We start from the raw sequence: 144,179 nt of genomic DNA, 5'->3' as shown, positions 1-144,179 counted from the left end.
ATGAAGAAGCTGATAGGTTGTCCAGGATGGGTGTGATGACTCCATTTACTGGACTGGATTCAGGTGATAGTTAAATCAAAACTTCAAAACTGGATCACAGAGTAACATATTGATTATTGGACTATGATCCAAAAACAAAAATATGGCAGAGCCATGTTTTAAAGGAATTTTTGTAATCCTGGTCTCGAACGGAAGAGAGACAAAACCCATGGCAGGACTAATGAAAGGCCATGGGAGCTATAATAAATACGTACACACAGTGGGTATAGAGAAAGAAGATCTGTAGGTGTAGTTCGCGTGGTGAGGGTGATAAAACTGCACCACATCTAATCTTCCAGTACAAAGCATTGGAGATCAGAAGACAGAATATTCAAGTCATCAAGTCGTGAAGAAATTACATCTAATAAAGAACTAGTGAATGGCCTCCTAATATTGCTAAGGGTACTGATTAGCTTTACCAGAATCATAGTCACTGAAACTGCACAATAAACTCTGTTTCATTGTGGTCAGTAGTGGGCTGGGGCAACTGTTGTTTTTATCTCCTTGTTCAAATGAAATTCATTGTGTCAAGTATATGGCTTTCTAGCTTGTTGATCAGTGTTAGTAGCAGAGTTTGGTATGTAACCTTGGAACTTGGGTTTAAGGTTTTCTTGTGCCGCTGAGCTTTGTAAGCCCTTATATCATAATGTCATTTATGATATTGTGCACCTCCAGGAATTTGCTCCCTACTAATTTATGAGTGAATGATGATGAAATTTAGTTTGTTCAATTCCAGTAGCAATGATGAATCAAACTGCCTCTGTCACAAAATTGCATCCCTCCAGTTCACAGTTCACACGCGGAAAAATTTGTCTGCTCTTCGCGAGAATTGCCGTGGCGATGTCTACCACGTGCAGCATTGTACCACTCTCGTCAATGTACAAAGTTGTCTGAGGTGGCACCATAGTCTCTCTAAATTAACCTGCTCCAAAAGGATTTTGTAGGTTAGGCCCACATCCATTGTCTTGCTAAAAGTTTTGTGTAGCCTCTTACTAGGCATGCACTTTTCCTTCGTAGTGCTCTTACGTACTTCCTTTTTGTGGACCTTCACATTAAACATATCAGTTGCTGTACTGTGGAAATCGTTTAGGTGTGCACAATGTCACAATATCAATAGCTTCTAGAATGACTAGAGACCATTTTAATGACCTAGTAAAAAACAGTTCCTGGAGATGACTGATATCATTGATGACTTGATGAAAAAGTGGCTTATGAAACCCAGTGTTGCAAGAGCCCTCAAATACAGATTGTATCACTGGGTGGCATTCCAAAACACAGTTGCCAGCATTGACCAAGTAGGTAAGAGGCCACATCTGCACCACAGTAGATGACATGAAGAAAGAAATTTTGTAAGGAAATCTCAAAAGTAGTTACACTAAGAAATTAATAGAAGTTTCTGTTTGACAAATAGGAGGCTTCTGATGCAATGATTGAGTTCTAGTACTGAATGGAAGTGCCCTTTGTTTTGGGGGCTATTTTTAAACTTCATATTCACCTGTTCTCTGAACTCTTCCTTGGTGACATTGTCACAAACTTATGTCTTGCAGAGCTCTCGGAATAATTCTTCATATTAGGTATATGGGACAGAGTTGAGAACTATTGATGGACACATTTTCCTTGGCAGTTTACACTAAATGTTATTTATGCTTGTGACCTTCCCATTTGCATACTTGCCGTCCACCTGCAGTTTAGTTGATGACTCCATTTGCAACTTTGTGCATTTATTCTATATTGATGTGTTTTTCTCTTAAGATTACTCAGTCTTGTGATATGGTTGTGAAACATCTTTGCACATCCCATTGGTATTTTTTAGAATGAGCATAATTTTATGTTTTAGAATACAAACAAGTCTTCAGTTTGAGGACCTTGATAACAACTACTATCTATTGGTGCAAAAGATATCATGAGTTTTTCTAGTTCATTCTTCAGTTTAATGATAATGGTAATTCCTGGATGGGAAAATATGTAAAATAAAGGAAAGGCAATCATTTACCTGTGGAAGATTGGCATGTGGCGTGCACACTGGCATGCGCGCGCGCGCGCGCACGCGCGCACACACACACACACCTGTGTGTGTGTGTGCGCGCGCGCGCGCGCGCGCACGCGCGCACACACACACACACCTGTGTGTGTGTGTTCCTCAATAGGTAAATGGTTGCTTTTCTCTTATTTTATGTAGCCTGCTTTAGTTTGGCATTCTGTGCCTGTAAATGTTCAGTATGCGAAGTTCCAAGCTGTTATTCAGAAGTTAACATTTCCAGCTAAAAAGCTTTTGCAGAGTAGTTTTATTACATTGGATGTGATCTTTCTCCTTTGAGTTCATTTTTTATTTATGACATAATACTGTCAACAAGATAACTTGTCCTTGTATGATATTTGTTCAAGAGTGCCACTAGACTGCCCACTGGGGGGAGTTGGGGTTTTGTTCCATCATATTGGTCACGTATTTATGAGCAGCTGTCCACAGCACTGCCTAAGATATTATCAGTAACACAGTTTGTCAATGTTGCCAGGCAATAGAACAGCTGGTAGTAGCAATTCTAACACCCTTCATTGTCGCTAGAGGGCTGAGAGCATTGTTTACTTGTCATTTACTGCTAAAGTTTTTTGGTTCAGTCATCAGGCTTGTCTGAAAAAGAAATGGGTCAATTGCATTTGGAGGCATGTTATTAGTTTTTCTTGTGGCTTGTTTACTCATGTTAAAGTTCTGTGAAGATGCTCAAGCAACTTAAAAGGGAATCCTTAGAAGAAAAGTGGAATTCTTGCCATGACTCATTAATAAATTTAGATATTATGTATCTCAGATGGATTTTAAAACAGTTGTACTGATCCTTCATATATTAAGGAGTTTGTTGACTGCATACAGAGACTTGTAGACGGTCACCATTGCCCCCCTTTTTCTACACTACTCCATGAACTACTGAGGTACACCACTGGGGACAACACATGCCGTACAAAGAATTTTTATTTAGGTGTAGAATGTTTCCAGAGATTTAAATTAAGAAATTTCGTTACGTATCCAAATGATAAAAGATGGATAACAATGAGACTGAAGTAATGTAAACTTTCGGATATTTCATGTAGAGTAACATTTGTCATGACCGTTGTTTGTGAGACAAGAAAATTCTCATTTTTTCTGTGATGCTGATATTATTTAAGTTCGTTCATTGTAGAGTGTGTCCCTGCAAGAATTGTCAATATTCATGTGTATGACATTAATGATTATTCATAGAAAAATGGCTTAGTAATAATGGACTCTAAAATGCATACCTCAAGAGCTATGAGCACTTTTTCAGTAGAAGAGATTTGTTTCACAATAGCAAAGATGTAGTGCTCATAGCTCTTAAGATATGCATTTTGGAGTCCATGATTACTCAATATTGTTGCGTCAAATGATCAGTCCTGTCATATCCCAGTTATTGATCATTCCTTCCAGGACAGCCTGTATGCAGCTGTAGTGTGTACTAAAATTATGTACTTTAAAAAATAAGACCAATTACTAACACGGACAATGGTGGCAGATCAGAGTAATGTATTTATTTAATGAATATTGTAGAGGACTGCTTTCTTCAGCCTCAGAGACAAATTGGTCTAGCTAATTCAGTTGTAGTGCATAAATGGTTTTTCTAATGGAAAAATCAGTTACCTACCCCTCCACCCAATAACTGATGTCTCAAGGAGACGTTTTGTGAATTCAGATTGCAAGAAAACTTACAAGAAAAATGTACAACTCAACTGACCTTCTTGCACTGCATGTGCAACTAAGTTATCCTTCAATTTTGATTGATGTAATATGTTGGCAAGAAACATAATAATGAAATGCATATCATCATTCAGTGACCATAGTGTAGAGGACGGAGGAAAAATTTTGGATAGCAAATTGCTATCCTGTGGGGTGAAATCAAAGTATGAGCTGTTTAATATAGTTATTTCATAAATAGAAGTTCCACAGCTACACTTAATTTTATTTATTATTCCAGGTCTCACCTCAACAGGTTGGCTGTATACAAGAACAAGCACTTGAGAATGCATTTACAAACCTGAAAAAAAAAAAAAAAAATCACCTCTGGCAATGTTTGTTAGTGTGAAAAATGCTGTCTTTCACTCTGTATCATAATCCATGTTAAACTGTAGGTCCCTCTATAACTTTCCAGGAAAATAAGTTCAAAAGTTAGAGGAAGGCAGCTGCATACGACCTGTAATAGGACTGTCTAGTAAAGCACTGTGGATTGAAAACCAACCCTTGGATTGAAGACACCTTTAAGGGGATACGGAATCACCTATCCCCGCAATGTTAATATATGCCTACTATAGGGAACATTTTCTCACAAACTACTGGAGACAGAGAGGTAAAAATTTTACTGTATGTGCATTCATATGTTACAACAATACTGAAACAACAGTTTATTGTCAAAGTATTTTCTTACAGAGATATTGTACATTTATTTTTAAGTAAATTTTTTCCATCGCTTTTTACTAGACTATCACCCCTAAGTCTTTTGTAAATCAAGTAATTAAAAAATCGTTGTTTCAGTATGTAATAGGGACCTATGTCACTACGTCATAAAAATTTCAGACTTCTAGGTTGACCAGTACCTGAGATAATGTTCCTAGATGAAGTAAAAAGTAAACTTACGGGAAACGGAGAAAGAAGATTAAAACATTCCTGATCCGTAGCTAATACCCCCTTCACAGTCTTCATAATCATCTTCAAGTCTTCTTTTGGCACCCCTCTGCACCTGTCTTGCTTTTTTCACTAATGTCTTGATTATATTATCAGCATGCCTTAGTCTGTGCTGATCTAAAAAGAACATAGCACGTACCGTACGGGAACCAACACACATACCCAACTTTTGAAGGACCTGGCATTTAGTTATATTTCCAAGATTGAAGGTTGCCACAGCATCATACACACCAAAATGTAGTGTATTAATTCCGACAAACACTGTTTTTGGGAGACGATGCCATATCACACTATTCAAGCACTCGTTGGGGTTCTGCGTTTTTCCGTGAAGACATTTCATCAGAAGACTTCTGTCAGCCAGATCTCTGAAAATGGGCTTTATTTCTGCCATGATGGCTGATGGTAGACTGTGGTGGTGAATGTATTTCTCTCCTGTTGTTAGTCCCCTATTGTATTTACACCAGCTGTTTTCACCTTTGGGGCACAAACCATGTTGTGGATGCTCATCCGTGGATGCGGTGTGGAAATATAAAGCCCATATAGCTCTCCTCATTTCTTCAAGATTGCCTGTATTTTGCCTGATTGCAAGGCCATAGCAGTTCTGAATGTGGTCTATTATGGAATCAGTCAATCTTCCTCTGCCATCCAAGGTTTTCCCATCATCTAGTTTTTTCCCTTTCATAACTGATTTTAACCTTCTCAGCCTGGCACCCATTCTCTTCTGCACATGTCCTATACATTCAAGTTTGCTTATATTTACACTGTTCCCATATGGTTTGCTTTCCAAAACTTCTTTGAATGCTTTAGAGTCACCATCTCCCAGATATTTGACATAGCGAACATTATACCACTGTGAAGAGCGATGAAAAATTTTCTTCACCCCAGCAACCTCCATGCCACCACTACTACCATAATAATTAGCAATACAGTCATCACTGTGTTCATTTTTCAGCCTGCCTGTGCACCTACAGTATTTAGACATTATTGCAACATCAATAACCTTGCCAGTATCAACACTAGTTGCTGTTACACCATTGTTGGAGGTGTGGCCCCTTTTCTGCCACGTGCCATCAAACGCCACTGTGAGGTCACGACTGCCGTCATTTTCTTCCACTGCTTCTTCCACAGCAACCTGCATTGACTTCTGTGCTACATCTTCAACTGCAGATCCTAGTACATAATTGTAAGCTTCAAACTTTGAAGGTGCACTTGGAAGATTTAGAACACCACATAGCATATCACCAGCTGCTTTGCCCTTACCAATTGCTCGCAATCCATAAACTAATCTAATATTTACACTATAAAGTTCAGTTTTCTTGTATCCATTATTTACAGTTACTGAAACCGAACTTGGAAACTTACAGCTGTATTTACAAACACTGCATATTAAATTAAACTGGGCAGCCAGGCCAACATGGGATTCTACTTTCAGAGAAACGTTTCCATGACATTTTTTGCAGCACAAACTGTTTTCAAGAGCTTCACACAATATATTCGTATCAATGAGTTCAAAAACTTCATTCCCTCTATCAAGTAAATTATATTTCTCTTCCAAATCTCTTAGTTTTTTATGAGAAGCACTGTTTTCATTTGGTGTAAGTTCGTTCGGCAAATCAGTAATAAGTGGATTCACATTTTCCAACAGTGATGATGATGAACTGCTTTGCTTTGCTAATGAATCATTATTTCTTTTCTTTTGCCAGTTCACACGCTTTTTAAATACTTTTGCTTTAGCTCTAGGCATTTTCACTGCGAAAAATGAAGCACTAAATACGAAATAACTCAACAACAACTACTTTCTTATATCACACTGTTTACAAAACAGTCCCGCCACAAAGTCAAAGAGTAACTTGAGGAAACCAGAGAGAAACATTTTCGGGCAACTAGTGTATAAATAGTCGCTGGAAACCGGGATATTTGAATTCATGTCACTTTAAAGGTACTGCCAAAAAGTTCATGGTCAGCCACGAGAGACGTGTATAACTAAAGCGCAATACCCGATCTCACAAATATATAAAAATAAAATAGTTATAATTGTAGTAGAGCTATGTATGATACGTCATTTTAAAGAGGAAACATGGCAGAATATAATACGCCAATAAAAAAAAATTCGATTTTTTAACCCAAAATCCGATTCCGTATCCCCTTAAACAAATAAAATTAAAAGTGTAGTTTTGCAACTTCTATACCCAAAACAAATAATTTATCAGTTATGGACTTGCAAATAGAATTCTCCTTTAAAGATAATATGGAAGATCATAGTTTACTATACCTTCCTCCAATTTGTGACCAATATACTGTAAGTACCTGTCATTTAGGTGATTTCAATGAGTGTATTGTGTAATGCTTTTTAATCTACTATGTGCCTAAGCTACAGATGCTAGTGCTAAATGCCAAGCACCCTCAAAAGCTCAGCTATAAATGATGCTTCATGTTGCAAGAAAAATTCAAAAAAGTAATTATGGTAAACTCTGGACACACTTCAGAAACCCTGTTCAGTATGATGGAGTGTTGCTTGTAACAGAGAAGGGGTTTTTTAGTTTCACAGTCTTGGTTGTGAGGATGGTTTGAGAACTGTGCTGAGGACTACCAAATCGCAACTGAATTGACCACTTAGTCTCTCATCTAATTCTTCATCTGTCACAGGATCTCAGTTCTGAGAGGAAGATTGGGAAGTCAGAAAAAACTCTCACCATTAGACTAAGACAACTGCAATAAAACAGCTAGTTGGGAGCGCTGTATTTCATAGATCCAAAATGAAAAATTTTCCGTGTAGTCCACTTTTTGCTCTTTTTTGTTTTTTTCCAGCGTCTTGATTCCTTCCTTTATGTGTAATCTGGAAGATCTGCAAAATACTCATCTACAGCTGTCATAACCTCCTCACTGACATCAATGCATTCAAACTAAAAAATATTTGACTGTCGAAATGTGGAAATCAGAGGGTGCCAAATCTGACAAAAAGGGATGATGTCATAATAATTTTCTTCTCAAACCCCTCAGTATTCCCATTGCAAAACATCTTTGTACAACTTCTTACCATGTAATTTTTCATCCAATTTGTTCATAGCTAATTCTTTAATTAAAATGTACACCCCCCCCCCCTACCTTTTTTAAATTTAACTTCTGATATGTGTGTGACATTTGGTATTAGACACACTTTAATTGTCAATCGCCTAATACTACATTGTGCACATTCTGAATGTTTTAATCTGTGATGGCGGCTTTGGGGTGTCTTTTGTGTGGGTAGTGTATGACAGAAGTACAGCCATATTAGAATTATGTTGCCTATGCAAAAACATTGGGATCAATGGTTAGGAAAGGGTGGAAATGACTGAGTGACAGATACATTACATAAAACAGATTTATTAATACATATCACAGCTCAGCAAATTACAATTGTGCATGCCATAGAACAATTGCCTTTAACATCAAACACCTCATAAGAACAAATTGTTATGCTGAAACATGATAATTATTCAAACCAGCATTAGCTCAAGATTATTAAACTACTCTTAACACAATTATTGATCCAACAGCAAAGAAGTTGTTCAATTGAAAGCACTTTACAGTTATTTACAAGAGCATCAAATAAGTTGTCTGAAGTGAAATTACACTACGGACACCAGAATATTCATAAGTCCCAATCTTTGGATAATGTAATTGTACAGCTGCTACTTCTACTTAAGTAATGGTACCACAAAATAAATTTTAACACAGCAAAATATTACACTGGTTGTACTCGGAACACCACCCAGCAATGAGCATAATGGTATAGTGAGCAAATTCTGCCTACTTCATTTGGCAGCCAGATCAACATTCAGAATTATTATTGTCAACCAAAATTATCAAAAACACTTCCTTCCCTTTTTCAGTGCTAGTTCAATTTCCAGGTGCTGTTTGTTACACGCAAATATTTGTAAAACCGGTTTCCAAGCCGTTTGTACAGCATAAAAAAATCTTGTAGTGTACCTGAAAATGCTGATTCTCCTACACCATTAAGGAAGACAATTTATAGAGACCTTACTCATTCACAAACAATGGTCAGTACATTCCACTATACATCATGACGACATCCAATAAGACAATACAGTGCCTTCTGTCTAGAGCCAAGTAAACAAGTTCTCTGCACTGGCAGTGCATACGTCGAGAGCTGCACTTGTTGCTTACTCGCCGTCACAGTCCTGAGTCACTATTCATCTTCTACCTCTATGCTGGCACAGTTAAAGTCTCACTTAGTGAGAGAAGTCACCTCAGCATCGATGGAGAGTATTGCCAACATAACTATAGTGCCGAACACGGCACAGGCCCTTAAAAAAAAAAACAACTTTGAATCTGAACTAAAAAATGAATTTTATGACACCATAGTACTCTAGTGTACTCATTTTCATAGCAAATGTACTGTTCAATAGTTAAAAAAAACTTTTGGACAAAACTACACTGCATGACAAAAAAGAGGAGCAGCCAGAAAGGAAGGAGAAAATGAAATAAAACCACACGGGTTGAGGAGGGGGTGTGTGTGATGTTTTTATAGTGATTACAAAACTGTGCCGAGTTTACAAAGAACTGTGCAGAATGAGCTCACTTATTAGTATGACATTGCACTTTCTCTGTTCTGGGTGCGTGCACCGATTGATTTGAAAAGAATGTCAAAGGGACGGTGTTGATGTCCGAGTTTGTCCCACACTTGTTCTATTGGGGACGGAGCTGGGGATCTCAACATCATGCAGACAGTCTTTATTATTCAGTCTTGAGTACTGTATACAGCCCTGGATTACTATCTGTCCCTTTCAGTTTGTATTTATGCAACCCGGACTTTGTCATACTGAATACTGTACACTAGCCCCTCTTCACAGACCTTGGTAACACAATGAGAGAAGTTGTAAGGCTAGGAGACTCTAGAAATCATTTATGCAACTCTTAATTCAGTATTGTAAACAGAACAAATTTTAAAAAATCACTGTGAACAGTGTCTACATTACAGTGGGAGGTGTACTGGAGAAAACATGCTATACATCAACATCTACACTCCGGGTGAGTACTTTGTGTACCACTGTTACTGCCCACACTGTTCCTCTTCCAGTAGCAAATGGGGTGTGAGAAGAATGATTATACCTTTATGATCATTGTGTGACATACATAGAAGGAAACGGTATGTTGGTTGACTCCTCAAGAAATATAAGGTCTCAGAATATTGTCAGTAAACAGTATCATGACACACAATGCTTCTCATAAGATGAAACTTCCTGGCAGATTAAAACTGTGTGCCGGGCCGAGACTCGACCTCGGGGACCTTTGCCTTTCGCGGGTAAGTGCTCTACCAACTGAGCTACCCAAGCACGACTGACGCCCCATCATCACAGCTTTACTTGTGCCAGTACCTCGTCTCCTACCTTCCAAACTTTACAGAAGGTCTCCTGCGAACCTTGCAGAACTAGCACTCCTGAAAGAAAGGATATTGTGGAGACATGGCTTAGCCAGAGCCTGGGGGATGTTTCCAGAATGAGATTTTCACTCTGCAGTGGAGTGTGCGCTGATATGAAACTTCCTGGCAGTAAAACTGTGTGCTGGGCCGAGACTCAAACTCGGGACCTTTGCCTTTCGCGGGCAAGTGCTCTACCAACTGAGCTACCCAAGCACGACTCACGCCCCATCCTCACAGCTCATATCAGCGCACACTCTGTTGCAGAGTGAAAATCTCATTCTGGAAACATCCCCCAGGCTGTGGCTAAGCCATGTCTCCGCAATATCCTATCTTTCAGGAGTGCTAGTTCTGCAAGGTTCACAGGAGAGCTTCTGTAAAGTTTGGAAGGTAGGAGATGAGGTACTGGCAGAAGTAAAGCTGTGAGGACACAGCGTGAGTCATGCTTGGGTAGCTCAGTTGGTAGAGCACTTGCCCACGAAAGGCAAAGGTCCCGAGTTCGAGTCTTGGCCCGGCACACAGTTTTAATCTGCCAGGAAGAGAGGGGAAGAAAACCAATGTGCACTCCGTGTGCATACCGGGGGGAGTCATTTCAGATGTGGAAAGGGTCCTTCTGGATGCCATGGAGGGTACAGGGTGCACCCATCTGCAGGTGGTTGCTCATGTCGGCACCAATGATGTGTGTCGCTATGGATCGGAGGAAATCCTCTCTGGCTTCCGGCAGCTATCTGATTTGGTGAAAACTGCCAGTCTCACTAGCGGGATGAAAGCAGAGCTCACCATCTGCAGCATCGTCAACAGGACTGACTGCGGACCTTTGGCACAGAGCCGATTGGAGGGTCTGAATCAGAGGCTGAGGCGGTTCTGCGACCGTGTGGGCTGCAGATTCCTCGACTTGCGCCATAGGGTGGTGGGGTTTCGGGTTCTGTTGGATAGGTCAGGAGTCCAATACACACAGCAAGCGGCTACACGGGTAGCAGGGGTTGTGTGGCGTGGACTGGGCGGTTTTTTAGGTTACATGGCCTCGGGCAAGTACAGAAAGGGCAGCAGCCTCAAGGGGTGCGGGGCAAAGTTAGGACATGCGGGGGACAAACAGCAATTGGTATTGTAATTGTAAACTGTCGAAGCTGCACTGGTAAAGTACCGGAACTTCAAGCACTGATAGAAAGCACCGAAGCTGAAATCGTTATAGGTACAGAAAGCTGGCTGAAGCCAGAGATAAATTCTGCCGAAATTTTTACAAAGGCACAGATGGTGTTTAGAAAGGATAGATTGCATGCAACCGGTGGTGGCGTGTTTGTCGCTGTTAGTAGTAGTTTATCCTGTAGTGAAGTAGAAGTGAATAGTTCCTGTGAACTGTTATGGGTGGAGGTTACACTCAACAACCGAGCTAGGTTAATAGTTGGCTCCTTTTACTGACCTCCCGACTCAGCAGCACTAGTGGCAGAACAACTGAGAGAAAATTTGGAATACATTTGACATAAATTTTCTCAGCATGTTATAGTCTTAGGTGGAGATTTCAATTTACCAGATATAGACTGGGACACTTAGATGTTTAGGACGGGTGGTAGGGACAGAGCATCGAGTGGCATTATACTGAGTGCACTATCCGAAAATTACCTCGAGCAATTAAACAGAGAACCGACTCGTGGAGATAACATCTTGGACCTACTGATAACAAACAGACCTGAACTTTTTGACTCTGTAAGCGCAGGACAGGGAATCAGTGATCATAAGGCCGTTGCAGCATCCCTGAATATGGAAGTTAATAGGAATATAAAAAAAGGGAGGAAGGTTTATCTGTTTAGCAAGAGTAATAGAAGGCAGATTTCAGACTACCTAACAGATCAAAAAGAAAATTTCTGTTCCGACACTGACAGTGTTTATGGAAAAAGTTCAAGGCAATCGTAAAATGCGTTTTAGACAGGTACGTGCCGAGTAAAACTGTGAGGGACGGGAAAAACCCACTGTGGTTCAACAACAAAGTTAGGAAACTACTGCGAAAGCAAAGAGAGCTTCACTCAAAGTGTAAACGCAGCCAAAACCTCTCAGACAAACAGAAGCTAAGCAATGTCAAAGTTAGCGTAAGGAGGGCTATGCGTGAAGCGTTCAGTGAATTCGAAAGTAAAATTCTATGTACCGACTTGACAGAAAATCCTAGGAAGTTCTGGTCTTACATTAAATCAGAAAGTGGCTCGAAACAGCATATCCAGACACTCCGGGATGATGATGGCATTGAAACAGAAGATGACACGTGTAAAGCTGAAATACTAAACACCTTTTTCCAAAGCTGTTTCACAGAGGAAGACCGCACTGCAGTTCCTTCTCTAAATCCTCGCACAAACGAAAAAATGGCTGACATTGAAATAAGTGTCCAAGGAATAGAAAAGCAACTGGAATCACTCAACAGAGGAAAGTCCACTGGACCTGACGGGATACCAATTTGATTCTACACAGAGTACGTGAAAGAACTTGCCCCCCTTCTAACAGCCGTGTACCGCAAGTCTCTAGAGGAACGGAAGGTTCCAAATGATTGGAAAAGAGCACAGGTAGTCCCAGTCTTCAAGAAGGGGCATTGAGCAGATGCGCAAAACTATAGACCTATATCTCTGACGTCAATCTGTTGTAGAATTTTAGAACATGTTTTTTGCTCGCGTATCATGTTGTTTTTGGAAACCCAGAATCTACTCTGTAGGAATCAACATGGATTCTGGAAACAGCGATCGTGTGAGACCCAACTCGCTTTATTTGTTCATGAGACCCAGAAAATATTAGATACAGGCTCCCAGGTAGATGCTATTTTCCTTGACTTCCGGAAGGCATTCGATACAGTTTCGCACTGTTGCCTGATAAACAAAGTAAGAGCCTACGGATTATCAGACCAGCTGTGTGGCTGGATTGAAGAGTTTTTAGCAAACAGAACACAGCATGTTGTTCTCAATGGAGAGACGTCTACAAACGTTAAAGTAACCTCTGGCGTGCCACAGGGGAGTGTTATGGGACCATTGCTTTTCACAATGTATATAAATGACCTAGTAGATAGTGTTGGAAGTTCCATGCGGCTTTTCGTGGATGATGCTGTAGTATATAGAGAAGTTGCAGCATTAGAAAATTGCAGCGAAATGCAGGAAGATCTGCAGCGGATAGGCACTTGGTGCAGGGAGTGGCAACTGACCCTTAACGTAGACAAATGTAATGTATTGCAAATACATAGAAAGAAGGATCCTTTATTGTATGATTATGTGATAGCGGAACAAAAACTGGTACAAGTTACTTCTGCAAAATATCTGGGAGTATGCGTGCGGAACGATTTGAAATGGAATGATCATATAAAATTAATTGTTGATAAGGCGAGTACCAGGTTGAGATTCGTTGGGAGAGTCCTTAGAAAATGTAGTCCATCAACAAAGGAGGTAGCTTACAAAACACTCGTTCGACCTATACTTGAGTATTGCTCATCAGTGTGGGATCCGTACCAGATCGGGTTGACGGAGGAGATAGAGAAGATCCGAAGAAGAGCGGCGCGTTTCGTCACAGGGTTATTTGGTAACCGTGATAGCGTTACGGAAATGTTTAGCAAACTCAAGTGGCAGACTCTGAAAGAGAGGCGCTCTGCATCACGGTATAGCTTGCTCGCCAGGTTTCGAGAGGGTGCGTTTCTGGATGAGGTATCGAATATATTGCTTCCCCCTACTTATACCTCCCGAGGAGATCACGAATGTAAAATTAGAGAGATTCGAGCGCGCACAGAGGCTTCCCGCGAACCATACGCGACTGGAACAGAAAAGGGAGGTAATGACAGCGGCACGTACAGTGCCCTCCGCCACACACCTTTGGGTGGCTTGCGGAGTATAGATGCAGAGTGAAAATCTCGTTCTTCTCATAAGATGTCTGTCACTGGAGTTATGTGAGCACCTCCATGAGGCTTTCAGGTTTGCTGAATGAACAGGTGATGAAATGTTCTGCTCTTCTGTGGATCTTCTCTATTTGCTCAATCAATAAATCTATCTATCTATCTAATCTGGTAAGGGCTACAGACTGTTCAGTAATACTTGACAACAGTTTGGTTGTGGGTTTTAAAGCTACCTCCATTGTGAGTGGATAACATTTCCTGCAGATTCTTCCAATGAATTTGCCTAGCATCTTTCTTTTCTACAGTCAGTTCTCTGTTATTATTACACCGTCTATTGCTCCATATGCAACCTTCCAAATATTTGATGTATTTGACTGCTTCCAGTTACTGTTCAGCAATCATTTAATCTCATCTATTTATGTGTAACACATTATATTTGTTTATGTTGAGTGTAAACTACCAGTCCCTTCACCAAGTGACACTCCTCTGCAGGTCTTCCTGCATTTTACTACAATTATGCAGTGTTGTGAGTTCTCTATATTCAACAGTATAATCTGTGAATAATAGCCTCTAGGAGTCCATTACATTATCCAAAAAGTCCTCAATGGTCCTACAACACTTCCTTGTAGACCTGAAAGTTACTCTATTAAGACTGACATGCTATTTATTTCCTAGGAACTCTTCAATTCAATCACAATACCGTCCCAATATTCCATACAGTCATATTTTGTTCATTAAGTGACAGTGTAGTATTGAACAGAATGCCTTCCAGAGCAAATCAAATTTTAATCACATAATACATTGCTGTGCAAAACTTAAGGACAAAAGTAACTTTAGCATGATATCACTCCCAAGTATCATAGCTTGATGAAGCTTGGAGAATACATAGAAAGAACTGTTACAATATGGTACAGAGGATAACTGAAAGATATCCACAGTTAGATGTACAGAAATGCCACTTTTATTCAAAGATAGTAATTACACTGAAGTCACCGCGATTCATGATGTTTCCCTAGACATTACAAAAGGCACTAATTGGTTCCTAACAGTGTACATGATCACCACAGATGGCAGTGCATATTGTCCGATGCTGACCACTAAGTCATTACGGAGTACTTGTGGTAAAGTGTTCCATTCCTCCACCAGCACAGTTGACAAATGTTGGATGGTCGTGGTTGTGCTGCAGTATGTCTCCCTAACATGTCTCACATCTGCTCAATGGGATGTAAGTCATGGGAGGGAGTGGAGGCGGGGGGGGGGGGGGGGGGGAGGGATGGGCAGGCCAATCCGCTTGCCAAATATCGTCTTGTTTCAAGAACTACCCCACATGTGCTGTTTGATGTATCATGCATTGTCATCCAGAAAAATGAAGTTGTGGCTGAATGAGGCTAAGAAGCGTCCATGAATCAGCATGGTTTTAGAAAACATCATTTGTGTGAAACTCAGCTTGCCCTTTTATCGGATGATATACTGATAACTATGGATGAAGGGCAATAGGCAGAGTCCATATTTCTGGATTTCCTTAAAGCATTTTACATGGTGCCCCAATGCAGACTGTTAACAAAGGTATGAGCATATGGAATAAGTTCACAGATATGTGAGCAACTCGAAGACTTCTTAAATAATAGAACCCTGTAAGTTGTTCTCGATGGCAAGTATTCATCAGAGACAAGCAGCAGCCCTGGAAAGTGTCATAGGACCGCTGTTGTTCTCTATATATACACAAACAATTTGGCATACAGGGAGGGCAGCAGTCTGCGGTTGTTTGCTGATGATGCTGTGGTGTATGGAAAGGTTTTGAAGTTGAGGTACTGTAGGAAGATAAAAGACGACTTAGACAAAATTTCCAGTTGGTGTGATGAATAGCAGCTAGTCCTAAATGTGGAAAAATGTAAATTATTGTGGATGAGTAGGAAGAACGAACCTGTAATGTTTGGATACAGTATTACCAGCATCCAGACTGACATAGTCATGCCGTTTAAATATCTGGGTGTAATGTTGCAAAGTGATATGAGGTGGAATGAGCATGTGAAAACTGTGGTGGGGAAGGCAAATGGTTGGCTTCGGTTTATTGGGAGAATTTTAGGAAAGAGTGGTTCATCTGTAAAGGAGACCACATATAGGATGCTGGTGTGACCTATTCTTGAGTACTGCTAGAGCTTTTGGGATCCATACCAGGTCGGATTGTAGGAAGACATTGAAGCAGTTCAGAGGAGAGCTGCTAGATTTGTTACCAGTAGGTTTGAAAAAAAATGTAAGCGTTACGAAGATGCTTCGGAAACTCAAATGGGAATCCCTGAAGGGAAGGCAGCATTCTTTTTGGGAAACACTATTGAGAAAATTAAGAGAACCGGCATTTGAAGCTAACTGCCAAACAATTCTGCTGCCTCCAACATACATCACATGTAAGGACCATGATGGTAAGATACAACAAATTAAGGCTTATATGGAGGCGTACCGACAGTCGTTTTTCCCTTGTTCTGTTTGCAAGTGGAACAGGAGGGAAAATGACAAGTAGTGGAACAGGGTACTCTCGCCATGCACCTTACGGTGGTTTGCGGAATATCTATGTAAATGTAGGTGTAGACTGCACCCCTGAGAAGGTGCACAGGGGCATGGGCACTGACATATAAAAAATATAAAAAATATAAAAAATATTGGAAGGGGGGGAGGCATACTGGGAGTCTTGCCCCGGGAAATTTTCTAAATTTTCGATGAAAAATAGTGAGTTTTAAAGTTTTTTTAAAACATTTTAGAGTCATATGATCAACATTAGAACCCCAAAAACTGGACTCTTGATAACTCGACACTCCGGAAAACTCGACAAGCCTGACACATTTTTTAGCTTTGAAAAAAGAAACAAAACATAAACACACATGGTATTTTTGTAAAAAGCTAATTTAATTTACAGTAATAATCATGCTTATAGACTATTACAGAGTAGTGAATATATAGCACTGAAAAGACCGAAATTATATTTAAATAAATCCTAAACTATCATTAAAAGAATAAAACATAAAATATTGCTGTCGCACTATGATTAATAAGTGAAATAGCTAATATTCCTAATACTTTCAGTCAAAAAGTATGTAAATAGTGGGTTTTAATTGGGTCTTGCAGCCTAAAAATATTAAAGTATTTGAAAATAACTAATACAGTACTATAGTAACATAGTAATACAGTACTAAACTAGTACTAATATTTCGAAACTGAAAATTTAACATTATGTATGTATTTAATTCTCTATTTTATAAAGATTTTTAATATTACTCTAAATGCTATTATTAGGGCTAGAGTGTCTTTAGAAAGGTACAAATGTCGACCGTCTGACTGGATTACTGAATATAAAGTTGTTGATGACTGGTTGGATATCCAATTCATCCAAAACATCTCGGTAGGCATGAAGAACAGCCAAGTTGTTCAATTGCGTCTGTCCCAGCAGTGAGCTGGCTTCATTGTTTTCATACTTCTTTGGTATACTTCGATTCCGAGGAAGCAAAGGATCATCAACTTGTGAAGGTTTTTATTTTAAACACATTTCCCAAAAGTGTTCAAAACTATCACGCCTTCCATTCAATATACAAATCAAGTCCTCATATATTTTTTCCAGATCAGCAACACTTAGATGTAGGCATTGAATTTTTTCATTCACGTCCTCTACTGGGTTCATTGCATGGCAATAAAGACATAAAAAGAAATAAGTCTTGAATTGTAACATTGACTCAAAGTAGTCTGTACATTTGTATCCAGCTTTACTGTATGGTTAAATGATGATGGTGTCCTCTTGGGTAAAATATTCCGGAGGTAAAATAGTCCCTCATTCGGATCTCCGGGCGGGGACTACTCAGGAGGACATTGTTATCAGGAGAAAGAAAACTGGTGTTCTACGGATCAGAGCGTGGAATGTCAGATCCCTTAATCGGGCAGGTAGGTTAGAAAATTTAAAAAGGGAAATGGATAGGTTAAAGTTAGATATAGTGGGACTTAGGGAAGTTCGGTGGCAGGAGGAACAAGACTTCTGGTCAGGTGAATACAGGGTTATAAATACAAAATCAGTTAGGGGTAATGTAGGAGTAGGTTTAATAATGAATAGGAAAATAGGAATGCGGGTAAGCTACTACAAACAGCATAGTGAACGCATTATTGTGGCCAAGATAGATACAAAGCCCACGCCTACCACAGTAGTACAAGTTTATATGCCAACTAGCTCCGCAGATGATAAAGAGATTGACGAAATGTATGATGAGATAAAAGAAATTATTCAGATAGTGAAGGGAGACGAAAATTTAATAGTCATGGGTGACTGGCGACAGTAGGAAAAGGGAGAGAAGGAAACGCAGTAGGTGAATATGGATTGAGGGGAAGAAATGAAAGAGGAAGCTACCTGGTAGAATTTTGCACAGAGCATAACTTAATCATAGCTAACACTTTGTTCAAGAATCATAAAAGAAGGTTGTATACATGGAAGAAGCCTGGAGATTCTGACAGGTTTCAGATAGATTATATAATGGTAAGACAGAGATTCAGGAACCAGGTTTTAAATTATAAGACTTTTCCAGGGGCAGATGTGGACTCTGACCACAATCTATTGGTTATGAACTGTAGATTAAAACTGAAGAAACTGCAAAAAGGTGGGAATTGGAGGAGATGGGACCTGGATAAACTGAAAGAACCAGAGGTTGTAGAGAGCTTCAGGGAGAGCATTAGGGAACGATTGACAAGAATGGGGGAAAGAAATACAGTAGAAGAAGAATGGGTAGCTTTGAGAGATGAAATAGTGAAGGTAGCAGAATATCAAGTAGGCAAAAAGACAAGGGCTAATTGAAATCCTTGGGTAACAGAAGAGATACTGAATTTAATTGATGAAAGGAGAAAATATAAAAATGCAGTAAATGAAGCAGGCAAAAAGGAATACAAACATCTCAAAAATGAGATCGACAGGAAGTGCAAAATGGCTAAGCAGGGATGGCTAGAGGACAAATGTAAGGATGTAGAGGCTTATCTCACTAGGGGTAAGATAGATACTGCCTACAGTAAAATTAGAGAGACCTTTGGAGAAAAGAGAACCACGTGTATGAATATCAAGAGCTCAGATGGAAACCCAGTTCTAAGCAAAGAAGGGAAAGCAGAAAGGTGGAAGGAGTATATAGAGGGTCTATACAAGGGTGAAATTCTTAAGGACAATATTATAGAAATGGAAGAGAATGTAGATGAATATGAAATGGGAGATATAATACTACGTGAAGAGTTTCACAGAGCACTGAAAGAGCTAAGTCAAAACAAGGCCCCGGGAGCAGACAACATTCCATTAGAACTACTGACAGCCTTGGGAGAGCCAGTCCTGACAAAACTCTACCATCTGGTGCGCGAGATGTATGAGACAGGCAAAATACCCTCAGACTTCTAGAAGAGTATAATAATTCCAATCCCAAAGAAAACAGGTGTTGACAGATGTGAAAATTACTGAACTATCAGTTTAATAAGCCACTGCTGCAAAATACTAACACGAGTTCTTTACAGATGAATGGAAAAACTGATAGAAACCAACCTCGGGGAAGATCAGTTTTGATTCTGTAGAAATGTTGGAACACGTGAGGCAATACTGAGTCTACGACTTATCTTAGAAAATAGATTAAGGAAAGGCAAACCTAAGTTTCTAGCATTTGCAGACTTAGAGAAAGCTTTTGACAATGTTGACTGGAATACTCTCTTTCAAATTCCGAAGGTGGTAGGGATAAAATACAGGCTGCGAAAGGCTATTTACAATTTGTACAGAAACCAGATGGCAGTTATAAAAGTCATGGGGCACAAAAGGGAAGCAGTGATTAAGAAGGGAGTGAGACAGGGTTGTAGCCTCTCCCTCATGTTATTCAGTCTGTATATTGAACAAGCAGTAAAGGAAACAAAAGAAAAATTTGGAATAGGAATTAAAATCCACGGAGAAGAAATGAAGACTTTGAGGTTTGCCGATGACATTGTAATTCTGTCAGAGACAGCAAAGATCTTGGAAGAGCAGTTGAACGGAATGGATAGTGTCTTGAAAGGAGGATATAAGATGAACATCAACAAAAACAAAGCGAGGATAATGGAATGTAGTCTAGTTAACTTGGGTGATGCTGAAGGAATTAGATTAGGAAATGAGACACTTAAAGTAGTAAAGGAGTTTTGCTATTTGGGGAGCAAAATAACTGATGATGGTCGAAGTAGAGAGGATATAAAATGTAGACTGGCAATGGCAAGGAAAGCATTTCTGAAGAACAGAAATTTGTTAACATCGAGTATAGATTTAAGTGCCAGGAAGTCGTTTCTGAAAGTATTTGTATGGAGTGTAGCCATGTATGGAAGTGAAACATGGAAGATAAATAGTTTGGACAAGAAGAGAATAGAAGCTTTCAAAATGTGGTGCTACAGAAGAATGCTGAAGATTAGATGGGTAGATCACGTAACTAATGAGGAGGTATTGAATAGAATTGGAGAGAAGAGATATTTGTGGCACAACTTGACTAGAAGAAGGGATCGGTTGGTAGGGCATATTCTGAGGCATCAAGGGATCACCAATTTAGTATTGGAAGGCAGCTTGGAGGGTAAAAATCGCAGAGGGAGACCAAGAGATGAATACACTAAACAGATTCAGAAGGATGTAGGTTGCAGTAGATACTGGGAGATGAAGAATCTTGCACAGGATAGAGTAGTATGGAGAGCTGCATCAAACCAGTTTCTGGACTGAAGACCACAACAACAACAGATGTTCTTCAAAGTTTTTAAATATTCTCAAGATACTATAAGCTCGCATACTCTATCAAGTAGGGCAAAGGGGTCGTAGACCAGCTTGGTCATTGGCGCTCTCACAGCGTATGCTTCTGAAAAGTCCCATCCTTGTTGGATTCCCTTACGGTGTTTATTAAGTCCTTGGCTAAAGCCATAATATCCCTCATAGACATAAGATGGCAGAGACTGTCTACAACTGCCAAGTCTAAACTGTGAGCAGTGCAGTGCACATAACGTGCTTTTGGTTGTATATCCAAAACTAACTTTTTTAGTCCTTTGAACTTACCTCTCATATTCGAGGCAGCATCATAGCACTGTCCTCTTAAGTTATTCATTGACAAAACAAGACGAGCAAAAATGTCTTTTAAAATACTAAACAGAGTTTGTGATTCAGTGTTGGAGGTCTCGTATAAGACAATAAAGTCTTCATTGATGATTAAGGAATCACCGACAGTACGAATACAAAATGACACTTGTTCATGAATCGAAGAATCACTTGTTTCATCAACCATAATAGAAAAATGTTCAGTCTTCTTGTCTGAAGCCAATACCTTTCATCTACATCTACATGACTACTCTGCAATTCACATTTAAGTGCTTGGCAGAGGGTTCGTCGAACCACAATCATACTATCTCTCTACCATTCCATTCCCGAACAGCACGCGGGAAAAACGAACACCTAAAGCTTTCTGTTCGAGCTCTGATTTCTCTTATTTTATTTAGATGATCACTACTACCTATGTAGGTTGGGCTCAACAAAATATTTTCGCATTCGGAAGAGAAAGTTGGTGACTGAAATTTCGTAAATAGATCTCGCTGCGACGAAAAACGTCTTTGCTGTAATGACTTCCATCCCAATTCGCGTATCATATCTGCCACACTCTCTCCCCTACTACGTGATAATGCAAAACAAGCTGCCCTTTTTTGCACCCTTTCGATGTCGTCCGTCAATCCCGCCTGGTAAGGATCCCACACCACGCAGCAATATTCTAACAGAGGACGAATGAGTGTAGTGTAAGCTGTCTCTTTAGTGGACTTGTTGCATCTTCTAAGTGTCCTGCCAATGAAACGCAACCTTTGGCTTGCCTTCCCCACAATATTATCTATGTGGTCTTTCCAACTGAAGTTGTTCGTAATTTTAACACCCAGGTACTTAGTTGAATTGACAGCCTTGAGAATTGTACTATTTATCGAGTAATCGAATTCCAACGGATTTCTTTTGGAACTCATGTGGATGACCTCACACTTTTCGTTATTTAGCGTCAACTGCCACCTGCCACACCATACAGCAATCTTTTCTAAATCTCTTTGCAACTGATACTGGTCTTCGGATGACCTTACTAGATGGTAAATTACAGCATCATCTGCAAACAAACTAAGAGAACTGCTCAGATTGTCACCCAGGTCATTTATATAGATCAGGAACAGCAGAGGTCCCAGGACGCTTCCCTGGGGAACACCTGATATCGCTTCAGTTTTACTCGATGATTTTCCGTCTATTACTACGAACTGCGACCTTCCTGACAGGAAATCACGAATCCAGTCGCATAGGTCCGCAGCTTGATTAGAAGTCGCTTGTGAGGAACGGTGTCAAAAGCTTTCCGGAAATCTAGAAATACGGAATCAACTTGAGATCCCCTGTCGATAGCGGCCATTACTTCGTGCGAATAAAGAGCTAGCTGCGTTGCACAAGAACGATGTTTTCTGAAACCATGCTGATTACGTATCAATAGATCATTCCCTTCGAGGTGATTCATAATGTTTGACTCAACACAGACTTTCTTAGTAGATCAATGATCTCATTTTGAACATCGTGGGATGTCCACTTATACCCCAAACATCCTAACCAATTTTTAAATTCAGGTGTGTCATTCTTTCGGAGTTCCAACAACTGAAAAAATTTTAGTTTACATCTTCATGCCCTCTAATTGCTAGTCCTTGTTGGCATAGAAATTGCACGGTAGTAAAAATAGTCTCAAGAGCTAAATGGCCTTTCCTCATATCATTATCTAACTGTTCATTCAGCTGGGAGGCCACACTGTGGTTAGTGATAGAATTTAGTTTCAGAACACCTTCTTTATGCATAAACGTATTTTCATGAAGATGGAATTTTTCCATAGCCTTTTTCCGGTTAGAAAATCCTACGGAAGTAAATGCATCTTCTTTTTTTTTTAAGAATATTGTAATAGATTTTTAGCATATGCATCTTTGCAGGTTTTGCAAAAAACTTTTTCGATAGATGCTTCATATTCTAGCCATGTATATTTGATCAAACAAGACTGCTGCAATGGTCTTTCCTTACCAGATTGTCCAGGTTTTGGCTGTGAATAGTTCTCGCCTGAATACGACGAAGCAGTTGACGACACAATAATTGTTGGAGGTTAACTTGCAGTATCATCAACTTCCAAGTGCGCCTTTTAGGTAACAAATTTATCCATTGAAAACTTAATTCACAATACACTAAGAGACTAAAGTAAATGGATAAAATATAGTCATATAAAATAGTCCACTAGAGACTAAAGTCAGAACACTAAACACATCTGCAGCATGCACTGAATGAAACTATACACACTGAATGACTGCGACGTCTAGGTGATGCGAGGCGGATGGTTCCAGGTGCTTCTGCTCCAGTCCTTTTGATGTCGCTGAGGCCCCAGGGCTGGCCCGCCAGTGCCAGACTTTAGCCGAAGGTTCACGCACTGGGACAAATTCTAAGTGTTCTCGCAGCACCGTAACACTATCATGATTCACACCACTCGTTTTCAGTTAACCTGTGTACTACTGTTATAATTATTTGTTTTAACTATTACTGAATGTATTTTAAAAGGTAAATATCGTCAAACATGGAAAATAAAAAATTCCAACATAATTTTGTGATTTTACAAAGCATAATATAACTAATAATTTTCTTAAATTATTGGGGGAGAGGGGGGGGGGGGCTCCGCCTCCCCAAACGAATTTTTGAGGGGGCTCGGGCCCCCCCTCAGGCCCCATGGAATTGATTCCTGTGCACAGAGGGAAGGAGTACAATATTACAATAATGTTGACTGGTGAGTGTACTGTGTTCAAAGATTTGGATGTCAGTATGCCCATGTAACATTAGACCTCCAACACCATAACACCTGCACCATCAAAGTGATCATATTTGACAATACTGGATGTACCTCACATGGTGAGAGGTGGGAGTGCAGAATGCACCCAGGAATATTGTCAGACAGGATTGTTTTGGTGGTCCAGATGTTATGGTTTGGGGGTGCATAATTTTGTATTGGCATATCGACCTCCAAATCTTTGAAAATTGGAAAATCACTGGTCAGTGTTATTGTCACACTCAACTACTTCCATGTGTACAACTTTTCAGGGGTGCATTCAGACGTGACTTAATGGAAGGCAATGTGCAACTACACCATACAGAGCAGGAGGAGCTCTTGGAAAGAGAAGATATTTGGTGAATGGACTAGCCTGCCCATTTCTCCAACTTAAATCCCATCACACTTACATGGGATGCATTGGGGCAACACATTGCAGCTTGTCCACATGCATGAACAACCATCCAGCAGTTGTCAAGTGCACTGGCGGAGGAATGGAGCATTCTACCACAAGAACTCCTTACTAACCTTAGGGCTAGCACAGGAGCACATGCATGCCATCAGTGGTGATCACACATCCTATTAAGAACGATGTCAAGCCTTTCGTAATGTCCAGGGGACCATCATGAATCATGGTGACTTCAGGGTAATTATCGTCTTTGAATAAAAGTGTCATTTCTGTTTGTCACATTGCATACTTCAAACAATGGAAAATCCAGGAAGGACTGTAATAATATGTGCAAAGGAAAGTTGCCACTCACCATATAATGGGGATGCTGAGTCGCAGATAGGCACAACAAAAAGACTGTCACAAGTATCGTTTTCGGCCAGTAAGACCTTTGTCAAAATTAGATGACAAACACACACATACACACTCATGCAAACGCAACTCACACACACGATTGCAGTCTCAGCTCCTGCTCGCAGTGCGGCCTCATTGCACATTTCTTTTATTTACCTTCTGTAGCAGTTCTATGTGTGGTCCAAGTTTCACCAAGCTATGTTACTTGGCAGTGACCCACCATGCTAAATTTACTTTGGTTGTTAAGTTTGGCACACCAGTGTATTTATAATGTTAAGTGCCAATGATGCAGCGACCATGCCAGAATTTGAAGATTTATCCATTCAAACTGCGGGAGAAAAAGAACTGCAAAATTGCATTCTTTTTGTCTCATACTTATTTTTTTTAATAGAAATTCAGACATTTTAAGTTTCTAGTCAACTTGATCAGATTTCCAGCTATTTTGTACTTAAAACAATTGTAGAGAAAGCTAATACACAGACAGTGGCATACAAGATAGAGGTAGATCTCATTTATTGCCATTATTCCCTTTGTTTGGTTATGATGGTTGTATATGTGTCAGTGGAAACTGAGTACAATCATGAGGTTGTTGATAAAGACCATTTGTGCTACATTCACATACATTACCACCAAAAATATAGGGCACAGTAGTTACAGTGGAGCCATATGCTCTTCTTTTTTTTTTTTTTCTTCCAGGTATTCTGTGACCACATTGTTTGCGTATGCTTTCAAAATGGAAGTAATATAATGTCTCTGTTAACACAATTGTCGATTGCAGAGGAAACAAAAGTAAAGAAAAAATGAGGTCATGCTTTTGTGTTGACACAACTTACACAAAAAGTAGGGAATTCCCATCAGTCATTCGAATGTTTCACAAGACCAACTGATAAAACTATATTCTGATAGTTCCTTTGGCTGTGCCACTCCAGATATGACTCCAATGAAAGGGTGTCCATTGTGCTTGCTCTGATTATAATGTGCTGGTTACACCAGCTGAATTTAGTCCCTTAACTCCCAAAACCAACCAACCAGCACCAGATGATGTTGATGCTCAAATTTAGGACACATGCTGAGATAGCTCAACCCTTCCTTCTTCATGATAATTGCCATAACTTTTCGTTTTGTTTTTATCATCACACCTCATTGTATGTGGCAATCTGTAGCAGGTGTACTACAGGTTGTCACATACAACCATTTTATGTAGCCTCAATCACTACAAAAATCTACACAAAGACTGCCAATACTGTAATGCTATTATTGAAGTGTAAACAACTGGAAATAGCAGTTTGAGCACGAAATTCTCAGAATTAATTGTGACTCTTGAGATCTCAAGGTGATTCCATCAACTTCACTACTGTAATGCAATCCCTCGATTCTGTTAGCGTGAATGTGAATACTACCTCAGTACAGAAGCAAAAATCAGTAAAATTAGAGTGGCTTGATAGATTATGAGTGGTGGTTTGCCACAAATATGCAGAGAGCTGCCACACTTGCACACAATGTGCATGCCTAAAGAGCTTACCCACCTAAATGCAATGTCCAGAGGAAAGGATATTCTAGCCAGCTGATTAACAAGGCACTGTCAGTTAGAGGTAAAAACCAGGAAGTGGATAAAGAGGACAGCATGTTGGCAAAATCTCAGCTTTTCTTCCCTTTGTTGACAATATTCCATCCAAGTGAGCCAGAATCCTCCAGAAATTTATGGTGAAAGTGATATTCTGCCCGCAGTCTAAAATTTCAGGTCATGTGGGATCAGTGAAGGAAGATTTATTATTGCATAGGGCTGGAATCTACAAAATACGTCACATAGGCCAGACCCTGCGGACTGCGGAAGAACGCTACACTTACCTTATGCAACCAACCTAGTCTGCTATTGCTGAACATTGTACCTCTGCCAGACGTTCAATGGAGTATGATAAAACAATAATTTTGGTCACACCAACACGATTTTGGGACTCCATTATTAAAGAATCTCTTGAAATATGTGTGGCAGAAAATCTGATGAAGTATGATAGTGCCACCAGTTGGATAATGCATGGAATACCATTATTTCCATAGTTTACTCTAGATGAAGAAGACAGTATGCCAATGGTTGCAGCAAGTCACGTCCCTCAGGAGAGTTGAATTTTCCAATTTCGCCATTGAGAGTGTTGCCCACTGGGTTGTGTGGTCAGCCTGCCAACACTATCTTGATGCGTGTGTGAATACACACAACACACTAATAAACTGCAGGATGGGGGGAACCTTCATTCTTTGGTGGCTCATCTGAAGATGAATAGGAGGTTCCTAGTTGAAATACCATGGATTATATTTGATGAAAACTGAGAGCTAGCCCAAAACTTCCATGAATACAGTTTTGCCAATTGGGATCACTTGGAACTTATTCCAAACATCTGAGTGTGTAAATGTAACATTCTATCAGGAGAGTTACATTACATGCCTGATTTAGTTGTTCTTGAAAAAACAGAATGCAGAATGTTATAATAGACAGTTCATGTAATAACCAAAGGGGTACTATACTATCTGCATGGGTAAAAAAGATACAGTAAGACATCTCTTCTTATTCTGAATGAATGCCATAACCATGTCATTTGGATCAGAAGACTGAATTAACCCTTTTTACAAATGATATAAGCACTTTGGTCACACCAAGAAAAGAAACATCAGTAGAGAAAATAGTATATCACTTTTCTGCTAAAGTCATTAACTGATATTTTTCAAATTGACCCACCTTAAAGTTTGCAAAAACTGTAGCTCATATGATTTTGTACTGTCAAAAAACGTCACCTTTGTTTCATATATTGTACCAGCATAAACAATAAACAGAATAGAAAGGCCTAAGTGTGTGGACATATATAAGGATGCAAACCTAAAGTGAAAAAATGGCTTTCTCCTCAGAAATAATTGTCATCTTGAGGGCACAGAAAAAGTTAAATTAACATACTGTCATTTGCAGTTGTTCTAAGGGATAAGATTTTGTTAAATGTATGTATTAAAATCCACGGAGAAGAAATAAAAACTTTGATGTTTGCCGATGACATTGTAATTCTGTCAGAGACAGCAAAGGACTTGGAAGAGCAGTTGAACGGAATGGATAGTGTCTTGAAAGGAGGATATAAGATGATCATCAACAAAAGCAAAACGAGGATAATGGAATGTAGTCGAGTTAACTCGGGTGATGTTGAAGGAATTAGATTAGGAAATGAGACACTTAAAGTAGTAAAGGAGTTTTGCTATTTGGGGAGCAAAATAACTGATGATGGTCGAAGTAGAGAGGATATAAAATGCAGACTGGCAATGGCAAGGAAAGCATTTCTGAAGAACAGAAATTTGTTAACATCGAGTATAGATTTAAGTGCCAGGAAGTCGTTCTGAAGGTATTTGTATGGAGTGTAGCCATGTATGGAAGTGAAACATGGACGATAAATAGTTTGGACAAGAAGAGAATAGAAGCTTTCAAAATGTGGTGCTACAGAAGAATGCTGAAGATTAGATGGGTAGATCACATAACTAATGAGGAGGTATTGAATAGAATTGGAGAGAAGAGAAGTTTGTGGCACAACTTGACTAGAAGAAGGGATCAGTTGGTAGGACATGTTCTGAGACATCAAGGGATCACCAATTTAGTATTGGAGGGCAGCGTGGAGGGTAAAAATCGTAGAGGGAGACCAAGAGATGAATACACTACGCAGATTCAGAAGGATGTAGGTTGCAGTAGGTACTGGGAGATGAAGAACCTTGCACAGTATAGAGTAGCATGGAGAGCTGCATCAAACCAGTCTCAGAACTGAAGACCACAACAACAACATGTATGTATGGGATTCATATGTGAAGCAAGCATGTGTGAAAGCAGATAAAAATGTTAACTGCAGCTTTACAATACATTCATTCATTTGAAATTGGTTCTTAGCAATTCATTTGATTTTGAGCATAACAGAGACATTTATAAATGGAACACTAGAAGAAAAATGATCTGTGTACCCTCATGTAGATCTGATTTTGGCACAGAAAGAAGAGAGACATATAACTGACAACTTATCCCCAGAATTAAAAATTCAAAAGGGAATATTAGGGTTCTAGTATACTGCTGAGAGATGGGACCATTTTTGGAGCTAAAATGGATAACTGTATTCTGTATTATTCACCTGAGAGTATCTCAAAATGTTTATGCAAGGAACAGCATTTCGCACAGCCAATCGTAGCACTAGGTGATGGTATAGCCAATGAGCATGGGAACTGCTGCAAGTTAAACAGATCAGGACCTGATGATACAAGCATTATTGTCATGCCAAAAAAAGACACTTCACTAGAGAAAATGACATGAATTTCTAGAGGAGTTGATTTTGGTGAGAGATTGGGATCCCACGATGAGGGTCAGCCAGTAATGTCAGATTTTACAGATGATTCACAGCGTTCAAGAAATTGTATAGAATTTAAAGATTAGTTGGAGACAGTGAATTGAAATGAAGAAAAAGAGTGCGCTGGAACTTGAAGTGAATTTAAGAATATTAAAAACTTGAGTTTTGGAGAAGTGTGTGCTGTAGCTGTTGGTATCTGAAAGGGAGACACCAGAAACAGAGTATATTCAAAGTGAGAGTATAAAATCCTATGTTTTTGGAAACGGAATAGTCATGGCCAATATTAATTCTAAAGAGGAAAGGAAAATAAAAATTTGTAACTAGCAGAATTTCACATTGTGAATATTTTCTCTGCAGCACTTCGTTATTTTTAATTTTTGGGGACTTTGAATTGGAAAAGATTTGAAAGCATTTCTTTTACCACTTCCTCCATGAAAAGGGAGTGAAGAACTGACAGGTTGTGGCCTGTATATGTCTTAAATAAAATGAGAGGTTTGATGAGAGACCACTGAAAAAAAAGGGTCAGTTTTACCTGAGGCTCTATAAAGTCTCTTACCTTGTATCCCAGTGTAACAGAAGAGATAAATGTAGGCCAGGGACAATTTTGAGGTGAGTGCCATGATACTAGTACCAGATCAAGTGAATATTTCAATAGAAAGAGGAATTGCGTCGTAATTTTAATATATGCAAATTTTCATTCCATGAACAGTTCAGCTTGTGAGTATGTCATGATGCATTCTGAAGTGCTGCCAGTCACTTGACTGCGAGCAACACATGCAGAGCGTGTAAAATTTTGGTGTCCTACTGAGAAAACGGTCATTTGCTGGAGTCAGTGCATAAGGCATTGTTGATGCTATATTCACAATGGCATCTGGCTATGCTACTGTTACATTTACCAATGAAGTACTCATTCATATCACAGTGTTTCTGAATATCTCTCTAGAATTTGCATCCATTGTGTCATGCATACCTGTAAATAAAGATTTATACCATCTTTATTATTTTTTAAGTAGTGACTTTTTTGTACTTAGTTCTGAAAAAATAACTCAGTTTAGGTTTTAAAAAATATAACATACATGGAAGACATGAAACTGAAGCACTGAGCCATTTAGTTGGTGTATGTATATAGGGGGGGGGGGGGGAGTAATTTAGTGAAAGGTAATGATCATATGATTCTTCTGCTGCTTTTTTGTTGCCTTTGCACTACTATAGTTTCTAGAGATAATCCTTCATTAATGATGGTGGTGAGTGAATATTTCTTTTTAAAAACTGTTCCTTCAAGTCTTGTTCATGGTTTATCATGCATCTGTTTTAGCATTCTCTGATTTCTAGTTCTACCATGTATGATTTTCAAGACATGGCCAGTTTTACAGTATTGTGGTGTGCAGATTTTTGCCATCTTCCATAGCAGCTACTGTACTAGTTTTAGTCGTAAATGTAGTGACTGATGATTCTGTAACATGTTGAATACATACATTTTTTTATTTTTATAATTCTATAGGAATGAAAGTGGATTATATATTCAAAATGTTTACAGAATCAACACTGATGATGTTTTACCAAGAAAGTGAAATGTATCTGGTTAAAAACTTTTGTAATTTACATTTATAATACACTTAGGACATAAAAACAAAAGTAAGACTTATTTTTTATGCATTTTGGTAATGGGACATTGATGTTTAAGTCTGAAAACTTGATGCCTTGTGATATTAGTTTTCCAAACTACAAACATTTGCTACTTGCTTTGATTTTTATTGCATTTTCCTCGCTATGTCTGTAACTTTACACAGGTTTGTTGTTTCATTGCCTACTCAGCTGTTTCATCCACTCAGTCACACGGACACCTCCCTGTGCATTAATTGCCGACCACTGTTACAATGAAATTATTTACAGACAACACTCAATCTTGGACAGGTCGAGGGTATCGGCCATACCCATTTCGACGGAACCCACATGAATGCGAGATCAGAGTGCACTACTTTGCTTTTATCAAGATAGTTGGCGCTCCGGTCAAGACACTGGACTCGCATTCATTAAGGAAGGAGTTGAAATTATAGGTTTTCAGAGGTTTGCCTATATATATTATGAAAATAGCGAGATGGTTGTATTGAAAATGGCACGGCCTTTGTCCTTCCCATTCTTGTTCATTTCGAGCTTGTGCTATGTCTCTGATAACCTCGTCTTCGTTGGAACGTTAAAGCCAACTCTCCTTTTTTATTTTATTTTATTTATTTTTTTTATTTAAATAAATGGGCGGATAGCGTTGCTGTCGCCACTTCGATATTTATCCTAAGATGAGGAAACCGTGCCGTGTATGCTATTTGAGAAGTGACAGTAAATGTATAACGCTTTGCTTTTAATCTTCCTTTTCTGTCCGGCAATCTGCTAGTGTGCTACTACAACATATAGCGAGCAACCTGCACAACGGACTGGAACTGAACTCAACGAAGCATGCGCGTGGGAACACCTGCCCCCTACCCCAACGGTTTGTCTGGCATGTGGGCTCACATCGATCCAGACCACAGCAGCGTGGCTCTGCTGACGAAAACGTCACTCTGTATTAAGTTCTCGTTTTCCTTGTACCGTGTTAGTGGTTCGTAGAAAGGTAAACTACAACCATTTGAACAGCACTCAAGCACATCACTTAATTTTGTCTGGCAAGACACTTATGGCACTATACTTAGCAACAGACTTTGCTTTTTTACGTACATTAACTTATGTGTCCCTTCAAGAAAATTTCATTACTGTTTGAATCAAAATTTTTTAGCATTGCATATATTTTATGAAATTTTTATCTCTTTTCCGAGCCGTCGATGTTTGAGAATGATATTTCGTGACTTTTTCATCTTCATTATTTCCAGTTTCGCTGAAAAACTGCTGGCATTTCTTGCGCAGTTGATCGTCAAACTATTTTCTTCAAACTTTTGATGTTTCTAATTTTTAGAGTGTCTGTTGCATTTAAGACAAATTATGTAAAATTGAATGATATGACCTCATTGTGGAGCCGTTAATGGATACTAGGGTACCTATGTTACGCGATGACTTCTCGGCCTGTGAGAATGATCGAAAGATTTGTTTATTAGTTTTTTTATACAGCTTGCAGAATTTTCATGATCTTATCTTTTAGCAAGGTTCTGACAACAGCAGCGTTGTATTACTATTTTAAACAATGAATGAAGAATTTACTGTTCGTAAGTGGACTTATCCCATATCAATTGTACAATCTACTGTACTGACTTGATCCAAGGAGCCAATTAATAACAAAAATAAAATAAATAAATAAAGTGGCTTCCTTTTATGTTAATTAAAGGGCTTTATTACTAAAATACTAAAAATATTGTGCTTATATCTGGAGGTGCTGTATACCTAATTCTCAAGATGTCATTCTGTCTTTCATCGCACGGCTTGTGTTTGCGAGAATGCAGCTAATTTTCCTGAGGATCTGAATTCATTTCTAAAGTCTTCAAGTTTTTAGCAGTCATCAAATACTGAGATGTAAACTATCTGGTCGAATACATATATTTTTCTGATTCGAATCGCCCTCTGCTAACCAATATCTAGTTTTAGTGCTTTTCCTAAAGCTTTTTTAGCGAATAGTGAGATGTTAGCTCGTACAAAACCACCGGCATTTCGTAATAGAAACCGAGCTGCTGCCGCGCCTGTACGATATCTTGTAAGTGGGGAGGGGGCTAGACTTTGGGGTATGGGATATTTTTAATATTTTGGAAGACAAATGGCGACTTGTAAGTAGCCATTAAAAAGTTCCCATTCCGATCCTGTTAAAAACCTGCATAATACCGACTTTTAAATCATTCGCTTGAAAGAAAGACGCCTGGCTACACTATATTTTACCTTTTCCTGAGAGCTGGGGGTGGTGGCGGTCCCCCTTTTCTCCAGGTATGGACGCCCTTGGTTGCTATTACGTCCTCAGTATTATTGTAGTCATAACGCCGAAGAGATCTTAAAAACAAAACACATTGCGCACACTGGGCCGGTTTTCAGTAGCTTATCCAGGATCTTCACAGGTGAGGGGGAGCAACTCGTGTGAGTTCCGCGGTAAATGACGAAACAGTTTACAGATTCACGACTCTGGGTATACTTGCTACTAGTCAATATTCATGTTCTTGCTTTGCTCGGACTGACACTAAATTGATACATGTGTCTTTGAAAGCGGGGCACTATGAAAGTTCAGTCTGCGAAGATTATTTCTAAAGGAGTGAGTTTTGCTGTCCTCCCCTACACATCGTCGGGTATGTTTTTTGCCGGTTTTGCTTTGGAGTATCTTTCTATTCTGTTACACGATTCCCCCCTATAGACCCAGTTACTCGGAGGTAGGTCGTGACTTTGAGAAAGGAGTACCTATAACCTATTAACGACATAACCGTCCCCGTCAGAACATTATTTGTTTGCTACCTGCTCCATGTGCTGTCTACCAGTTACATGTTTACTAATGCCTATTTGAGCCTTATATTGTCAAACACTTCAAACCCCTTGCCCCATGCTTAACTTATAACCAATGAGTAATTTAAAGAATTTGCCAGGTGCTAGTAGGACTCGCGCACTAACGGTTCCACATAGAGTTAATTACGTTTGTAGACAGTTCATCCATTCAAGAAATCGGGGATCTCGGCGATTTTTCCGTGTTATCGACGTTGCCGCAGGCAAGATGTCGATCCCAGAGATTCCTAGATTTTCGAGAATGTTTTAATTTCAAGTTTGAAGTCGGATAACAAATGACAAAAGAAATGTTTTTACTGTGATATAATTACAAATTAACAACTTCGGATTTTTCTCATTACTTGCACTGTGAAACCTTTCTTCTTATGATTCGAGACCAACGGGAAGTACCCTATAGGTACTGATGAGTGAGTTTGCTAGAATCAAAATAAGTGACATAAATGGTCGTATCTTTTGACTACATTCACTAAGAAGCTTAACATTTTTACACCACCAAAAAATTATGGACCTCAGTATGTGACATAAATTTCAACTTGATACGTGTAGCTGTTTATGAGAAAAAGGGTTTTGAACAGTCGGATAGACAGCCCGATGGACAGACGCTCAACAAAGTGATCCTGTAAGGGTTCCGTTTTTACATGTTGAGACACTGAACCCTAAAAAAGACTACAGCCAGTAAAATGATGCCGTTCCTTTGCTGTGACGTCAGTGTTTTACTCTTTCAGTAACAGTATTGAAGGTGGAAGGGGAGGAAAAGCAAGGGAAGGGATTATTGATCTCTGCTGCAGCGGGACATTAAGTGGAATCAGCGGCGACGAGTGAAAATGTGTGCCAGACTAGGTTTCGAACCTGGGATCTGCTGCTTACTAGGCAGGTACGAAAACCAGTGCGCCATCCGGAACACAGTGTTATGGCAACTGCGCGGCCTCTCTCGGAACGCCTCACAGCCGACTCACTTTTCCACAGAGTGCCATCTATCCACAGTCCCTGTCCATTTCCTCCATGCTCGCTATCCAGAGATTACTGCAGGAGGTAGGACGTACTTGTGCGTCCGCATATTATTGATTCGCCTAGATTGGCAATGGATCCACCTTCTTCAGTGCTTTACGTACTGTATTACCCTATCAATATCTTCGTATACTTTATCTATCACGTCATCATGTGTACCTAAATCATCGTTGTTGGTTTGGTGTCGATAACAACCCTGTACATTCTAACATCGCTGCATGTTGTGAACTAGGATTGTTGATATTTTTAAAAATATCGAGAGGCCGATAGCAAAAGCTTGATCTCTGTGTAGCGAACATGGAGGAAATGAAGAGGGGCTGTGGATAGGCGGCGCACGGTGGGAATGTGGATCAGCCTCGAGGTGTTTTTAGCAAACAGAACACAGCATGTTGTTATCAATGGAGAGACGTCTACAGACGTTAAAGTAACCTCTGGCGTGCCACAGGGGAGTGTTATGGGACCATTGCTTAAAAAAAAAAAAAAAAAAAAATGGTTCAAATGGCTCTAAGCACTATGGGACTTAACATCTATGGTCATCAGCCCCCTAGAACTTAGAACTACTTAAACCTAACTAACCTAAGGACATCACACAATGCCCAGCCATCACGAGGCAGAGAAAATCCCTGACCCCGCCGGGAATCGAACCCGGGCGCGGGAAGCGAGAACGCTACCACACGACCACGAGCTGCGGGCCATTGCTTTTCACAATATATATAAATGACCTAGAAGATAGTGTCGGAAGTTCCATGCGGCTTTTCGCGGATGATGCTGTAGTATACAGAGAAGTTACAGCATTAGAAAATTGTAGCGAAATGCAGGAAGATCTGCAGCGGATAGGCACTTGGTGCAGGGAGTGGCAACTGACCCTTAACATAGACAAATGTAATGTATTGCGAATACATAGAAAGAAGGATCCTTTATTGTATGATTATATGATAGCGGAACAAACACTGGTAGCAGTTACTTCTGTAAAATATCTGGGAGTATGCGTGCGGAACGATTTGAAGTGGAATGATCATATAAAATTAATTGTTGGTAAGGCGGGTACCAGGTTGAGATTCATTGGGAGAGTCCGTAGAAAATGTAGTCCATCAACAAAGGAGGTAGCTTGCGAAACACTCGTTCGACCTATACTTGAGTATTGCTCATCGGTGTGGGATCCGTACCAGATCGGGTTGACGGAGGAGATAGAGAAGATCCAAAGAAGAGCGGCGCGTTTCGTCACAGGGTTATTTGGTAAGCGTGATAGCGTTACGGAAATGTTTAGCAAACTCAAGTGGCAGACTCTGCAAGAGAGGCGCTCTGCATCGCCAGGTTTCGAGAGGGTGCGTTTCTGGATGAGGTATCGAATATATTGCTTCCCCCTACTTATACCTCCCGAGATCACGAATGTAAAATTAGAGAGATTCGAGCGCGCACGGAGGCTTTCAGACAGTCGTTCTTGCCGAGAACCATAGGCGACTGGAACAGAAAAGGGAGGTAATGACAGTGGCACGTAAAGTGCCCTCCGCCACACACCGTTGGGTGGCTTGCGGAGTATAAATGTAGATGTAGATGTAGGTGTGCCGAGACAGTCTGTGCAGTTGCGACAACACTGTGTCCCAGATGACGCAGTGGTTAACGCACCTGCCTTGTAAGCAGGAGATCCCAGGTTCGAATCCTTGTTCGGTACACATTTGCACTCGTCGCCGCTGATTCTGCGTAATGTCTCGATGTAGCTGACATCAGTTATACCTTCCCTTTCTTTTTCTTTCTCCCCTCATCCCCCTCTCCACCTTCAATTTACATATAATTTATCACAGCTGCGGATTCTGGGTGGTGTCTGTTCTTTTGGACACCACGCATTCGTATAATTTCAGTAACAGTGGTTGCTGCGTTTTTGTACTTTGCGCTTTTCCTGCGTCTGTCCAAGTGATTCTCAGTTACAGTAACTGCGTAGCCTCGAACTAGTTTAAAACTGCGTAGACATTTTCACGTATACTATAGACCAGGGCTTCACAACATACGTGCTCGCGGAGCAAGCTGTGAGCAGCAAGGCGCGAGCACGGAGCAGCGCGAGCACGCTACCCCCACTACCGGAGCAGAGCGGAGAGTAGGGAGAGTCACGTGAGGTACACAACAGCTGCAGCCAGTCGATGTAAATCCGCGGCCACCTGCAGGGACATCACTCACGAATTATTACTGCGACAAATGAAACAAATAAAGGAGAATGTACACGTGCCACATAATTTTATTAGCTTAGTGTATGCCTCTACCATCTGTAGACACTGAAACTAAAGAATTCCACGACAATCCTATATTTTCAACACTTTCTTCAACACTACTTAAAATATCACCTCCGGTTGTAGTGTTTTTCATGGCTACTACATCGAGGAGCTCCTCCCTCACCTGAAGATCTCTATTAACACCTCTAATAAATATGGTAAGCTGCGCTGTTCCAGTGATATCAACACTTTCGTCCAGAGCTAGAAAATACGCCATAAAATCTTTACCGATATTTGCAAGCTGGCTCTGGACGTCGTCTGCCATGTCCTGTATGCGACGCATAATGGTCATGTTAGATAATGGCACAATCCGAAACTGTTCAACTTGAGATGGACACAAATGTTCCGCTGCAACTACCAAACATTCCTTTATTAAATCGCCATCAGGTAAGGGGCGCAGGGATTTTGCTAAAAGCATAGCAGTTTTGTAACCCACTCTGAGAGCTGCCTCAGTTGATTTTTCTTCGTCGTCCAGATCTTCTTCGGATAGCTTCCTTTTAAGTTTAATAACTTCCTGTGCATGATCTGGTCAATCACATTTTCCACGTCCGTAGTCTTTCGCGTGGTACGACATATAATGTCGCTGCAAATTAAATTTCCTAAAAGAATTCAGCGTTTTGTGACATACTAAACATTTTGCAACACCATCTTTTTCTGTAAACAGATACAATTCCCCCCAATGGGGGTTGAACTGCGAAAGCATGGTTGGGGTTACACAACAGCGACTTCACATGATTCTTAACCAGCGAAGTGACTGTTAAGAGCTGGTCGTAGTACTTTAAACGTTACACAGTCGGCGCGAATTCAATAGGCACGCTGCGGCCCTATTCAAACGTGCGCGCGCATTTCCCCTCCCTCCCCTCCCTCCCTACTCCACGACCTTGCAGCTGCTCGCGAGCACGTGCCTGAGCAGACGCGAGTACTCGCGCTCAAAACCGGCCGGTTGTTAAGCCCTGCTATAGACCTTTCCTACGTGTCACTCCCATAGAGATAACTGGAGCTAGCATACAGGTAGATGCATGTAAAGCGTCATCCATCTGTGAACAGATTGGGAATAAGCTTTCATATATGGCACTGTAAGAAGTACTGTATGCTACACGCCTTGTCGTTATTTCAGATATGTATCTGATCAGGACAGTCAGATGATTGAGGAGCGAGACTCTTTACATTTCAATTTTTTAAAAATCTTTGATTTAACAAAGCACAGTACAACCATAGTCCATTTTACAGTCCAACGAAGATAACATAATCCAACTTTGTAGACTGAAATTACTGAAGCCCGTAAAATTCTAGTATTGCTGGATGCGAGGAAAGTAGTTCACTTTATACACTGACGGTAAGAAATCGCAACACGAAAATATAATTAATGAAGAGTAATGAAAATTTGGGAATACATTTAACTAGATAAAATATTTAAGAGATTAACATTGAAAGATCACAGGTTAATGCAAGCGTGAGATAAGCCATTGCAAATGTCAAATGCTGGTACATCAATTGACCAGTGTAACTGACAGAATGTTGAATGCGAGCATGCAAACGTGCATGCATTGTGTCGTACAGGTGCCGGATGTCAGTTATTGGGATGGAGTTCCACGCCTGTTCGACTTGGTCGGTCAATACAGGGACGGTTAATGCTGTTTGTGGATAACGCTGGTGTTGTCGTCCATTGATAATAATAATAATAATAATAATAATAATGGTTTATTTGTCCATAATAACTTTTACAGTCGTGGACATAGTCAGTCAGTACATACATGAACAATAATAATAGTTTAGTAGTAGAAATAAAGTACATACAACATTAAAAATCCTTGATGGAGTAAAAACATTTAGCAATTAACAGCTGCTTTATTTTATTTTAAATATGTTTCCTTTTAACATTTTTATGGTATTTGGCAGTCTGTTGTAAAAAATCTTCCAGCAGGAAATGGATTATGATCGGTTGCTTTTTTATTTCTGAATTTTATGTGGTAATCCTCTTTCTTCCTTGTATTATAACTATGGATATCACTATTTATTATACTGTGCTCCATATTTTCTTTTACGAACAGTATAGCCCTCAGGACATATAATGAATACACTGTTAGTATATTATACTTAATGAAGTGTTCTCTACAGGACTGACGTTTACTAATATTCACTATTATCCTAATTGCTCTCTTCTGGGCTCTAAAAGCCCTATCCATGTATACCGTTCGCGCCCCGCCCCAAATCTCAATACCGTATTGTAGGTGGGAGTGTCTTAAGACTGGTGACGCTATTATGCTAGAAAGGCGTTTTAGCAGGTAGGTATTACACGAGATCTTTTTACACATGTAGCTGATGTGCTCCTTCCATGTAAGATGTTCATCAACTATAATACCCAGGAATTTATGTTTATCAATTGTTTCATTGATAACTCTGGCTCAGTATCCACTTGTCTTGATTTGTAATTTACCATAAACTCCATTAGAATTGTCTTTTCCTTATTTAATGCCAATTTATTTTTAGTCATATATTCTATGATGAGGCTAGTGTTCTTCATATTATTTTGCACTGCTAGCTGTTTTGTAGGGCCCCAGCTTATGAAGGAAGTGTCGTCGGCACAATTCACAATGTCTGCATTATTTGGAATTATTATATCATTGATGTACACAATGAACAGAAAAGGCCCAATAATACTTCCCTGAGGGACTCCACAGTTAAGAACTTTATAAGATGATTTTACTGTTTGTATAAGTCCCCCCGCTTGTATGATACAACTTAACACATTGTCTCCTGTCAGCAAGGTACGATCTTAACAAATCTAATGCCATTCCTCTGACCCCATAAGTTTCTAACTTATGTAGAAGAATGGAGTGATTTACAGTATCAAAAGCCTTAGATAGGTCTAAGAAGGTGCCAATAACTTTGTTTCCATCATCAAGTTTATTCAATACTGCTTGAACAAATGTGGCTATGGCTGTTATTGTAGACTCATATGTGCTCGATTGGGGACGGATTTGGTGGTCGAGCAGGCCAAGGCAACATGTCGACACTCTGTAGAGCACATTGGGTTACAACAGCCGTATGTAGGCGAGCGTTATCCTGCTGGAAGATATCCCTGGAAAGCTTGTCATGAATGGCAGCACAACAGGTCGAATCACCAAAAAAATGGTTCAAATGGCTCTGAGCACTATGGGACTTAACATCTGAGGTCATCAGTCCCCTAGAACTTAGAACTACTTAAACCTAGCTAACCTAAGGACATCACACACATCCATGCCCGAGGCATGGATGTGCGCCTAGAACCGCTCGGCCACTCCAGTCGGCTGGTCGAATCACCAGATTGACATACAAATTTGCAGTCAGGGTGTGTGGGACAACCACGTGAGTGCTCCTGCTGCCATACGAAATGGCACCCCAGACCGGAACTCCTGGTGTAGGCCCAATGTGTCTAGTACGCGGACGTGTTGGTTGCAGGCCCTCAACTGGCCTCCTTACTAACACACGGCCATCACTGGCGCAGAGGCAGAACCAGCTTTCATCAGAAAACACAACAGACCTCCACTTTGTCCTCCAATGAGCTTTCGCTTGACACTACTGAACTGCAAATGGCTGTCGCTTATGGTCAGTGGAATGCACTCTAGAGGGCGTCTAGGTCGGAGCTATCCTTGAAGTAAGAGTTCGTTGTGTCACTACGCTACCAACCGCTCCGCAAATTGTTGCAGCAGCTGCGATACGATGCACAAGATTCATACACCGAACATGATGGTCTTCCCTCTCGGTAGTGCCACGTGGTCGTCTGGAGCCCGATCTTCTTGCGGCCGTACATTCTCGTGACCACCGCTGCCAACTATCAAGTACAGTGGGTACATTGCTGCGAAGACTTTCTGCAATATCGCAAAAGGAACATCCAGCTTCTCCTAGCCCTGTTACACGACCCCATTCGAACTCAGTGAGGTGCTGATAATGGCTTTTTTGTCGTCTTTAAGTCATTCTGGACTAACATCAACTCATCACGCCGAATTTCAAAGGTAACTAACGCTCACGATCGTTAAATCGTGTATTTAAAGCAAACCTGATTTGCATCTTCATAGCGGCGCTTCTTGCGCCACTCTTACGCGATTGGCGTGAAAACTGAATAGACATCTTTCAAATGTAGAAACACGCGTACCAACTTTCGTTTATGTCGTACTATTCCTTGATATTGTGACTTTTTTCCGTCAGTGTATATTGCTTACGGTTTAGTCTTCTAATCGCGTCCGGTATTACTAGTAAATGTATTGAGATCCAGGCGTTTAATGTAGCGAGGAAAGGGCTGAAGTATTTGTATGTTGTTTTGTTCCTTATGAGGATTATAAGTGACGGTACCCTAGAAAAACACTCTCGTAAGTGTCTACTTTGTTTAAAAGACGTAACCGTTCTTCGGCGAACGTGTTGTCGATTAAATGTCGTGACTTGACACCCAGCGTAACTACAAACAGAAAGGAGCACTTTACTCGCTGTACATCTTTGTGACTAGATGCCAGACTACTTATTGTATGTTTAGTCCCCCTTAAACATCCCAACAACCACCACCACTTATTGTAGGTTGTTGATCGACTGACAACTTTCAGTACCAGAAATAGAATTCTCATTAGCATTTTGCTTTCGCACCAGTGGAGAGCAAGCGTTGATGCTGGCAGCTCAGATACAACTACGAAAGCGAAGTGCGGTGAATGGTACGAAAACAATGCCGCCACTTAAGGACAAGACACAAGGCTTATCTTGAAACGCCTTCGCCACTTTGGATGGAAACGGTGTTCTGTATCTTCTCTTATACATAGTGTGCTATTATTCCGTTATTACCGATGTTAATGCATATGCTGTTGCTATTATGTAGTAGCTAATTTTTGTGTGATGGAGGACACCCAATATTATTTCTGACACGCTGAAATGGATAATTAACAACGTAGAATACAATACTGATGTATCTTCGCAATTTCCGTTAATTTTTTCAACATACCGACGTAAAAGAAGTAAGCGGAAAGAGCAAACGCAGTTTCAGGTAGTAACTGATTCCTGACGTAGCTGACAAAAAGATTTTTTCCATATGATGCTTGGGTGCGCCTTCAGCGTGCTGCGTCTTATGATGCTTGGGTGCGCCTTCTGCGTGCTGCTTTGATCGCACATAATCGCAACGGCGGGGTTGAAAGTAAACTTGAAAAGAACCATGATTTGAGAGTTCCATAATTTTAAAGAGAAACTGCAGATTTGTCATCTCCCTAACACCGCCTCTAGTATTAATAATGGCCCCAATTCGACGAGGAAGAGTGCACAAATTACTTCATTTGGGACATGTGCGTCAGAAGCCATTCATTGACGATTAGATGCCCAGGAACAACCAAACTGCTACGTTTCAGCAGCTGTTCCAAATAGTCCTAGACGTTTTCTGTAGCTCTTAGAATAGGTAATTTAACGGGCTAATCAAAATGGCTCTGAGCACTATGGGACTCAACTGCTGAGGTCATTAGTCCCCTAGAACTTAGAACTAGTTAAACCTAACTAACCTAAGGACATCACAAACATCCATGCCCGAGGCAGGATTCCAACCTGCGACCGTAGCGGTCTTGCGGTTCCAGACTGCAGCGCCTTTAACCGCACGGCCACTTCGGCCGGCAACGGGCTAATCGAGGAGCGATAGGGTACCAGAGTGTTTGTCAAACCAGAACTTGCATGAATCCCTGCGAAAACGGCTGTCGTCATTTAGGAATACGGGACTGTTCGCAGAATACTCATTGTGAAGACGTAGAAGAAAGGGTAACACTTGTTCGCCGACAATGTTGAAACAATATCCTGGTTAATGTTCATGTTTATCTGAATGAATGGTCCCAAGTCACCGTATGAAAATAACCCCAAAACATCACAGAATTGCGTCGGGTCTCATGAACACCATCTACACACTATGGATTAAAAGCCTCGTTGGGCTGTCTGTGTACTCTACCGCCTTGCAGCATATGAAAAGAGGCAAAACCGGGGCTCCTCGGACCGCACTACACGCCTCAAATCAGCTACTGTCCAGTTTCTGTTTTGTTTGACGTAGTGAAGACGTAAGCTGTGACGTTTTGCGAGGTACCCGACCCCAGATGTCCATGTCCATTGCATGCAATTTCGTTCTCAATGTTCATACGGAAACTGGCTCAGAGAGACCTACGTTGACTGACTGCAGCAATTCCTGTCGGGTTCGAATCAGGTTGTCACTAACTGTTGTCTTAGGTCGCTGTTGGTTAGGATCTGTGTACAAGCACTGTTTTCATTCCGTGTTACATAGCTACGAGTGGTACATCATTCCGTGTAGACATGTTGGACATTCGGGACTGATACATCACAAATCAGGCAACTTCATTCACATTGTTGTCATAGGCACGTCGAAAAACAACAGCTCCTTTCTGCACTTCTGTCACGTCTCGCCTAGTACCCATCTTACTATGCCGATTGTGCACAATCTACTGGCGCATACACTCCACTTGACTACCATTACTTGCACCAGCGTTGGAGGGTCACGTGATCGCCTAATACCAGTTCTACGCTTAAGTCCTGTAACACCGAGTAAGCGGCACGAAATGTGAGATGGAGCGCGGACAGTCTAACAGTATAGACTGCCCGCACCAGTTATTGTGGCCGAGCATGACCGAATACTAGGTAATGTCTGATTAATACGTTAAACATCCTGATCTGCGCGCAACTGCTACCAGTACAGGCTTCTCATTCGTCGTCTGTCTGTTATCCTGAAGCATGAGGAAGTCAGTGTAGTAACATTGAAACCAATGCATAGACACTGAAGAAATGAGAGGGCTAAAAAGCGAACTATGGCATAAATTTCTGTTGGTTGTAGAGGAAAACAGAAAGTCACCTGGGTACGTATCGCGCATGAACTGCTCTATACTGTTGTATTTCCAGTCGGAAACTACTCATTTAAAGAAGCACACTGACACAGCTCCTTCAGTCACACCAGCAGGAAAGTAAATGCTACATCCCTCTTATACAAGCAGACATTTCAAAGAATAGGTTGACTGAATATGAAACAGAACACTGCCTTCTGTTATTAATAAAGTTATTAATAAATCATTTGCTACAGCCGCCGATATGTGACTGATTCACACAACTAGGTGCATCGTCCGCAGCTCGTGGTCGTGCGGTAGCGTTCTCGCTTCCCACGCCCGGGTTCCCGGGTTCGATTCCCGGCGGGGTCAGGGATTTTCTCTGCCTCGTGATGACTGGGTGTTGTGTGCTGTCCTTAGGTTAGTTAGGTTTAAGTAGTTCTAAGTTCTAGGGGACTGATGACCATAGATGTTAAGTCCCATAGTGCTCAGAGCCATTTGAACCATTTGTGCATCATTTGACGCTTTCAGCATATGACATTAATACGGATTGGTCTCTTGTGAATAATACTTTATTCCCGGACGTTAAGAAGATGGGAGCAAATATTAAAAAAGAAATATAAGAGAGTATGGCTGACTGGACCGTCTCGCCGGACATGTTGCATAATTTATTTATTTTTTTGTCAGAGACTAGGATGTCAGTATAACAAAAGCATGAGAATATGAAGAAAGATTCTTTGTGCTGCTCGTTGTATTAACACAGCACTTAGCCACACTTTCGATGAAGGTAGGTTTTTGTTAAATGATGCCCCAAAGATTGCAGGAACAATAAGTATCGAAAAATACGTTGTATGGTACATGAAAAAAAGTGGTCTCTGCTTATCTTCCAAACAAGAGGTCAGTACACGTCGAAACAGCTATCAGACTACGCTAGAATCCATACACACTCAATTAACGAAGTTGCTGCTTGGTAATGACGGAAAATAATTCTGGTTACAGTTTTATAACAATTAGTTTACAGGAACATTTGTGGATTTCCTGGAACCATTTGAAGAGGGGACTGATGAAAAGGCGAAAAAGAACCTACAATGTAGTTAGTTCTTCCTTGGTTTGACAACAAATCTGCTGTGTAAACGAAAATGATTGTCAAATAGTGTGAGGTGTGTTACATTACTGCAGCTGCAAGTACTGTTTCATTATGATACTTAGAAAGGATAGATTTGCAATTAACTAGCGTAATTGATGTGTACTTGACAGATATGTATTTGTTAATATGAGATACAAGGGATTAAAAATCAAGCCCTTACTTTTGTACATAAGAAAGTCGTCATGACCTCTAACCATAAAATTGCTACGTTCTTTTGGTAGTCTTCCCGTGATACCTACATACTTGATACAAATGATAAGCAGGAAATTCTTAGGGGTGTGCGACAAAAGTGTGCTAGTTTTACAGCTACTACATGCAATCATTAACGTAATCGTTCTTGTACAGTTAGTGCAAATTGTCTTATTGCCAAACGGAAATATTATAATTTGTATAATATTTTATCAATGTGAAATACATTTTCTCAGGTACACCTTCATGCAGTTCTGTATTACTTCTCTCTCCGTTGCTTATTAAGAGAGAGCCGTCAAGTGTCAAGTCTCATCGCCTCCCAGAAGGAGAGATCGTTTCAATTACTGTAGAACAATGCGGGAATAATATCAAAATGTTAGAAGTAGTCACAATCAACCTACGATAGCCCGTTACAAACAGTATTGCAATGTGCTGAAAAATGTTATTAGGAAGGCAAAGAGTATGTGGTACGCAAATAGAGTAGCGAATTCATAGGATAAAAGTAAAACCATATGGTCAGTTGTGTAGGAAGTGTCAGGTCGACGATATAAAGTCGATTCGTAGTAGAAATATTTCTGTTACTGACAAGTCAGATACATGTACAGTATTTAACAATCATTTGCTGAGCATTGCTGGTGAATTAAATAAAAATTTAGTTTCTATAGGGAATCATGCAAGCCGCGTGGGATTTGCCGAGCGGTCTGGAGCGCTGCAGTCATGGACTGTGCGGCTGGTCCCGGCGGAGGTTCGAGTCCTCCCTCGGGCATGGTTGTGTGTGTTTGTCCTTAGGATAATTTAGGTTTAGTAGTGTGTAAGCTTAGGGACTGATGACCTTAGCAGTTAAGTCCCATAAGATTTCACACACATTTGAACATTTGAATCACGTAACTCTCTTGGAAAATGCCTTTCCGAGATTGATGTCTGAAATACTTCTCTGTGATACTGACAAGGGGGAGATTGAGTCAATAATGAAATGATTGAAGACTAAGGATTCTCATGGATGTGACTGAGTCCCTAGCAGAATATTAAAGTACTGTCTGTGCTGCTCATGTTAGCCCTGTACTTATTTGTAATTTTTCGTTTAAGAATGGTCGGTTTCCCATTCGGCTAGACATTATGTGCGAATGAGTTATTCAGTCATCATGGAGTCGTATATCGGTGCAGAGCGTTCACAGTGTTGTTTATGGTTCATGAAGCCAAATCCGCTACTACAGTTTAGAGAGAATTCAGGACTAAATATCGCAAGCCACCACCTCAAATATAAACTGTTATTAATTGGCACAATAGTTTCACCGAAACTGTCTATGTATCACATAGGACGCCAGGTCAGTGTCGGCCTGTAGTCTCTGATGGAGCAGTTGAACAAGTTCGGCAGTCTGTCCGGTAAGGTATCCACATCGACCATTTATAAATAAAACCAGAAGATATACTGTAGCCGGCCGGTGTGGCCGAGCGGTTCTAGGCACTTCAGTCTGGAACCGCGCGACCGCTACGGTCGCAGGTTCGAATCCTGCCTCGGGCATGGATGTGTGTGATGTTCTTAGCTTAGTTAGGTTTAAGTAGTTCTAGGGGACTGATGACCTCAGATGTTAATCCCATAGTGCTTAGAGCCATTTGAACCATTTATTCACACTTTTCACTTGAAGTAAATTTGTAGTTATTCTTGATGAGCGGTAGATCACTGACGCAGTCTGGATTTAACTGGTTGTCCCGATTTGCTAATAACATAGCAGCTTCACTAAAGCATCTTTCACTAGGTGCCTTTGTTGCTGGGATATTTAAAATACGTCTTGTAACTGCAGCCATGAGCGGTAGATCCTGTTCATGTCTGTTCCACCACTTTAACGTGTAATATTCATCTCCAACGTGCACTAAAATATCAAGATCTACATCATCTGCAGCGGCGGATTTGCCATTGCCCCAGTTTTTTTATTTTATTTATTTTACACGTCTAGTTCCGTAGGACCAAATTGAGAAGCAAATCTCCAAGGTCATGGAACGTGTCAGTACATGAAATTACAACGTGAAAGTAATAACAGATAGAATAAAATGTTTATCAACCCAAAAAATTCAAGCCATAAGTTTAAGTAAACGCAATCAACAATAAACATAGGAATCAGCTTAATTTTTCAAGGAACTTCTCGGCGGAATAGAAGAGTGACCCATGAGGGAGCTCTTCAGTTTCGATTTGAAAGCGCATGGATTACTGCTAAGATTTTTGAATTCTTGTAATAGCTTATTGAAAATGGATGCAGCAGTATACTGCACACCTTTCTGCACAAGAGTTAAGGAAGTGCGATCCAAATGCAGATTGGATTTTTGTCTAGTATTATCTGAGTGAAAGCTGCTAATTCTTAGCAATAAGCTGATATTGTTAACAAGAAACGACAGTAAAGAATATATATTTATTGAGAGGCCAATGTCAGAATACCCAGACTAGTGAAGAGGGGTCGGCAACAGATTCGCGAACTTACACCATTTATTGCCCGGACTGCCCGTTTCTGAACCAGAAATATCCTTTGAGAATGGAAAACTGACAGTGTTAGGCGGAAACAGTACTTGAAGATATACCGCATTCAGTGCTGTATTAAACATTTCTGTCAGTTATTTACCCTTTTCACAATTAATGGTTACTTTTGTATAACTAATTTATAAACACCATGTAATTTAATGTGAATGGTTCCTTTGAAAGGGCACGGGCTATTTCCTTCCCTAATCAGAGATTGTGGTCTGTCATTATTCACTTCGTCGTTGACAGGATGTTAACACTAATTTTACTTTTTAAGTAATTAGAGAAACAGCGAAAACCTAGACCGGGATAGCCGGCCTTAGATTTTAAACTGGCTGCTTCTTAATAACATTCATTTGTTCACTGCACCACCTCCCGCGTCCGCCTGCTTAGCTGGGTGGTAAAGTGCTTGCCTCCCATGCACTGGGCCTGGGTTCGATTCCTGGTTGGGTTGGAGATTTTCTCTGCTCGTGGACTGGGTGCTGTGTTGTCCTCATCATCATTTCATCCTCATCATCGGCCACAAATTGCCCAATGTGGCGCCGATTGAAATAAGACTTGCACTTGGTGGCCGAACCCGAATGGAACATCCCGGCCAACAATGCTCATACGATCATTTCATTTCATCACCACCTCCCTCGGTAATTTCTGTGTGAGCACAGCAGAGCACAGGCTCCCAATGCGAGAACTACACAGACCACTAAATCGGTTCGCGGAGCCTAAAATCTCATACAGTTTATTCTGGCGGTCATTGCGATTTAATAACGCTAAATAACAGAATAACCACGCAGGGTGTGTGCATGTTTTTTCCTCCTAAGAGTAAAAATTTCGAACCCAAACGGTACCATCTTGATGCTATTTTGACAGACGTTGACATTTTGAGAAACATGGCTGTAATACAATTACAAACATTATAATGGATCATCTAAGCTGTAAGGACCTTCAATTATAATAGAACCAACCACCACGAAACGTGTTCATGCACCTTGGTGCCCAAGCAGGGATGTTTCTTTTAATTTTTGTTGCTGCCTATCGATAACGAATTCATTACGGACGGCTCTCAAGTTCTGAGTGCACAAGGATGGGAAAGAAAATTTATCGTAATTTATTCGAAGAAACCGTTCTGGCTTTCACCATAAATGGTTTAGGGGAACTACGGAATCAATAAACCTGGATGGCAAGACGGTCAGTTCCCGGATGCGACTTCACTATGCTTATCTCTGCGCCGTCTCGATCGTGCAGAACTGCCAGTCGACAGCGAAGTCATCACAGACGGAAACCACTACCAGTGGGTAAACCATCAGTCGTTGTATTTCACTGTCGGTACCAATACACTCGCTGTATCCAGAATTTAAATAATCAGTGTATTATTATTAAGCCAACTTGCGGCCATGTGCTGACGTCATGGTTTGTTAAATTTGTGACTTGCCTGCACTTGAACTGAATTTTAGAGAAAGAAAGCACAGAATGAAACCAATAAGCACAGAGAAAAAGCGAAGAAAGGACACGCCACATATTCGCTTGAAAATTACAGAAACATATTTATTTTTTAGTGAAATAACTCATATATTATCAGCTACAGACAAAGAACTCCAGAAAATCTGGTCATGCGTTTTCAAAGGCATATCTGAACTGGAAGGGACTAGGCTGAGGGTCCTCTTTTTTATCGCCCCATGCACTACATTTTCTTTCCGTTTCAATCATGGACAGCAGTACGTGAGCTGATGACTGCTTCATCTGTCTATGTTCGACCTGTAATTAATCGTATCTTTGGGCCGGCCGCGGTGGCCGAGCGGTTCTAGGTGCTTCAGTCTGGAACCGCGCGACTGCTACGGTCGCAGGTTCGAATCCTGCCTCGGGCATGGATGTGTGTGATGTCCTTAGGTTAGTTAGGTTTAAGTAGTTGTAAGTTCTAGGGGAGTGATGACCTCAGATGTTAAGTCCCATAATGCTCAGAGCCAGTTTTTGAATCGTATCTTTACGATTACTACGGAAATGGTCCGTGCGTGCGTGCGTGCTCTCCTGTGTGTGTTTGGGGGGGGGGGGGAGGGGGGGGGGACAGGAGAACCGCAGTGTACTTCTATATACTGTTCAAAATTATCTTAGGATTGGCAGCTGCAAATAAAGTAGAGAAGTAGAAGCAAGGTCGTCAATGTGAGTGAGAAGAACAAGACTTCGACGTTAGTCTGGTGGCCAGGACATTACCATACAAGGTCGGTCGAGAAAAGTATTTGCACATTACGTACCAACACCAATAAACAAAATGTCTCCGTAAAGTAGACAGTAGAAAGCTTTAAATATACATACAAACATTATGTAAATGTTCTCAAGGAGAATTTCTAGAAAGAAGACGAAAGATGGAAAATCACCAGAGATGAGTGCTATTGGGAAACGTCGTGTGGATATGTGGATTTTCAATTTAGATTCATTTGCTAAGTGAGGATGAGATTTACTGCCAGTCTTATGATTATTATTGAAGAAAGAAACATTTGATGATGATGACTTTATTGATCGGTCTAAAATGAAAATGGCCTTTATTTCAGTTTTTGATAACTTCGGCGTCCACTATGGCAACTTGTTGTTTATGTTTTTGTTAATGATGGTGGAAAGAGAAGCTATTGTCATGGAGGGGCCGATTTTTGAGGCAGATCCATTGGGTGAATATTAGCGATTTGATGTGGCTTTGGACAGATGACACAACAAAAGGGACAACGGCATTGTCTTCAGAGAGTCGGCACAGTTGTTACTCCAGGAAAGTCTTTCCTCGGACTGTCTACTGCTTTTGAAGCTGAATAAGATATGACATTATCATGAGGAAATGAATCATCATACATTCACAAAGCGGTTCTCTAGAATCGCCAATGCCACGCGACGGTAAACCACGTGAAAGAGGGAGAAGGATATTGATTGGCTTCAGCGACGAAACGTGAAACGAATTGAGAATTAAAAAGAAGAAAAGAGTGGAGCTTACAGAACTTATATGGTCTTCTTAAATCACAGTTTCCCCCAATACAAAATCGACGAGCTGAAAAAAAAATGGAAAGCCTAAAGAGAAGAAGAAAGCTGACTGTCATACACAATGCACCACAGAAGAAAAAACCCTGGGAGAGAGGAAGTGTCTTCGAAAAGCCGATTAGGAAGTTATCATGTCGCTATATAACGTGAAACCTCCTCTTAGAAAAATTTATGAACTACTGTGCTGGTAAACCCCTTACGTTATTTGATTTTCAAACAGCTGAGCGAAACTGAACGTACTCAGACATTTCTCTCTTTACTTATTCTGATCGTCACTAAACTGACACACAATATTTTTAGCGCAACGCAGTCTGACTTTCAATAATCCCTACAAAAGAATGGCCCTGACTAACAATAACCTATACCTTTCATGAATCACTTACCTCACAAAAATCTTCGTTACTCGAACTACTGCAATACAGCGAGCGCCAATACTGCCAGGTAAATAAAAGATACTAACTACTGAAGGCACTAACTACTGATAGGCATAGTTAGCAAATTAAAGATTTTGATAGAGAACAAACAATGTATTTACCTTAATAGTGTTCAAAAGTCATCATATATATATATCTATCAATTCATGACATCCATCTTTACAAATTTCCTTGTTCTGGCCGACACACGTCCAGATCGTCCGCTTATAGCAACCTCTCAAAATTCTGGCATCTCTCTCCACATCCACCACTGCTTGCGGCTCACCTCCAACTGCGCAACGCTACGCGCTGTTCACATCCAACTGCCCAACACTACAGTAGCGAACATTCCAACAATGCTAACCAGCCACAGACTGCACACAGCACAGCCAGTGATTTTCATACAGAGTGCTACGTGACGTTACCAACATAAAAACCTAAACAGCCTACTTACAAACGGCAGTAGTACTTCAGAAACAACTGTGATACTGTTAGGAATAGTGTCAGCTATTGGCACAGAAATTATGCTCATGTGAATACAGCAGTATGTTTACTGTGGTACGTGGTAACAAAGCAAAATTATAACTTGCTGCTTAAGTGCTGCAATACTGATGTAATGTTCTGTATAGAAATACTTCCTTCAGTGAAGAGGGATATTTAAGATAAGTTTTCCCGTCTTGTTAATACACACATGTCTTAGTTTTAAATTTATTACTTTAGAAAAAGTAAGATGATTACAGTATCTAATGTCATTGAACATGTACACTGCCAGTCAAGCGTTTCTCTTTTCTTTTTACATAGCCTCTGCACAATTTAGAAGCATGTTTTGGATCATTGTCCTGCTGCAGAACAAGCCCGCGACCAATAAGTCTTTTTCCAGATGGAACTGCAGTGTTGATCACTATCCATTGATATTCTTCCTTCCTTTAATGATCCATTAATCCTCACTAGATCGCCTACTTTATCACCCTCAAAACATTCCCACAGCATGACTACCTCTCCGCCATGCATCGCCATTGGCGTCACTGACTCTTCATAAGTTCTCCACGAAGTCGACGAACAAACATTCGACGACGGCTTCCAAATACTTCAAACCTAGATTCTTCCTCGAATAACACCTTGGATCATTACTGCAAGCTCCATTTTTTATGTTACTGTACCAATTGCAATCTTGTCACCTTATTTCTTTTGCGTAAGAAAGGTTTTTTGGTCGCTATGCAGCCCTTTAAACTTTATTCACGACCAGGCAATTCACCCGTGGTGTCATTCTGCTCCACGACAATGCAAAGCCTCATACGGCCAACACAGTCGCGGCACTCCTGCAGAAATTCAAATGGGAGCTTCTCGCCACTCTCCATACAGTCCGGACCTCTCTCCCTGTGATTATGCCATTTTCGGTCCCGTTAAAAAGGCTCTGAGGGGCAAACGATTCACCTCAGACAACGACGTCCAGCTGTATGTGCGGAACTGGTTAACATCGCAGAATTTTATGAGACAGCCATTCACCGCCTTGTGTCACAGTGGGACAAGGGTCTCAACAGCCAGGGTCAATACTTCTAACATACAGGTACTGGTTTCTGTAATTTTGCCTCCACCGCGTTTCTTTTTGAATGCCCCTTATATTTCTACCCTTTCACACTGAGTAGTCCTGAAGTTTCAGGGAGTAGAATGAAACATAACACGAAGGATTATGTTTCATGTGGCACGTGGCAACACTATTTCGCACCATCGCATAAACGCGCTGTTGTGTCTGACCTGAAGTAATTTTGAACAGTCTTTTCTTGGAAATTTCCTGACAGGTTTTTGTGAGATAATAAACACACTGTCAGCCGTTTTCCACAACAGGAAGTTGCAACAAAATGTTGCAAAGAATGGTAACAAGAGACTCATAAAAGGAAAGATGATTAAAACTGGTTCAGACACCACAATGCTTTGCTAGGTATGGTCCCATTGGACGTGGTATGTCCCTACTTTCCTGTAATCTATGAACTGACTTATCCAGTCCATTACAGGGAGACCTACCGTTTAACGTAGGCTGTGAATCACAGAGCAACTTGTTAGTTTTCGCTTTAACAAACCATTATCAGAGGTGAAACAAATGGTAGGTCGCAGAAAAAACAATAGGACCAAATGACATTGAATTCTGGATCTTTGGATGGGTAGCTCGACACTTACACATTACGCAAGGAAGCCTCGCTTATTGGTCTTACAATGCCATTGGGAGAACAGATGCAACCAACTGCAGATTGTGGTGCACGTGGAAACAAGCTTAATAAGTATAGAGTAGTAAGTACCTTCTGCCATAAACTTCACACTGGATTGCGGAGTGTGAATGGAGATGCAGATATTTAGTGGCATCTTCGATTAGGTCTACTCGCCCAGGAAAGTAATCCGTATCTGTTTTTACTCGGAAGAACGGCATCGTATGGTAAATAGACGATTTGGAGACAAAAATATTTTAGAAAACTTCAAACAATTATATTACTTTTAACCGGTCGAGAATCGCAGTTATCAATAAGAATGAGTGAAGGAAGGAAGATTAAGGTTCACTGTTCCGTCGACAATGAGGTCATTAGAGACGGAGCATAGGATTGATTTGGAAAGGATGGGGAAGGAAACTGGGCGTACCCTTTCAAAGGAAACATCCTGGCATTTGCTGCAAGAGATTTAGAAAGATCAGGGACAACTTAAATCTGGATGTCCGGATTGAGATTTGAACCACCATCGTCCTGACTGCTGGTGCAGTGTCTTACCATTTCGCCACCTCACACGAACTGCCTGCTTACGCTATTCTGCAGCGTACAGTTGATGAGAAATTCAACTCTATGCTGAACAAAAGGGAAATGACAAGTAAAGACAAATAAACGATCAGAAACAAATCAAGCCAGCTATTTGTGACTATCGCAGTCAGATGCCGTTTCAACTTGATTTTAGAGTGAGTATACAGGATTATTTCTGTCGGTTATCGCTTCGTCAATATCTGATAATAGTTGTATGTAAAAACATAGTTGTATTGTGGTTTGGGTTTCGCGTTAACCTGAAGGTGCCCTCCAATTGGTCGGATTAGTCAGTTCAGGGGCCGGAAAAAGGCAACATCACCTTTGAGTGGGACCGTGGTGTTTAAACTAAGCTTAGTGTTGCGGATAGATAAACCTTTTTCAAGAGCGGGTGTAAAGAATGACAGCTGCGGTACCGAACTGAATGAGGACCTTTCCATTCTGTGGCGTCACCCGGACTACAATGGCTCCTTTCGTTAAAAGCGTGGAGTAAACATATCACTGCAACGCAGCGAGATTATATCATCTGTTATTTGCTGAAATAAATGCGTGTGCATAATAATAGAGATTCAAGATCCTTATTCTGTTCTACGTACTGCCATACCTGTTATCTGCCAAAAATTTGGCATTCTTAGCAGACACGCTTCGCCAAACTTTTTAAAGAAAATTTGGTAACATGCAGTATTTTCGCGTTCGCACTTGCAAGTGCACAACAATGCCATCCCCGCTGTGGCTTAGCGCCCTGAAAACCGACGGCAAGTAGCTCCTGCTGAGCGGCTCAAAAGCCACTTGGGGGCAACTTGCACACTATGAGAATTGAGATTATATCTGAAGCGAATTACGTCCAAGCTAGGGAAATAAGTGAGGTCATGAATCTTGCGAGCTCCTTCCACGCTTTCATAAACATCTGGGTTCATCTTAACATTGAACAAATCTAATGTCGGGCCAAGTCTGGGTAAACAGGCTGAGATCGTCACACTAATCTAATGAATTTTAGTTTTGTCACAAGCAACTGAAAAAATATCGTTCGTCAGGCATCTGCCATGTTAGCACGCGTTTGTCTGAGTGCCCCATCACACACCGTGACGTATCCCACTATTAAACCTGTTACAGAAGTTAGTCATTTGGCCTGCTTTTAATTGGTTTTCCCATTAAGTCAGGGGAACTTTTAATAAGGATACAAAGAATTTTCTCAGAAGGAAGCATCTTACATACGGTTGCAACGTAGTGGAAGAGGGAGAAGACGAATGGACCTGCATGTGTCTGAGGCAAGAACAAATCAAACTGTAGACACAATGATGATTTGCTAAAATTCCAAAATGTTAAAGAAATTTCGACTTTTATTTACAACTAGATAAATTGGTTTTCTCGGAGGGAAGAGGGCAGACGGGGAAAAACACGCAGTCTTAGCAATTAACCGCTTGGTATGTGAACTTCATTTGGATAGGTGCACCAATTTTTACGATAGCAGCTTTACTGTAGCGATAGATGATAAACAGTTGCCACTTTCTAAATCGAATGTACAGAGATTGTACCCTAGTCCGCAGCTCATGGTCGTGCGGTAGCGTTCTCGCTTCCCGCGCCCGGGTTCCCGCGTTCGATTCCCGGCGGGGTCAGGGATTTTCTCTGCCTCGTGATGACTGCGTGCTGTGTGATGTCCTTAGGTTAGTTAGGTTTAAGTAGTTCTAAGTTCTAGGGGACTGATGACCATAGATGTTAAGTCCCATAGTGCTCAGAGCCATTTGAACCATTTGATTGTACCCTAGTGAGTGTTATGGTTCAGCGACGGCAGCCTTGTTCTTAACATGCACAGTGAAAAAAAGTTAAGCTCTTAGAAAGAGAGGTGTAAGTGAAATGAGACTGCACACATTACCGAATTACGTTGTATTATTTCAGTGATTAGAAACCAAAATTAAATGAGCACAGTGCTGTCCATTGTCAATAGGATGCTGAATCTCGTAAATGCTGCACACATGCACTGATTCCAGTGAGAAGAGTGTCACGCAGCCGTTGTATCCTCACGTAGGTAAATAGGCCTACAAACTCTCGATATCACTGATATTGTTCCTGAACACGAGTTGACGGACTAGCTGGCCCCACACACGTTCTATTGGAGGCAGATTGGCTTGGTTCAAATGGCTCTGAGCACTATGGGACTTAACTGCTGTGGTCATCAGTCCCCTAGAACTTAGAACTACTTAAACCTAACTAACCTAAGGACATCACACACATCCATGCCCGAGGCAGGATTTGAACCTGCGACCTAGCGGTCGCGCGGTTCCACACTGTAGCGCCTAGAGCCGCTCGGCCACTCCGGTCGGCCGAGGCAAGTTGAGGCATCTTGCAGGATAAGGGAGTTCCTCAACATCATGCAGGAAGTTCATAGAGAGAACTGTACATTCTATTGAAAGATCATACCAGGATACTGTCTCATGAGTAGTAACACACGAGAACACAATGCCAGAGAGTTGCCGCAACACCGTACATGGTCATTGGAACAGTGGTCCCAGGTTATGTTCACGGACGAGTCGAGGTATAGTCTGAACAGTGGTTCTCGCCGCGTTTTCATCTGGCGTGAACCAGGAACCAGATACCAATCACTTAGTGTCCTTGAAATTGACCTGTATGGAGGTCGTGGTTTGATGGTGTGGGGTAGGATTATGATTGATTCACCTACACCCCTGCATGTCTTTGACAAAGGAACTGTTACACGTCAGGTGTATCGCGACGTCATTTTGCACCAGTATGTCCGCCTTTTCAGGGGTGCAGTGCGTCCCACATTCCTCCTGATGGATGATAACGCACGGCCCCACCAAGAGCCATCGTGGAGGCGTACCTTGAAACAGAAGATATCAGGCGAGTGGAGTGGCCTGCCTGTTCTCCAGTCGTAAACCCCATCGAGCACGTCTGGGATGCTCTCGGTCGACGTATCGCTGCACTTCTTCAAACCTTCAGGAGCTCCGACAGGCACTGGTTCAAAATAGGAGGCTATACCCCAGCAGCTGCTCGACCACCTGATCCAGAGTATGCCAACCCGTTGTGCGGCCTGTGTAAGTGTGCATGGCGATCATATCTCTTATTGATGTCGGGGTACATGCGTAGGAAACAGTGGCGTTTTGTAGCACAAGTGTTTCGGGACGGTTTTCTCAACTTATCACCAATACCATGGACTTACAGATCTGTGTCGTGTGTGTTCCCCATGTGCCTATGGCATTAGCGCCAGTTTTGTGTTGTGCCACGTTGTGTGGCATCACATTCTGCAGTTATCCTTAATTTATGAGCATGAGTGTATATTTTGGTGTTGTGAGTTTTTTCCGTCAGTGTATTTTGTCTCATGGAGTTTCAGTAGGTGTTAGATTCCAAATTCAGAGATGTTTCTTCCCCAGGTCGTTTTAAGATTTATGCTGGCGCTTGATGTGGTTTTCATCGGCGACAGTGCTTTGTTAGAGTAGTGAATTGCATGACATTTCAGTTTCAAGTTAAGCTGCACATCTCGTCTACCACCCGCTTCCCCACAAGTATCTCGAACAGAACGATCTCCTCCCTGCTACCCAGCAAAGGTCATGTGAAACCCAACTAGCACTTCTCTCATATGGCATTGTGAAAGTCATGGATCGAGGCAGGCATGTAGATGCAGTATTTCTCGATTTCAAAGAAGTGTTTGACTCGGTATCAAAAGGACAATCGTATGGGGTATCAGACGAAATTTGTGACTGAACTGAGGATTTCTTGGTAGGGAGAACGCAGGTTGTTATCTTCGATGGAGAGTCATTGGCAGATGTAGAAGTACGTTCGGGTGCACCGTGGGGAAATGTATTGAGTCCCTTACTGTTCATGTTATATACGAGGGTCGTTCAATAAGTAATGGCCCACAACCGTGGTGAACATCTATAAACGTTTGTGTGCAGTGTATGGCGATGCTGCAGTTTATAGGAGTGCAGTTGGGCGATGGGTAAAGAAAGTTACAGCCTCAGGAAATGCAGAAACAGAGCTCCACGATCAGCCACGCTCAGGGCGTCCTGTCACAGCCACTGCTCCAGACACACTGAATCGTGCGGTATTGGTGCCGACCGGCGCGTCACAACTCGACAATTGCCTCTACACCTGTCAGTCAGCATTGGAAGTGCGTCTGCTATGATCGAGACTCTCGGACATTCAAAGAGGTGCTCGCGATAGGTTCCACAAATGCTCACAGCAGATCACAAGATTCAAAGAAAGGCCATTTCATCTGAATTGTTGGAGCGATTTGAGACCGACGGAGAGGCATTTCTGTCACGGATCGTTACGGGGGACGAAAGCTGGGTGCACCACTTTGCGCCAAACAAAAAGGCAGTCCATAGAGTGGCATCATCCACATTCACCACAAAAGAAGAAATTCAAGACAACCCCCTCTGCCGGAAAAGTCATGGTGACAGTCTTCTGGAATTGTGATGGCGTCATTCTCGTGGATGTGATGCCAAGAGGGTCAACCATAAATTCCGAGGCACACGTGAAACTCTGAATAAACTCAAGAACCGCTTCCGACGTGTTCGATCAGACAAGAATCCAGCAGAAATCTTGCTCCAACAAGATAATGCACGCCCACACACAAGTCTGAGAACACGGGAACACGCCACCAAATTTGGTTAGACACCATTGCCTCATCCATCCTATAGTCCAGACCTGGCACCCTCTGACTTCCATCTCTTTGGGCCGCTTAAAAATTCTCTACGGGGACCACACTTTCAAGATAACGAGAGTGTCACTCTGCAGTGAAAACATGGGTACGCCTACAGGACAAGAGCTTTTACCAACAGGGAATACATGCTCTTCCACAACGTTGGCGTACGGCCGTAGAACGTGATGGCGACTACGTAGAAAATTATGACACAGAAAAGACATGTTGATGTATATCGTCACCAAATTCTGACTCTTAACAATAAATATGTTCTGAGAAAAAAAAAGTGGAGTATTTCTTATTGATCGACCCTCGTATTAATTACTTGACAGACAATATTAGCAGTAACCTCAGAATTTTTTGCAGAGATGCAGTTATATATAATGAATTACTGTCTGGAAGAAGGTATGCAAATATCCAGTCAGATCTTTATAAGATTGTAATGTGGTGCAAAGACTGGCAACTTGCTTTAAATATTCAGAAATGTAAAGTTGTGCACCTCACAAAACGAAAAAACATAGCATCTTAAGCCCATAATACGAGTATCAGTGAGTCACAGCTGGAATCTGTAAACACATACAAATATCTGGGAGTAGCAGCATTGGCATGAAACGGAAGTATCACATAGGTTCACTAATTGGTTAAGCAGACTTCGGTGTATTAGTGAGAATATTAGGGAAATGCAGTCATCCTACAAAGGAGATTGCTTACAAACCACTCGTGGAACCCATTCTAGAATACTTGGCTCTGAGCACTATGGGACTTAACATCTGAGGTCATCAGTCCTCTAGAACTTAGAACTACTTAAACGTAAATAACCTAAGAACATCACACACAGCCATGCCCGAGGCAGGATTCGAACCTGCGACCGTAGCGGTTGCGCGGTTCCAGACTGAAGCGCCTAGAACCGCTCCGCCACACCGGTCGACTCTAGAATACTGCTCAAGTGTGTTTTACCCATATGAAACAGCATTAGCGGGAGATATTGAACGTTTACAGAGAATGACAGTAAAGATGGTCACAGGTTTGATGTACACGTGGGAGAGTGTCACAGAAATGTTGGAAGAACTGTATTGGCAGACTCTAGAAGATAGACGGAAAGAATCTCGAGAAAGTCTACTAACAAAGTTTCAAGAACCGGCTTTAAAAGATGACTCTAGGAAAATACTACAACCCTCTACATATCGCTCCCACTGGAATCGTGAGGACAAGAGTATATTAGTTACAGCAGGCATAGAGACATTTAAAGAATCATTTTCTTCTCGTGCTGCATACTTGAATGGTACGGGAAGAAGCCCTAATAACTGGTACAGTGGGACGTACCCTCTACCATGCACTTTGCAGTGGTTCGCAGAGGATAAATGTAGATAAGCAGATGAGGCGATACACTGGTTGCAGTTAGGCAAGGGTGTGTCATCCGGCACCACTGGTGCGTATTGTGTCACCTCCAGGAGGCTTCATGCATTCATAAAATGTCGCATTGCAACGTGCTTCACATTCTATTTTATACTATAGGTCTTCTGATAGCTTACAGGATGTGATACGTCGGATGAAGACAATGACATACCACCTCTGTAGAGGCGAAGAACATAACACATCTGGGTAACCGAGAACTTCATCAAGCATCATAACTTGAAATCTTGCATACTGTGTTTTCATATTCAAACATACATCAGTGAAACTCCTGGCATATTAAAACTGTGTGCCCGACCGAGACTCGAACTCGGGACCTTTGCCTTTCGCGGGCAAGTGCTCTACCATCTGAGCTACCTAAGCACGACACACGCCCGGTACTCACAGCTTTACTTCTGCCAGTACCTCGTCTCCCACCTTCCAAATCTTACAGAAGCTCTCCTGAAGGTGGGAGACGAGGTACTGGCAGAAGTAAAGCTGTGAGTACCGGGCGTGTGTCGTGCTTAGGTAGCTCAGATGGTAGAGCACTTGCCCGCGAAAGGCAAAGGTCCCGAGTTCGAGTCTCGGTCGGGCACACAGTTTTAATCTGCCAGGAAGTTTCATATCAGCGCACACTCCGCTGCAGAGTGAAAATCTCATTCTGGAAACATCCCCCAGGATGTGGCTAAGCCATGTCTCCGCAATATCCTTTCTTTCAGGAGTGCTAGTTCTGCAAGGTTCGCAGGAGAGCTTCTGTCAGGTTTGGAAGGTGGGAGACGAGGTACTGGCTGAAGTAAAGCTGTGAGTACCGGGCGTGAGTCGTGCTTAGGTAGCTCAGATGGTAGAGCACTTGCCCGCGAAAGGCAAAGGTCCCGAATTCGAGTCTCGGTCGGGCACACAGTTTTAATCTGCCAGGAAGTTTCATATCAGCGCACACTCCGCTGCAGAGTGAAAATCTCATTCTGGATACAACAGTGAATTCGTACGTTTTCTCAGTGAGTATGTAGAAAAGTTGAAGCGTCATTTAGAACACTCTTCTTTGTTTACAGGAGTGTCAAATGTAATATATACTGACTTCACTGTTTTTATTTCAAACATGATCAAAAATAAAATGAAAAAGGAGATAAGTGAATCGAATTTTGTGTTAGCTATTCTGGATGAAACAACTTTTGTGCGTAATTACTCGCAAGTCTCCTGACTCCTCAGTACTTCGTTATGTCACAGCTGTTGATCAAGTCCATAAGAGGTTTTTAAAACTCACGAGCAAGCTAGGAGTTACGATGGAGCTGCAGTTATGTTTGGCCATTTCAGTGTAATGCAATAATCACGTTTTCCGCTGCAACATTCGTTCACCGTTTTGTTCATCGACTGGATTCAGTGCTACCGCAAGCCATATCAAATATTGTAGATTTTTTTCCCCTCAGTTTGAATGGTCTTGCCACAGTTTTTTCAGGTCAACCAAAAGAATCTGGGCTGTAGACGAGAAAGTAAAGAAACTCTGAAATGCTTTGCACTTAACCCTGCACTGCTGCTGGTGGGTCTCCCGGACCATGACTTGTGTGAGCGATTCGTTTTAGTTAGGTTCACAACACTGCACACGAACAGCGTTCCTTGTAGCTTCCTATCTTACACAGCTGTGCCATTTGCTCGTCAAGTGACGGCGGAAGTCCACTGTCTAGGAGTGCTTGTAGCGTGTTTGGGTCCGCCAGACCGACCATAGCAAGTAGGGAAGTACTTGTTGGGGCTGTAGCACCCAGAGTAGCAATGATGGTGTCGTTTGTCCCAACACAAATACGTTTGTATCACACATTCAAATTGCTGAATCAGCCTATTTATTTCAGACGAGGGCTATAATGGATGTAACAGAAGATCTGTGTAACGATGCACTGCGAAATGAAATCGTTAGTGACGGATCAGGTGACGAAGGTGTAGACGTAGACGTCGAACTGTATAGTGAACACGATACGGAAAGCGACAGAAGTGGGGATGACAGTGATAGATATCAGAACAATAAGAAATATTTTGTTGGTAAGGACAAGCGTACTAAATGGATGAAAGACATGCCTACTCCTCGTATCAGACCGAGGTCACATAATATTGTGTCACATATTCCTGGTGTGAGGGGAATGGCAAAGAATAAAAGGACAGAAGTAGAAATATAGCGGCTGTTTTTCACAGATGAAATAATGGATGAATTAGTGATACATACTAACCAATGTATCGAATCCGCTAAGTCGAAATACTCTTCGTCTCAGACCTTCATTCATGAGACAGATAAATGTGAAATTGGAGCATTTCTTGGTCTGTTGTATTTAGGTGGAATCTACAAGGTTGGTAGGGTTAATTTAGAAGAACTCTGGGACAGAGATGGAACAGGATTGGAATTATTCTAGTCTACAATGACCCTATAGAGATTCAGGTTTCTGGCACAGTTTCTGAGATTTGACGATAAGTCAACGAGGTCCGACAGGCGAAAATTGGATGAATTGGCACCTAAACGAAGTATATTTGATTTATTTAGCAAAAACTGCATAGCACACTATTCTCTTGGAGAATATGTCACTGTAGATGAAATGCTTGTCAAATTTCGAGGACGATATAGTTTTCGAATGCACATTCCGTCCAAACCTGGCAAATATGGAATAAAAGTATTCAATTTAGCCGATACAAGAAAGGCGTACATGTCAAATTTGGAAGTTTATTTAGGTGAGCAGCCAGATGGACCTAAGTAATAGTGCAGCTGATGTCGTCAAAAGGCTGTGTAATCATATTTCCAAAACATTAAGGAACATAACGAGCTATGAAATGACCCTGTCACTTCAGAAAGACCATAAATTGACACTTTTGGAAACATTAAGGAAGAACAAGATGGAAATTCCCCCAGAACTCGTGAACAGAAGAGCTAGAAATGCTTTTACAAGTATCTTTGGCTTTCAGAAGACGCGCATATTAGTGATTTATGGACCAAAGAAAAACAGGTGCCTACTTCTAACGAGTACTATGCGCCATGACAACAAAATATATGCAACAACGGGGGAAGAAATGAGGCCGGAGATGATAACTCTGTATAATGCTACTAAGGTTGGGGTAGATTTAATAGATCAGATGTGTGCCACCTATGATGTAGCAAGGACTAGAAGGTGACCGTTGATCTTATTCTTTTGCTTACCGAATGTGGCAGGCATAAATAGCCTCTTCGTCTTCAGAGCTAACAACCAGGGGGAGACCAAGAGGAGAGACTTTCCGAAATCGTTTGGGAAGGCTCTTGTCAGAGGCCAATTACTACACAGGGCTGGCAGTGAGCATATCAACCGACCTCTCAAAAGATCTGTCAACAGACTGGCGGGGGTCAAACAGCAAGACGGTGGGAGTGTGGTTCAAAATGGTTCAAATGGCTTTGAGCACTATGGGACTTAACTGCTGTGGTCATCAGTCCCCTAGAACTTAGAACTACTTAAACATAACTAACCTAAGGACATCACACACATCCATGCCCGAGGCAGGATTCGAACCTGCAACCGTAGCGATCGCGCGGTTCCAGACTTTAGCGCCTAGAACCGCTCGGCCACAACGGCGGGCGTGGGAGTGTGAACCAGGGTACGGTGCCTAAGGGAGGACGGTGCTACGGGTGTGAAAATAGCAAAACGCAATATATTTGTTACAAATGTTCTAAGTTTGTGTGTCTCAAAAAACACTCAAGTTTAATTTGTAAAGACTGCATGTAGTGGCCTGATGTGGTGAAACGACATGTGGAAACAGTACGTTCAAAAGACATTGTGGAGACTCTCCGTTTACTTACAACTTTTTCGTAAATGTTTTCTACTCAGCTGTTCATACATGTGTTTAGTTTTCGTAGCTTTCATTGTTCTACTTTGTGCGCTATGACACACGACAGTCACATTGTGTAACCATTTCCGTCCTGTAAAGTATGTAAATGTTAGAATCACTGTCTAATTTGCTTACGTAGTAATAAAGGACAACAATTTACTCAAACCCAAAGCAAAACGTGTTTGTTCACTTCATCTAGACAACATACGTGAATCTGAAGCCCTTTTGTGCTCCCTATTCTTAACAAATCAGACTGATACGCAGATCGGGTCTGTGAGACCTCTCGTAGCAACGGTGGTACAATGAACACAGCAGCAACACAGGGTTAAAAAATATAATGCTTAGTGGCTGCGTTCCAGTTGCTTTAGCACTTTAGTTCCAGGTACGAAGACATCTGTTACAAACATGATAATATGCCTAATTGAGATCAGCCTTGTAAAACTTACAGCAACTGTCTATCTTCAAGTTATATCAGTGTTCCTCATACGTGATGACGTATCGCCACTGCTGCCAGTGCGGCTGTGACCCCGAAATAAAATTTTTTAGCAGATGTTGGAAATAGTATGACCTGTCCTTCCTCACTCTCCATTATTGCTGTCGCTACGTTCAAATGGCTCTGAGTACTATGGGACTTAACATCTTAGGTCATCAGTCCCCTAGAACTTGGAACTACTTAAACCTAACTAACCTAAAGACATCACACACATCCATGCCCGAGGCAAGATTCGAACCTGCGACCGTAGCAGTCCCGCGGTTCCGGACTGCAGCGCCTAGAACCGCACGGCCACTGCGGCCGGCGCTGTCGCTACGTTTAAGCTTTGATTCAATGATAAATATCCATCTCCTCTACAGTCCTATATTCCTATTTTAAGCAGGAAGTATTACTGAATATGGAAAGCGATAAGTTGAGGACTGCGGTAAGAGACTAAGCGAATCGGCATTATGCTTTACATTCGAGTGACGACGAATCATATCGAACCCAAGACTATATTATTCCCGGATGAGACGTATTACCCACGCACAAAAACTAATGCCGTGACTTGGCTTCGTGGACATGCAGTGCATTATTTGTTTCAAGACGACACTAAGGACACTTTAGACTTCTGGAACTATTTGCAGGAACGACATTGCAAGATCCTCCGTAACCCAAGTATCGACAATATTTTTCCAGTTATTTATGGAGTGCGTTCCATGACCCTACGTGCAGCTGGATCATCACGGGTAAGAGAAGCTAAAATTACAAGACGATGATAGAACACTACACGGTACAACGTGGGATCTACCTTGATCATTGCGAGAAGTCATACCTGGATGATACAGCAGATGGAGAGTTTCTTCGTGACCCCTCGCACTGTGTAGCAGTATCTGCCCCCTTTCTTCTTTTTGTGCCCAGTGCGAAAGGTTCTCGCGGTTTTTGTTTTCCATCCGGTGCAGGATGTAGTATCGGTTAATGGTGGTACGGCTTCCACCCTTTGGTTTTATTTAATGACCTCCTAAGCCTCACACTTTGCTCTCGTTCTTTTTGCCCTTTGATACACCTATAAGTATGTTTTCAGTTATGTGCGTCCCCAATTCGACACAACGAGTGCACTTATTAGTTTTAGTTACTTACTGCTTAAAAAAAACCAAATTAATGAATTAAATAAAATTAGAAAAAAATAAACAATAAAACCATAGCATCCCTTGTATCACATCCACAGGGATGGGAGGGAGGAGACATTGTGGCCAGGCCTCAGGTTGCGACCCCTGCCCACCTTGTCTCCGCCACCCTGCACTCCACGACCTGATACATAAAAAAAAAGACGGCCTCTAATAACCCCCAATTTCCCCCCCCCCCCCCCCCATTTTACACACACAAACTCACATTTAAATCTACATCTATGCTCTGCAATCCGCAAACCACCTTGTGGTGTGCGGCAGAGGGTATTTTTTGTACCACTGCTACTTAGTCCCTGTCCTCTTCCAGTCACGAATGGTCTGCGGGAAGAACGACTGTTGGTAAGCCTGTGAGAGCTCTCTAATCCTACGTTCACGATCCTTCAGCGAGTGATACGTAGGAGGAAGCAATATATCGGGACTCTTCTAGGAACGAAAGCTCTTGGAATTTTAATCCTACGTTACAGTGTGATGCACAACGCCTATCCTGCAGCGTCTATCACTGGAGTTTGGTGAGCATCTCCGTAACGCTTTCGCGGTTACTAAATATACCTGTGATAAAACGTGCTGCTCCTCTTTGGATCTTCTCGATTTCCTCTATCAATCATATCTTGTACGGGTCCCACAATGACGAGCTATATTCAAGTATTGGTCGAACGATGGTTTAGTAAGCTAATTCCTACGTGGATGGATAACACATCCTGAAGATTCTTCCAATGAATCTCAGTCTGGCATCTGCCTTACCTGCGATTAATTTTACATTATCATTCCACTTTAAACCGGTCCCAGATATTTAATGGACGTGACTGCTTCCAGTGATTTTTCTGCAATCGTGTAACCATAAAGTAATGGGTCCTGCTGCCTAGTTACGCTCAGTACGCTACGTTTGTTTCTGTTGAGGGTCAAAGGCCAATCTCTCCACCAATCGTCGACCCTCTGCAGGTCTTTCTTCATTTTCCTATAATTTTCTAGCGTTGCGAGTTCTCTGTATCTAACAGCATCATCCGCGAAAAGCCTCATGGACCTTCCGATGTGCTTCACTAAGTCATTTATATACAATGTGTTTATTACTGGTACAAAAATAAGGGTCGTAGAGGACAATGGAACAAGCAAAGAGTCCTAATAAACGTACGGGCTGAGGCCAATGGTTTCCCAAATACGACATATGCACAAGTGTAGTCATGCCAATTCAGTAACACTGGTACTGCCTAAGACCGTGTTTATTTCTAAACACAGCAAGTGAGGCGTGAATTGAAAAGTGATAAACTGCCTGCATTTGGTTTCATCATCGTTCTGGAATCATAAGTACTGGAGGAAACTGTGTCGACAACAAATGTATCGGATGTGGCTCGCCAATACTATGGCCCCCCAAGTCCCCGACTAGAACTCGTTGGGTTTTGTGTGTGTAGGTATTTAAATGATTCGGTGTATTACAGCCCAGTTGATAGTGTCGCTGAACTCCGCAAGTTCATTGTAGATGGTTGTCAATGCTTTCGGGACACGACTGGGATTTTTTAACGTATGGGCATCGATGAAGAGACGCGCTGAAGCCTTGCCTTCACATTAACGGTGGCCGTGTGAAACGCTTGTTGTAATGCGTTTGTCCTCAAGAGTATACCTAAAGTTTATACCCTCGGGAACTCTGATATAAGGTGTTCATGTACTCAGCCGTGAAACGCCCCGCCAGGGTAGCCGAGAGCGGTAACGCGCTGCTTCCTGCACTCGGGTAGGCGCGCCAGTCCCGGATCGAATCCGCCCTGCGGATTCACGACGAAGGCCGGTGTGCCGGCCAGCCTGGATGTGGCTTTTAGGCGGTTTTCCACATCCTGCTAAGTGAATACCGGGCTGGTCCCCTCGTCCCGCATCAGTTACACGACTCGCAGACATCTGAAACACATTCACGCTATTTCACGATTTATACTAGATGCAGAGAGCTGGGGTACACTAATTCCCTCCCGGTGGGTATGGGGTGGCGGCAGGAAGGGCATCCGGCCACCCCTTAACGTTAACATGGCAAATCCGATTAACCATGGCCGACCCAGCGTCACCGCGGGACAAGGAGCAAGCGATAGCGATAGTACTCAGCTGTGAAGCGTCACATAGGGGAACCATTGGTTTCTGGGGTGTGTATTAGATTATTTGCTTTTTCGTTGTCCTCTACCGCCCCCTTCGTTTATGTCTATCACAGTGAAACAGCGTGCATGTTATGAAAGGCAGTGGTCCTATAATACTCCTCTGGGGTATGCCGGAAGTTAATACTACGTATGAAGATTCTCTCCATTAAGAAAGACGTGCTGTATTCTTTTTGCGAGGAGCTCTTCCATCTAATCACAAAGCTGGTATGATATTCCGTGCAAGCCCGCATCTCGTGGTCGTGCGGTAGCGTTCTCGCTTCCCACGCCCGGGTTCCCGGGTTCGATTCCCGGCGGGGTCAGGGATTTTCTCTGCCTCGTGATGGCTGGGTGTTGTGTGCTGTCCTTAGGTTAGTTAGGTTTAAGTAGTTCTAAGTTCTAGGGGACTTATGACCACAGCAGTTGAGTCCAATAGTGCTCAGAGCCATTTGAACCATATTCCGTGCGCTCGTACTTTATTCACTAGGCGACAGCGCGGAACTATATCGAACGCCTTCTGGACATAAAGGGACACGACATCAGACGCGGTGGCGGTATGGACTACGTTTTGGGCCTCTTGGACGAACACTGGGAGCTGTGTTTCACACTATCGTTGTTTGCGTAATTCATGTTGATTACTACAGAGGAGATTTTCAGTCTCCAGAAATGTCAATAATATGCGTGCATAAAACATGTTCCAAAAATTGTACAATAGAACGCACGTGAGCGCGCGCGCGCGCGCGCGCGCACACACACACACACGCACACACACACACACACACACACACACACACACACACACACCAGAGCGCACACACACTAACGAAAGCAAAAGAAAATAGACATGAAGATGACGAGTCATGTATACAGTAAAAGGGCTAGAAATGTGTAAATATCTGAAACGGAAGAAGGAGGATTAGGGTTTCGAGTCCCATGGACTGCCGTTTCGTTCGAGATGTAGTGCAGCCTCGAACTGAGGAAGGAAATCTGTCGTGTCCTTTTAATAGCAGCCATCCTGAGATATGCCTTACGTGATTTTGGAGAATAGCGAAAAATCTTAATCTGGGTTGTCGGACGGGAACCTGAGATGCTATCTTTCTGAATACGGGAGCAGTGTTTTAACCACTGCTCCACATCAGTCTGAAATTAATGATACGTAGTTGGAGATAGACTTTTGCGATCTTGTTCTTTTTTCTGGCCTTATCCCGTATCTTCATGCTGTTGACACATTATTTTATGTATGCGGCAATATTAATGGTAAGGGTGGCCGGATGCCCTTCCTGTGGTCACGCCTCCCTCCCCCCCCCCACCCACCCACGTACCCTCGGCGAACCTCTGCCCCTACCAGCACCACCTAGGGACGGAATTTATACAACCCTCCTGTTTGCGTCTGTTGTTATCGCGTGTGAAAATGTGAGAATGTCTTTGAAGTGTTTACTAATCGTGTATCTGGGACGAAAAAAAGATTCAAATGGCTCTGAGCACTATGGGACTCAACTGCTGTGGTCATAAGTCCCCTAGAACTTAGAACTACTTAAACCTAACTAACCTAAGGACATCACACACATCCATGCCCGAGGCAGGATTCGAACCTGCGACCGTAGCAGTCGCACGGTTCCGGACTGCGCGCCTAGAACCGCGAGACCACCGCGGCCGGCTATCTGGGACGGACGTGGGCACCAGCCACCAGCAGTTTTCACCTCTCGGATGTTGGAAAGCATCTAAAAACCACATCCAGGGTGGCTGGCATATTTATTTATTTCTCAAGTAAGGCCCTGCTGCCTGTTCTTATATATTAATAGTACATATCGTGATTTTACGTATTATGTCATACAAATTCAGTTTTATCACTAATACATTTTTTGAGAATTTTACAGAAACATAATACTAGAGAAAAAAGAAAATACAAAATAGTACAAATGTATATGTAAAATTTTGTTTAAATTTGTTGCTGACATAAATAATGATAATAAAAAAATATACATAATAGGTTGTGGATGTATTTTAAGTTAAAATTAAAGTTATGTTTAATGGAAGAAATAACAGATGACAATAAATTTAACTTAAATATGATGTCACAGTTCTTCCCTTGATACATTCTGTGTGTTTGGTATACATTTATTACATACGTTGTCTTGATTGTAGTAATACTTAATTGATAATGTATTAATTATGTTACAACATGTTTCCGAAACTAAGGTAACAGTGGAGACAGAGTTGATTTAATATAGTCAGCTGCATCATGTGTGACGGCTCGATAAAACTTGGAGAGTCATATCTGAAGCAGCGAAAGAAGAAGAGATGTCACAGATTCAGATAGTTACATGTTAAGAAACAGTATAACAACCAACTACATAGAGAGTTATGTTTTCAGATAGATTAGATTTAATGTTGTATGTGTATCTCATCTTCACTTCCTAGCGGTCTTCGTCGTTAATCCTCCCAGCGATTCGGTCTGGGACCGGCGCGCCTAACACGCGTGGTTATCCGGGAGGGTCACATGCACTTTTTCGGTCATTGTTTTCAAATACAAATGGTAATTCACAATGGTAACTACAAGTCATAGGTAAATCTGAACAGGTTTCTGAGCTAAAGGACATGTACTTAATAACACGACTTGACATTAAAAATTTGCTGCAACATAAACATTCATTCTCGAATGCGAACAGCTAATCGATGAAGAGTTAATTCCTGCAGAAATTGTCTGCAACGAAATCGTTCGTTAAGTTCAAAAATTACTTTTGGAAAAAAGGAACCCTGATGATATTTCCGCTGCTGCCATCGCCTCCTGAGACTCAAAACGAAGTTTCAGTACAGTGATCTGTATCATCTTCATTTATGTATGCATCAACCCCTTATTATGTTTATTGCAGCAGGATCCAAACCACTTACTGTCAAAGAAGAGTGTAGTCAAAATATCTACATTTACATACATACTCCGCAATCCACCATACAGTGCGTGGCGGAGAGTACCTCGTACCACAACTAGCATCATCTCTCCCTGTTCCACTCCAAAACAGAACGAGGGAAAAATGACTGCCTATATGCCTCTGTACGAGCCCTAATCTCTCTTATCTTTGTGGTCTTTCCGCGAAATGTAGGTTGGCGGCAGTAAAACTGTACTGCAGTCAGCCTCAAACGCTGGTTCTCTAAATTTCCTCAGTAGCGATTCACGAAAAGAACGCCTCCTTTCCTCTACAGACTCCCACCCGAGTTCCCGAAGCATTTCCGTAACACTCGCGTGATGATAAAACCTACCAGTAACAAATCTAGCAGACCGCCTCTGAATTGCTCCTATGTCCTCCCTCAATCCGACCTGATAGGGATCCCAAATGCTCGAGCAGTACTCAAGAATAGGTCGTATTAGTGTTTTATAAGCGGTCTCCTTCACAGATGAACCACATCTTCTCAAAATTCTACCAATTAACCGAAGACGACTATCCGCCTTCCCCACAACTGCCATTACATGCTTGTCCCACTTCATATCGCTCTGCAATGTTACGCCCAATTATTTAATCGACGTGACTGTGTCAAGCGCTACACTACTAATGGAGTATTCAAACATTACAGGATTCTTTTCCCCATTCATCTGCATTAATTTATATTTATCTATATTTAGAGTTAGCTGCCATTCTTTACACCAATCACAAATCCTGTCCAGGCGTCACCTGCTCTTTTTTCCAGTCGCTCGAGACTTTACGTTGGGCAAGAGATTCGCGATAAATGCAAGCTAAGTAAGGAGCCAATGCAGTAGAGTACTCTCTGTAAAACCGAATTGGAATCCCACCAGGACCTGGCGATTTATTTATTTTCAACCCATTCAGCTGCTTCACAACCCCAGGGATGTCGATCACTCTGTCCTCCATACGGGAATCTGTACGAGACTCAAACGGCGGTATGTTTGTACGATCCTCCTGCGTGAAAGGTTTCTCAAACGCTAAATTTAAAATTTCAGCTTTCGTTTTGCTGTCTTCCGTTGCCAGGCCAGACTGATCAGTGAGTGACTCGATGGAAGCCCTCGACCCGCTTACCGATTTTACGGAAGACCAGAATTTCCTTGGGTTTTCAGCAAGATCTTTTGCTAAGGTATGACGGTGGTAGTGGTTGAATGCTTCGCGCATCGCTCTTTTTACAGCAGCACGAATCTCTACTAACTTTTGCCTGTCCTCATTCTCCCGATCTTTCTTGTACCGCGAGTGCAACTGCCTTTGCTTCTTGAGCATTCTCCGAATTGCGCTGTGGGTGGGTCTTTTCCGTCCGTAACCAACTTTTTCGGCACATACTTGTCCAATGCGTGATTTACAATGTGTTTAAAATTTACCCATAATTCTTCCACGTCCATCGTGCCGGAAGTAAATGAAGTCGATTCATTTACTAAGTGGGATGCTAACAACTGCTTATCTGCTCCTTCTAGTAAGAATACTCTACTAGCCTTCTTGACCGGCTTTTTAACTTTCGTAACCATAGTCGTAATGACAACATCATGATCACTAATCCCTGTCTCAACACTGACACCGTCGATGAGGTCTGGTCTGTTCGTGGCTACCAGATCTAAAATATTTCCATTACGCGTTAGCTGTCGATTTAGCTGCTCAAGACAGTTTTCGGATAATGTGTTCAAAAGTAATTCACACGACGGCTTGTCTGTACCACCTGTAATGAATCCATAGACATCCCAGTCTATACGAGGTAGGTTGAAGTCGCCTCCGACTAATATAGCATGATCTGGGTACTTCTGCGATACAGAATGTAGACTCCCTTTGAATGATTCTAGAACTGTCACGGTGGAACCTGGTGGCCGGTAATAACACCCCACAATAACTTTATTTCCCCTATCCCTGTTAAACATGTCCAGATAACTTACTCTACTTCGACCACAGTAGACACAATATTTTTGTCAACTGCAATGAAGACACCACCTCCTACGGTGTCTAATCTGTCTTTCCGATACACGTTCCAACCCTCACTAAATATTTCAGAACTTCCTATCTCAGGGTTCAGCCAGGTATCAGTCCCGAGAATAATTTCCGTGCCACACGCTTCCTGGAGGGCAGTAAATTCAGGAACTTTATTCCGAACACTCTGGAAATTTACTGCTAATATCTTGATAGCTGAAGTGTCTTTATACTGAGTGCGGCCTGATTTCCCTGCATGCACGTCGACTGGTGAGTGTTCATCAGGACACCTCGCACTACTGCCTAGCCTAAAAAAAACCCATGTGCACGCCACAAGTACTCTGCTACCCGAGTAGCCGCTTTCTTTGTGTAGTGCACCCCTGACCTATCTAGGGGCGTCCTACAATTCCCCACCCAATAGCCCAAGTCTAGAAATCTGCAGCCAAGACCGTCACAGAGTCGATAAAGCCTCTGGTTGAGACCCTCCACTCGGCTCCAAACCAAAGGACATCTACATCTAAATGACTACTCTGCAATTCACATTTAAGTGCTTGGCAGAGGGTTCATCGAACCACAATCATACTATCTCTCTGCCATTCCACTCCCGAACAGCGCGCGGGAAAAACGAACACCTAAACCTTTCTGTTCGAGCTCTGATTTCTCTTATTTTATGTTGGTGATCATTCCTACCTATGTAGGTTGGGCTCAATAAAATACACTGCTGGCCACCGTAAATGCAACACCAAGAAAGACAAGAGGTAGCACAACAAGATTTATTTTGTAGATAACATGTTGACCAAGTATCAAATGATTACGTTTACAGACGTCTGTGACATGTGGTTCCTGCCAGAATCAGTAGCCAGAGTAGCCGCCACACGTCTCGGCATTGAGTCAAAGAGACGTTGGATGTGTTCCTGGGGTACAGCAGCCCAAGCAGCTTCCACACGTTGCCAAAGATCATCTGGTGTGGCAGCTGGGGATGTAATCTGGGTTACTCGTTGAGCAACCATGGACCACATGTTTTCTATCGGCGAAAGATCCGGAGAGCGAGCCGGCCAGGGAAGCAATTCAATCTGGTTATTGACAAAGAACCTTTGGACAATGCGTGCCACGTTGGTCGTGCATTATCCTGTTGGAATATGGCTGTGGCCGAGCCCTGAAGGTAAGGAAGGACAACTGGCTCCATCACCTCGGATATGTAGCGCCGGCTATTTAAAGTACCGGCAATGCGTACTAGAGGCGTGCGAGAGCAATATCCAATGCCGCCCCGTACCGTAATACCCGGTGCAAGACCAGTGTGGCGGTGCATAATGCAGCTGTCCAGCATCGTCTCTCCACGGTGTCTCCACACTCGAATCCGACCATCGTGGTGCTGCAGACAGAAGCGTGCCTCGTCAGTAAAGACAACGTCATTCCATTCTGCCGTCCACATCCGTCTGTCATCACACCATTGGCGACGGAGACGTCTGTGGTTCTGCGTCAATGGTAGACGAAGCAATGGACGTCTTGCGGACAGACCACTCTGCTGTAAACGGCGTCGAATGGTACGCGCAGCACTGGATGATGCGTTACAGACGCAATGTGCTGTGCTATGGTTTAGGATGTCACTGAGCGATTCGTCACTGCCATGCGCAATTTGCCTATCAGCACGTGCAGTGGTGCACCGAGGTGAATGCGATCGACCACGTCGGTCCGTCGTACCCTCCTGCATCCAACGGTCACATATCCGCATTACAGTTGTTTGGTTTCGTCCAACACGACTAGCGATTTCTCTGTATGATAATCCACAATCTCGGTAAGCCACTATCCTTCCTCTGTCGAACTCGGATACTTGATCGAAAGATGTTCGCTGTTGTCTACGAGGCATAACTGATCGTCTTGTGAAACAACCACAAGGTAAACACACGTGCCGAACGTACACTCGTCGAAATCGCCAAGCCTTAAATGGCGCTATGAGGTGGCGCCACAGGCGCGCGTGATGTGCGTCTGCGCTGAAATTCTAATCAGTTGCATATCTCATCGCTGCAAACCCATGGTGTAAATTTCACTTGATTCGGATGCTTCCTTCAGGGTGTTGCATTTACGGTGGCCAGCAGTGTATTTTCGCATTCGGAAGAGAAAGTTGGTGACTGAAATTTCGTAAATAGATCTCGCCGCGACGAAAAACGTCTTTGCTTTAATGACTTCCATCCCAATTCGCGTATCATATCTGCCACACTCTCTCCCCTATTACGTGATAATACAAAACAAGCTGCCCTTTTTTGCACCCTTTCGATGTCCTCCGTCAATCCCACCTGGTAAGGATCCCACACCGCGCAGCAATGTTCTAACAGAGGACGAACGAGTGTAGTGTAAGCTGTTTCTTTAATGGACTTGTTGCATCTTCTAAGTGTCCTGCCAATGAAACGCAACCTTTGGCTCGCCTTCCCCACAATATTATCTATGTGGTTTTTCCAACTGAAGTTGTTCGTAATTTTTACACCCAGGTACTTAGTTGAATTGACAGCCTTGAGAATTGTACTATTTATCGAGTAATCGAATTCCAACGGATTTCTTTTGGAACTCATGTGGATCACTTCACACTTTTCGTTATTTAGCGTCAACTGCCAACTGCCACACCATACAGCAATCTTTTCTAAATCGCTTTGCAACTGATACTGGTCTTCGGATGACCTTACTAGACGGTAAATTACAGCATCATCTGCGAACAACCTAAGAGAACTGCTCAGACTGTCACCCAGGTCATTTATATAGATCAGGAACAGCAGAGGTCCCAGGACGCTTCCCTGGGGAACACCTGATATCACTTCAGTTTTATTCGATGATTTTTCGTCTATTACTACGAACTGCGACCTTCGTGACAGGAAATCACGAATCCAGTCGCACAACTGAGACGATACCCATAGGCCCGCAGCTTGATTAGAAATCGCTTGTGTGGAACGGTGTCAAAAGCTTTCCGGAAATCTAGAAACACGGAATCAACTTGAGATCCCCTGTCGATAGCGGCCATTACTTCGTGCGAATAAAGAGCTAGCTGCGTTGCACAAGAACAATGTTTTCTGAAACCATACTGATTACGTATCAATAGATCGTTCCCTTCGAGGTGATTCATAATGTTTGAATACAGTATATGCTCCAAAACCCTACTGCAAACCGACGTCATTGATATAGATCTGTAGTTCGATGGATTACTCCTACTACCCTTCTTAAGCACTGGTGCGACCTGCGCAATTTTCCAATCTATCGGTGAGCGAGCGGTTGTATATGATTGCTAAGTAAGAAGCTATTGTATCAGCGTACTCTGAACGGAACCTAATCGGTATACAATCTGGACCTGAAGACTTGCCCGTATCAAGCGATTTGAGTTGCTTCGCAACCCCTAAGGTATCTACTTCTAAGAAACTCATGCTAGTAGCTGTTCGTGTTTCAAATTCTGGAATATTCCATTCGTCTTCCCTGGTGAAGGAATTTCGGAAAACTGCGTTCAATAACTCCGCTTTAGCGGCACAGTCGTCGGTAGCAATATCATCGGCACTGCGCAGCGAAGGTATTGACTGCGTCTTGCCGCTTGTGTACTTTACATACGACCAGAATTTCTTCGGATTTTCTACCAAATTTCGAGACAATGTTTCGTTGTGGAACCTATTAAAGGCATCTCGCATTGAAGTCCGTGCCAAATTTCGCGCGTCTGTAAATTTTAGCCAATCTTCGGGATTTCGCGTTCTTCTGAACTTCGCATGCTTTCTCCGTTGCCTCTGCAACAGCGTTCGGACCTGTTTTGTGTACCACGGGGGATCAGTTCCATCTCTTACCAATTTATGAGGTATGAATCTCTCAATTGCTTTTGCTACTACATCTTTGAATTTGAGCCATATCTCGTCTACATTTGCATAGTCAGTTCGGAAGGAATGGAGATTGTCTCTTAGGAAGGCTTCTAGTGACACTTTATCCGCTTTTTTAAATAAAATTATTTTGCGTTTGTTTCTTGTGGATTTGGAAGAAACGGTATTGAGCCTAGCTACAACGACCTTGTGATCACTAATCCCTGTATCAGTCATGATGCTCTCTATCAGCTCTGGATTGTTTGTGGCTAAGAGGTCAAGTGTTTTCGCAACCATTTACAATTCGCGTGGGTTCGTGGACTAACTGCTCGAAATAATTTTCGGAGAAAGCATTTAGGACAATCTCGGAAGATGTTTTCTGCCTACCACCGGTTTTGAACAAGTATTTTTGCCAACATATCGAGGGAAGGTTGAAGTCCCCACCAACTATAACCGTATGAGTGGGGTATTTATTTGTTACGAGACTCAAATTTTCTCTGAACTATTCAGCAACTATGTCATCGGAGTCTGGGGGTCGGTAGAAGGAGCCAATTATTAACTTAGTTCGGCTGTTAAGTATAACCTCCACCCATACCAATTCGCACAGAGTATCTACTTCGAATTCACTACAAGATAAACCACTACTGACAGACACAAACACTCCACCACCAATTCTGCCTAATCTATCTTTCCTGAACGCCGTCTGAGACTTCGTAAAAATTTCTGCAGAACTTATTTCAGGCTTTAGCCAGCTTTCTGTACCTATAACGATTTCAGCTTCTGTGCTTTCTATTAGCGCTTGAAGCTCAGGGACTTTCCCAGCACAACTACAACAATTTACAACTACAATTCCGACTGTTCATTGATCCAAGCACGTCCTGTATTTGCCATGCACCCTTTGAGATTGCAGCCCACCCCGTACTTTCCCGAGGCCTTCTAACCTAAAAAACCGCCCAGTCCACGCCACACAGCCTCCGCTACCCGTGTAGCCGCCAGCTGAGTGTAGTGAACTCCTGACCTATTCAGCGGAACCCGAAACCCCACCACCCTATGGCGCAAGTCAAGGAATCTGCAGCCAACACGGTCGCAAAACCGTCTGAGCCTCTGATTCAGACCCTCCACCTGGCTCTGCACCAAAGGTCCGCAATCGGTTCTGTCAACGATGCTGCAGATGGTGAGCTCTGCCTTCATCTCGTAAGCAAGACCGGCAGCCTTCACCAAATCAGGTAGCCTCTGGAATCCAGAGAGAATTTCCTCAGATCCAAAGCGACACACGTCATTAGTACCGACATTGGCCACCACCTGCAGCTGGCTGCACCGTGTGCTCTTCATGGCAATCGGAAGGACCCTTTCCACATCAGGAATGACTCCACCCGGAATGCACACGGGGTGCACACTGGATTTCTTCGCCTCCTTAGCCGCCATATCCCTAAGGGGCCCCATTACGCGCCTAACATTGGAGCTCCCAACTACCAATAAGCCCACCATCTTCGATTGCCCGGACCTTGAAGGCTGAGAATCATCCTCTGAAACAGGGCAGGCAGTTGCATCTGGCTCAGCCAGAGACAGTACCTGAAACCTGTTTGTCAGACGCACCGGGGACGCTTTCTGATCAGCCTCTGGGGACGTCTTTCGCTGCCTGCCACGCCTTGGAACGACCTCCCAATCAACCACAGGTGAGGGCTCAGCCCCACTGCGGGCAGCAACCGGGGAAACCACAGCGGCAGACCGATCTGGGGACAGACGGGACGAGGTTGACATCCCCGTGATACCCAAGTCCGGCTCCCCACAGTGGTACCCATTGGCAACAGCCTCATGCTGCGCAACCGAAGTCAGCGCCGCTTGCAGCTGTGAGCGAAGGGATGCCAACTCAGCCCTCATCCGAACACAGCAATCACAGCCCCTGTCCATTCTAATCGATGTTGAACAACAGTTACTGAAACACGAGTCAGTGCCTAGATAACGCAAGGGAATCACGCAAAGAATGTATTAACTAACCTGTACAAATGCCTAACGACTGCGCTACAGTCTGCCTGAATTTACGATTACAGTAACTAAAACTCGAAATTACACCTCATATACGAAACTCACACACAATTTAAATAAGGATCTACGAAGTAAACACTAAAGCGCGATGCTACAACTCTCAAATACTATAATACGCCCGAAATTTAAGAATTAAACAATGCAAGTACCCAAAAACACGCAAAGAAATTAAGAATTAAACTATGTAACAAATAAGTAAGCCAGGGGTATACGACTTGCTGCTGCAGCTGCTTATCCAACGGCGGCAGGGAGCACACTGGCTGTGACCAACCGACACTGGCCGTTCAAAACAAAAACAGAAGACAGACGACTACGCGAATTTACACTATTCAGGTACTAAGGCGCGATGCTACAACTCTCAAATACTATAATACGCCCGAAATTTAAGAATTAAACAATGCAAGTACCCAAAAACACGCAAATAAATTAAAAATTAAACTATGTAACAAATAAGTAAGCTAGGAGTATACGACTTGCTGCTGCAGCTGCTTATCCAACGGCGGCAGGGAGCATACTCTGGGAACGATGCTGCAAATAGAGAGCTCTGCTTGCACCCCGCGTGCGAGGCCAGCGATCTTCACCAAATCCGCCAGCCGCCTGTATGAACTGAGGATCGCCTCAAAACCCAAGCGACGGGCATCATTGGTGCTGACGTGAGCAATTACTTGCAGACGAGTGTACCCCGTACGCTCGATAGCCACAGGTAAGGCCGCCTCCACGTCTTGGAGACTGCCTACAATACGTTTGTCCCTTCTCTTTTACAATACTGCTGCGCAGTGTGGCATCCTTACCAGATAGGACTGACGTATTACATCGAAAAAGTTCAAAGAAGGGCAGCACGTTTTGTATTATCCTGAAATATGTGAGAGAGTGTCACTGAAATGATACAAGATTTGGGCAGGACATCATTAAAAGAAAGACGTGTTTCGTTCCGACGGAATCTTCTCACGAAATTCCAATCACCAACTTTCTCCTCCGAATGCGAAAATAATTTGTTGACACCGACCTCAATAGGGAGAAACGATCACCACGACAAAATGAGGGAAATCAGAGCTCGTACGGAAAGATATATGTGTTCGTTCTTTCCGCGCGCTATACGATATTGGAATAATAGAGAATTGTGAAGGTGGCTCAATGAACCCTCTGCCAGGCAGTTGAGTGTGATTTGCAGAATACCCATGTAGATGTAGATGTAGATGCATAATTTCCGGAAAATGACGCATTAGTTCCCGTCTTCGATGGAGATCTTTCAGCGTTTTAGCAGACAGACTGCTGCGGTCCATGTGCGTTCGATCGTGTAGCGTGCTGAGGTTATTCTGTGAAGCGATTTGTATGGAATAATGTCTCTTGATTCCAAAGAAAGCACGCTTAAATTTATAGGTGATTACATACAATGAAAAGTCGTGGAATGCCGCGTCCACAGGTTATTGAAATAAAAATCTCAGATGTAATGCTCTGAGCATCAAGTATTAGATAAAAAGTATCTTATCATATTGATGTAAAGAATAAGATACCGTAAGTTTCGAAGTAAGAAAACAGAGAAGAATAAGCCAGATATTTATGAAAAGTGTATATGAAAACTGTGGACGAATATTCATGCTATGGCGACTTAATAGCATAACAACTGAGGAGCCTGACATCCGAGCAAAATAAACTAGAAATAGAAATAGAAATGTAGGGCATCGATGACGCAAAAAATACAAAATTTGAAAACGCAACGTCCGTTCTAGTGGATTCTGGCGTCTATGAAATTACCAAATTTTTCGAGTCCGAGGATGTTAATCTACATATAATCTTTCATGATTAAAACTGGATAAAAAACTTTTTATGAAATAAAATACAACTGACGCGCTGAATGTTAATTAACCTTCTCATAACGACTAAGAATCATCCTTAAGTATTTCTCAGTTTCAGGAATAATCACTAAAATGCTTTCTTTCGAAATGCGAAATAAATAGTTCAATCTGGTATATAAGTGGTTGGTTACTAGCTAACAAAATGTTATTGCCAGTCTTATCGCTGCAGTTTCCCAAGCAGCAAATCTAAAATCTTACTGCAGCCTCTATCTAAAATTTGCAAATAAAATGTTGTCCACACCTTGCATTTATCGTACCTATGCTATTTAGATACTTCTTTACCTATAGTCACTGTTAGGTTTTGTTTTTCTGTCGCCTATTCAACACAATAAATGCTGCACAAGGACCCAAGCAAAGAAGGGGATCCATAGCAGAGTGCTTGTGCAATTAGGCAACGTATGGGCCCGAAAACGTCCGTGGTTTCCACAAGTTTTTGTGCATGCCCTTTAATTCCCGTGTGCCTGCGACTGCGAGCGAGGAAAGAGCCATCGTGTGGACATATTTTACCATCAATAGTGTGTCATTCTGTTAAGTTTTAATACACCGTGAAAGGGTTTAAAGACAATGCAGGATATTGGCGCACAGTCTGGCGAGCGCCAATTCTAAACCACCCCGTTTTGCAACTGCAAGCGCTGAAATCTATCGCCGTAAAGATCGAAACAGGCTATATCGGGGCCTACAGCCATCACCCTAGCGTGATTAATCGACCTCGGTTACACTGGAAGTGCAGCTTGCGATGCGGCGGTGGCGGGGGTGAGGAGACGATTGGTTGGTGGCTGATGGCGGCGGGGGAGGAAGGAGATTCACACGTATGCTACGAGGATGATAACATAATTTATTCCTTGCACAAGCAATTTGAACTCTTTTGTCTACTTCGAGGTGAGAGTCGGGTCCTATACTTTTGCTGATGGTGCATTTCCTATTTGCGGTATCATGTTCTGCAAGGGATAAGGTATCTCATTCCTGCAGCCATTACTCAACACAATAAAAAGTTACATGTATCAGACAAAAACAAGTTTAGTAATGCCGTTATCAGTGAGGCCATAATTCATACTGACCTACAAGAACCATGTTCTTTGAATTGAAGTTACCATCGAGCTGTGGGCAAACGGTGCATTCAATTTAATGGATCTATACACTGGAAACACACTCACACACACACACACACACACACACACACACACACACACAGGTGCAGGGGACAGTTTAGTTAGGTGACTTGCTGTTCTGGCAATTTACGATTATTGCATTTAACTGGCGCACCTTTTTAAAAAGAAAAACGGCAGGTTCTCTTTCTCTCGCACGTTTGGGAAACGAAACTCTACAAATTCAGTGATTCAACTTCTCTAAGTCCTGTATTCCGTCACGGAAAAAGCTCCTAGCATCTGGAAACTGTCACGTCACCTTGGTCTGAATAATGCCTGCTCTTCAAGCTCAAAGCCAAGCTTTATGTTAGTAAGATTGTGTATGTCTGATCGACACTTATGTTTGACAACTTGGTGACAAACACCGACAGGACACAGCTGCTTTTGAAAACGATCGCGTGCCGCATGAGAAGGAGTACTCCCTGGTCTTAGCAGCTGTCATTCTCTGCACACCTTGTGACTTCACGTTACATTTCCAGACTTGTATTTTCATATATCACGATAGGCATGTCACTGCAAGAAAGAGCAGATGATCAGTGAGATCCGCGCTGACAGCTAAACTGCGCAAAACAAAGGGTTCAAAATGGTTCAAATGGCTCTGAGCACTATGGGACTCAACTGCTGAGGTCATTAGTCCCCTAGAACTTAGAACTAGTTAAACCTAACTAACCTAAGGACATCACAAACATCCATGCCCGAGGCAGGATTCGAACCTGCGACCGTAGCGGTCTTGCGGTTCCAGACTGCAGCGCCTTTAACCGCACGGCCACTTCGGCCGGCAAAACAAAGGGCATCGGGAACCGTTAGTTACAGTGTGTTCCACAATTCCTATTACAGGCTTCTAGAAGTTGTAGAGGGGACTTAGTAGGTTAAATTTTGATGAGGAACCCATGCCCGGAAATGTACAGCTTGGATTAAAATTAGTTTGAACATCGGATCATTTTCAAATCTTCCACTTCACAGAACGCACACAAACTGAGAAGAGGGCGCCGTCGTCAATTCGTGCTATAAATATGACATCACATACCATTTCTGTTCGACAACAGCAACGGCTGCGACAAACTGGTACGATTGTAAATAGGGGGTTAATGTAGTGCTCCATGGACGCGCCACACTCTCGCCTCGAAGACGACGTCTTTTCGCCACGTTGAAGAGAACCCACGGCGAGTACTCGAAACATTGTCCATGATCCATTAGAGCACAGAGGGGAGAGCTCGTTGTCTCCGCTGAGTTGTACACTGAAGCGGGAGATTTGAAGGCGATCAGATCTTTAAACTTATTTTATATCCAAACGGTACGTTTCTGGACATGGATGGCTTATCAAAACATTAACTACTAAGTATCCTCTATAACCCCTAGAAGCCTGTAATAGGAATTGTGAACCACCTTGTATTGTAGTCACGCTGGCCGTACTCAAACACGAGCCGGCCGTTGTTGCCGAGCGGTTCTAGGCGCTTCAGTCCGGAACCGCGCTGCTGCTACCGTCGCAGGTTCGAATCCTGCCTCGGGCATGGATGTGTGTGATGTTCTTAGGTTAGTTAGGTTTAAGTAGTTCTAAATCTAGGGGACTGATGATCTCAGATGTTAAGTTCAGAATGTTCAAATGTGTGTGAAATCTTATGGAACTTAACTGCTAAGGTCATTAGTCCCAAAGCTTACACACTACTTAACCTAAATTATCCTAAGGACAAACACACACACCCATGCCCGAGGAAGGACTCGAACCTCCGCCAGGAAGTCCCATAGTGCTTAAGAGCCATTTGAACCATCCTCAAACGCGGAACGTTACGTTTGCCTAATAGATGACAGCAGAGATCAGCACCTAACAAAAAAAATGTGTAGTATTTATGTTTACCTTACGAACAGATTAAGCAAAAATTGATCGTTTCAGTATGATTGACGTATTCCCAGAATACACACATAATTCTCTGCAAATGATATATGCAGTCATTATGAATAAACACAAACTCAGTCTTTTTCGTGGTTGGGAGGGGAGGGGATCGGATCGGTGGCGATTTTTATAACCGAGTACTGAACGTCCAGACTTCCCGAATCTTGACGCCTCGTGATGTATCGAATGTTCAGGTAACTTTAGGGGTTGCAGCTTGATAACGTTCTCGACAACCACTGATATTTCGATAGACGAACACCTCGCCATGTTTAAGATACAAATGAATCGACAGGGAGGGTTTCGGGCCACCCTGTACCACTAACATTGCCAAACCCAACACTTCACATGCCGACTCAGTGATGAAGATACGGGATAAGGGCCAGAAAAATGATTATGGTGTTATTTCTATTGTAAAAAAACTTATTTTCATCTTTTCATGCACTACTTTCTTTTGTGTGGGTATTTTATGATTAATTCTCCCCTATATTTCTTTTCTACCATTATTTTTACGTCTTTAATGCAAGTAATGTATAAATATCAAGAGCTCAGATGGAAACCCAGTTTTAAGCAAAGAAGGGAAAGCAGAAAGGTGGAAGGAGTATAGAGAGGGTCTATATAAAGGCGATGTGCTTGAGGACAATATTATGGAAATGGAAGAGGATGTAGATGAAGATGAAATGGGAGATTTGATGCTGCGTGAAGAGTTTCACAGAGCACTGAAAGACCTAAGTTGAAAAAAGGCCTCGGTAGTAGACAACATCCCATTAGAACTACTGACAGCCTTGGGAGAGCCAGCCTTGACAAAACTATACCATCTGATGAGCAAGATGTACGAGACAGGCGAAATACCCTCAGACTTCAAGAAGAATATAATAATTCCAATCCCAAAGAAAGCAGGTGTTGACAGATGTGAAAATTACCGAACTATCAGTTTAATAAGTGACGGCTGCAAAATACTAACACGAATTCTTTGCAGGCGAATGGAAAAACTAGTAGAAGCCGACCTCGGGGAAGATCAGTTTTGATTCCGTAGAAATGTTGGAACACATGAGGCAACACTGACCCTACGACTTATCTTGGAAGATATATTAAGGAAAGGCAAACCTACGTTTCTAGCATTTGTTCAAAATGTTCAAATGTATGTGAAATCTTATGGGACTTAACTGCTAAGGTCATCAGTCCCTAAGCTTACACACTACTTAACCTAAATTATCCTAAGGACAAACACACACATCCATGCCCGAGGGAGGACTCGAGCCTCCGCCGGGAACAGCCGCACAGTCCATGACTGCAGCGCCATGGACCACTCGGCTAATCCCGCGCGGCTTCTAGCATTTGTAGACTTAGAAAAAACTTTTGGCAATGTTGACTGGAATACTCTCTTTCAAATTCTGAAGGAGGCAGGGGTAAAATACAGGGAGCGAAAGGCTATTTACAATTTGTACAGAAACCAGATGGCAGATATAAAAGTCGTGGGGCACGAAAGGGAAGCAGTGATTAAGAAGGGAGTGAGACAGGGTTGTAGCTTATCCCCAATGTTATTCAATTTGTATATTGAGCAAGCAATAAAGGAAACAAAAGAAAAATTCGGAGTAGGAATTAAAATCCATGGAGAAGAAATAAAATTTGAGGTTCGCCGATGACATTGTAATTCTGTCAGAGACAGCAAAGGACCTGGAAGAGCAGTTGAACGGAATGGACAGTGTCTTGGAAGGAGGATATAAGATGAACATCAACAAAAGCAAAACGATGATATGGAATGTAGTTGAATTAAATCGGGGGATGCTGAGGGAATTAGATTAGAAAATGAGGCACTTGAAGTAGTAGGTGAGTTTTCCTATCTGGGGAGCAAAATAACTGATGATGGTCGAAGTAAAGAGGATATAAAATGTAGACTGGCAATGGCAAGGAAAGCGTTTCTGAAGAAGAGAAATTTGTTAACATCGAGTATAGATTTAAGTGTCAGGAAGTCGTTTCTGAAAGTATTTGTATGGAGTGTAGCCATGTATGGAAGTGGAACATGGACTATAAATAGTTTGGACAAGAAGAGAATAGAAGCTTTCGAAATGTGGTGCTACGGAAGAATGCTGAAGATTAGATGGGTAGATCACATAACTAATGAGGAGGTACTGAATAGAATTGGGGAGAAGAGAAATTTGTGGCACAAGTTGACTAGAAAAAGGGATCGGTTGGCAGTACACATTCTGAGGCAACAAGGGATCACCAATTTAGTACTGGAGGGCAGCGTGGAGAGTAAAAATCGTAGAGGGAGACCAAGAGTTGAATTCACGAAGCAGATACAGAAGGATGTAGGTTGCAGTAGGTACTGGCAGATGAAAAGGCTTGCACAGGATAGAGTAGCATCGAGAGGTACATCAAACCTGTCTCTGGACTGAAGATCACAACAACAACAACAACAATGCAAGTAAAACTTTGTTACATAAGCTCACTAGACAAAATACCAATGACCCACCTTAATATTGCACAGTCGTCGCTTTGGAACGATGTGGGTGGTGTAGAACTGATACAGGCCGTCATGTGACTCTCTACTGCTGACGTAAGTGATGATAGTGAAATGGTGTGTATGCGCCAGTCGGCTGTATGGAATCAACGCATTAAGGTGGATCAGCGCGAAGACATTACAGAATGGCTTAAAGGAGCTATCGTGTTTGGACGTGCCCATGATCACACGGTGAATGAATTTGTCCGATTTGTTCGTGTATCGACGCAGACTGTCTAACCTGTCCGCAAGGAATGGTGAACCACTCGTAGCCATGTAACACGGCGTAATAACAGTAATTTTAAAAACATCCTTACCGACGGCGACCGAAGACGAGTGTTACGTCTTGTCAACAACAGCCGGTTTCAAACCCGATAGTAATTGCTATAGTCAGGGAATGCAGGTCCATCTCAACCTTTCCGAATGCTCATTGCGAAGACAACTGCACACAATGGATTTTCGGAATTCGGAACCTCGCAAAGGTCTGCTGCTCAAACCAGCACATGGAGCTGCACATCTTTGCTGAGCCAAAGAACACAGAAACTGGGCAGTAGCTGATTCGAGGCGTGTAGAGCGGCTCGACGAGCTGCTGGTTAGCCTCTTTTTCAAATGATGCGAGGCTTCCAGTACAACAACGGCCCAATGAGGCGTTTAACTCCTTTTGTATGAATGATGCACTTCAGGCTGGAGGTGGTTATGTAATGTTTTGCGGGGTGTTTTCGTACGATGAGTAGTGAAAACTCATTCAGGTTACCATTAACATGAACCAGGAGACGAGGTACTGGCAGAAGTAAAGCTGTGAGGACAGGGCGTGAGTCGTGCTGGTGTAGCTCAGTTGGTAGAGCACTTGCCCGCGAAAGGCAAAGGTCCCGAGTTCGAGTCTCGGTCCGGCACAAAGTTTTAATCTGCCAGGAAGTTTCATGAACCAGAATGTTTATTTCAACATTCTTGGTGAGCAAATGTTGCCCTTTCTTCAACATTTTATCACTAGCCTGCTGTGGACAGACCCCTTTTTTTCCAAAATGGCAACAGCAATGTTTACAGGACTGCACGCAAACTTTCCTAGTATGACGAACACTTAGGTACCCTGTCGTACCTCGACTGACTCGCTAAATCACCCCATCGTAATACCATCTCACGCTATCTGGAACAGCGGGTGAAACATAGCAATCTACAGGGTGACCCAAAAGTCTGTTGGCATTTGAAAATGCGCTGATTCATGGAATAATGTAGATAGAGAGGTAAAAATTGACACGCTTGCCTGAAATGACATGGGGTTTTATTGGAACAAAAAACGCGTGCACAAATCGGCCAACAGATGGCACTGGACAGCAACATGTCAGTAATGCCGCAAGAGAATCGTGTTCAAAAGTGGTTCAAATGGCTCTGAGCACTATGGGACTTCACTTCTGAAGTCATCAGTCCCCTAGAACTTAGAACTACTTAAACCTAACTAACCTAAGGACATCACACACATCCATGCCCGAGGCAGGATTCGAACCTGCGACCGTAGCGGTCGCGCGGTTCCAGACTGTAGCGCCTATAACCGCTCGGCCACCCCGGCCGGCAAGAGAATCGTGTATAAAATGAGCTGTAGTGAGAGAGGGAGTCAGATGCGCCAGCTGTCGCGGAATGTTGACTTTAGCAGAAGAGACTCTCAGCGATGCTTTACTATCAGAATAGAGAATCAGCTACTGCAAGTTTATGATCCAGTCTCCGTATGCAGGGTCCTCGAACGGGTAAAGGTCCTGTGACAAATGTCGCTGTGAAGAAAATGATCACGATGATCGAGGCAACGGGTTGTTTAGACGATCGGCCACATAGTGGGTGACCAGACGCAAATGCTTCTGCTACTCGAACGGTTCAGTTAGAAATTGAGATTTTAGTGGGTTCATCTCCGCATGGCGAAGTCACCGCTCGTGAAGTCGCACGTCGCACTGGCATTCCACGCATTATTGTTTGAAGAGCACTAAGATGTACCCTCCAGTGCTATCCGTACAAAATCCAGCGTAATTATGAGCTCTTAACAACCAGTTTTGAGACATACACAGATAGAATTTTTGGTGCGAGCACTTAAAAAAATGGTGCAAGATGAACGTTGGTTATCTAACGTGTTGTGGACCGTCGAAGCCAGTTTCACACTCTGAGAGTCTGTCAACATCCACAACTGCAGAATTTGGGCTACTGAGAATCCTAGCACTGTCTCGGAAATCCAATTGTATGACGAGAAAGATACGGTCAATGCAAGTTAGCCAATTGTTTCATTTCTGTCTTCCTGTGGTCTCTGCCCCCGTTTCAGGATGTCTGTTTCATATTTTGTGATGTTTCGTCGTTACAAACTGGATATCATAACGTTATTTTGTAAGAAAATGCTGTTGCAATGATCTTGGAAGCTCTCTGTCCCTCGTATATCTGCCTGATTCATTAGACATGTACAGTTTTTACATGTTGGTTCACTTGTGCACTGTCGCCAACGTGATGATCAGTACAAATGGAAACTAGTTATTATAACAAAAATATATTCACTGAGTAGCTTATGGAGTTCTCAAAATGATATTCCTAAAATATGTGAAAACTGCAGAATACTGTTCATACAAGATATTTTGAATCATCTGGAGAATACTCTCAGATTCCGATAACCGACAGAACCACCCATTTCATTTGTGTAAATAATAAGTGTGGTTACTTGGAGCAACAGGCGATTCAGACAGACTTCCGCAAGAACTTCATTCAACTGAAGGGTCTGCCTATTTCAGAAAATTTTGAGTTTTGTGTGATATATATATTTAGACATTGATGAGTCAAGTGCTGCAAAATTTAACAACACTACATTTTTGTGCCGAAATATCTTCTCACTACTAAAGCATAGTACATCTGAAGAAATAAGTAGTTTATGATGAGATAGACCCAACAAAATTCCGAAAACAGTGGAAGGCCGTAAACGATAAAAAAAAAAATAAAAAAAATGGCTCTGAGCACTATGGGACTTAACATCTGAGGTTCTCAGTCCCCTAGACTTCGAACTACTGAAAACCTAACTAAGCTAAGGACATCACACACATCCATGTCCGAGACAGGATTTGAACCTGCGACCGAAGCAGCAGCGCGGTTCTGGGCTGAAGCGCCTAGAACCGCTCGGCCACAGCGGCCGGCATAAACGATCCTTAACCGCTCAATAGTCCCCTAATACTCGTGGCAACTGGATTTAGCAGTTGCCAAACTAATCGTCTACCTCTTGATATTATCCAAAATGGACGTGATACGATAACGACTACACTGGCGAGCAAAACTTAAGGACGAAAGTAACTTTCGCATGATGTACCACTGCCAAGTAATATAGCTCTATGAAACTTGGACCATACATACAAAGAAATACTACGGTATACTACGGAAGGTAACTGAAAGAAATATGCAATGAGACGAACAGAAATAACACTTTTATTCAAAGATATTAATTACACTGAAGTCACTGTGATTCATAATGGTACCCCGTATGTAACAACTGCCAGGACATGGCTCTTAATAGGGTGTGTGAGAAGTAAAACAAGGGGACGCCACGCCACTCTCCATTGTTGCCAAATTAATTCAAGATGGCGGATCCAAGATGGCGGCGATATATATGGCAACATCACTATGACGTCATGGCGGGAAGTTCAAATTTTGGCGGGAGAATAGGCCAATTGGGTACCTTCACTAACCTAACCCCCTCCCCTCCCCTCCCCCATAAATGGTGGGTAGTTCAAATTCCATCAGGACAATGCAACACACCACAGCTACCTGCACTAACCTAAGAAAATGGCGGGAAAATAGCTCACTTGGGCTACCTCCACTAACCTAAGTCATCCGACCGCCACCTCTTCCTAGGATTTGGCGGGAAAAGGGCTCATCCTGTGCTGGATAGGATGGACGTAAGTATTTTGCAGGCAGGGTTTATTTAAACGATTTGAGGCAGTAGATCCATCCAGTGTGTTCACCATGAGGTCTGGAGTCCAACGGACCTAGTAAACAGTACTGCCACCAGAGGGTGCTGTCGTCCCTCCCTTGAAGTAATCCAAGATGGCGGTCTGGAGGGGAAAAATGGCAGGAAAAGGACTCAGCCTGTTCTGGGCTGCTGGAGAGAGGAAGGAGTGTACTTTATTTATTTTTGGAACAATTTATTTAGGCACGAATTTCACATAGTTTGCTTCTGAGCCTGATACAAAACACTCGCCCTGGCGTGCTTGGGGTCTCAGTAAATAGTCTGCAGACCTGCAAACAACTCGTAAATTACCGAAATAATGCAGTATACAGCATACAGATACAAACCACTCGTTAATCACCGAAATAATGCGTCATACTGATGTACAGATATGCAGACAACTCAGAAACTATCGAAATAATGTAATGTACAGCCTACAGACATGCATTCAACTAGTAAATTGCCAAAATAATACATGTAAAACGCTTTGCAGGCATGCTCACAACGCTTAAACAGCCGAAAGTAATGCAGTGCACAAACACTCAGTGCACGTAAAACATGCTTTCGAACTATCAGCAGTCACAATGTATCAGTGAACTGTTCTAACCCGCAGATGTGCAGACAATGCCACGATCCCCTGCTGGAGAGTTCTTAGAGTGTTATACTGACGTCACATGTCTATGTAAATAAGAGGCAAATCACCCTCTGGGACGCGGGCGCGTGTTTACCATTGCTGGCGCGATAACTCTCTACCTATCGATACTGACGTCACAGGCCACACTATAGAAATCTGTTCCAATGCTTCCCAGAATAGCACAGGGTGCATTGTTCCTAGTGATCCTAATGGGACATGCGAGACACCTCCGGCCATGTACGTGCTTACCCAGCCACCACGCATACCTGCTGGTCCAGTGCAGGCCTACTTGCCAAGCGGGAGATGTCTGCGTAGCTACTCACCCACGCAGGCGCAGTTAAATGTTATACTGATGTCTCATGTCTATGTTAATAACAGACAAGCTCTCCTGTGGATGCGCTATAGAAATCTTGAATAATGCTTTCAGGAACTGCTGACGAAAATAGCCTAGAATAACACTGAATGCTTTCTCTCTCGCAATCCTAACGGGACAGCCTGTCCATTACTTATCAGTAAACTTTCACAGAAATAGTTGACCCTCACTTTTGTTGTAGCTTTCGTGATGTCCCAGCTTGTCTGAATGGAATACCTGTCCTAACAGGACCTATTCACGAAAATAACGAGGCACATCGTCCATCTTGTGTTATCCTTCCTGGAAATCGTTAAGTGCTGCTTTCAACAAATATATCCGAAACACAAACGTTCTCACCACTATGTAGAGGCTCCTATGTCCCAGCACAAAGGATGTTTTGTGAATGAATGGAGTATTCTGATTGGCTCTTACTGAATTTACCCGCCAAATTATGATGCTGCCGGTGTGGAAGCAGTGTCTGCCTTTTTTTCTGGAGACGAGACTTTCAGCGGAAAAAAAACTATTTTGTACAGTTCGCCATATTGCACTGACAGTTAAACCCTGCAAAAGTGATCTACAGATCGTCAAATACATCCCATGTATTCACCGTGCTGCTGTGCAGCGCCGATGGATGAAACTACCACTGTAAACGTGGCCCATGACCACAGCTGCGGAAGAGCATGTCAACCAGACAGAGAGGCCTGCCAGCCGTGGACGACCCCACATCCCGGGAGAATGCTATCAATACTCCCAGCGCAAACACTTGTCATATTGAATCTTGTCAAATTTCCGCAGAGTATACACGCGACACACGCGGTCCCGAAAGCAACTCAACGCAAACTAGGTATTAGTTGAGTATTCACCCGCCCAGGGGGAGCCACGAGCCAAATCGACATAAGCCATAAGCTTTCTCGGACTCTCTGAACTGATGTACAAAGAATGGGTAAGCCCCATCTTGGAACAAAGGCGTTACTGTTTCTGGCTCCGACGTGTTTGCATGATGCTACGCTACAGACTCACAAGAATACTGGGAACCAGACACATATTTATCAGTGTAGCTTCAGTTAAATATTATGATTGCTGCCGTAGTCTGACACCGAACAATGTATTGGATATGTCTCCTGTTTACGACTGTGGTTCTGGAACGAATCTCAGTATCAATAGCACACATAATTTTCCATGTAAAAAAAAAAAAAATCTTTCACTCTCCTTACGGCTATCGATGTGCTGAATATATACCTCCGTCACGATAGGACACGCAGTAGCAACCACCAGACACTCGTACATAGACCGCAAAGACTGCTGTACAAAGGCTGGGTCGGTTTCCCTAGGCACAAAGGCGTCACTGCTTCTGGCCCCGACCTATTTGATTGCTTGCTTTCTACACACATCTCCAGACTCTGGGATTACAAGAATACACGTATTTTCGCGTGGTTTGCCAGACTATCATGCCATTTTCGCGATACTTCTTAATATCAAGCACATACCAGTATCCTACCGATCGCTCACGCAACATAATTCCGAAGATATAGACTGGAAATTATTTCTCTACAAACCCGAAACTTTAGCGAGGTGGAGTGTGCTGTAAACCATTGAGTAACTAGAAATTTAGCCTGTCTGCGAAGACCTTTACGTGAAACCTCGATGAAAATAGAGGAAACTGATATTTCCACTCGCGAATACCACTGTCGGTGATATAACAGATTCCATATCATCCTTATAATTCACAAACTCAGCTAAGGTGTTTCTCATGTCTACAGAAACAGCAAATGTGTCTTCCATTCGTCTTTCACTTGCTAGGTGCACATACCACAATCGATGTTCTTTCAACTAAATAAGGATGGGAAATGTGAAGAAGAAGTCCAATGAACAATTTACATGGGAGGGAATAATGGTCTAGTGCAAAGACATGTCCATATTGAATCTTCTCAGATTTCCACGTGACCACGAAAGCTGTCCAACACATACTAAGTATTAGTTCGGTATTCGGCCGTCTAGAGGACGACATGGTTAAGTCAGCTACATTCCTGTATCCCAACACGCCTTTCCCATCTGGACGACTCCTGGCGTTAATGGGAAGACCACTGCCGGCGCGCCATGCAGCCCTAGACAGAATTGTCCTAGGAAATCGGTCACATATGTATTTGATCGCTATACTTACAATTAAATGTTACGATTGTGGTCTCAGTTGAACGACACTCGACAGTGAGCAAAGTATCAGAAATACATCCTGCTGACGGCTGCAGCACTGGAACTATTTCCCTTTGCTATCACAGTATTCCACGTCAAATCCATACCTTCCTTATGACCAGACATAGTCATTCCCTTTGCATATGTAGGAAAACGCACACACATACTTTATAAGCCTGATGCTCATGGCGAACCTATCACGCATCCCCTACTGCTAAGTATAATACTTCGCCAATAAATGATTGCTGACAATATGAAATAATACTTAGAGAAAATCAGCGATGGGTGGACCTGTCTCATAAGTTTTTCATGCGAGTGGTATCACTGTGTCTTAGAAAGAGAGGCATAATCGTCTTACAAACCGCCAGATGTTAAAAATCCCGATCGCAACAACTACTGTATGTTACGGTCATAAGTGGTCTTGGTTCTACAGGTGCACACAGGTATCCATGTTAAAAGTTATACTAGCTTTATAAACCGAGGTATGACATTACCTCTGAATGAAGTGGTTTTTTCCAGACAAATACCGTGACAGTGAATATAGACGGTGATCGCCGGAGTGTATCAGACTAAAAGTGCCGTTACACGTCGCTGACAGTGCGACCTCTTAATAAAATTATCGAATTTAGAAAGTGATTCGGCTAAGGGACGTGGTATGAAACCGGTATTTGCAACTCTCTCACGCCGCCGCCGCTAGGTATTTCTCCAGTATTTGTAATGCATTCTGTCTCGATATCATGTCAGAGGTTCGGTGCTTTATCGACTGAGTTATAGGCGATGGTTGATTGAGAAGGATCACAAACAGTAGATGGTGTGCTGATTGAGGTCGTAAGAAATGTACACTAGCTTTTCAGATCTCTAGTGTTACGATATCCGCTAAAAATACTGTCTGGGATTTGGAATCGAGTCTCTCCATTCAACCACATACGTGCGTTGGATCCTACTGAGCAGTCCTTTAATGATTACAGCCAGTAGTGAATCATACTTCTGGCACTCTCATATCTCGAAAAGAGTCACCTTTCTCGAACCTATCTGCTACAGTAAAATTCCAACATCGTTTTAGGTAGTCCCTCGGGACCCATTCACGTCTAACACCCCAACATGCTAGCTTTGTTATTCTGTACCATCCGACAGAGAATAATTACAAACTATAAAATCCCCACTAACTTCATCCGATAGAGAACTCAATAACATTTTTATCGCATCTCTCTCCTCCTACATATCGAAAATAAATACCGTCTGCATGCCGACATTGAGCACATGTGATGATCCTATTCAATATACAGCTATTGATCCATTGCACAGATCAGTATAACGGTGCATCGCCTGTACTGTAGGAGGATTAGCGTATCCAAAAAACTATAATATAAGTCGAAGAGATCCTTTTCGTGACCCTGTGTCATTGTTTGAAACATCGTTTTTTGTGCTGTAACACTCTTTATACACTGCCATACATCGCCACGACTTCGAGGTCTTTGCCAGGTTCTAAACTGACATTAACACGTTCTAATCCATTGCTTCTCACAGAAAGCTAGACGTCACATGGTATAAGACATGTTGTTACTGCTGCTACCATAACACACCACACACACTGGATGATTTTAAATAAAAGACAGTTACAAAGTAAGGTAACTGGAAGAGTTTGACGGCGTTGTGGGAGATTTCAAACTGCTGTCCGAAGGTGATTGACAACCTCTACATTTAGACTCATCTGTAACAGTAATGGAAGAGCTGATGGCTCTGCGTTCCGTTTCGACTGATTCCTCATATTGAAGTCATGTACGCGATCACTGTTTCGGTGCTAGTGACTCCCAGAAGGTGTCGCCCCTCCACTAAAACTCATTCTCCAACTCAAACAAGCGATGTCAGTCAATAATTATGTGGTAACCAACAGCGTACCAGTGGACAGATGGGATAGGAAAGACACCATCGATGTACTGAAATAATAAGCATCACAGTTGATAGTGCAAACAATTTTACAGTAGTTTCAATACCAACCAATGATGCGACAGCACGTTTCCCAATTTCAGTATTATAGCTGAACCGTCCCTTCTCTATTTTGCGAGTATCATTGCGAATGTAGATAGATGACTGTGCAGTACGTCCATTCGGTGTTAATTCTCGAACATATACATAATCAAAGTATACCAGACAGCGCTCTACATATTTATAGCACCGCAAGCATAGTGCTTAATTTTCAATCTATCTCTAAGCGGATGGGAGACACAGAGCATTCTCGCAGTCTGAGGATAAAATTAGAGACTGAAAAACCCACTCGCACTGTCTTTGACCAACGCGCCCTGCAGCACCGTTACCGATTTAATCTACAGCCGATCAGAAGTAGACCACTACGTTCCACGTCCCGTTAATGAATGGATCTTGCCGAGTCCTCGCCCATCCAAGTTCAGATGGTTCAAATGGCTCTGAGCACTATGGGACTTAACTTCTGAGGTCATCAGTCCCCTAGAACTTAGAACTACTTAAACCTAACTAACCTAAGGACATCACACATTTCCATGCCCGAGGCAGGATTCGAATCAGCGACCGTAGCGGTCGCGCGGTTCCAGACTGTAGCGCCTAGAACCGCTCGGCCACGCCGGCCGGCGCCCATCCAAGTACACAAGATTTCTTCAGATGCGCCCATGTCCAGGAGGTTAGCACTCCTTATCGATGTATAGTGTAACAGATTTGAAAGTGTTGTGACGGTTAAGAAGAACAAGAAACTTCATGTGTTCCCACACCATAATACGCAGACCATCAAAACGGTCACGTTCGACAATGCTGGACGTACTCTCATATGGTGAGAAGTGGGAACACGCAATGCACCCAGGAATATACTGTAACAGCTCTTTCTATGTTTGGTCCAAGTTTCATTGAGCTATGTTAGTTAGCAGTGACACATCATGTGAAAGTTACTTTCATTCTTAAGTTTTGCACAACAGTATAGATGAATCTCATATCGTGAGATGTTCATGGAGCCATTCTGTCTTAATTAGTTAGTAATAAGGTCAATTGTCTGCATAAATGTACAGAACTGTCATGGGATGCTTTAGGCGAACAAACAAGTGCACTTGGTAGGTCAGCAGGGTTCTTTATCTTACGCTTATTGGGGTTGATGGCAGAAACAAAATCGATCGAAATTCATCACAAGGCAGACGGTGAACGAGCAAAACCCCTCTGACAGTCTCAGGAGTTGGTTGGCGTAGCTTTCCCTGCAAAATGGGGTGACCTTTGCCTTTTTGGGGTAACTTTCGCTAGGATTCTTCCACACCATGCACTGGAATAGTGGATCCAGGTCTGATATCCGGTGACAAGCCGAGTGAAGTACAAATCTCCCTCTCTCTGACGAATTTCCAGAAAAATTCTGGCCGGATCCATCCTATGCTGCTTGTGGATCTCACTCAGCAAACGTGGCATCCATCTTGCATAGATTTTGTAGTGGTGCAGACGGTCTGTTAGGGTCTTTGCGACGGCTGAGTGTCAAATTGCAGCCCCAGAAGGTAGCCGCTTTAGGATGCTGTAAACGGTAGCGCGACGCTATTCCTCCACAACATTGCATGTGCAATAATGGCATCATCACACGTCACTGCAGTAAGCCTCCCTGTGCACTGTTCGTCATGCACATCTTCATGCCTCCCACAAACTGTACACGCCAACGTCGAACCATTTTAATGCTCAAACAGCCGTCCCCGTAGACAGAAGTTAACTCCAGATGGATATCGACAGCGGATAGTTGTTTTCCTGCGAAAAAAGCGAATGACAGAGCACAACTCACAAGTGGACACACTTCGTAGTGGTAACGCCACGCTAGCTGGCAGCGTACTGGGGTATGCATCGCAAGCTGGTGTGAGCACCTTGTATGCGGTTTATTTTACAGACACAACACGCTTTCCCAGAACCCTTCTAACATATACAAGTCTTCCATTCGTCTTCCCTAAAACTGACTTTATGTAGTCTTTCCATTTCATATCACTTCGTAGTATTGTTGTTGTTGTTGTGGTCTTCAGTCCTGAGACTGGTTTGATGCAGCTCTCCATGCTACTCTATCCTGTGCAAGCTTCTTCATCTCCCAGTACCTACTGCAACCTACATCCTTCTGAATCTGCTTAGTGTATTGATCTCTTGGTCTCCCTCTACGATTTTTACCCTCCACGCTGCCCTCCAATGCTAAATTTGTGATCCCTTGATGCCTCAAAACATGTCCTACCAACCGATCCCTTCTTTTAGTCAAGTTGTGCCACAAACTTCTCTTCTCCCCAATCCTATTCAATACCTCCTCATTAGTTACGTGATCTACCCACCTTATCTTCAGCATTCTTCTGTAGCACCACATTTCGAAAGCTTCTATTCTCTTCTTGTCCAAACTAGTTATCGTCCATGTCTCACTTCCATACATGGCTACACTCCATACAAATACTTTCAGAAACGACTTCCTGACACCTAAATCTATACTCGATGTTAACAAATTTCTCTTCTTGAGAAACGCTTTCCTTGCCATTGCCAGTCTACATTTTATATCCTCTCTACTTCGACCATCATCAGTTATTTTACTCCCTAAATAGCAAAACTCCTTTAATACTTTAAGTGTCTCATTTCCTAATCTAATTCCCTCAGCATTACCCGATTTAATTTGACTACATTCCATTATCCTCGTTTTGCTTTTGTTGATGTTCATCTTATATCCTCCTTTCAAGACATTGTCCATTCCGTTCAACTGCTCTTCCAAGTCCTTTGCTGTCTCTGACAGAATTACAATGTCATCGGCGAACCTCAAAGTTTTTACTTCTTCTCCATGAATTTTAATACCTACTCCGAACTTTTCTTTTGTTTCCTTTACTGCTTGCTCAATATACAGATTGAATAACATCGGGGAGAGGCTACAACCCTGTCTCACTCCTTTCCCAACCACTGCTTCCCTTTCATGCCCCTCGACTCTTATAACTGCCATCTGGTTTCTGTACAAATTGTAAATAGCCTTTCGCTCCCTGTATTTTACCCCTGCCACCTTCAGAATTTGAAAGAGAGTATTCCAGTCAACATTGTCAAAAGCTTTCTCTAAGTCTACAAATGCTAGAAACGTAGGTTTGCCTTTTCTTAATCTTTCTTCCAAGATAAGTCGTAAGGTTAGTATTGCCTCACGTGTTCCAACATTTCTACGGAATCCAAACTGATTGCGCGATGTGACGTGCTCAAGATATTCACCACTAATGATGTAATCATATAACATTCGGTTCTTTCTCTTTGTTATAGGCACCATTTTACATACATCCACGTCTAAAGAGAGCTGCCATTCATTACACAAAGCGGATATTTTGTCCAAGTCCTTATGCAATTCCTTACCATCATCCAAAGACGATACTTCCCAGTACTCAATTTCATCGCCAGTGAACAATCGTTTACTGTAATGCTGCTGACAATATCTGAAAAGTAATTCATTTATACTGAAAATATGAGAGGTCCTTTCAAGCTTCCCTGGTGAAGCCCCGATGTTACTTTCCTTGCCGGCCAGTGTGGCCAAGCAGTTAAAGGCGCTACAGTCTGGAACCGCGTGGCCGCTACGGTCGCAGGTTCGAATCCTGCCTCGGGCATGGATGTGTGTGATGTCCTTAGGTTAGTTAGGTTTAAGTAGTTCTAAGTTCTAGGGGACTGATGACCTTAGAAGTTAAGTCCCATAGTGCTCAGAGCCATTTGAACCATTTTTTGTTACTTTTCTTTCTGTGGAACATTCGTTGTTCAGTATAACGTACTACGTTGTATTAGTCAAACATTGCTCGAGTCAGTCATATATTTCATCTCGTTAGTAGTTGTCGAAATACAGGAAATCCCTTAATCGTTATAATTTTCAGTTTTGAAACTATTCAATTGTGCCTGTCATATTTTACCTCTACATTAAGTGCTATATGTGATATGAATCTCCTGTCTGTGTGTCTAAGCGTTCATATTTTATTTATTTCATCTTATTTTAATTCAAAATATACAGGATTGAATTTCTTAAAATATACAGACAGTTTTTATGGTTTTTGTTTCAGGTGGACAATCTACGTTAGGAGAGGAACCTTAAAAAACGATTTATTAATTCGCTGACTATAAACAACCAGAGGACTTAAGAATTCTAACTACTGCTTGCCCGTATCGGCTGAGACTCGACAAAGAAGTAACAGCATTGCAAATAACATTTTAATTCTGCTATGTGGATTGAAGTAAGTAGAGTCAGACAGAATTCACTATATCCGAACAAAATTTTGTACTGCATCTTTGTTTATTACGAAATTTTGAAATATTTCTAATTTTTCTGCTGCAGAAAAATCTTTAGTTGGCTATGGGTCTGTGGGAAAAGTTGACGACGCTCTTTGGAAAAAAGAAAGAGGTGAATGTTCTCGTCGTTGGACTGAACAATAGCGGCAAGTCAACCGTAATCAACCATTTCAAGAATGAAGAAGACAGAGCCATGGAAATTGTACCTACAGTGGGATTCAACATAGAGAAATTTCAAAGTATGTGGTTTTTTAGTTAGTTTGGTACAGAAAATAAATGTTTGTAACTCTCTTGTAAGAATACACGAACAAGTTGAGAAGTGGTCCTTTTGCTTACGAGTTTTGTAAATTTGGTGTTTATAACGCGGTAAATAATTTAACGTTGCGAGATAAGTGATACATGATTACCATAATCTGTTAACTACATGATCTTACAACAGGTTAATTTGTCAATGTGTTAATGATTTACACGACATTAAAAAACACAGCACAGCCTTAAGGTACATTCTGCGTAATTAGTATCAACACAGATTTCATTTGCAACTCCGATTGCTCAAAATGGTTCAAATGCGTAATTAGTATCAACACAGATTTCATTTGCAACTCCGATTACTCAAAATGGTTCAAATGGCTCTGAGCACTATGAGACTTAATTTCTGACGTCATCAGTCCCCTAAAACTTAGAAGTACTTAAACCTAACTAACCTAAGGAAATCACACACATCCATGCCCGAGGCAGGATTCGAACCTGCGACCGTAACGGTCACGCGGTTCCAGACTGTAGAGCCTAGAACCATTTGGCCACCCCGGCCGGCTCCGATTACTCACACTCAACTGGTAGAAGCAAAAAATTAGTAGAAAAGCAGCATATTTTGATTTTGAGATCGCCAAGTTTTTCAGTCACACAGCAGTTAAAAGTGTGACCAGCCACAGATCCATGTTTTAGCACATATGCTTCAAATTGCGTGGAATACTAATGTGTGTTTCCTAACGGACCAAACTGCTGAGGTCATCGGTCCCTAGACTTACACACTACTTAAACTACGTTATGCTAAGAACAACACACACACCCATGCCCGAGGAGGGACTCGAACCTCCGGCGAGACGGGCCGCGGAATCCGCGACATTACGCCTCTAACCGCGCGGCCACTCCGCGTGGCGGAAAACATATTTGTGACTAGGTCTCCCTGTCAGCTAACAGGAGGTCTACAGAGGTTCAAATGAATAAAATGACAAGGTCTAGTAGAAATTCTTCAAGAGCTCAGGTCGAAAACCAGTACTAACAAAAGAAGGGAAAGCTGAAAGGTGGAAGGAGTGCATAGAGGGCCTATACGAGGGAAATAAGCTAGAAGGTAAGATCATAGAAAGAGCAGTGAACATAGATGAAGATGAGATGGGAGATATGATACTGCGAGAAGAATTTGATAGAGTATCTGAAAGATTAAGTCGAAACAAGGCCCCGGGAGTAGACGGTATTCCGTCAGAACTACTGATAGTCTTGCTCATAGTTGCTGAAAGGTGTTACCGAACTATCAGTTTAATAAGACATGTTTGCAAAATACTAAGACGAATTGTTTGCAGAAGAATGAAAAAAATTATAGAAGCAGGCCTCGGGGAATATCAGTTTGGATTACAGGGAAATGTAAGAAAACACGAGGCAATTCTGATGCCACATTAGAATACAGATTAAGGAAAGGCAAACCTACTTTTATAGCATTTGTAGACTTAGAAAAAGCTTTTGACAATATTGACTGGAATACTGTCTTCGAAATTTTGAAGATAGCAGGGGCAAAATACATGGAGCGAAAATCTATTTGCAACTTGTGCAGAAACCAGACGGCAGTTGTAAGAGCCGAAGGGCATGAAATGGAAACAATGGTTGGGAAGGGAGTGAGACAGGGTTGTAGCCTATCCCCTATATTATTCAATTTGTGCATTGAACAAGCAGTAATGGAAGCAAAAGAAAAATTTGGAGTAGGAATTAAAGTTCAGGGAGAAGAAATAAAAACTAAGGTCTGCCGATGACATTGTAATTCTCTCAGAGAGAGCAAAAGACATGGAAGAACAGTTGATCGGAATGAACATTGTCTTGAAAGGAGGATATAAGATGAAAATCAACAAAAGCAGAACAAGGATAATGGAATGTAGGGGAATTAAATCAAGTGAAGCTGAGAATATTAGATTAGGAAACGAAACACCTAAAGCAGTAAATGTGTTTTGTTATTTGGAAAACAAAATAAGTAACAATGGCCGACGTAGAGAGGATATAAAAAGTAGACTGCTAATGGCAAGAAAAGCATTTCTGAATAAGAGAAATTTGTTAACATCGAATGTAGGTTTAAGCGTTAAGAAGTCTTTTCTGAAAGTATTTGTCTGGAATATAGCCATGTATGGAAGTGAAACATGGACGATAAACAGTGTAGATAAAAAGAGAATAGAAGCTTTCGAAATGTGGTGCTACAGAAGAATGTTGAAGATTAGATGGGTAGATCACGTAACTAATGAAGAGGTACTGAATTGAACTGGGGAGACAAGAAATTTGTGGCACAACTTGACCAAAAGGTAGGAACAGTTGATAAGACACGTTCTGAGATACAAAGGATCATCAGATTAGCATGGTGGGAAGCGTGAAGGGTAAAAATTGTAGAGGAAGGCCAAGAGATGAATACAGTAAGCGGCGGCCGGAGTGGCCGAGCGGTTCTAGGCGCTACAGTCTGGAATCGCACGCCGCTACGGTCGCAGGTTCGAATCCTGCCTCGGGCATGGATGTGTGTGATGTCCTTGGGTTAGTTAAGTTTAAGTAATTCTAAATTATAGGGGACTGATGACCTCAGCAGTTAAGTCCCATAGTGCTCAGAGCCATTTGAACCAATACAGTAAGCATATTCAGAATGATATAGGTTGCAGTAGCTATTCAGAGATGAAGCGACTCGCGCGGGATAGAGTAGCACGGAGAGCTGCATCAGACCAGTCTTCGGGCTGAAGACCACAAAAACAACAAACGAAATATGTTCAGTTAGCAGTGTCCGCTTTGAAAGAAGGATCCATTTGAGTACACACACGTCTAAAATCGTTCCTTCCAGTGTCCAAATAATTTCCGCATGGTGCGTTCTGTGAGGCTGGATAGGAGCTCACTCTTATTTACCTTCCATCGAGCGTAAGAATATCTGTAATAAATTTAGAGACCACTCCCACTAAGTTAACTGGTATCATTAAACGTCTCACAGAATAAGAACACTGTTCGCGTACTAATCCATCTTGAGCCGGCCGCGGTGGTCTCGCGGTTCTAGGCGCGCAGTCCGGAACCGTGCGACTGCTACGGTCGCAGGTTCGAATCCTGCCTCGGGCATGGATGTGTGTGATGTCCTTAGGTTAGTTAGGTTTAAGTAGTTCTAAATTCTAGGGGACTGATGACCACAGCAGTTGAGTCCCATAGTGCTCAGAGCCATTTGAACCATTTGAATCCATCATGACAAATAGTTCATTAGTATTGTGAGCAATTGCATTTCTTTATTGTCAGAGTATAAGTACACACTATCTGATCAAAACTGTCAGGACACCCCTATGTAATGCGGAACTGACCTCACATGTTACGAGAGGTGGAACCGCCAGCATGAAAGGAGGATGGGAGTATTGTGCTGTCAGTAGAGAAGCATTAAACAACAGAATCGGTCTGTCAAGACAGCTCAGAGACTTCGAACTTTGACCAGTCATTGAGCTTCACCTGAGTAAGAAATCCACGAGGGACATTTCAACCCTTCTAATGCTGACCAAGTCGAGTTTGGAGATGTGACTGTTAAATGGAAACGCGTAGGAACAACCACAGCTAGATCAAGACACAATGACTGTGCGTAGGGTGCTAAAAAGAATGGGGTACTACGTTCGACCAGCTTCTCATAAGCCACACAGTTCTGTAATCAGTGCTAACGGACGGTTGAGGTGGTGTAAAAAAGCGATGCTACCGTCCAGTGTGTCTGGAAACGAGTGATTTGGGATGATGAATCACGCTGCTCCTATAAAAAGCAGACGAAATGGTCTGGGCTTGTCGAAAGCCTGGAGAACTTCATCTGGTACCACGTGTAGTGAAGTACGGGACTTGGGGTATTACGTTATAGGGATGTTTTTCTTGTTTAGGGTGTGAACACTTTATCGCACTTAAGAAAATGCTAAATGCTGAAGAATATGAGCACATTTTACAGCACTGTGTACTGCACACAGTAGAGGAACAGTTCGGAGACGATGACTGATTGTATCAGCGTGACACTGCACCCTGTCATAAAGCAGTAACTCAGAGGCAATGGATTTCGGGTAAAAACATGAAAAGGACTGACCTGCCCAGAGGCCCTATCTGACTCAAATGGAATATATTTGGGATGAATTAGAACATCGACCTCACTCGAAACCCCAGCGTGAACGTCACTTCCATCTGTAGTTTTGTCTCTTGAGGAAGAACGGGCAGCCATTCCTCGACAGACATTCAGACACCTCATTAAAAGTGTCCCCAGCAGAGTTCAAGCAGTCATAAAGGTAGATGGTGGACACACTCCATATTAATGTCCATAATAAGAGTCCGGACATTTTTGGTCAGATAGTGTATTTCGAAACCCCGAAGTCATGACATGTACAGCAACCAATGGTTCAAATGGCTCTGAGCACTATGGGATTTAACCTCTGAGGTCATCAGTCCCCTAGAACTTAGAACTACTTAAACCTAACTAACCTAAGGAGATCACACATGTCCATGCCCGAGGCAGGACTCGAACCTGCGACCGTAGCGGTCACGCGGTTCCAGACTGTAGCGCCTAGAACCGCTCGGCCACCGCGGCTGGCGTACAGCAACACCTCATTCGTTTATCTGTTGTCGAATTATCGGTATCCGAAATAAGACTTGTGAAAAAAATTTAGCGTATGAAAAGTTGTAAATACTTGGTACCATAATGAATTTAATTCACTGCCCCAGTACGTTTATTTAAAGAAGTTTCAAGTCTTGTGTAAATACAAACCAGAGGAAGAGTGATCGAAAGAAAGAGAAACCGCCCAAAGTCAAATCTACATACAGGATTAACCCCAACACTACCGACAAAATTTCGCAAGTTGTTCAGGGATATTATGGCATAAGGAACAAGGATTCTCCGTTGTTTCGTTACAGTGTAAACGCTTTTCGTTTGATTTCTTACCACCATGTATCTTTGTATCTGTATAGCACTGAAAATACACTCCTGGAAATTGAAATAAGAACACCGTGAATTCATTGTCCCAGGAAGGGGAAACTTTATTGACACATTCCCGGGGTCAGATACATCACATGATCACACTGACAGAACCACAGGCACATAGACACAGGCAACAGAGCATGCACAATGTCGGCACTAGTACAGTGTATATCCACCTTAGCTGTAATGCAGGCTGCTATTCTCCCATGGAGACGATCGTAGAGATGCTGGATGTAGTCCTGTGGAACGGCTTGCCATGCCATTTCCACCTGGCGCCTCAGTTGGACCAGCGTTCGTGCTGGACGTGCAGACCGCGTGAGACGACGCTTCATCCAGTCCCAAACATGCTCAATGGGGGACAGATCCGGAGATCTTGCTGGCCAGGGTAGTTGACTTACACCTTCTAGAGCACGTTGGGTGGCACGGAATACATGCGGACGTGCATTGTCCTGTTGGAACAGCAAGTTCCCTTGCCGGTGTAGGAATGGTAGAACGATGGGTTCGATGACGGTTTGGATGTACCGTGCACTATTCAGTGTCCCCTCGACGATCACCAGTGGTGTACGGCCAGTGTAGGAGATCGCTCCCCACACCATGATGCCGGGTGTTGGCCCTGTGTGCCTCGGTCGTATGCAGTCCTGATTGTGGCGCTCACCTGCACGGCGCCAAACACGCATACGACCATCATTGGCACCAAGGCAGAAGCGACTCTCATCGCTGAAGACGACACGTCTCCATTCGTCCCTCCATTCACGCCTGTCGCGACACCACTGGAGGCGGGCTGCACGATGTTGGGGCGTGAGCGGAAGACAGCCTAACGGTGTGCGGGACCGTAGCCCAGCTTCATGGAGACGGTTGCGAATGGTCCTCGCCGATACCCCAGGAGCAACAGTGTCCCTAATTTGCTGGGAAGTGGCGGTGCGGTCCCCTACGACACTGCGTAGGATCCTACGGTCTTGGCGTGCATCCGTGCGTCGCTGCGGTCCGGTCCCAGGTCGACGGGCACGTGCACCTTCCGCCGACCACTGGCGACAACATCGATGTACTGTGGAGACCTCACGCCCCACGTGTTGAGCAATTCGGCGGTACGTCCACCCGGCCTCCCGCATGCCCACTATACGCCCTCGCTCAAAGTCCGTCAACTGCACATACGGTTCACGTCCACGCTGTCGCGGCATGCTACCAGTGTTAAAGACTGCGATGGAGCTCCGTATGCCACGGCAAACTGGCTGACACTGACGGCGGCGGTGCACAAATGCTGCACAGCTAGCGCCATTCGACGGCCAACACCGCGGTTCCTGGTGTGTCCGCTGTGCCGTGCGTGTGATCATTGCTTGTACAGCCCTCTCGCTGTGTCCGGAGCAAGTATGGTGGGTCTGACACACCGGTGTCAATGTGTTCTTTTTTCCATTTCCAGGAGTGTAGCTGCACAACAGTGCAAATGTTGACTGTCTCCACTGTGTGTTGTATTTGGAAACAAACTTTTTCAATTCACTCACGATACTTGCTCTTGACAACAGTAACGCCCATTTTACTCTGCGCCCTCATGCTTGAGTTAATTACTGCTCGAGTATGTCTCAGGTTTTTTTTTTCTTGCGAGCTCCTTGTGCCTTTACAGTTATGAACAGCAGTACGGATAGGTTTACTTATGAAGGTTTGTGAAAGTTGCAGAAGCAAAAGTACTGTGACCTGCTGTCGATTCGGGAAATGTTCAGAATAGCGTCGTTATGCCGCTATCCATACTGCTGCGTGTATCGCTCTTAACGTATAACTAACACTGCTAGGAAAACAAAAATGGTTCAAATGGCTCTGAGCACTATGGGACTTAACTTCTGAGGTCATCAGTCCCCTAGAACTTAGAACTACTTAAATCTAACTAAGGACATCACATACATCCATGCCCGAGGCAGGATTCGAACCTGCGACCGTAGCGATCGCGCGGTTCCAGACTGTAGCGCCTAGAACCGCTCGGCCACACAAGCCGGCCCAGGAAAACAAACCCGAAACAAAACCGAACAGAACTAAATGCAAGTTTGAGGGCTAAGAGTAAAGTGGGAGTTACTACTATCAACAGCGAATAACGTGAGTCAATGAGACAAGTTTGTTTCCAAACAATACACTGCTTTTGCTGTCGACATTTGTACTGTAGCGCAGATATTTTTAGTGCAATAAACAGAGATGAGAAATCAAATAAAATGAATTACTTTGTAACGAGCCACCGGATACCACGGGGTCTTGTACCAAAATACTCAGAAAACATTTTTGAACAATTTCCGAAATTTTCTCGGTGGAGTTAACTTTGTACTGTATCTATGTTTCAGCTTTAGCACTGCCAGATCCCTAGCATTTTTCTCAACCTATCCAGTTTTAGAAGCAAAATTGTTGGTAATATATCTGCAGAAATTATATAAATGCCTAGCTCTTCAGTGGTCCTAGACAGGATCTTGGGTAGGTATGGTAAGAATTAAGGTATAGAGATAGGCCTTACCCGATGTGTAAGTGTTGCGCAATAGCGCATAGACCACTGTGCTCACTGAATTCGCAATGTACGTATGTAGTATTGTGTTTTTATTGTTATGGATGATTTCAGAAATGAACGAAAGCAAGAAGTAACAATATCTTAGCTGTCTCGTCGAGATTTGGATCGCTTCTCTCGAATGGCGCCAAGGACTACAGAGATGTTTGAGATTTACTCCAAGACATAGGAGCAGAATCGGATCATAGGCAATATTTGTCACTATACTTCATGACCTTTCTGCCCAAACTGTTGTGATGAAACTTCTTTCATCTTTAGGATTCGAAATGGCGCCCTGGGACTCTGATCTAGTAGATGGCCAAAACTGCCCTTCAGACGCCTTTTAACGTTGAGATTCACAGGCACAACTGGTACACTAAATATTCAAAAATCAGTCTGGATAGCATCTTGGTATTCAGGAAACACTTAAAACCGCAGCAGTAAATGTACTAAGTCTCCACACTATAATTCAACAAACTGCCAGAATGTGCAGTGATTCATCCGTGACATACAAATACCTATATTTGGATCTGGTTTTCATGACATCTGAGTCATCCGTTATTCCTATGTGGTTGAACAGCTCCCAAGTCTAACTTAGAGTCTACCACCTTAACTGTTGTTGTTCTGCCTCCAGTCCGAAGAATGGTTTGTTGCAGCTCTCCACATTACTCTGTCCTGTGCCTGCCTCTTCAACTTACATCCATCTGAATCCGCTTTCTGTATTCATCCCTTAGTCTCTGTCTATAATTTTTACCCCCTCCCTTCCAATACCAAACGCAATTCCATGATGTCTCAGAATGTCTCCTATCAGCCGATCGCTTCTTTTAGTCAAATTTTACCATAAATTTCTTTTTTTCTCGACTTCGATTCAGTACCTGCTCGTCAGTTACTCGATCTACCCATCTAATCTTCAGCATTACTCTGTAGCGCTACAGTTCAAAAGCTTCTATTCTCTTCATGTCTGAACTGCTTATCGCCAAAGTTTCACTCTGTACAAGACTATACTCCAGACAAATATTTTCAGAAAAAAAACTCCTAACACTTAAATTTATGTTACATAGTAACAAACTTACCTCTTCCAGTGCGCCTGTTTAGCTGAGTGGTTACCTGCTTGCCTCCCATACAGCGGGCCCGGGTTCGATTCCCGGCCGGGTTGGAGGTTTTCTCCGCTCGTGGACTGGCTGTTGTGTTGTCCTCAGCATCATTTCATCCTCATTCCCGGCACGCGAGTCGCCCATTGCGGCGTCGACTAAAATAAGACTCGCACTCGGCGGTCGAACTTACCCGGATGGGGCCTCCAGGCCGGCAATGCCATACGATCATTTAATTTTTTTCTCTTTACCAAATAAGCTTTTCGTGCCATTTTCAGTCTGCATTTTATATCCTCTCTGCTTCGGCCATCGCCGGTGATTTTCCTGCCCAAATAGCAAAACTCGTCTACTACTTTTGGCGTCTTAATTCCTTATCTAATTTCTTCAACATCGCCAGATTTGTTTCGACTACATTCCGCTACACTTGTTTTACTTTTTTACGGTTCGTCTTATACCCCCTTTTCAAGACACTGTCTATTCCGTACAACTGTTCTTCCAAATCCTTAGCCGTCACTGACAGAATTACAATTTCACTGCCAAACATTAAAGTTTTTATTTCTTCTTCTTGCACTTTAATTCCTTCTCTACATTGGTCCTTGGTTTCTTTCACTGCTTGTTCGGTGTACAGAGTGAATAACACTGGGATTATGCTGCAGCCCTGTCTCACTCTTTTCTCAACTGTTGCTTAACTTTCATGTCCTTCGGCTCTTATAACTGCTGTCTAGTTTCTGTACAAGTTGCAAATAACGTTTCGCTTCCTATATTTACCCCTGCTACCTTCAGAATTTCAAGGTGTGTAGTCGACTCAACATTGTGAAAAACTTGCTCTAAATCTACAAATGCTAGAGACATAGGATTGCTTTTCTTCAGTCTTTGTTCTAAGAGAAGTCGAAGGGCAGTACTGCCTCGCGTGTTCCTGCATGTCTCCGGAACCCAAACTGAAGTTCCCCGAGGTTGACTCCAACGACTTTTTCCATTCTCCTGTAAATAATTCGTCCCAGCATTTTGTATGCATGAGGGTCACATTCACACTTGCCAGCATCTGCCTTCTTCGGGATTCGGATTATTACATTCTTCTTGAAGTCTGAGGGTATTTCGCCTGTCTCATATCTCTTGCACACTAGGTGGAATAGTTTTGTCGTGGTTGGCTCTCCAGAGATCCTCAGTATTTCTGAGGGAATGTCGTCTACTTTCTTTCGACTTTCGACTTAGGTCTTTTGGTGCTATGTCAAATTCTTCTCGTAGTACCGTGTCTCCCATCTCATCTTCACCTACTTCTTCAAATCTGTTTTCGTTATATAGATCTATACATTCCTCCCACCTTTCAACTTTCCCTTTTTTGCTTAGTACTAGTTTGCCATCGGAGCTTCTGATATTCATGCAGCTTCTTCTGTTTTCGTCATAGATTTCTTTAGTTTTCCTAAAGGTAGCATCTAATTGCCCCTAATTATCTATGCTTCCACGTTTTTGCTTTTCTCGTCTGGTCATTCCTGCTTTTCCGTTTTGTACTTCCTGTCCGTCTCATTGTCTTAACATCTATATTTCCTTTTGACTCCATTTTCTGGATTTTTATATTTCCTCCTTTCGTCAGTTAGCTTCAACATCTTGTGCGTTATCCAAGATTTCTACTGCGCTTTGCCTTTTTTGCCTATCTGATTCTCTGCTGTCTACACTATTTCAACTTTCACAGTTAGGAATTCGTCTTCTATTGTATTCCTTTCCCTTGTTTCAACAATTGTTGTCTGAAGTTCTTCTAGAAACCTCAATTACCTCTAATTCTTTCAATCTGCCCATGTCTCACCTGCTTGATTTCCTACCTTTTTGCAATCTCAACTCCTTCTAATCTGCAATTAATAACCAATAAATTATTGACGGTGTTCATATCTGTCCCTGAAAATATTTTGCAGTTTCCAATCTGGTTTCGAAGCCTCTGTCTTCCCATTACATAATCTATTTCAAACCCGGCTGTGTCTTTAGGTATCTTCCATGTGTACAAACTTCCTTCATGATTTTAAAGCAAGTATAAGTCATGATTAAATCATGCTCTATGCAAAATTCATTAAGGTGACTTCCTCTTTCATTCGTTTCCCCTGTTCCATGTTCTCCTACTATTTTTCTTTCTCTTCCTCTTCCTGCTATCGAATGACAGAGACATTTTCGCTTCTCTTAACTAGCTGAATAATTTATATTATCTGACCATACACTATTTCAATTTCTTCATCATCTGCGGAGCTGGTTGCCACATAAACTTGTGGTATTGTTATGAGCGTTCACTTGGTGTGTGTCTTGGCGAAAATAATGCGTTCACTATCTTATGCACAGACGCTTGCTTTCATTCCTATTTTCTTATTCATTAGATCCACTCCTTCATTACCCCTATTTGGTTTTGTATTTATATCCCTGCAATAGCCCGATCAGGAGTCCTGTTCTTCCTGCCATCGTACTTCACTAATTCCCACTATGTCTATCTTCAGTCTATCTATTTCAGTTATGAAATTGTTTTGCCCTCCTAAACGATTAAGAGATATAACATTCCACGCTCCTACCAGTAGAATGTTGTTTTGTTTTTTCTGACTACATCATCTTAATGAGTACTTTCCGCCTGGAGATCCAAATGGTGGACTATTTTACCTCCGTAATACTTTCCTCAGGAGGATACCGTCGATAATTTAGGATACAGTAGAGTTGCATGCCCTAGGGAATTATAACGATTCTAGTTTCCTTCTGCTTTTAGCCGTTTGCAGTACCAGCATAAGAAGGCCCTTTTGGCTACTGTTCCAAGGCCATATCAGTCGATTACCCAGACTTTTGTACTGCAACTACTGAAAAGGTTGCTGTCCCTCTTTAGGAGCGACATGTTTTTCTGGCCTCTCCACAGATACCGCTCTGTTGTTTTTGCACCTACGGTAAACAATCTCTATCGCTGAGACACACAGGCCACCCCATCTCGACGAGGTCCTAGGTTCATGAGATTCCCGGCTCAGCTGTAATATGCAAATGATCTCTGGTATAACTAAGTAGGTTTTCTCGCTGTAATAATTTATGGTATTCTTTTCATGTTTGCGGCTGGATTAGAAGATCAACTTGCAACAATATTTCAGGATTCACCTCACCATCATCAATCTAAACAACTGTACGTTCGTCCGTTGAGCAAGATTAGGACTCTGTTAAAGATGGTATGAGGCTGAGATGGTCTGGTGTTACTACAGGAAAGCTTATGTAGGCCAGACTGTTCACACTCTTCACGACAGGCCTGTGGAACATGCCCGCCACACTAGGTTGCAACAACCGGAATAATACGAAGCGACGGGGCACTGCTTGATCGAGGGACACTGCGTGAAATATGAGGAGACACAGGTAGCTGCTGCTACATCCCGCTATTGGGACTGTGAACTTTAAGAGGCAATTAAAATTAGTAATAATCGTATTAACAGAACAATGGCTTCAGCTTAAGCAAGACATGAAATCCTGTATTAACCTGATTAAAAATAAAATGTACTTTGGCTCACCTGCGAGATAGTTTTGAAAACAATTTTCGATAACGATAAGTCTTTGTTACCTGCTGTTATCACGTGGAGCTATTGCATGCTTTTCATTACGTTGGGGCAGCACTAAAAGCTTCAGCATGCTGTATAATGTTTCCCTCTTTGGCGTTGGCATCGTTTCGGCAGATGGCGGCCAGGTAGATACCTGAAATATTATGTCAAGTTCATATTAGGACCTGATAGCAAGACTCAGAAGAACATTATAATGCGACTAACACCATCCTGTCCTGAGCAATTTCATTCCTCCACCACTCTGGACGAAAAACGCACTGATCCTGGAGTCTTGGAGTACAACCAAAAAATCAGCAAATTGTGCCAGTTGATCCATGGTCCCCCCACCACCACCACCCGCCCACCCTCTGTTGTTCACCAGGATACCAACTGCTCAGAAGCTAGCTGAGACCCGTCTAGATCTTCAGTAAATGTAGATTCGGAATGCTGGCTTCAGTTTGTCTCCAGGAAACAGAAGGGTGCGTCAGATGATAATCGATCTAAAACAACTTGGATAATGGGGAAAGGATATGGAATGTACCGTAGTTCTATGCTGATGTTGAGTGGGACGGAATGTCCAAACTCTGGTGGTAAAGCTTACAGCGAAATGATCTCCATATTGTTGTAAGAGTTGTCTTCCGAGAATTTTGTAGGGAGCGGATGATTTCTTTACGACAATTGTCGAACTCACCGGTGGTTGCAAAGCATAAATAATGTTGATGTTTTATAATGATTTCATGTTTTAGTTATCTTTGCAGATGAAAATGTGCTCACTACGGCAGTGGACAGATAGGGCCACGCGGCTACTACGGTCGCACGTTCGAATCCTGCCTCGGGCATGGATGTGTGTGATGTCCTTAGGTTAGTTAGGTTTAAGTACACTACTGGCCATTAAAATTACTACATCACGAAGATGACGTGCTACAGAGGCGAAATTTAACCGACAGAAAGAAGATGCTGTGATATGCATATGATTAGCTTTTCAGAGCATTCTCACAAGGTTGGCGCCGGTGGCGACACCTAAAACGTGCTGACATGAGGAAAGTTTCCAACCGATTTCTCATACACAAACAGCAGTTGACCGGCGTTGCCTGGTGAAACGTTGTTGTGATGCCTCGTGTAAGGAGGAGAAATGCGTACCATCACGTTTCCGACTTTGATAAAGGTCGGATTGCAGCCTGTCGCGATTGCGGTTTATCGTATCGCGACATTGCTGCTCGCGTTGGTCGAGATCCAATGACTGTTAGCAGAATATGGAATCAGTGGGTTCAGGAGGGTAATACGGAACGCCGTGCTGGATCCCAACGGCCTCGTATCACTGGCAGTCGAGATAACAGGCATCTTATCGCCATGCCTGTAACGGATCGTGCAGCCACGTCTCGATCTCTGAGTGAACAGATGGGGACGTTTGCAGAACAACAACCATCTGCACGAACAGTTCGACGACGTTTGCAGCAGCATGGACTATCAGCTCGGAGACCATGGCTGCGGTTACCCTTGACGCTGCATCACAGACAGGAGCGCCTCCGATGGTGTACTCAACGACGAACCTGGGTGCACGAATGGCAAAACGTCATTTTTTCAGATGAATCCAGGTTCTGTTTACAGCATCATGATGGTCGCATCCGTGTTTGGCGACATCGCGGTCAACGCACGTTGGAAGCGTGTATTCGTCATCGCCATACTGGCGTATCACCCGGCGTGATGGTATGGGGTGCCATTAGTTACACGTCTCGGTCACCTCTTGTTCGCATTGACGGCACTTTGAACAGTGGAAGTTACATTTCAGATGTTTTACGGCCCGTAGCTCTACCCTTCATACGATCCCTGCGAAACCCTACATTTCATCAGGATAATGCACGAGCGCATCTTGCAGGTCCTGTACGGGCGTTCCTATATACATAAAATGTTCGACCGCTGCCCTGGCCAGCACATTTTCCAGATCTCTCACCAATTGAGAACGTCTGGTGAATGGCGGCCGAGCAACTGGCTCGTCACAATACACCAGTCGCTTGATGAAGCTGCATGGGCAACTGTACCTGTACATGCCATCCAGGCTCTGTTTGACTGAATCCCCAGGAGTATCAAGGCCGTTATTACGGCCAGAGGTGGTTGTTCTGGGTACTGATGTCTCAAGATCTATGCACTCAAACCGCGTGAAAATGTAATCGCATGTCAGTTCTAGTATAATATATTTGTCCAATGAATACCCGTTTATCATTTGCATTTCTTCTTTGTGTAGCAGTTTTAATGGCTAGTAGTGTAGTTCTAAGTCTAGGGGACTGATGACCTCAGATGTTAAGTCCCATAGTGCTCAGAACCATTTTTGTAATACAATACTAGTTAAATCTTTGAAATTATTGCTGATTTTGTTTAGAGATTTTATCATCAATCTGGTCCAGCAAGAAGTGTTGTTCTAAATATTGTATTATTTCAGCGACGTTACGCGACTTTAGTGGTTGTCCCTGTAAGTCGTTGTCGTTGCAGACCAGAACGTGGCCTTCACGGCAGTGGACATGTCGGGGCACGGCCGGTACCGCGACCTGTGGGAGCACTACTACAAGGACTGCCACGGCGTCATCTTCGTGGTGGACAGCAGCGACCGGCTGCGGCTGGTGGTGGTGCGCGAGGAGCTGGACCTGCTGCTGCAGCACCCGGACGTGGTGGGCCGCCGCCTGCCCATCCTCTTCTTCGCCAACAAGACTGACGTGCGCGAGGCCCTCTCCAGCGTCAAGATCGCCATCGCCCTCGGTCTCGAGCGCATCCTGGACAAGCCGTGGCACATCTGTGCCAGCAACGCCCTCACTGGTGAGGGGCTGCAGGAGGGCGTCGAGTGGCTGACGAAGCAGGTTAGGGAGGTGGTCGAGAGCAAGTCGTGAACGAAGGTTCCAGTGTCACAGTCTTCGCATTCCGTCCAGTCAAAGTCTGATTATTAAATGTAAAATTGCTTCAATAAAGCATACTCTAAAATAAAACACGGTGCTCATTCATATGACCACTCTACACAAACAATTACATCCCCTTCCCTTATACAGATGTGGAATACTGTTATTCCACGTATGTGTCGTATTTAGTGATTCTTAATATGCAGGCCACAGTTATGTCAATTCTTTCCACTGTTATCTGACCAACAGAGTAGGCGATTTCGGCGATATTATGTTTGTCGCAGTTGAGCGCCCCACAAACCAAACGTCATCATCATCATCATCATGTTTGAATCATTTGTAAGCTTATTTATCCGTCGCTGACATAGAAGACCGCAAATCTTCTTTCCTTCCCGTCTGGGCAAGCTGTGCAGTGACTAGAGTACATGTAAAGCTCACTGGGACAGGATAAATGCTAGCTACAATGAAGTCGATAATTCGATTGTAATATTGGCATTTTAATTTGATATCCCCCACAACTGACAAAATTTACAGAAAAATGTGAATTTCTTTGTCTACCAACACACTCCTGAGAATGGCACATTAACAATTCACAATTACGCGCCCCTGTTACCGGCAGCTGCGTTGATAAATACTCGGCACCTCGCAAGGATAACTACCAGATCAAGAATAATAGGTAAGTTGTTGGAAGTGGTTAAGCGGTGGTGAAAATCTCGCTTCTGAGCACACAAAGAACTCTAACCGCAGAACTCTGCACGGAACACGCGGTGATGCAGTGCTGCGATACAGACCGTATATCTCCCTTCGAAGACGATGGCCAAGACGCCGTCTCCAAGTCCGTACCGCTCGATGGCTGAAGGCGAAGTCCACTCTCTCCACAATCCTCCCGTCTCCCACGCGTACGAAAACGCGGCGGAAGAATACTCAGATTCGGCCAATGTCGAACGCTCTATCACCGCCGAAATCCCTCCAACGGCATTTCTGAGATGTACCCAATGATCGAGTAGGTCATAACGCCCCTAGGCAAACGAAATTCCCGTCTTCGCCACGTGTTGCCCAGCACAGGTGGCTCCGGATGCCGGGCTATCCCCAAAAGCGCCGTATTGTCCCGCTACCTGCCGCCCACGGCGGCCCGGCGAGCTACGGCCAGCTACAGACTTTATATTCCACAATTCTCAACTTCCGACACTTTTCACCAAGGCTTTAAGTTAGTGCCTCATATTTATCATAATTCAATAGAATCATGATCTGATGCCCATGCCAGTCCCTTTACTATTAATACTAATGTTGGTAAGCTAACGTGTAAGTGCACATGTCCTGGCACCTTACACATTCCCTTGTTGCTTCAGGTAACACCATACGTGTGATTAGCCCTCGGACGCATAACACGAGTCTTTTGAACCTGGAACCTCTCATTTGTTCTACAGTTTTAAAAGTAGTTTGTTTCACTTTGTTTTCTGTGTAGTCCTTCGACACGCACCACCCGGTAGCCGCGTGCATTAAAGCCCTGCTTCCAAGAAGGGGAGGAGAGCGGCACCGGATCGAATCCGTCTGGCAGATTACTGACGAGGGTCGGCGTGCCGACGAGCCCGGATGTGGCTTTTAGGTTCAAAATGGTTCAAATGGCTCTGAGCACTATGGGACTTAAATTCTGAGGTCATCAGTCCCCTAGAACTTAGAACTACATAAACCTAACTAACACACATCCATGCCCGTGGCAGGATTCGAACCTGCGACCGTAGCGGTCGCGCGGTTCCAGACTGTAGCGCCTAGAACCGCTCGGCCACCCCGGCCGGCGGGTTTTAGGTGGTTTCCCACATCCAACTAAGTGAATACTGGACTGGTATTTAGTCCTGCCTCAGTTACACGTTTCGCAAATATTTAGAAAATTTTCCCAGACTTTCACATTAATAACACTACACACAGACCTGGGGGGGGGGGGGGGGGGTACGGGGAGGTGACAGGAAGGGCATGCGGTCGCCCCTTATATTGAGCACGACAAATCCGTAAATACCCATTTCGACCGTGCGCTGATGTGGGACAAACGTGTAAGAAAATGAAGAAGTACTCCATGGAAACACAACCGACTTTCTTGGGAAAGAGCATTATCTGATGCAAATCAAATTTATTATGATTATTTTTCTTTATTAATACTGTAATTCTACATATCTGATGCATGACAGGGTTCTTTAAGACCCTTTAGCAAACAAGTCGTGTTTCGAATAGTTCATTTATAATGAATATGAAAGGCCCTTTATGTTGTCAAGACTAGTGACAACAATCAGAGGAGCAGCACAGCTACACTCAGTTTTGAGAAATCAGAAATACTGCAAAAATTACAAGCTAGTATTCTATTGACAGGTAATTGTGTTTATTTACACCTACAGGGTGTTTCAAAAATGACCGGTATATTTGAAACGGCAATAAAAATTAAACGAGCAGCGATAGAAATACACCGTTTGTTGCAATATGCTTGGGACAACAGTACATTTTCAGGCAGACAAACTTTCGAAATTACAGTAGTTACAATTTTCAACAACAGATGGCGCTGCGGTCTGGGAAACTCTATAGTACGATATTTTCCACATATCCACCATGCGTAGCAATAATATGGCGTAGTCTCTGAATGAAATTACCCGAAACCTTTGACAACGTGTCTGGCGGAATGGCTTCACATGCAGATGAGATGTACTGCTTCAGCTGTTCAATTGTTTCTGGATTCTGGCGGTACACCTGGTCTTTCAAGTGTCCCCACAGAAAGAAGTCACAGGGGTTCATGTCTGGCGAATAGGGAGGCCAATCCACGCCGCCTCCTGTATGTTTCGGATAGCCCAAAGCAATCACACGATCATCGAAATATTCATTCAGGAAATTAAAGACGTCGGCCGTGCGATGTGGCCGGGCACCATCTTGCATAAACCACGAGGTGTTCGCAGTGTCGTCTAAGGCAGTTTGTACCGCCACAAATTCACGAAGAATGTCCAGATAGCGTGATGCAGTAATCGTTTCGGATCTGAAAAATGGGCCAATGATTCCTTTGGAAGACATGGCGGCCCAGACCAGTACTTTTTGAGGATGCAGGGACGATGGGACTGCAACATGGGGCTTTTCGGTTCCCCATATGCGCCAGTTCTGTTTATTGACGAAGCCGTCCAGGTAAAAATAAGCTTCGTCAGTAAACCAAATGCTGCCCACATGCATATCGCCGTCATCAATCCTGTGCACTAGATCGTTAGCGAATGTCTCTCGTGCAGCAATGGTAGCGGCGCTGAGGGGTTGCCGCGTTTGAATTTTGTATGGATAGAGGTGTAAACTCTGGCGCATGAGACGATACGTGGACGTTGGCGTCGGCGTCATTTGGACCGCAGCTGCAACACGGCGAACGGAAACCGGAGGCCGCTGTTGGATCACCTGCTGCACTAGCTGCGCGTTGCCCTCTGTGGTTGCCGTACGCGGTCGCCCTACCTTTCCAGCACGTTCATCCGTCACGTTCCCAGTCCGTTGAAATTTTTCAAACAGATCCTTTATTGTATCGCTTTTCGGTCCTTTGGTTACATTAAACCTCCGTTGAAAACTTCGTCTTGTTGCAACAACACTGTGTTCTAGGCGGTGGAATTCCAACACCAGAAAAATCCTCTGTTCTAAGGAATAAACCATGTTGTCTACAGCACACTTGCACGTTGTGAACAGCACACGCTTACAGCAGAAAGACGACGTACAGAATGGCGCACCCACAGACTGCGTTGTCTTCTATATCTTTCACATCACTTGCAGCGCCATCTGTTGTTGAAAATTGTAACTACTGTAATTTCGAAAGTTTGTCCGCCTGAAAATGTACTGTTGTCCCAAGCATATTGCAACAAACGGTGTATTTCTATCGCTGCTCGTTTAGTTTTTATTGCCGTTTCAAATATACCGGTCATTTTTGAAACACCCTGTAGATACTATCAGATGAGTATATGTTTAGTTTCATAAGCAGAATAATTATGCTAGGCACTTTTCTCCTTACTTTTAGCGTGAATACCTGTGGGAAGCAAAAACATGATCTGAAATTAGCACAAGTGATCGAAATTTTGAATTAACGTTTTCTGAATAGATTGAAGATGAACCTTCTTTTATCAGGAAGATAGCAACCATTCACATTGTACATATTTAAATTCTGTAAACGTTCTACCAGGCGAGCTCGGAAGAGAATAGATTATGTGCTAGTCGGTATGTCAACAGGGAGTGCCGCCTATGCAGCAGACCTCAGAATGAGGTAGACGGAAACGCACACACTGCTGTGCGATGTAACAGTCACTGTGAGGTAACGCTAAGTAACTTCACTGCCTGAGTGTCAGTACAAAGTCATCTAGACAGAAAAGGACCGAGCTCACCGACCCAGAATTTTTAATGAATTAGCACAGAGAGTCAAGGAGCACTGACAGGTCCGGTAAATGAGAACAAAGGCACTCATACACTCAAAGCCACCCCATTTTATGCGCGGACTCAGCCCGTTAAATAGAGAGGCTTTCGGAGCTAAAGAACAATTTCTATCACGCTATCATTCTGTCTGTGTTGCTAGAACCAGAGAGACTGACAGTCTGTTGAGTCTCAGTGAAACCACGGCAAGCTGGTCGGTATGGACAGCGTGCTGCTTGCTTGCTGACTTCAGCACCGAGATGCAACCAAACTTAAGCACACCACAGCCATGGTCTACTGATGCTGCTTGCTGCATCATCGCGGATGAGAAGACTGGTGAGTGGCCAAGCCTGTTCCACTACTGAGCCACCAAGTCTGACATGCAGGCTGCCATCTTCACACTGACCAGGCAAGGCGAATCTGAGCAGCCTGCTGGCTGACTCATAGCATCTGCGGCAGTCTTGTTCGATCCTTGGTGGTTGAGCAGGGCCTAATCTCCATGACAACCAACGTCCCGGTACACCACAGTCGGCAGTCTCCACCTGAGTGCACGACGGGCTGTCTTTGAGAGCACCGAGGTGGGAGCTGTGCTGAGTCATCATGGAATGTCTGGGCTGGCAACAATTTTATCGTCTTGCCACCGTCACTGGCACTCTGATCTACGGCAGTGACATCACGATTTGCTGACGAGGTGTCAGCATTCCCTCGCGGTATGTGTGCTTTCACACGGCCACCGACTGCAGCTCTGAAGACACTCATACCCGTATACACTTTGCACAATAAACAAATGCTATTAGAGAAACCGTTGTATCACTGACGCCTGTGTGGATGCACTGGAGCACTCACCTCGCCCTAATCTCGACCATCTGATCACAGCATGTCACTAGCCCGCGGGTCGCAACACAGTGATGGTCCATAATGGACCTGAATCTTCTACGGTACCGGGTGAAGCAAGCAGTAAAGAAACAGACGAGACAGGCGAAAAATATGCTTATCTCCTTACCGTTCGTATTGGAATTCTGTCGAGTAAACCACCGCCCCCATTCAGCAAAATTAGAGTACATAACACGAAATTTCCACCTGATCTGTGAGTAGTAAGAGATCCTTAATCTCTCTTAATGATGCATGGGGTTATTTTATCTCACAAAGAATGTTAGAAAATAGGATCATTGCTAGCAGCAAGAACAGCTTTAACACAATGTAATGAATGGATTACTGATTATTGCTGATGTTGGTAGAAACTGAAAATGTGGCAGGCAGAGAACCATTTCACCATAGCTCTACCAGCACTAGTTACTAGGCCACATTTCCAGTTAACAGATTTGGAGATGTCAGAAGAGCCTCGAGATTCGATGACAAACGGACCAGAGAGGTCAAGAACAACACACAAATTCGCCAAATTTGGAAAATTTTCATCGGAAACTAGCAACAAAGGTTGCATCCTGATTAAATTTTAGCTATAGATGAACAGTATGTCCCCTTCAGAGACGATTGCAGGGATATTCAGTATATTTCCAGCAAACCAGACAAATACCTCCCTTTTCTTTTCCAGAGCTCTCATAATCGAGTATTTAAGTCTTTTCAGTGAAAGACATTCCTGAAAAAAATGTGCTACATTAGTCAACAAGTACATTGCTTACTTTTTTAATTTTATTTACGTTTATTCAGCTGGAAAACTCTTTGAATCACTTAATATCAGTAGTATAGCTACGAGCTTTCTGGCCCACTGACCGAGTTCAGGGGGCCTTCGCTTAGTGGCGCTGCAGTCTGTTGCTACTAAAGTGAGTTGAGGAAGCCTCAATTGGTCAGTACTGCAGTCGGAGGCTATTTCGCTCTGCTAATGATGCTTTCATGAAAAGTATTCAAAAGAACTGAACTGTGTATACTATTGTCACAACGTTGTTTTTTCAAGTCGGAAATGTCTGTATTATTGATCAAAAATGTGTAAAGATATTGCCAATACTGGTGTACCTTTTAGTATTTCCATGTCTAAAATGTCTATTATTTATCAAAAATATGCAAGCTTTGTCAGTAACACTCACTCAAACACTCTCTCTCTTTCATAAATGATGATTTTATGCTTCACTAAAAACAGTTTGTGTCAAATATGGTATCCAAACTTCTGTCTCATCAGTAAATTTCATCTCTCTCACATACACACACACACACACACACACACACACACACACACACCCATGTGTGCAAACAACATCAAAAATACATAAGTACACTCCTGGAAATTGAAATAAGAACACCGTGAATTCATTGTCCCAGGAAGGGGAAACTTTATTGACACATTCCTGGGGTCAGATACATCACATGATCACACTGACAGAACCACAGGCACATGGACACAGGCAACAGAGCATGCACAATGTCGGCACTAGTACAGTGTATATCCACCTTTCGCAGCAATGCAGGCTGCTATTCTCCCATGGAGACGATCGTAGAGATGTTGGATGTAGTCCTGTGGAACAGCTTGCCATGCCATTTCCACCTGGCGCCTCAGTTGGACCAGCGTTCGTGATGGACGTGCAGACCGCGTGAGACGACGCTTCATCCAGTCCCAAACATGCTCATTGGGGGACAGATCCGGAGATCTTGCTGGCCAGGGTAGTTGACTTACACCTTCTAGAGCACGTTGGGTGGCACGGGATACATGCGGACGTGCATTGTCCTGTTGGAACAGCAAGTTCCCTTGCCGGTCTAGGAATGGTAGAACGATGGGTTCGATGACGGTTTGGATGTACCGTGCACTATTCAGTGTCCCCTCGACGATCACCAGTGGTGTACGGCCAGTGTAGGAGATCGCTCCCCACACCATGATGCCGGGTGTTGGCCCTGTGTGCCTCGGTCGTATGCAGTCCTGATTGTGGCGCTCACCTGCACGGCGCCAAACACGCATACGACCATCATTGGCACCAAGGCAGAAGCGACTCTCATCGCTGAAGACGACACGTCTCCATTCGTCCCTCCATTCACGCCTGTCGCGACACCACTGGAGGCGGGCTGCACGATGTTGGGGCGTGAGCGGAAGACGGCCTAACGGTGTGCGGGACCGTAGCCCAGCTTCATGGAGACGGTTGCGAATGGTCCTCGCCGATACCCCAGGAGCAACAGTGTCCCTAATTTGCTGGGAAGTGGCGGTGCGGTCCCCTACGGCACTGCGTAGGATCCTACGGTCTTGGCGTGCATCCGTGCGTCGCTGCGGTCCGGTCCCAGGTCGACGGGCACGTGCACCTTCCGCCGACCACTGGCGACAACATCGATGTACTGTGGAGACCTCACGCCCCACGTGTTGAGCAATTCGGCGGTACGTCCACCCGGCCTCCCGCATGCCCACTATACGCCCTCGCTCAAAGTCCGTCAACTGCACATACGGTTCACGTCCACGCTGTCGCGGCATGCTACCAGTGTTAAAGACTGCGATGGAGCTCCGTATGCCACGGCAAACTGGCTGACACTGACGGCGGCGGTGCACAAATGCTGCGCAGCTAGCGCCATTCGACGGCCAACACCGCGGTTCCTGGTGTGTCCGCTGTGCCGTGCGTGTGATCATTGCTTGTACAGCCCTCTCGCAGTGTCCGGAGCAAGTATGGTGGGTCTGACACACCGGTGTCAATGTGTTCTTTTTTCCATTTCCAGGAGTGTATATTGACAACACTGTTGTAGCTTACAGTATTTGCAGGTCCAAAATGTCTGTATTATAACAGGTGGTTATGATTAAACTTTCCCTATTTAACTCGTCCTTCAGGTAGCCCCACAACCAGCTATCACAGGGGGTGAGAACAGGTGATCGTGCCGGCCAAGCATTTGGAAACGATCAGCTGATAATTCTATCGTTTCCAAATGTGTTTCGGAGAAGCATGTGCACTTCACGAGCGATGTGCGGTGGCGCCTTATCTCGCATGAAAACTGTTCAGTTCAATGCATCTCTTTCCTGTAGGGCGGATGTGACATGCTGGTAAAGCATATCGCAGTAACGGTGCCAGTCACGCTGCACGTCTTTGGTCCTTGAGCACCAAACTGTTCAAAAAAGAATGGGCGATGATGAACGTAGCCGTGAAGCCACATCATATGGTGACACATTCTCCACACATAGGAACTTCATGGACAGTGATTGGAGGTGAAGATCCCCACACTCGGCAATTCTGTGTGTTCACCTCTCCCGTCAGAGAAGAATGAGCTTCATTTGTCCATAGGATGGTCCAGGACCAGGCCTCGTCAACTTCAATCCTTGCGAGAAAGTGGAGAGCGAAGTCAACACGTCGTTGTGCGTCCTGTGCTGCAAGCTGCTGTATAATATGGATCTTGTACGGATACCATTTGAGAATGGTTCGAAGCACCTTCCATACAGTGGACCATGGGATGTTCAACTGCCGCGACATAGCATGCGCACTGCCTGATGATCAGGAATTCCACGCAGCGTTGTCTGCCATAGCAACAGCGATTTCATAAACTACCTGTGGTGCAACAGGTCGTCAGCCTCTTGCTGGAGCGACGCCCAGTTCTCCAGTTGATTCGAACTTCTTCATCATGCTCTGCACAGCAGGTAGGAAAAAGAGAAAGAGGGCCCTTCCGTAATCCTTTCAGCCGGCGACATTCTCGAAGTGCAGCTGCAGCATTACTCTTGTTTTGATAATAGAGCTTCACCAACAATGCCCTGCTCCTTTTGTCCAAACTCATGTTGACACGCCAACAGGTGCACTGCGACTGGTCAGGTTTGAGAGACTATGAATCATGATGACTGATCGTGGCACCTGGTGGCCATAATTGGAACTGGACAGTGGCAATGTGACGCATGGAACTCACGCATCTCATACTCTGGACATTAACGCTACCAAGTTTGGTTCTTGTACAGTAATTAGTTTCCGTGTTATAACGTGTCAAATAGGGAAAGTTTAATGATAACCACCCCTGTATTATTTATTAAAAATACGTAAGCTCTGTCAGCAAACCACACACACACACACACACACACACACACACAAAATGAAAATGTCTGTGTTATTTATCAAAATACATGTGGCGCTACTGATATAACTTACATATTTTACTTGTTAAATTGCACTTGGTGATGAGCAAACTTCAATCTTTGTAGCACACTTGGTGCAAGGAACAACGGAGTCACAAATTAAATATTTTCACATCTAAATTGTTTGTGTTACTGTTATGTACAGTACTAAATAGATGATAGCTAAAATAATATGTTAATCAGGTAAGACGGTGATAGTTGGCAGTTACAAAGAAACAAATGAGCATTCAGAACTCAAACTGACACTAGAAGCTGACAGTATATGTGTGCCGTAAACTGACAGTTGGTGTTAGCTACTGCCAGAGTCAGGTTATTGTATAACTTACAGGTTACGATATGTCTGGCACCTAAAATATGACTGTGGGCTCTCAAATTAAGTGTCAGAATTCTATTCCCATAGCTAAAGTACCTGTTTATTTTTCTGTACAGTACGAAACATATGTGACTAAAATAACACGCTAAGCAAGTAATGCAGCAATAGTTGACACTTCTCATTAGGCCTAAGTGACGCTATGATACAGATGGTACAAAACTAACTTTCATCACCTGACCAAGCACCATTTTAGCGGGGAAGAAGCTGCTGCATCATGTCCTATGCTAAAAGAATGCATTGCTTAAAAGAATTAGGGGAACATGGTTTGGGTTTCTGCCATACTCCACTGAGCAATAATTGAGGACAGGGTATACAACTGCCTAACAGGTTCAGACCTCAAACTTAATGATGTAACAAATAATGTTCTGCAGATAAGTAACTCTTGGTTCAGAGCTAAAAGAATGGCTCTTAGCCGCAATAAATCATTGTACTTCCAGTTTATTTCATAAAATTCAGCTAATTTGTATATAACCTCGGAGCCACCATCTTAGCCATGCTCAAAAGTAGCTGGACAACACGAATTGAGGAAACTGGTGCCATGTTCAAAAGTATCCAAATGATATGAATTGTGCAAATTACAGCCATATTCAAAAGTATCCAAATGAGCTTAATTATTTATCAAAAATGCGTAAAGATATTGACGATATTGACGTCACTTACAATATTTCCATATCTAAAATATCTGAATTATTTATGAAAAATACACAGCCTTCATCAGCAACACACAGTCACAATCCATAGGATGGTCCAGGACCAGCCCTCGTCAACTTCAATCCTTGCGAGAAAGTGGAGAGCGAAGTCAACACGTCGTTGTGCGTCCTGTGCTGCAAGCTGCTGTATAATATGGATCTTGTACGGATACCATTTTTATTTATCAAAAAGATATAAAGATGTTGACACTACTGGTGTAACTTACAGTATTTTCACGTCTTAAATGTCTGTATTATTTATCAAAAATATCTACAGCTACATTTGCATCTACGTGACTACTTTGCAATTCACAATTAAGTGTTTTTCAGTGGGTGCATCGATCCACCTTCAAGCTATTTCTCTACCATTCCACTCCAGTAGAGCCACCGGGAAAAAAGAACACTTAAATATTTCCGTGTGACCGCTGATTTCTCTTATTGTATGATGATGATCATTTCTCATTATGCAGGTGGGCACCAACAAAATACTTTCACACTCTGAGGAGAAAATTAGTGATTTGAATTTGATGAGAAAATCCTGCCACAACGAAAAAGTCTTTGTTTTAATGGTTGCCACCACAATTCGTGTATCATATGCGTGGCCCTCTCTCCCCTATCTCGCGATAATACAAAACGAGCTGCCCTTCTTTGAACTTTTTCGATGTCCTCGGTCAATCCTGTTTGATACGAGTCCCATAACACTCAGCAATACTCCAGAAGAGGGCGGACAAGCGTAATTTAAGCAGTCTCTTTAGTGGACATGTTGCATTTTCTAAGTGTTCTGCCAATAAATCGCAGTCTTTGGTTAACTTTCCCCACGACATAGTCTATGTGATCGTTCCAATTTAAGCTATTCGTAACTGTAATCCCTAAATACACTCATGCTCATAAATTAAGGATAATGCTAATACATGGTGAAACAGCGCTCTGGTGGGCGGTTTGCGGGTTTAAATCACCTCGGGGTATGACCATGCGGCGCATTTGACCTGCGGTCGTCGCAAGGTGGCGCTGGCAGAGGTGTGTTGGTGCATGTCAGAGTATGGTGCAGCGAGTAAGTGTGCAGGAGTTTGCAGACGTGTTAATGGTGACTGTGTGCTGAAAATGGCTCAAAGAACACATACTGATGACGTTATGAGGGGTAGGATACTAGGGCGACTGGAGGCTGGTCAAACACAGCAGGTCGTAGCACGGGCCCTCCGTGTGTCACAATGTGTGATCTCAAGACTATGGCAACGATTCCAGCAGACAGGAAACGTGTCCAGGCGCTACAGTACGGCAGTACGGGACGTCAACAGTGTACAACACCACAAGAAGACCGATATCTCACCATCAGTGCCCGCAGACGGCCAAGGAGTACTGCAGGTAGACTTGCTCGGGACCTTACCGCAACCATGTTACCAAATTATACTCTTATATTTCACGAATTAACTACACAACAAAACACCATTACAACCTCGATCGTTTGCATAAAAAGAGCTGAAGTGTCTGACAGGTGTCGAAAACAAGGTGGAAACAATCATTTACCGCCGGCCGCGGTGGTCTCGCGGTTCTAGGCGCGCAGTCCGGAACCGTGCGACTGCTACGGTCGCAGGTTCGAATCCTGCCTCGGGCGTGGATGTGTGTGATGTCCTTAGGTTAGTTAGGTTTAAGTAGTTCTAAGTTCTAGGGGACTGATAACCACAGCAGTTGAGTCCCATAGTGCTCAGAGGCAATTGAACCATTTGAACCAATCATTTACCGCGTCATCCTGGGTGCTTTTATTGGTCACTGAGAGCTTAAATAACGAGTATGCCTTCCGTGAGCGTTTATCGCTACATGACACCTACGTGGCATACTCCGTGTAAGTCTACGAAGGTCACCCTGTGCTGTCCGTTCCCATTCTTCAATGAGAGGTCTTGGAGAGTCTGTGGTGGAACGGAACGACCACGAATACATCTGTCAAACATGTCCCACATAAGCACGATGGGGTTTATGTCGGGAATCACCACCAAGCATTTCTTTACTTTAGTGTCCAGACTTCGCAAGACATCCCTATTGACGCCCGCCACATAGGCCCCGGCATTCGAAGGAATTCAGGGCCACAACCCTAGTGACTAACTTAAAGGTTAAATTGCACTTTTTATCAACAATATTTCATCCTTTGCACCACACTTTACAGAAACCAAAAAATTATCTCTATTATTTATCACACACTGTCATGTTATGGCACGTAAACTGTCAGACACTTTAGACATTTTACACCTAGAAATAACATTGTGACCTTTGATATAAATGTTGTATGTGTGTGTGCTGCTGATAAAGTTTATTTATATGAAGGAAAAGTGTGAAGTCATCCACATGAGCAATAAAAGGAATCCGCTAAGTTTTGGTTACACAATAAATCACACGAATCTAAAGGCTGTAAGTTCAGCTAAAAACACTCATGCTCATAAATTAAGGATAATTGCAGAATCTGGCACTAATAGCATAAGCACATAGGGAACACACACGACACAGGTCTGTAAGTCCACGGTATTGGTGATAAGTTGAGAAAACCGTCCCGAAACACATTTGCTACGAAACGCCACTGTTTCCTACGCATGTACCCCGACATCAATATGGGATATGATCACCATGCACACGTATACAGGCCGCGCAACGGGTTGGCATACTCTGGATCAGGTGTCAAGCAGCTGCTGGGGTATAGCCTCCCACTCTTGCACCAGTGCCTGTCGGAGCTCCTGAAGTGTCGTAGGGGTTTAAAGACGTGCAGCGATACGTCGACCGAGAGCAAGTTTGAAGACTATATCTCCAAAATCGGCTACTTAGTAATATTATTATCTATAGCCTGTTTAGCCTTCGACGTCACATTTTAGAATTCGTTAGTGCAATAAAGCATGCCAAAAATCAATACGCAAGTATAGCTTCTAAAAGCACCAAATGCTATATATTAGCTTCATAACCACTAGGATGAACAAGATGGCTGCTCGGTTACCTTATCTCAAAGACAATAATGGATGAGGGTCCACACAGAGAAGAGTTAGACCTAAGAAATTCGATCTTTGCTCCGAAATAAGATTATCTGTAGTATTTATCAAAATATGTAAAGATATAACAATACAAAACATGGCTGGTGGAATGCTTCTAAATCAAACTCTCTCAGCTTCAACACCAAATGTGCAAGTCTACTCCACATATCGATTAACCCCAACAACCACGTCAGTGTTGGAAGTATGCAATGCGGTATATAAGGCTCAACATGTCCTTTCCTGTGGTAGAGTAGTTCGTTCTGCTTTGTTCGATTATCATGACATGTAAATGACCGGACATACCCTATCATCTACATCTTGAATTAATACAAGCCAATACATAATTACTAGCGTCAGATGACGACACGAACTCCGTTTCATAATACAGAAATACTAATACTGGACTAGTTGTCAGAAAATCATTCAATTTTTCAAATGCTTTTTGACACCCTGATGTCCTCTGAAACTTTATACCTTTCTTTAATATGTGCGTAAAAGGTTGCACTATTTCTGCAAATACTGGGATAAATTTCCTGTAATATTTCGTTGATTCTAAAAATGATTTTAATTCATTGCCTGTCTGGAGTGTTGGAAAACTCTGTATAGAGTTCGACAAACTAGGATCTATTCATACTCTGTCTTGGCTGGATGTATGCCCCAAGTAATTTACTTCTTGTGGCACAAAATTAACTTCCCTATGTTAAGGGTTAGATGTGCTGCTTGTTATCTCTTAAGAACCGCCATCAGCCATTGTGCAAGCACTTCATACCTTCACAAACATAATAATATTGTCTCGATATTTCATACAATATTTTAGCTTTAATCCCCTCAAAACTCTGCCCAACAAATTTTGGAATGTAGGTAGTGCACTTTTCAAATCAAAATGGTATCTGTCCAGAATGGTAGTGACCCGAAGGAACCATAATCCAGTTTCTAGGCTATCCTCTGGTACTACTTCCAGTTGATGACAGACACTCCATAGATCTATAGAAGAAAATACCTGCATTGTCCCGTATTGTCCAAGGTTTCGGTTACATTCGTCATTGGATACGAATCTGTAATCATACGACTATTGAAGTATCTGTAGTTGCAGCAGAATCTTCTTCGTTCTGTCCTAGCTTTTATTCGGTGCACTGGTGCACCCCATGAGCTGGTACTCTCCTCAATATTTCTATAGCGTAACTGTTGGTTAATAAAGTCCTCCATCAATGGTTGGAGGTGATGGGCCACACAGTGTGACTTGTAGTGCAGTGCTGACTTGCTTCCAGCTGGGTTTTTGTGCTGAGTCACCACTGCCGCTTGTAGCAACCAATGAGGATTCAAATGGTGCAAATGGCTCTGAGCACTATGGGACTTAACATCTATGGTCATCAGTCCCCTAGAACTTAGAACTACTTAAACCTAACTAACCTAAGGACATTACACAACACCCAGCCATCACGAGGCAGAGAAAATCCCTGACCCCGCCGGGAATCGAACCCGGGAACCCGGGCGTGGGAAGCGAGAACGCTACCGCACGACCACGAGATGCGGGCCAATGAGGATTAAACGATTCCTCAGATACTAACAAAATTGGTTCAAATGGATCTGAGCACTATGGGACTTAACTTCTAAGGTCATCAGTCCCCTAGAAATTAGAACTACTTAAACCTAACTAGCCTAAGGACATCACACACATCCATGCCCGAGGCAGGATTCGAACCTGCGACCGTAGCGATCGCACGGTTCCAGACTGTAGCGCCTAGAACCGCTCGGTCACACCGGCCGGCTCAGATACTAACATAATCCCTGCATCACTACTCTCTGCATTTCTTTTAAATGCTTCAGCTTCTCACATAATGAAGTTACACTCGTTACTTGCCTATGGCTTGTAGTTTCAATTCGCCCTGTGTAGATAATTTTCATCTATAACATCTAAACTAACGATCAAGTACCCTCTAGACAAATCCAAGACTTCAGTTTGAAAATTATCAATACCTACTTTCCTGTATGCGTATAATACTCCTGCAAATGAAACACTGTGTCTTACCTAACTCATCGTTTTTTCCTAATGGCTTAAGCACACACAGGTTTACAGGCAGTTCTGTTCCTACGCTCACCTGTATCAGTTTCCCTGTACTTTGCAGTATCATATAACGCGAATGGATCCCTGGTGATCTTGCACATAGTTCTACCTAAGTCATCTTTCATTAGAGACGAGTCGTCACCGACAACAGTTTTCCCCAGGTGGTGCAGTGTTCCACCGAGTTTTACCATGTGTCGTCCAAAGTCAACTTTAGCATGATGCTTATACAGGAAACCTAGCCCCATCATCGTGCAGTACCCATCACATATGAGGGGCAAAAGTTCCATATTTTCCTGGAATTGCTTTTCTCCCACCTTAAAAATTAACATGGCCGAACCTAGTAAATGCACGTCATTACTACCAACTCCACATAACCTTGACTGTGGGGGATTTACCCGCCACTTTCCCATAGAAATGGTTCAAATGGCTCTGAGCACTATGGGACTTAAGATCTATGGTCATCAGTCCCCTAGAACTTAGAACTACTTAAACCTATCTAACCTAAGGACATCACACAACACCCAGTCATCACGAGGCAGAGAAAATCCCTGACCCCGCCGGGAATCGAACCCGGGAACCCGGGCGCGGGAAGCGAGAACGCTACTGCACGACCACTGACATGTGCGCACCTGTATGCTAACAAAAAACTTCTGTCCCCTATCCTCCACAACGCCAATTAAGCAACTTTCCGCCTCTGCATACGTTTCTGCAGCATTCCGTTCCGTTTATAAGTCTTCACATCCGCCATCAAACGTAGTTTGGCCATTTACAGTAACTACTCTTCTGTCTAACATCCTAGCTTTGCGGCTACCAACGGGTTATCTACAAATTCTAATATATATTCTTCTGTCTTGTCTGAGAAGGGATCAACTAGTATAGTCGTAGGTCAATCAAGAACGGGAACAGCTAAAATAGACGAGGCTATGTCGTCTCTCACAGCATATAACTGCTTGTGCAGGTCTGTATTATCCATTCTCAGTTCAGCTACCTGATCTAATAAAGACTGAACCACTTCCTGACTAGTAAACACCAGTGCTTTTAACCCAGTCATCGCGAAGCCTTTATCTAACATGCAAGGACATATAACAGGGAAGACACAATGGAATTACCACAAGGACTCTTAATTGTAGCACTACTGTAACACAACTTAATTTTTTCCGTTTAAACATTAGCCATGTGCACTCGTCACACTGCCTGGCGTAATATCCGTATCTTCTGCATGTGAAGCTTGTCACCGAGGATGATTCCATAGAGGGGGCACTATGACCTAAAACACTGCACTGAGTAGATATAACTGGATACTATTTTTTAAAACTCCTCCAGATATCTGCCCTGATCTATTTTTACACTCTTCACTTTCAGATGAGTCTGCCAATCTAATCAGCCTGCCATTGCACAATACTTGAGGAATCGACAATCGGGAAAGGTACTTTTTCTTCATTCACCCCACTGGGCTGATGATGTATGCTGGCCCACGATGTTGCTCAATATCTCTAGTCACACTGACGCCAGCTATAATGGGATCACTATGGTTCAAGTGTTATTGACCCCACAGCAGGTGACAATGACATTGTAGTATCGTGAACAGAGCAGAAGGTACTAAGAACCAGTTCCTCAGTTGTTGTGGAATCATAAAGGCAATGAAAATAAAGCATAATTTATTTAGCAGAATTCATGCAGCGGAAGTAGACAGTACTCCAGTTGCTCGTGTTAAGCTTGGGCTGTGGTTCTTGCTTGACTCAGCACGTGGAAGCAGGAGACGGACACCAATATAATGACGACGGGACAGACAGGTGGTAATGGAAGAAGCAAAGTCTGTGTTTCGACAGGCGTAGAGCTATGTCAGGCCTGCAGATAGCAGGCACGCGTTAGAAGCAGACTGGTTGAAGATGCCTGCTAACTCAACACTTTCATTTCCTCACAGTATATTTTCCCTTTTTCTGAATCACAGTGCTTATACTCTACTGACCATTAAAATTGCTACACCACGAAGATGACGTGCTACAGACGCGAAATTTAACCGACAGGAAGAAGATGTTGTGACATGCAAATGATTAGCTTTCCAGAGCATTCACACAAGGTTGGCGCCGGTGGCGACACCTACAACGTGCTGACATGAGCAAAGTTAACAACCGATTTCTCATACACAAACAACAGTTGACCGGCGTTGCCTGGTGAAACGTTGTTGTGATGCCTCGTGTAAGGAGGAGAAATGCGTACCATCACGTTTCCGACTTTGATAAAGGTCGGATTGTAGCCTATCGCGATTGTGGTTTATCGTATCGCGACATTGCTGCTCGCGTTGGTCGAGATCCAATGACTGTTAGAATATGGAATCGGTGGGTTCAGGAGGGTAATACGAAACGCCGTGCTGGATCCCAACGGCCGCTTATCACTAGCAGTCGAGATGACAGGCATCTTATCTGCATGGCTGTAACGGACCGTGAAGCCACGTCTCCATCCCTGAGTCAACAGATGGAGACGTTTGCAAGACAACAACCATCTGCACGAACAGTTCGACGACGTTTGCAGCAGCATGGACTATCAGCTCGGAGACCATGGCTGCGGCTAACCTTGACGCTGCATCACAGACAGGAGCGCCTCCGATGGTGTACTCAACGACGAACCCAGGTGCACGAATGGCAAAATGTCATTTGTCGGATGAATCCAGGTTCTGTTTACAGCATCATGATGGTCACATCCGTGTTTGGCGACATCGCGGTGAACGCACATTGGAAGCGTGTATTCGTCATCGCCATACTGGCGTATCACCCGGCGTGATGGTATGGGGTGCCATTGGTTACACGTCTCGGTCACCTCTTGTGCGCACTGACGGCACTTTGAACAGTGGACGTTACATTTCATATGTGTTACCACCCATGGCCCTACCCTTCATTCGCACGCCCGGGTTCCCGGGTTCGATTCCCGGCGGGGTCAGGGATTTTTCTGCCTCGTGATGGCTGGGTGTTGTGTGATGTCCTTAGGTTAGTTAGGTTTAAGTAGTTCTAAGTTCTAGGGGACTGATGACCATAGATGTTAAGTCCCATAGTGCTCAGAGCCATTTGAACCTACCCTTCATTCGATCCCTGAGAAACCCTACTTTTCAGCAGGATAATGCATGTCTGCATGTTGCCGGTCCTGCACGGGCCTTTCTGGATACAGAAAATGTTCCGAGCGGTCTAAGGCGCTGCAGTCATGGACTGTGCGGCTGGTCCCGGCGGAGGTTCGAGTCCTCCCTCGGACAATGGTGTGTGTGTTTGTCCTCAGGATAATTTAGGTTAAGTTGTGTGTAAGCTTAGGGACTGATGACCTTAGCAGTTAAGTCCCATAAGATTTCAAACACATTTGAACATTTTGAACAGAAAATGTTCGACTGCTGCCCTGGCCAGCACATTCTCCAGATCTCTCCCCAATTAAAAACGTCTGGTTAATGGTGGCCGAGAAAACTGGCTCGTCACAATACGCCAGTCACTACTCTAGATGAACTGTGGTATCGTGTTGAAGCTGCATGGGCAGCTGTACCTGTACACACCATCCAAGCTCTGTTTGACTGAATGCCCAGGCGTATCAAGGCCGTTATTACGGCCAGAGGTGGTTGTTCTGGATACTGATTTCTCAAGATCTATTCACCCAAATTGCGTGAAAATGTAATCACATGTCAGTTCTAGTATAACATATTTGTGCAATGAATACCCGTTTATCATCTGCATTTCTTCTTGGTGTAGCAATTTTAATGGCCAGTAGTGTACTTGCTATAAACTATGAGAACTTATTCCAACCAGTTTTATCTATCGATACAATGTCTTTAGCAAACTCTTTACTTAATCACTGCAACAAACTTACGTCTTTGGCGAGTCGTTTTGCTCTTGTCCAATAGTATTCGTTCATGGGTGTGGGAGTTCTCGATGGAGAATAGTTCGCCATTATTTTTGGTCATTTCTTGTTCCAGTTAGTTGTGGTAAAATCGAACAGGCACTTTGCGCTGTTCTGATGTTGGGAACAAAGTTGTCTTTGGCGGAGGTCCATGCCATTGAGCAGACATTGCAATGCTTAGGGAATTGGGTGAGATCAACTCAATTTATTTACTGTGACGAAGGTTAGTTTTTTTTGGCGAGTTTAATTTGGGAATATTTGCTGGTATTATTCGGCACTTAGGTACCCGATCGCGTGTTTCCATGTAGTGTAATACACTCATGTTCAGAAAAAACAGAACACCTTGAACGACCATAGATAGAGCGTTCATATTCACAGGACATGCACATTAGTATGTTCGGCAGAAATGATAAGCGTTTGAACCATGTCGGCCCGCGGGTTAAACGTCAACATCTATATCGCGGCGCAATACCACCTACCGGTAAAATGGACCTGCTGCTCTCGTTTTCGCTGTAAGCCGAAGGTAATGAATCAGAATGACGTGAGCAGACGCGCAGGATGCCTCGCAGTCGTATGCGCGAACCGTACCGTCAAAGTAGTGAGTTTGAAAGAGGGCGCCTTATTGGCACGAGACAATGTATCCATCCAGGAAGTCGCTGCTCGTGTGGGACAAAGTGTTTCGGCAACGCAAGGGATGTGTGCAGAATGGTTAACGGAAGGCCGTAGAACATAACGAGATGGGTTAGGTCGTACCACCCAGACCAACCCCCGAGAAGATCGCACCTCATCCGAATGACACTGCATGACACATCTGCGTCCTCCTCGGCTCTGGCGCAACAGTTGAACAGTGCAACAAATTGTTCACCGTCAGGGCTGACAATACGTCGCCGTTTGTTACGGCATGGGTTAAGGGAGCGTCGTCCAATTGTCCACCTACCTCTAACGAATGTGCATAAACATGCTAGACAGCGATGGTGTATGAAACGACGTCACTGGGGAGAGGACTGGTATCAGATAGTCTTTTCGTACGAATCCAGGTTCTGAATGTTTGAAAATGATGGCCACATTTTGGTTCGCCGCAGACAGGGGGAGCAGCATCACAGTGAATGCATTCGCACAAGACATACTGCGCCAACTCAAGGCCCTATGATGTGGGTTACTATTGGGTACAACCACAAATCACAGTTGGTGCGTGTCCAGGGCACTGTGACCAGTTTGACCTAAGTGAACGTCATCCTGAGACGACATCCCAGACGACATTTTTCAGGAAGACAATGCACAACCACATGTTTCTGCACGAACACGTGCCTTCTTGGTGTCACAGGATGTCAGTCTTTTGCCCTGGTGCGCCAGATCACCAGACTTGTCGCCAATCGAAAAAGTGTGGGATATGGTGAAGCGACAGGTGCAGTGCTGTGACAGAGTGCCAACCACCACGGATGAACTTTGGGGCCAGATGAATGCAGCTTGGATGGCTATACCACAGGACACCATCCGCGCCTTATACGCGTCGATGCCATCACGCATGGAATAAGTTATTAGAGCCCATGGCGGACCCTGTGCCTATTAGGCAACAGGACACATGTTAAACCGAGGTGACTGAAATGCTAACCATTTCTGCAGAACTCACTAATACACATGTCCTGTGAATATGAACTGTCCTGTGAATATGAACTATCTCTAGTCGTTCAAGGTGTTCTGTTGTTCTGAACATGAGTGTAGGTGCTCCTAGGTTGCTATTACGAACTGTTTGGAAGCTGGTTATTGCATTACATAATGCTTTACTTCATTCCGTACTATTATGAATTCAAAGGCGTTAACCTCTCTTATGTATAAAGATTAGTTTTAAAAGAATCAGAAAATGCTGCTCTAGTTTGTAAAGTTATAACTAGGAATTATAGGATGAAATATCCCTATGGGGTTTTAAATCGTTTCTCTTGTATTTAAGATCAATATATTGCTTGTTAAGTCTCACTCACCGGAACCATATCATTTTTTGTATTTAATCTGCTTGAAAGTTCCATGCTGAGCGGCCGCCCTATTGTTGTCTTAAAAAACTTAAATGTGTCAGTCACAGGCACTGTGTTAAATAGCCACTCAACTACAAAGGTGGCACTGAGAATTATAAATAATAGAATTTCTAGCAGCTAATTAGGCTTCAGGTGCTGATAAAAGATCGGTCGAGATCTACTGGACTGCTGCTATGAGACATAATGTTGTGTTGTCTCAGTTAACTACTGGAATGAAAGGTAGGGAGGGAGTTCGGACTGTTGCATGGTATTTCTACTAAATAACTACTCTCTGCTATTTTGTCGAAAGTCGACATGTTGAGAAACGTGACTGTTGTACTAACGGTTTATAATTTATAAAAAACAGCTACCAGCCACATGTGGCTGGTAGCTGTTTTTTATAAATTATAAACTACTCTCTGCATTCTGTATTTATGTGTATACAAGCGGGGAAACGGACCCATTGCACAGCAGGACTCCATTAGTGGAATGCTAACACATATTCAAAGTAAACTTTTACGTTTACAAACCAGGATCTTCACGTGGTTCCTACCAATATTAGATATTATTACCTTTATTACCAATTCTATGTCATTCACCAGCCACAGCTGGACAGACAGCGTCAAGATACAACATTATCAAAATACATGAATACAACTCTAGTATGATAGTAATTAATACCGCAAGACATATTTAAGTTATAAATTAGATTACAATAATATCACAACAATAAAATAGATATAAGTATATAATGAAATTAAATAACACAGTTGCCCCCAGCTGCTTTCATTGCACATAATTTATGAAAGTGTGTTTTGTGTGACTGTTTTCTATTTACAAGGGCGAGATGAAAAGTATTTTCTCCGAATTTCTTATGTGAAAACTTTTAAAGCTTTTTTAAATAAAACAAATTTTATTAATATTCTACACCTTTATTCTTCATCTCTACATTTTTATTTTTCAACATAGTCACCCTGGTGACAAATACGTTTCTCCCAGTGAGAGATTAGTTTGTTGATACCGTCACTGTAGAATGTTTGACTTTGTTGACGGATCCACAACCTCGCCTCTGATTGCACCACTTGAGTATCAAGGTAAGTCCTCGAAGGTGTTCTTTAAGTTCTGGAAGCAGATGAAAATCGGATGGGGCCAAGTCGGGACTGTATGGAAGGTGATCGATGACAGTGAACCCAAGGCGTCGTAGTGCTGCAGTTGTTGCAGAGTTCGTATGTGGTCTGGCATTGTCATGCTGAAAGAGAGTATGCTCCGTGTGTGAACGAACTATTCAAATTCGCGCTTTCAATTTTCTGAAGGTCTCGCAGTACCTTGTAGAGTCTATGGTGGTCCTTTCAGGCATGCATTCCAAATGTACCATACCATCAACATTCTAGTCACTTTGTCCACCTATCCTAATATCTTTTGGGTATGACCAAATTCTAGTACTCGTCTTCTACCCTGAAGTATATAAATTTGGATAAAATGAAGAAGATGTCACTGAATTAACTGTACTTAGCCGTTTGGTGATGAATTTTTAACGGTAGTCTCCCAGAATTCTTGTGCAAGCTTGTAAAAGTCGGTTCTGGTAGCAGTATTAAGTTAATGTTTGCCTTTAAATAAATACTTTTGACCATGATGTCATTTTCAACCAGATGATTTAATTTAGAGTCTGATACACTTTGACAACTGATTACAATATTCACATATATTACTGAAGACAACAGTTTATTGAGGAACCCTTTAACATACATCCACTTTCGTGTATCCCTGCCTGCCAAGTGCGTCGTCTGCATTGATACGTCAAAGTCGTCGTACAACCTCCAGGTTCATGCTGGAGTTGTTATTCTGGTTTTCATTTATACGCTTTTGAGGTAGGTTAATGTCATTTTAAAAACTAGAAAAATGTGAAACATACAGGTTGAGAATAACATGTACAGTAACTATTGGTAATTATTTATGGGAATATGATGTTTATATTGCGTTGACAATGGTATGCTTAATTTGATTTGGGCGTGTTTCCCACTCTGATTGTCAAATAGGTGTTTTGCAGTTTTGTGTTTTCTACGAATAGGTTAAATCTGTTTTATTTTCCCTATCATGATTTACAAATAATTATAGCACTTTTGATATGAACAGTTTTGAGAATCAACTATGTTTTTTAGATCAAAATTAAGAAGCAATTTTCATAGTTCGAAATTGGCTATTTTGACTTTCGGATAGAACTGACAAAAACTAGGAAGCATTTCAGTGTTTCTGACTCCTAAGTTTTCGGATGAGACATAAAAGTTCCAAAAGACAATTTAACTAACAATTTAAAATGATTGCACAACTTGTAATTTTCCTCTTTTGGTTTGTTATTTAAGTTAGCTTGGCTGTTTCTATAATGTTAGTGTTCAAAGATTTGTTTACACGTAATAATATATGCATTTTGTCTGATTCAAAAACTTATGTTTTCTTGATAGTTGTGTAGTTACAAATTTAATTGTGAGTCTACAATGAAGATAATTTTCGATAAGCTGTAAAATTTCTATTATATTTATTGTCTATAGAAGTTATAGACTGTCTACAGATGTTATGTGTTGAGAAATACCGTGTGAACGGTTTGAACAGATTGTAGAGATGAACTAGATGGTTTTAATGAGTCTACCGATACAATATCTATAATACGGGGTGTTCAAAAAGTCTCTCCGCAGTGCCGTATGATTGTTAGCCGCGCGTGCCGTATGCCGCAGTGAATATACCGAAATGAAACTCAGTGAAATACAAGTTATTAATTTATTGAATATTCATTTTTACTTACAAATTTTCACATTAAATGTTGAAAGTGACCCCCCTATTGTTGAATATACAATTCAGTTCGTCTAATCATATTTCCAAACATAAGCTGTAACATTTCTTCTCTAAGAGAAGCAGTGAAAGTGGATATTGCAGCTTTCAATTCATCGATGGATTTTGGACGGTTTTTATAGACAGTTGCTTTCGCTGCACCCCAGAAGATAAAGTTCAAATGGTTGAAATGGATCTGAGCAGTATGGGACTTAACTCCTGAGGTCATAAGTCCCCTAGAACTTAGAACTACTTAAACCTAACTAACACACATCCATGCCCGAGGCAGGATTCGAACCTGCGACCGTAGCGGCCGCGCGGTTCCAGACTGTAGCGCCTAGAACCGCTCGGCCACTCCGGCCGGCGAAGAAAAAGTCAGGTGGTGTTAGGTAGGGCGATCGTGGAGGCCAAAGTCCCTGTGAAATTATGCGATCACCAAAAACATCAGCAAGCAGTGACATTGAAACGCGAACTGTATGCGCGGTTGCACCATCTTGTTGAAAATAACCGTTCAGTATTTCACTTAACACAAGTTCTCCTATGAATGGGTACAGAATATCACAGCAGTATCGTTGTGCGTTTATTGTTTCGTTGAAAAATATGGGACCCACAATCCGACGTCTAAAAATTGCAGTTCAAACTCCTATTTTCACAAAATGAAGTGGTTCCTCATGAATACACAATGGATTTGCAGTACTCCACATACGAAAATTTTTCGAGTTCATGTACCCGAATAAATGAAACCACGCCTCATCAGTGAAGAACGTTTCATTACGAATATCCCTTCCATTTTGTTGAACGAAATTTTTGAACCATTGATAATACTGCAGACTCTTGCCATGATCAGTATTTTTCAGTTCTTGCACGACTGTCACTTTGTATGGGAAAAGTTCTAATTTTTTACTTACAGCTGTGTGGGCCGTTCCGACACTAACATCGATTTCCTGGGCGAGTTTCTTACTGACTGGTTCGGACTCGTGGACATTTTATCGGAAATATCGAGTAGTTTATCCTCAGACAAAACGCTAGTATGACCACTTCCTGGCCGTGCGGTTAAAGGCGCTGCAGTCTGGAACCGCAAGACCGCTACGGTCGCAGGTTCGAATCCTGCCTCGGGCATGGATGTTTGTGATGTCCTTAGGTTAGTTAGGTTTAACTAGTTCTAAGTTCTAGGGGACTAATGACCTCAGCAGTTGAGTCCCATAGTGCTCAGAGCCATTTGAACCATTTTTTGAATGACCACTTCACGGTGCATCTGTCACTGAACCCGTACTTCGAAATTTGTTAATCAAATCTCGCACAGTATCGCGATGTGGGAGTGTTGTCTCCGGGAAAACTGAATTAAATGTTTGACGAACCGAAGCTTTGTATTTACCTCCAGCTTTGAACACTTGTTCGACTGAAAACACACGTTCTTCAATAGTTAGCATTTTAACAGTGACAAAAACGAAACAAACGAACAAAGGTACTAAACTTAAACGTTCACGTCAACACGTAAAGACACACACCAACGATACTACTGACGCTGGCTGAGATAAACGAAACAGTGGAATGTTGGGAGAGTCCACTTGAAGGGAAATAACCCAGGCAGGCGAACAAATATACGGCAAACGCGGCTAACAGTCATACGGCACTACGGAGCGACTTCTTGAACTCCCCGTATTATAAAATCACGGAATACTATGAGTATGATTTTGTCTGCAGATAGCGTGGTCTTGAACATTTTTAACGTCGGTAATCCTTTGTGGCGGAAATCCCTTTGTGCTCTCTTGTTTTCGGGATCAAAATGGTGAACCCAGCTTTCATCACCTGTCACAGTTTGTTAAGGAACCCGTAACCCTCAAGTTGGAACGCAAAAGAAATCGTTAACAGATGTCCAATCTTCTCTGTTTCATGTCAGAAGTGAGCATTCGAGTACCCACCGAGCACACAGTTTTCTGCACCGCAGTCCTGCATTTATGGCCTGTATACGCTCTCGTGATATGCCGCACTTACCTGAGTGCTGTGTCTGTGTTATCGGACGATTTTCTCTGATGGGTACATCAATCCGATTTGGATGAAGCTCATCGGTTGCCGTACGTGGTCGTCCACTCTGAGCTCTTTCACACACGTTGAGGTGAACTCCGCCGTTTCCTTCATTACGAGCGCGAACAACCAAACGTCGGTCAGTACTCATTTCGATACAATCATCACGGTACTCAGCTTTCATTCTTCTATGGATTTCAATTGGAGGCATGTTTTCTGCCGTTATAGACCGCTATACAGCATGCGGTTTCTCACGCACGGACATAGTTACCTTACACACCGCTATGTTACACACGCCACAATTCGAAGTTCATCAGCGGCAGAGGGTTGCAACTTACGTCAACAAAGAGGGAAACTAAGTAAGCGAATAATATGCACGCATGTAATACCTCAACCGATACTGCGAACAGAATAAAAAATTATATGGCTTTACTTTTCAGGACGCCTTCGTATTTCAGGAGTCAGATAGCGTTACTAAGTTAATTCTCTTGAGCATTAGAAATATACCCTCTCTATATCATCAAAATATTCAAGGCACATTTGTCACTACTTATGAAAGAAGTCTACCCTTTTTCAATATTTAAACACAGTTTTCATGGTGCAGGCCGGCCACAACACTGCAGATGCAACGACCAGCCAACAGACAGCAGGGAACACCCAAGTGTGGACTGCGAACCAAGGATCCCCAAAAGGCTCTCTGGAGACAGTTTATTTCAGCCAGCTGTAGGCCCCAAGCTGGAAGACAACAGTTCCGTTCCCAGCAGCGCGGCAGCGCCATAACTAGACGGGGCCCATAGACCCACATCTAGTGGAGGCAGCGTCTAGTAGTAGTTGGGGCTTGATGACGCACTTCAGGTAGACGACTGGAGTAGATTACTTTTCATTGTAGCCAGTGGTCAATGACAGATAGTGCATAGCTGAGGCAGGTGGGGTATTTATCGCCACTTGATCAAATGGCTCTGAGCACTATGGGACTTAACATCTGAGGTCATCAGTCCCCTAGAACTTAGAACTACTTAAACCTAACTAACCTAAGGACATCACACACATCCATGCCCGAAGCAGGATTCGAACCTGCGACCGTAGGGGTCGCGCGGTTCCGGACTGAAGCGCCTAGAACCGCTCGGTCATACAGGCCGGCGCACTTGATCCATATCTGTTATTGGAAATTGGAAATTTGTGGTAAGGTCTTATGAAACCAAACTACGGAGGTCAGCGTTCCCTAACCTTACGCACTACTTAATCTAACTTAAACTAACTTACGCTAAAGACAACACACACACCTATGCCCGAGGGAGGACTCGAACCTCCGACGGCGGAAGCCCAGATCTGTTATAAAAGGACATCACTTTTTGTTACGTATACCACAGAACTGGTGCAGCACCAGGCTCCAGCAGGGTGTAACCACTACGGAAGCTCAGCCCTCGAACTCAGCCCACGCACCATGCTGCGTCACCAATGTTCCAGCTCTGACAGCAGGCAGCAGGGCCTGGTGTGTTGTAAACGAGCTAGCTTCAGTGCTGGAACACAGACTTTTGTCATTCCAGCTCAGCACCTGTGCAGGCAACCTCCTGGTTGGCCTGGTTGCAGGTTACGGGCACCGATTTGGAAAGCTAGTGCCCTGACATCAGGTAATTTTCTAAATACACATGCCAAGGCAGGTAGCAAAACGCTGTCTCTTCTCTGATTAAAGTGTATACATGACAAAGCCCCGAACTCAGACCTTGTACCGAATTTGAAGACATCAGTAAGGAACCCTGTAGTAGCTGGCGACAGTAGTCATTAAATGTCTGATGATGGATTTGTAAGCCGAAAACAGGTTAACACAATAAATTAATACTAAACTAAACTCCTCCCGAACAGGCCATGAAGGCCCAACGGTACCGACCGGCCGCCGTGTCATCCTCAGCCTACAGGCGTCACTGGATGCGGGTATGGAGGGGCCTGTGGTCAGCACACCGCTCTCCCGGCCGTATGTCACTTTCCGAGACCGCAGCCGCTAGTTCCTAAGCAAGTAGCTCCTCAGTTTCCCTCACAAGGGCTGAGTGCACCCCCCCTGCCAACAGCGCTCGGCAGACCGGATGGTCACCCATCCAGTGCCTAACTTCGGTGATCTGACGGGAACCGGCGTTACCACTGCGGAAAGGCCGTTGGCACAATAAATTAATACTGTAGAACAAAAGCAAAGTAGCGCTTTTCATTCATTAAACCAGTAGATGTTTATATCCGGAGCTGCACATACAACATCACCCGAAATTGTGCTAAACGCGTTCTCTGAAAATTATTTCGAGCAATTAGTTCATGAGCCCACTCGAATAGTAAACGGTTGTAAAAACACACTTGATCTCTTAGCAACAAATAATCCTGAGCTATTAAAGAGCATCAAAACGGATACAGGGATTAGAGAACACAGGGGTTACGTAGCGAGACTGAATATCGTAACTCCCAAATCCTCCAAAAATAAATGAAAAGTACAGGGTGATTCAAAAAGAATACCACAACTTTAAAAATGTGTATTTAATGAAAGAAACATAATATAACCTTCTGTTATACATCATTACAAAGAGTATTTAAAAAGGTTTTTTTTCACTCAAAAACAAGTTCAGAGATGTTCAATATGGCCCCCTCCAGACACACGAGCAATATCAACCCGATACTCCAACTCGTTCCACACTCTCTGTAGCATATCAGGCGTAACAGTTTGGATAGCTGCTGTTATTTCTCGTTTCAAATCATCAATGGTGGCTGGGAGAGGTGGCCGAAACACCATATCCTTAACATACCTCCATAAGAAAAAATCGCAGGGGGTAAGATCAGGGCTTCTTGGAGGCCAGTGATGAAGTGCTCTGTCACGGGCTGCCTGGCGGCCGATCCATCGCCTCGGGTACTTGACGTTCAGGTAGTTACGGACAGATAAGTGCCAATGTGGTGGCGCTCCATCCTGCTGAAATATGAATTGTTGTGCTTCTTGTTCAAGCTGAGGGAACAGCCAATTCTCTAACATCTCCAGATACTGTAGTCCAGTTACAGTAGCACCTTCGAAGAAAAAGGGACCAAAAACTTTATTGGTTGAAATGGCACAGAAAACGTTCACCTTAGGCGAGTCACGTTCATACTGAGTTGTTTCCCGCGGATTCTCAGTGCCCCATATACAGACATTGTGACGGTTGACTTTCCCGTTGGTGTGGAAAGTTGCTTCATCACTAAACACAATCTTTGAAACGAAAGATTCATCTGTTTCCATTTGAGCAAGGATAAAATCACAGAAATCGATTCTTTTAATCTTATCAGCTGCAGACAGTGCTTGAACTAATTTCAGACGATAAGGTTTCATAACTAACCTTTTTCGTAGGACTCTCCATACAGTTGATTGTAGAATTTGCAGCTCTCTGCTAGCTCTGCGAGTCGATTTTCCTGGGCTGCGAACAAATGCTTGCTGGATGCGTGCTACATTTTCATCACTCGTTCTCGGCCGTCCAGAACTTTTCCCTTTGCACAAACACCCATTCTCTGTAAACTGTTTATACCAGCGTTTAATACACCACCTATCAGGAGGTTTAACACCATACTTCATTCGAAATGCACGCTGAACAACTGTCGTCGATTCACTTCTGCCGTACTCAATAACACAAAAAGCTTTCTGTTGAGCGGTCGCCATCTTAGCACCAACTGACGCTGACGCCTAGTCAACAGCGCCTCAAACGAACAAATGTACAACTAAATGAAACTTTATAGCTCCCTTAATTCGCCGACAGATAGTGCTTAGCTCTGCCTTTTGTCGTTGCAGAGTTTTAAATTCCTAAAGTTGTGGTATTCTTTTTGAATCACCCTGTATATCT

At 42.9% G+C, this 144,179-nt stretch overlaps 1 protein-coding gene across 1 annotated transcript; it reads left to right on the top strand.

Moving 5' to 3' along the window:
- The first annotated feature begins 31,503 nt into the window (after positions 1 to 31,503).
- On the top strand, positions 31,504 to 114,068 carry LOC126249800 (ADP-ribosylation factor-like protein 6). The gene is made up of 4 exons (XM_049951492.1): positions 31,504 to 31,617; positions 98,575 to 98,745; positions 98,847 to 99,039; positions 113,642 to 114,068. The coding sequence occupies exons 3-4, from the start codon at positions 98,865 to 98,867 to the stop codon at positions 114,031 to 114,033; spliced, it is 567 nt and encodes a 188-aa protein (XP_049807449.1). The 5' UTR covers positions 31,504 to 31,617; positions 98,575 to 98,745; positions 98,847 to 98,864; the 3' UTR covers positions 114,034 to 114,068.
- Positions 114,069 to 144,179: the final 30,111 nt, after the last annotated feature.

The sequence above is a fragment of the Schistocerca nitens genome, chromosome 3 (genome assembly GCF_023898315.1).
Source record: "Schistocerca nitens isolate TAMUIC-IGC-003100 chromosome 3, iqSchNite1.1, whole genome shotgun sequence".
Classification (NCBI taxonomy): Eukaryota; Metazoa; Arthropoda; class Insecta; order Orthoptera; family Acrididae; genus Schistocerca; species Schistocerca nitens.
This window is presented reverse-complemented; position numbering and strand designations above follow the sequence as displayed.

Bases quoted from the DNA above. Each gene is read 5' to 3' on its own strand.
- LOC126249800 (XM_049951492.1), top strand. From the start codon at position 98,865: ATGGGTCTGTGGGAAAAGTTGACGACGCTCTTTGGAAAAAAGAAAGAG. The intron at 99,040-113,641 runs GTATGTGGTTTT...TTGTCGTTGCAG, and splicing joins CAACATAGAGAAATTTCAAA to ACCAGAACGTGGCCTTCACG.